General features: G+C 36.2%; 1 protein-coding gene across 2 annotated transcripts; it reads right to left on the bottom strand.

Annotated features, from left to right (window-relative positions):
* Positions 1 to 34,929: 34,929 nt before the first annotated feature.
* Positions 34,930 to 143,409, bottom strand: KYNU (kynureninase). 2 transcript variants are annotated; one of them, XM_046659629.1, is made up of 14 exons: positions 143,290 to 143,409; positions 132,990 to 133,171; positions 114,201 to 114,321; positions 105,822 to 105,904; positions 97,888 to 97,949; positions 96,253 to 96,324; positions 94,973 to 95,047; positions 92,457 to 92,603; positions 72,208 to 72,306; positions 71,341 to 71,414; positions 44,329 to 44,381; positions 42,401 to 42,486; positions 36,478 to 36,708; positions 34,930 to 35,097 (listed from the first exon to the last, which is right to left on the bottom strand). In XM_046659629.1, the coding sequence occupies exons 2-14, from the start codon at positions 133,156 to 133,158 to the stop codon at positions 34,972 to 34,974; spliced, it is 1,398 nt and encodes a 465-aa protein (XP_046515585.1). In that variant the 5' UTR covers positions 133,159 to 133,171; positions 143,290 to 143,409; the 3' UTR covers positions 34,930 to 34,971. The 2 variants fall into 2 exon arrangements, with proteins under 2 accessions (XP_046515585.1, XP_046515584.1); XM_046659628.1 differs by lacking the exon at positions 143,290 to 143,409 and adding an exon at positions 139,447 to 139,603.
* Positions 143,410 to 144,179: the final 770 nt, after the last annotated feature.

Raw genomic sequence — 144,179 nt, 5'->3', positions numbered from 1 at the left:
TCATTTTGCTTTGATAAGTTGCTAAAGAAAATCCCCATTAAAAAGGGGTCTTTCTGTAATTTTAAATGGGAACCATTTTCATGTTCATATTATTCATTGTAATCCTTTATAAATTTTCCCTCTTATGTAGTAGTTTTAGGTGCTCTGAATTATGCTAAATATGTGTTTCATGTTTTCAGTTATTCTGTTTACCTTGCATCTCATGCCACTGCATATTGAGGTGTTGAAAAACATTTGATGCCACATTGGTAGAAATATAGTGTCTTAATCAAGAAACGAAAGTGTTGTACGTATAAATCAGTCACTGCAAAGATACATTAGCCATATTTAATGAAATTTTAAATGCAGGATCTGTTTTTTACTTTTAGCCTTTGCATATTGATTCATTACTTAAAACTGAATACAAAGACAAAAAGAACTTTGAAATGCATACCTCAGAGTATTAACAACTACTCAGCTCTTGATGTAAATGTCAGAGAAAAAAGGAAAAGATTTGGTGAACTCTCTATCGGTGAAATACCGAATTGTTGCTGAATAGCATTATAAATGCCACTGAGATCGTGCTTCATCTTAAAGCAAAATAAGCATAGTGTCATTTATATGCTATGTGAATGTTGGCTCAATAGTTGAAAAATCTTGCTCCAGAAGCAATTTAAGAAGGTGGGACCACTATGTGACTGTCCAGTTCACTCTTATGTCATAATGTCTTAGGTTAGAAATTGTCCAGGAAATAATATGTTTTAACTGTTGGAGTCTTTTTTCCCCCCAGCAAATTACAGGACCATAAGTTTTCATTTTCCCCAATGTCTTTTCTGCTATAATAATGGCTTGAGGATTTAAATCCTGTGCTGTTATTGTGACTTCAAAGCTTTAAAACTGCAATTGAATGAGGCAGTTCATCTGTCATTATTCAAATATGAAGCAATTATGATGAAATAAAGATAAAATTCCGTTGAGAAATACTCCAATCAATTTTCACTTATATTTAACTAGAAACATGAAATGATGCTTAGAAGGGTAAGTTTAGGTAATAAAATTGAAGAATAAAAAAGCATGAATTACTGATGTATAACTGAGTCATTTGTGGAGGTTTCAAGGTGTGTAAATAAAATATGTCACCAATATTGAGTGAAAGTTTGGTGCATGATAAAAAAAAAAAGCCAAAAAACAAACATAACACTAAGAACAAAAACCCACCCATTACTTAAGTGGTCAAAACAGTAGTTAAATTTATGTTCCCCACAGGAAGCCTGGTAGAATATTTACATTTTTAACACTTGTACCCCACCCAACCAACATAAAATTCAAAGAACCGATGTGACCCTGTGTTTTTTTAGAAAAGATGTTAAAGGCAGTGAAAGACACATGCCACAATTACCAATAAATAAAGCTTTTATTTCTTTATTCTGACTGAACGTTTTACATTCCCTCGCTTGTACCAACTTCATTTTTTTATAATTGTTTCTCTATCTTTAACTTTAATATTTTCTTTTTTAAAATCTAAATTTTAGCACCCCATTTGTTTAATCAAATTGTTCAAAGGGCCATCCAATAAAATGCTCAGCTGTGTTGTAAGAAGAGCTAGAAATAGAAGAAAAGTAGAATATGCAGCATTATGTCAAATAAGAATTTTATAAATATGTTTTTTATTAACTATTCTTCCAATAATTCAGCACACTTTTATTTAAAACATTTCTACAGGGGCCAGCTTGGTGGCATGGCAGTTAAGTTCATGTGCTCTGCTTCAGCGACCTGGGGTTTGCAGGTTTGGACCCCTTGTGTAGATCTATGCACTGCTTGTTAAGCCATGCTGTGGCAGGGGTCCCACGTATAAAATAGAGGAAGGTGGGCCCAGATGTTAGCTCAGGGCTAATCTTCCTCATCAAAAAACCAACCAACCAACCAACCAACCATCCATACAAACAAAAAACATTTCTACATTGGGGCCAGCCCAGTGGCGTAGTGGTTAAGTTCATGCACTCTGCTTCAGTGGCCCAGGATTCACAGGTTCAAATCCCAGACACGGACCTATGCACCACTCATCAAGCCATGCTGTGGTGGTGTCCCATATACAAAAGAGAGGAAGATTGACATAGATGTTAGCTCAGCGACAATCTTCCTCAAGGAAAAAGAGGAAGATGGGCAACCAATGTTAGCTCAGGGCCGGTCTTCCTCAACAAAAAAACAAAAAACAAAACATTTTTACATTAATCTTACATTCGCATGATGTTCAAACTCATATAAGCATAATATTCTACTGTTAGTAGCCTGATTTATTATTTTCTCATTTTTTGCTTTAGATATATAATTTCTAATATAGGAAGGACCTATTAAAAATCTGTGTCTCAGTTATTGAAGTTTCCTATACTACACTAATAATAAATATAATGAGTAAGTTTAGTATTTCAAGTAAATAAGCCTTCTATGAATGCCTACTGTGTTCCAGATCTCTATGCAATATTTAGAATTTGAAGACTAATATAATGAATGGGGATGAAGACAGAGAAGTAGAAAATTGCAATGGAAACAAAAATAAAGGAGTACTTAATTTTGCTATGAGAATATTTAGATAGCTCATTTGGTGTCCAATATTTTTGCCACAAAAGACAAAATAACTGGTTGACAGTTTGGTTTCATTTCTTCATTGATGCAGTTCTCCCATTCGTATATTATATAAATCTCAGTTCCACATTTCCCATAGAACTTTGGAACATCTATCAATAGACATGTGACAATATGTCAGGAACAAATAACAGTGTAGAAAGCTTTTCACAACTCAATACAAAACTCAGTTACAAATACGCATCCTAGTACTTGGAAACTGACAGCTCTCTTAATGAACGAAGAAATTTTAGCAAAGAAGAAAAAGTGCAATGGATTCCAAAGGAGATGAATCAGCAAGCATAGAAAAATAAATAAATAAATAATGTGTAATACCATGAATTAAAGACTTAAAAGACAACTGCTTAGGTACAACCCACAAAATGAAATCAGTTGTTTGCACAGCATTGACATGAATCCACACACATTTTATTTATTTTGTATTTATTTATTTTTATGAGGAAGATTGGCCCTGAGCTAACATCTGTTGCCAATCTTCCTCTATTTTATGTGGGATGCCGCACACTGGGCGCTAGGTCCCCATCGGGATCCAAACCTGCGAACCCCATGTCACCAAAGCAGACCACGCCAATTTAACCACTGCACCACCAGGCCAGCCCCACACACATTTTAAATGTGTTCAAATATTTTGTATTTCTCAACAAAGTCTTTAATTCTGTTATGCATTTTTCATGTTTCATTATGTTTTTTTTAATGTCCTTCTTTCATTTTTTTTATTTTATGTTTTATGGCAAAGTTGCCTTACAATCAATTAGTTATGCAGTGAAAAGATGCTTACGGGAAAAGTACTGAGAAGCAGCTCTTGGAACCCTGCTGTGGGAGATAAGGAAGATACACATCAGCAAGTTTAGTTAGCAAGTTAAGGCTTAGCTGAGACCTGAAAGAAGGGTGGAATGCAACTAGGGAACCAGGCATGAGAAACGTCTTCTAAGCAGAGAATGGCAATTGCCACAAAGCAAGAGAAAACATGGTTAATTCTGGCTGAAGAGTAGTTTGGAGGAACCGGTGAATAATGGCACATGAGGTTTGAAAGGGTATCAGAACCAGATAGGTATTCTGTCCCCAAATTCCTGGACCTATTTTAAGATTTAAAAAAGGGATAGTTTAAAAAAGGGTTCCAACCGGTACACATTTGCTTGTTAGAAAATATGTTCGGCTGTAGTGTGGAGAACTCCAAGGGTGGGATATGACACAAGACAGAAATATATAAGAGGCCCATTTCATTAATGCAAGGCAAAAAAAAGAGTGGCTGAACTATAATCCTGACCATGGAAATTGAAAAAAATGAACAAATTCTCGGGGTGGTAGGAAGTAGCATCAATAGAATTTGGTGAGTAATTAGGGAAGTTGAGGGAAGAGGGCAGTCAATAAATGCCTCTCTGGCTTGGGCAAATGAATAGATGGGAAGGTTCTTAAATGACATAGAGGATGAAAGAGGAAGAGCAGGAACAAGGTTTATTTGGGACAGTTGGGAAGACAGTGAGTTTAATTTCAACCACGTTGAGAATGAGATGTCAGTGAAGTCCCACTGTAGACTTGATTAAGAGGGATGAGAAATGTATCACAGTAAAGTTTTGAGGACCCTCTGGAAGATAAAAAGCCCTTAGTGGCTTGCAGGGTAAAGGATGCGTAAAAAGTGAGGTGAGAGTTTATCAAGATCAATTTTGCATATTTTACATTTTCTCAAATGACTGGCCCGGTATGAGGATATTGCATTTAAATCAATTTAGCGGAGGCAAACAAAAACTTTGCTAAAAGAGTTCTACTAAGAAGGCTCAGCATTTTGGTAGGAAATAATTTCAACAATAAGCAGCTTTCATTATTCAGTTTATGATCAAAAGAAAGACTCTTTCCTTTATTACTCAAACCAGACACACCAGCCTCCAACGTCTGGTCCTGACACTTACTTGATTTTTATCCTTTGACAAGTTCCTTAACTTCTTTAGTGTCTCCACACAATAATAGATAGATACAACTATCTTGGCACATTATTGAAAGGCCTGAATGAAATAATGTGTAAATGCCTAGCATATTACAGAACTAACGCTTAGTGTACAGCAGAACTAAAAACAAAAAAATACAGTTTTAAAGGGTTCATTTTCTTCCCACTCATAGAATATCTCTTTTGCTTTAAGTACTAAATAACATGAATCTGTGTTCCGTTTTTATAACTGTTTGTCGCATTCATTCAACAACTGCTTTCGTAGCACCTACCACATGTATGGAGTGATGTTTCTTGTCATCAAGGAACTCCAAACAATGTAAAACATATTCCCTGCCTTGGAAGAGCTTATACACTCAGTAATATAAGCCCTGCAAGGGTGAGACAGTAAAACAGCAATAAAACATCATCTGTGGAGGTGAAAGAAATAGTGGACCACTTCCACACAGATCCGGATGGTCCAGTTTACACTGATCATCCCTCTCCTGGTTGCCTAGAGCGCTTAGGTAAACTTTTTTGAGGCCAGTCCTCATATAGAACAGAGGTTAGAAGAGCTGTCTTGATAGTCCATCAGATCTGGCTTTAAATTCTGGTTCCACTGTATTAGCAACATAACTATGGGCATAACTTAATGATAGGTTATAACTAAGTAATATCTTAGGGTCTCAAAGCCTGGTTCTGAAGTAGAGATTGCTATGAGGTTGCTATTATCTGTCACCTAGCATTGTTTAGACACTTAAATGGGTAATATAAAACCTCCATTGAGATATCTGACATACAGCGAAAACTCAATAAATGTTAGTTAGTAGTTGTGGTAAAAAAACAGCAACAGGAACATTTTAAGTTTAGGAATACACACAGACACACACACACGGATATAACCTCAACAGAGAAAGCTTGAAATTGTCCAGCGTAGAATTTGCAACAATTTGGAAATGAAATTTGATACAGGCACAGAGCTAAATTTTCTGGGAAAAAAAATTTCAAATAGGAATATTTTACTAATATTTGTATTTAATTTAATATATATCTTTTGTATTTGTATTTGATTTAATATATGTCTCGAGAGAGAGAGAGAGATATACATGCACACACACACACACATATAAAAGAGTGGTAAGATATCTTTTTTAAACTATATGCACAAAGGAAAAAAAAAGACGTCTGGTGAAAGATCATTGAACTCTTGACTATCATTCAACTGAGTGGGATGAAAACTGGTTTCCCAGAAGAGGTCTTAATACCATTAAAAGTTTATCTGAAAATTGCTTAAGCAGTTTATCAGGAATGCTAATTTCTTCCCAGAAGGAGGTTGTGAATTAAAAAGTCTGTGCTAGACCAGGTTAGGGACAATATTTCCTTTATAAATCTTTTAAATTATTAAATTTATTAAATTTTGTGAATTCATACATAAAACAATAAATTTGTGAGCTGACTCTAGCAGTTATAAAATAGCTGTGTTTCATTATCCTTTTTTTTTAACAAAAGCAGCTTCAGATTAGACTTTTAGTCACCCCAAAACCACCTGCAAAGATATGCCTTGCCCCAAAAAACCACATAAATTTATCAAGCAAGATTAGCTGTTTCAACAGACTTCTGAATATGTATGTGTTTCTCTGTGTATTTGTGTGTGTGTGTGTGTATACACCATGGTTCATTTATATTTTATAACATTTCTACTTTAAACGTGAACTTGGGATGGCTCGTTATAAATTATACACCTTTACTCGTGTACCTGGGCTCATTAAATTAAAGATGAAAGATCAGAAACCATTCAGGGAAAGGGGCCATCAACATAGCAGGTAGCAGGAATGAGATCCTGATGGCAAAGCCTGACATCTCACGTAGACCTGTACACACAAACAACAGCAAATAGAAGTGTTTGGATAGGAGATGCTAGGCTAGCCCACCTCCATTTGATCTCAAATCTTTGATCTTGTTTTCCTGACTCCAGTCTTTTGTCTTTGTTCACTGACTTCAATGCCCATTTTCTTACTCTTTAGCTGTAAAGCACTCACTCCTCAAAATACTTATTGCTGAGAATGTTGAGGACTGAAATCTCTCAGTGAATTTCTGTGCCTAACCTGAGGTTATGCTCCCCTCCTCCTCATGCCCCAGCTTTCTGCATCTATGGAGAGGACATTGGAGCCCCATACAAAGGACCTCAATTGGAAGGCTATTTTGAAGGACCATCTTGGCCAAGACTCCCTGTGAGATTGGCTGAGAAATTTGTTGTAACTGTTAAAGTTCATCTTTTCCCATCAGCACAGTCCTGCTTCCTTGGCCCCCCCGCTCCTGCACACAGACACATGTTGAAAGCATTTCCCAATAAACCTCCTGTGTACATATCTCCATCTGAGTCTACTTCCTGCAACTGTGGACCTCAAAGAAAACATGAAGGAGTGATCTGGAAGGCTACCTTCCAAGGAAAAATCTGCCTTTGGTTACTGACAGTAGTAAAAGATGGAGGCAAAGTGTTTCAGGGTAAAAGGGGATCAAGGATTCTACAAGGCAGCAAAGGAATAGTAAGGGAGAAAGGGGAATGGTCATAAACCAAACATGATAGGTAATCTAATGACCTCCAAAGATGCCCGTGCTCTAATCCCTGAAAACTTCAAATACATTACCTTACATGACAAAAGGGAATTTGCAGTTGGGACTAAGATTAAGAACCTTGAATTGGGGAAAGCATCCTGAATTATCCAGGTGTGCCCAATCACACGGCTCCTTAAAAGCTGAGAACCTACTGGCTCTGGTGAGAGACTCTGCAGCAATGATCAGAGAGATGCAATGTTTCTGGCTTTGAAGACAGAAAGAGGTGCCATGAGCCATGGCATGCAGGCAACCTCTAGAAACTAGAAGAGGCAGGAAATGGATTCTCCAGAAACGAATATGCCCAGCAACACGTTGATATTAATCCAGTGAGACCTATGTTGGCTTTCTAACCTATAGAACTGTAAGATAATAAATGAATTGTTTTAAACCACTAAATCTAAAGTAATTTGTTACGGCAGCAATAGAAAACTAATACACCAATCTGGGAAAGAACTTGAAGGAAACAAAGGCTCATTGAGGAGGTGCTAAATTGCAGTAACAGAAACCAATGGCAACGTGGAGGAAGGAACAACAACTTGGGGAAGGAACATAAGTCAGTTCTCATGTAAGTGACCTCCCAGAGGTGGGAAACTAACAGTGATTGCTATTAGATAATCGTTTTTCCTCCTTAGTTGCTGCTTATGAAAGATCTGAGAAGACCGTTCCACATTTCTGATGCTGGCAGATTATTAAAATAAGTGAAAGTACCTACTCCAGTTAGTAGAAAGGGTTATGTCTGGACACAAAAGGCATCATGTAACCCAAATGTGCTGCTTAACGTGCACAAACAAAACGACTCCGTAGAACTCAGTGAAGCCAGCCTAGTCTTATTCTTGACAGATGACTAAGTATTTAAGGGCCAGGAAACTGATGACTGTTTTTTAAACATTATTTTTAATTCTGTTGCTCATGAAATCTAAAAAGTATGTAGCTATTGAGGTGGAAGTAATAGTCCAGTTAAGCAGACAAATCGCTCCGTGAGAATGTCGGGTAGCAGTTGGTTCCAAGAGAAGACATTTTTTGTGTTTTTAATATTAATTGAATTAATTAATAATCTATTATTACAGATTCGATGAAAGTTTGTGGGTGGAGTAAGATTACTCTATTTTCCATAATTTCCTGCTCACATGTTTGTTTCAAAACTTCCGGGGCTAGCAAAAAATACAACAACAAAAACAAAACTGTCCAATGTGTCCCTAAGGGCCTAGGGACTTTTGACTTCGATAACTAAGCATCTAGGAGGTACTTGTGCTCAGAGAGTATCTCCCCTTCTCTGTAGGTTGCAGGGAGTGGGAGTAGGTTATCAAGTCCCTTGGATAGCAGAATACTTGAATTATTGTTTCCTTCTCTTCAAAGCATGAGAGCAGTGGAAATAGGTGGAGGAGAGAACAAAGCAATGCTCCTACAGGTGGAACCACCCCTTCCTGGCAGGGATGGAGGGTAGTGTATGGAAAGGGTTGCTCCTGTAATTCCTACAAATCAATGCATATATCCTGCTTTCAATGCTAAATCTCCCCTATTTGAAATGTGTGTAGTAATTGAAGCAAGAGAATCCTCTGAGTTGCTGTTCTGTTTTCTGACAGGAGAGAAGCAGGTTTATGAGGACGCTTAAGCAGCTAATAGAGTCATCAGAAATCTCCATTTGTTATTCTCAGTGAGGGGTTGTGTAACAATTGAGAATTCTGGAATCCACACAGAAACACAGTGTAGAAGAGAGAAGGAAAAATAACATGCAGAGAGTGAGAACTTAAGGGTTCTAGAGCTCAACTGTGTTGGTCCTGAGTTTCTACATCAGTAAAATGTGTGGTTGTAGAGTGTAAGGGCCCCAGTGACCCTTAAACAAGCCACAAATCCAGACAGGAGGCAACAATGTTGGAGACATATATTCTTTAAATAAAAGTCCAATGTGAATAGTTTTTCCTCCATTATTGGAAAACAGGATGCTGTGGTTGATTTGCAGATAAAGTGACTAGCTTGTGTTTTGGAAAAAAATGTTATTAAAAAATAGACTTCATCTTTCAGCACTAGAATCCTGTTCAGTGTGGGACTTGCTTGTGTCCCGAGAGGCATCTGGGAGGTGAGGAGGCATTTGTGTCAACTTTTTGTCACATTCCACCTGGGTCCTCAGCTTGTTCTGTGGAATGTGGGCTGAATCAGTCACCCACACAGTTCAGGCTGTTCCTTATTTTTAATCTTTTTGGATTAAGAATCCTTCATTGAATTTTTGAAAGTGAAACCTGTTCTATGCAGCCATACCACCACACTTAGATGACAGTCTCCTCCTTGAATCATGTACTCCTTCCCTTAGAGAAAATCCAGGAAGTTGGGACTTGTGAGGATTTCCAGCAACTAGAAAAGAGAAATTTTCACTTATCCCTTTAGTTAGGAGTAAAACTCTCCTCCTGTCTCTTCACTCTCATAAAACTTGGTAAATGCACCTCTGTTTAGTTCATTCTCACTTAGATTTAATGATATTGATGTATATTTCTGGTTCTTGATTTTTTGGGATGGGAATCATGTTTTCTCTATTTCAATATCTATTTAAAGTGTTGGGTATAGTGCACTTAAAAATATTTGAAAATTCTAAAACAGAAATTTTTCTTTTCTAAAGATTGGCACCTGAGCTAACAACTGTTGCCAATCTTCTTTTTTTCAGCTTTTTCTCCCGAAATCCCCCCAGTATATAGTTGCATATTTTTTTCAGTTGTGGGTCCTTCTAGTTGTGGCATGTGGGACACCGCCTCAGCATGGCCTGATGAGCGGTGCCATGTCCTCGCCCAAGATGCAAACTGGCAAAACCCTGGGCCACCAAAGCACAGTGTGCGAACTTAACTGCTCGGCCACGGGGCCAGCGCCTGAAACAGAATTTTTAATGATAGCCTAATAAACTAGTTCTTTACAGTTGTGCATTTAAGATGATTCCAGTTGTAAATAACAATCTATAAAACTGTAGATTTATTATATACATCTATAAATAATAATAAACCTATATTAATAAATCTAAATCTACATCTACATAAATAAATCTATATCTATAAACTCTATATAATAAATATATAGATTTATTTTATTATTATTATAGATTATTATAAATCTAGTCTATAAGTAATATTTGAATAAGCTTGCCTGAATATAAGTTCATGTGAATACATTTGCATTTGCTTGTTATTCCCATTTTGCAGATGGGAAATTAAGGTACAGAAAGACTAAGTAACTTGCCCATTGTCATACACTGACTCTGAAATTATATGTTTACCTGCTACATAATGTAGGCTCTCAACCCTTTATTTGAAACTTTTGGGTCCACTTGTGATTTAGAATTTTGAATCTTTCTGAGTTTATACAGTAATATGAAACATATACAATATGTAATACTCCCAGTGGGGTGTAGGACAGCACTACTTACATGCATTAATCTACCTGTAGCAAATATACGAGTATTCACACTAAGTTTAATAAATAAAATCAATAAATAGCCTTATGTAAATTAACATCAAATGAGTTTGGGCCAGATCAGGTTTTGACATCCAATGAGTTAAGAATACCTTTCCTTAATTAGTAAGCTTAGTCCCCTCTCTGCCTTATTCCCAGTTGCTTCGTAGGGCTTCCAAGCTTCGGGAGTAGAATGATAAGGATGTGGTATTTCGTGCTTACTTGAGTAGTAATATTTAAATTCTTACTCTTTTAACTTTATTACCAAGTTATACGGAGCATTGCAATTTAAGCTTCTGATATCTTCTCCATGCAATCTACAACAGTGGAGACAGTCCCAATTGTTCTGATTACCTCTTCCTGTTCAACAAATCACCTAGAATTTAGAAGTTAAAATCAATACACCTTATGAACTTTGGGTCCAGAATTTGAGAAAGATTGGCTTAGTTATTCTTCTACTGTATGTGACATCAACTGAGGACACTCAGTGGTATTCAGCTGGCAAATGGGCTGGTCTAGTAAGGCCAAGATTTCTTTACTCGCATATCCGGCACTTTAGTGGGGATCACCAGATGGTGGGTTCAACTAAGCCTGTTGATGGGAGGCTGAAACGCTTTCTCCAGGATGATGCTCTGAAGGTAGTGGAGCTTCGTCCATGGTGGTCAGCTTGCCCTCCAGAGAGTGATCCAAGGGATGAGTATAAACAACAAGGCTTCTATGACAACCACAAAACGTTCACATCTTAATGGTCAAATAAGTCACTAAAGTCACTCAGATTCAAGAGGATAATTTGATTCCACTTATCAGTGGGAATAGTAACCAAGAACTCTTGGCCACCTTTAATCTAATAAGTCACATAAGAAAAGGAAAAACAGATGAACATTTTCTAGCAATTAGTTTTCCAACTTCAATGTTTCCATTTTTGCTTCATTTTTTATTACTGAGATTGAATATTATATTAAGTACTTTTTGACCATTGGAATTGTGTATGTATGTGTGTGTTATCTGTTTATATTCTTTCTCCTTTATCGGGGTTTATTTTTCCCTTATTGATTTATACGGGTTCATTATAGTTTTTACATCTTTAGGAATCTTTTTTGTTTATATGTGTGTACAGATACAAAGGCACTAAAATGAACTCAGACTAAATAATTTTTGTAGAGATTTAGAATTATCGAATCGATTTTATCTTATTTAATCTCTGATTCCTTGGGAAAATACTCCAAGCTTAGTGACATAGACGCAAATAAAAGGCCTGTGAGATACACACAAGGCACACACTCACACACATACAACACACACATGAAGTTATAAGATTTTGTGTGATTAAACAGTTAGAAATTTTAGAAAACTTCTACTTCTTAAAGACCATATGCTACATCTGTTTTATGTGTTATATTCACTCATTTATTCAAAATAATTTAAAAATAAAAGAAATAGGAGATGGTGGGAGGGAAGTGCTAACATTTATGGGTTGTCCATTGAGCCGGCCACTTTGACAAGTGGCTTATGAAAAGGCGTTAGGATTTTTAATTCTCAGAATGACCTTTCAGAGTCGAAACTAGATGATTACTCGTTCCACCCACAATGTTATAAATTTGAAGGTGAAGGAACAATTTTCACCATGTTATGAATGATAAAGTTAAGGAAATTGCCCCTTATCCTAAGTAGGAAGTCAAACTCCATATTCTGTCCTCTTCCCTATAATGCTTCCCTGAATTCTCCCTATAAAACCACCCTGCCGCTAGTGGTCTCTATTTGGAAACTTCATTCAGATCATTATGCAGCACATTTAAAAGACATTTGTTAGTACTACGTCAATATCTATTCCTACTCACAGACATAATATAAAAATGTAGCAGCAGATATCTAAAAAATGAGGAGAAGTTTTAAAAATCTGCTTTGTAGGTATCATAAAGAGCATTTCAATAATAAGAAACCAAAAAAAAGTACAGCAGGCATTATAACGAGTTGAAATTTTCCAGTGAAAATGCTGTTTGTAATTTTTCAGTGACACACACTTACTAAATAATATGTAAAATACTGACACCTAATGTTAACTTTTTGTATTATAACTTCAGAAAATTTTTCAATCTCCAAAAACAGAATTTAGGAAGCTACTAAAGAATTGTTAAATTAAAAAATTATGTGGTTTTTTTGAAATAAAGTTATTTGACTGTCTGATGTATTAATGGTATAATATTCCTAAAAATTAAAGGTAGAAAAGGCAGCTCATCTGCATTTAAGGCTTCCAATAAAGCCATGGGCACACAACTGAATTGAAAATTAGTGGCATGAATGTGTTATTGATAACACCTTAACAAACTAATGTTTTAACGCAGAGGTCAGTAAAGCTTTTCTGTAAAGGACCAGAGAGTAAATGTTTTAGGCCTCGTGGATGATAAAGTCTCTGTCACAACTGTACAACACTGACCTTACAGAGTAAGAGAAACCATAGATAATATATGAACAAATGATCATGGCACAGTTCCAAAGAAAAGGTGGCAATGAAATTTGAATTTCATGTGCCATGAAATATTATTCATTTTTTCCCTCTTTTCACCACTTCAAAACATAAAAAACCATTGTTAGCTTACAGGCTGATCAAAAAGAGGTGGTGGGCTGGATTTGGCCAACAGGCCATAGTTTGCTGACCCTGTGGTAATGACTTTTAGTTGAATGGTCAATGTAGGACAAAATGGAGAAACATTTTTCTCCCTTTGGGGTGAGAACAGATTAAACAAAAGGAAAATTCAAAAGTCAAATAGATGTTTTGGTTCATATGATTTCCACTCACCTCAGCTGCTGGTGCCCACTAGCCTGTTTAAATTAACTGAATTGGCTACAGAAACACTGAAACTAAGTTTTAAAACTACACTCACACATTGGTGTTTTTCTATTATTTCATTTAAGTATATAATGGTCAAACTGGAAAGGATCCTAGAGAACCTAGAAAAAGTTTTTGAACTTTTAAATAGAAAATCTTGCCTGTTAAATATGTTTCTCAAAAAACTGCAGCTTATTTTCACGTGAAGCTCTTTTGCAATGCACGGAATTTGTTCAGGATGCTCTTTCCCCAATCCTCTGTTCCCTGTTTCTCGTCCTCCAGGCCTCATTTAATGTCACCTCCTGAGTGGGGCCTTCCATGAACAAATTGTTGGTAAAAGTTCCTCCTTGGCCGTCTCCATTTCTGCACTCTGTTTTTTTCTTTACAACTCTTACCCAAATTCGGACTGCTGTAACATCTGCAGTGTGTTCATATTATGGCCATCTCCCCCAGGAATCTGGGCTCCCTGGGACTGAGATGCGGTGCCCTTTTTCATCAGTCTGTTCCCTGAGCCTAGCATGGGGCAGTGTCTGTAGCCAGGGCTCAGTTAATATTTTTGAAGGACGAGCGTGTAAATCAGATGAAATCAGATCGTCTTTAGTTGAAGTGCAGCGGTGAGGGTCCTGGGCCTCCTCCTGCTCCGATTCTTGCCCTTCTCTCAGCGCTTTTAAGGAAACTGCAGAAGTTCATTTTAACATGAGGAGACTGAAGTCCAATAAATTAATATCTACTGTGTGGTTACTTAAATATCCTTAGCAAAATTATGTTTTCTTTTCCTTTTAGGGAGGCAGAATCTGGAAAACTTAGTATAATTAAGGCTACAATAAGTAACATAAAGATGACAGTTGAAACAATATAAGACAGGGAAGCAACAAGATGACTTTAAGAGAGAAAAGAAACCAGTGGATATCACTGACCTGTGGCAAAAGACCCGAGAATGGAACTCCAGAGTTCACCAAATGCTTCCTTGTTTATTTTTCTGAGAAGTGAATGGAGTAAGGAGTCATTTTATCTTATTTTACATTTGAGGAAATGGATGTGCAAAGTTAGTACTTTATGAGTTTACCATGCATGTTGTAAAAGATGAGGAAGCTATGAATAATTAAAAGAAACCACATTTTCAGTGTGCTCCGAGAGAGGAAATACTGCGCGTTGGTGAGGTATGTGAGCCTTAGAGAGAGACTGCCAGGTTTGGATTCCAACTCTACCGCTTTCTGCCTTTTTGGTCTTGGACATATTACTTAACCTTTCCCGCTTTATCTATCATATGAACACGATGATATTTATCTCATAGGGTTGTAATAGGGATTAAATACAAAGTGTCTGGATAATTGTCTGGCACACATTAAGCAAACAGTTAACTCTAGCCATTATTGAGCTTTATTATTTATCATACCTAATAGATACTCATTAGATGAAGCAATGATATCTATTAGAGAAACATGAGGTTTTTACCTTCTAAGAACTCAATTGAAATGAATAAGAAAGCAACAGAAGTAGTTCTTGGTTAAACAAGAATATATTTTCTCTCGTGGAATTCTAATTGTTTCAAATATTCTCCATTTCTCAGAGTTTGGTCATCAGTCCTAAAGTGATTCGTCCATCCATCCATCCATCCATCCATCCATTCATTCATTCAATGTGTTAAACACTGAATTAAGCTTTGGGGATATGAAGATGGGTCAGCCATGATTCAATAGTTAAGTGAATCAAAATTACAATAGAGTATAATACAAGCATTAATAAAGATATCCCCAAGTGAATGAACATAGTGTAGAAGATACTCAACATGGCCTAGAAGAGTCTGAGCATCTTCCAGGCAAAGTGAAGTTTCTATTGATTCATGAAAGTTAATTGAAATTAACTAAAGAGACAAAGGTGGAAGAGCATTTCAAGCAGAAGGAACAACATGGAGATAGTAGACTGATGGAAGAATAGTTTTAGATACATGTCTAGTGGTAAAAACGGGGTAAGAGGAAGTTAATATGCACAGGTACAAAGGATCATATCTAGAAGAACTTTGAATTTTGTGTCAAGAAAATGGATATTTTCTAAAGGTTGTAAAGTTATTAAAGGAATTTTAAAGTAAAAATTCATGTACAGGTTTGTGTTTTAGAAGTACTTTCAGTTACCTCTTTCTGCGTAACATACCATCTTAAACTTAGTGGCTTCAAACAACAAGACTTTATTACTTCCATGACTCCATGGGCTGACAACTGTCCTTCTCCTTTACATCATGGTGGCTTAGGTGCTAGACGGCTAGAAGGTTCATCTTGGCCTCATTCATGTTTGGCAGGTGTGTGCTGACTTTTGGCTAGGAGCTCACTGTGGCTACTACTATGGCTTTAGTTACCTTAGGCTGTTCCACATGCCTGATTAGGCTTCCTCAGAATGTAGTATCTTGATTTAAAAAGGATTCCAAGTGGCAAGAGCAGAGCTGCAGCTCTTTTAAGGCTCAGCCTTGAAAATTTCAGAATGGCATTTATGCTGCATTTTATACATTAAAGGAGTCTAGCAATAGTACCAATTCCAGGTGGAAATGGACCACACAAAGGCATGAATATCAGGATATATAATGTGACTAGGTATTAGAGTCAATCTCTGGCCCCTAATAACTCAGGGCCTTTCCAAATGCAAAATATGCTCACTTCTAAGACTCTCAAACTCTCACTCCATTACGGCATCAGGCTAAAATCCAGGGTCTCATTATCTAAATCATGTTCTGGTAGGATTGAGGCTCCTCAAGTGTGGCTCCTATTAATCTAAAAGCCTGTGTATTAAAGAGACACATATCTAAGCCAACACACCCAACATAATATAGTGAGGCAGGAACAGAGAAACTACAATAGACATGTTCATTCCCAAAGGGAGAGAATATGGAAGGCACGTAGCAATCACTAGTCCATAACACTTCTGAAATTCAACTGGCACGTGTCACCAGTTTCTGGATTAGGGCTCAGGTCTACTCCCTTGGAGCAGTTCTCTGTAGTTCTTGGCTTCACCTTCTGTTCTCTTGATTCCACATTCTGAATCTTTATTCCTTTTCCCTGAGAAATAGACCATGTCTGAAGCTGAGTAGCCTTCTCAACCAGCTTTCTGCTTACATTAGTTATCTATTACGTTAGTTACCTATGACTGTGGTACAAATTACCTGAAGACTTAGTGGCTTGAAACAATAAACATTTATCATCCTATAGTTTCTGTGGCTCAAAAATTCAGCAACAGTTTAACTAGGTCCTCTGAATCAGGGTTGCTCAGACTATGTCAATCAATGTGTTTGCTGAGGCTGTAGTCATCTCAAGTCTCAAACAGCAGAGGATCCACTTCCAGCTTCACTCAAGTGGTTGTTGGCAAGATTCAGTTCCTCATAAGCCCTGGGACTGAAGGTGTTCATTCCTCATTGGCTGTTTGTCAGAGGCCTCTTAATTCCTTGCCACATGGTTCTCTCCATAGGGCAGGAAACAATATAGCATCTGATTTCCGTCAAACTGAGAAAAAGAGAGAGCAAGAGAGGGCAAGCAAAACAGAAGCCAGAGTCCTTTTGTAATCTAATCTTTGCAGGGACATCTTACTTTTGCCATAATCTAGTTATTAAAAGAAAGCCACTAAGTTCAGACAACACCCAAGGGGAGGAAATTGCATAGGGAATAAATAACAAGATGTAGGGATCATTGGGAAACATCCTGGAAGCTTCCTACACACTACCTATAAAATTTGGGGAACCCATGGACCTATTTTCATTTTGAATGGTCTTTGTCTTTCTAAGTATGACTGATACAATTCTTTAGAAACTGTGTAGACTTTCTGCATATCAAATTAGAATCCACTCCATTGGATAAAAGCAACATCCATACGTAGCATTCCCTATTGAGCTAAGAGTCATAGTGCTGAGAAAAAACACTATCAAGGGCCTCAGAAGTGATCTTGTCTAGTTGAGAGGTCTATAAGATCTCAACAAAAGATCTGACAGCCACACCTTCCATCTGATCTTGAGCCTGAGGTCATGTTTAATGGAAGAATTTGATCTCTACCCTCAGCTTTTATTTTAATTTGGGAATCTTTTTTTCAGAATGAGGAAGTCCATAATTGAGAAGCAGTTTTATTTCCCAACCCTGGAATTCCTGGGTTAAAAGTGCTCCCTTTTTATTCTGATTGAATCTGAACAGTAGTTCTTTCTTTACTTCTCCTCTCTAACTCCAGTTCTTATCATGTGGGTATGATAAGACATGGATACAATATGAACAAACAAAAAAATCGAAACAAAGCTGTTGGCATTTTTAACATTCTGTCTGGAAATCTTAGCTAAATACACAAATTAGTTAGATATATTTTCTCTCTTTCATGTTACCTCATGGAAACCAGATTCCCACTATTTTACACCTAACTGACAGGGTTCAACATTTTTCAAGCTTCCAAAGTCAATGCATTCACTATCCTTCCAATTTCCATTAAGAATCTTTTAAAAACTTTTCTAGCTCCACGTGCTTCCTGGTCCTAAAGCCAGTGCCAGCTGTTTTAGGTTTTTGTTACATCAGCACCTCACTTCTAAGTAGCAACTTTTTGTTTCAGGCGTCTATAACCACGTAACTAACTACCTCAGAATTTAGTAGCTTAAAACAGCAATGGTTTACTATTTCTCACAACTCTATGAGTTGACTAGGTCTTTCTTCTGCTTAATATGATATGCGCTGAAGTGCTAGAACAACTTAAAAGTCCAAAATGGTCTTACTTATACAGCGGGTGATTAGTGCTGGCTAGATGCTGGAACTCAGTTTGAGCTGTTAGCCGGCGCCTCAGTTCTCCCCCTTGTAGTACTCTCCGTGCAGTTGCCTGGGTTTCCACGTAACACAGTAACTGGCTTCAAGGAGGAACATTCAAAGTGGCAAAGCGGAAGCTGAGGATCTCTTAAAATGAAACTTTAGAAGTTACATAATGTCACTTCTGCTATATTCTATTCATTAAAGCAAGTTACAGAACCAGGTTGGACTCTATGTGGGAAGGAACTACATGAGAGCCTAAACACCAGGTGGCACGTTCATTAGGGGACATCTTTGGAATCTAGCCCCCAAAGAAATGTATTGGCAGGGGTGTGAAGCATAGATTATGGGGGGAGGAGACGGAAAGCAGTGAGAATAGGATTCTGTTAGCCTAACCCGGGCAGGAGATGTTTACAGCCCCAACTAAGGCGTTTATAAGTGGGTGGAGAGACACAGAAGGCATTATGAGGGCCGCCAGTAGACTGAGAGGCTAGAGGGAGTGGGAGAATTCTAGGATGACTTACAAGTTTTACTAGTGTAGTTTTAATTACAGTGGCCTCATTTAACAACTAGGATGAGAAATAGTTTAATTGGATGCTTAAACCAACCTAGAGTTCTTCCCTCTTGAAGTTCTGAATGCTCTTACTCAGTTATTCACAGGCCTCCTCTTCTCTGAATCATTGTGTGCCACCAGCGCTAATGAGACAGGGCAGTGATAAGCATATTGAGCTCCTACAATCTAGCTCAATGATATTCTCCTTTGCAGTGTGCCTCCATTCCCATCAAGGCCTAAACCGGAATCTGCTATTCCCAACACTATAGCCATTGTGTCGTTATTCAATTCCACAGAGTTCTCAAAAATCTACAATTCACCTTTACTCCTAAATAAAGAATTCAAAATGTCTTTCTATCATTTCCAAAGCAGCTTTAACTGAGAAGACAGAGAAACTTGCTTTAACAGAACTCCCTCACAAAACACCTTTTACACATATTCCTGTCTTCCTGGACCCCAGAGGAGAGAAACCCCAGTCTCAACACTGAGGAAGCCTAAAAAAGACAAATAGGTGGTTACTTGCTCCAAATGTAAGTCAGAGCATACTGAGAGCTCCCCAGAGGTAGGCCAAGAATTCTCTTTCCTGACAGAGTAATAACCAGATAACTTTTGGCTAGTACCTGAGAGGAGATTTATAACCAGAAGAACTGGATATATAATCCAACCAAATAGAGCCGTCATCAGACCTACCAGATAATTTTAGGTAGTTCCTAATGCCATTTAAACACGTGGAGACTACAACAGATTATTGGTGATACTTGGATGGGCAATTGCATGTGCAGACTCCTATCCAAAACACAGAGTTTACCTAATTCACATGAGTTGCCTATAGTTCTATACATGACTCAGTCTATTCCCTTCTTGCTATGTTTTGAATTCCCAGCCTGGTCTACAGCTGCAGAAGTTTAAATTCTGACAGTGAGATCAGGATCCTCAGTTTCATTACTCACCTGTCCACTTGAGGGTTCTTCCAGAACCGGGACTACATGTCCATTCTAAGCAATGGTCTGCTGGTAAATGTTTAATGGTTAAGTGGTAATGTTTAAGCAGTGTAATCCCAGTATGAATGTTGGTTGACTATTTATTAACAATAACGTGTAAGCTGAAAGTGAAACAACAAAGATATAATTAACTGGTTCCTCAGTGATGTGTGATGTTTGCTCAAACAGATCAGTTTTGAATATTGAAAAAATATTTCCTCATTATTTTGTTATGTGTAGTGTAGAAGCTACAGACACGATACAGTTGTAAGTTTTATCTGCATTATTGTTATTTTCTCCTTAAGTCTAGAAAATCAATAAAACAATAAAATTAAACCGTGATTTGTAGGGTTTACCAATTTCCATGGTATAAGTACTGCCATCATAGCTGATTTCGACCTACCAATGTAATGTTGAGGCATGCAGAACTAGAAAGAGATATGCAGGCCATTATGGAATGTTGATACTATTCAGATACAATAGACGTAAAGTCAAAACTATAGATAATAGTAAAATAAGTAGGAAGTAATGTCTTGAATATTTATTATCATCTTTCTAAAAAACTTTTTATTTTGAAACAATTATAAATGCCAAACTATAAGTTGCCAAGATATATACAAGGAGTTCTGGCATACCCTTCACCTACCTCCTCCAATGTTGACATTTTCATAACTATAGTACAGTAATAAACTAGGAAATTGACATTGATACAATCTATAGGCTTATTCATATTTCATCAGTTATATACATACTCTCGTGTGTGTATGTGTGTAGTTCAATGCAGTTTTATCACACACGTGGCATCATATAACTATCACAACAATCAAAACCTAGAACTCTTTTATCCTACAAGGCTACCTCATGCTACCCCTTTATAATAAGCCACTTCTGTCTTGATTTTCAATCCTTAACCCCTGGCAACCACTAATCTGTTCTCTATGTCTATAAATTTATTATCTCAAGAATGTTAAAAATATTATATAAATTGAACCATACATTATGTAACCTTTTGAGATAGACTTTTTTCACCCAATATAATTCCCTTGAGGTCCACCTAAGTTGCTGCAACTATCAATAGTTTGGATTTTTTTATATGTAAGAGTAATGTTCCATGGTACAGATGTGCCACAGTTTGTTTAGCCATTTAGCTATCAAAAGACATTTGAGTTGTTTTCAGTTTTTATCTATTATGAATAAAGTTGTTAAAACATTTGCATACATATTTTTGCATTAACATAGGTTTTCATTTCTCTGGTGTAAATTCCTCAAAGTACCCTTGCTGAATTGTATTGTAAGCACCTTTTTGATTTTAGAAGAAAACCAGAGTGAGTATACCATTTTACATTCTAACCAGCAATGTACAGGTGATTCAGTTTCTCTGCATCCTCATCAGCATTTTGTATTATCACTATTTTTTATTTCGGCCATCTGTACATGTTTTTGCATTAACATAGATTACACAGCTTAAGCACTCAATATATATCAAATATTTTAAAAATTCATACTATATGCAGGATTCTATATTAGGAACTGATTCTCTACTAAATCTCTAAAAATTGCAAATAAAATGAATGAATTTTCTTTATGATAAGTGTTCCAAAAGGAAAATCTATGTAAAAAAAATCTATGAAGGGCTGGCCCTGTGGCCGAGCGTTTAAGTTTGTGCGCTCCCCTTCAGCGGCCTGGGGTTTTGCCGATTTGGATCCTGGGTGCGGACATGGCACCACTCATAAGACCACGCTGAGGTGGCGTCCCACAGAGCACAGCCAGAGGCACTCACAACTAGAATATACAACTATGTAAAAAAAAAAAAAAACTATGAATATAATTTTTAAATATTTCCTAAACTGTAGATAACTAAATACAATATGAGTTGGATGAACAAAGGACTATGAAGATTATTTTTTCTTTGTCATATACTTTCTGTGTACTCAAAGTTTCCTTACTAGAAATGTCTTTAAATGTTGTCATATATCTGGTAGCAGTGACTGGATTAAGCTTTGTCCTTTGGATAACCTCTCCTTCAGTCATTGCACACGCATATATATACAAACTCACTGGCTTTATTTTTTTCATGACGTGTATGTTATTCTAAATTTCCAGGATGTACCTAGAGTTACAGAGATAGATATGTCTCATTGTGATTCTTCCTTGAGTTTCTGATAGTTGGGATAAAAACGCTTCTACGTCTGTACCAGGTGTATGATGCTGGACATTGTCATCTGATGGCTCTCCTCTTTTTCAGATTATGTACGTTAAATACACAAAGGGAAGAGCAGGTTTCTATTTACATGACACCATTCCTCCTCAATTTGCTCAAGCCTGGATTACAGTATGTTGTCTAGCTTTTTCCAGAAATCTTCTTTTTTCATCTACAATAATAAAAATTCAATTTTTTGTCCACATGTTTAAAATGTTTTAAAGCTGCCATTCACTAACAGCCTTAGTTTAGTTACACACAAACTGTTTGAATGCCATCAGAAGTTCATAAATTACAGCTTTCTCTCTAATTATGAGCCATACATTATTGTCTAGATCATCTGTCGAACAAACAGCTTTTGTGCTTGCCAAAGAAAATATGGAGGTGTTCTTATTTACATTGTATGTCAAAAATATAAACAAGAACACAAACATGGTTTACTGCTTGTTACAATTAACAAAACCACCACAATCAAGACATTACCGGTTTTCCCCCCACTGAACAGTATCTTTTTAAACACAGTTGATTTTTGTAAAAAATTTGTGTCCTTAACCCACATTGAAGAGAAAAAAATCAATATCAATCTTGCTGAAATTTTAGATTAACTATACATGAAAGAGAAGGTACATGTGCTAAAATATGTTGAGAATCTAGAATTTTCTTAATATTAAATTGAAATGTAGAGGGCATACCTGCTATGATGTGAGCATATCTAAAATAGATATAGGATTAAGGTTCAGCAGAACTGAAGAAATATTAGCATAAGTATTAATTAGCCTTCTGAAAAACATTAATTATTAGTTTGTAATCAATTTTACTGTCTTCATTCTTTTCAGTGAATAAGATTCTGATTTTCTAGAAGTCTATTTTTTGTTGTTGTTGTTGTTGAGCAAGATTGGCCCTGAGCTAACATCTGTTGCCAATCTTCCTCTTTTTGCTTGAGGAAGATTGTCACTGAGCTAACATCTGTGCCAATCTTCTTCTATTTTGTATATGGGACACTGTCACAGTAAGGCTTGACGAGTGGTGATAGGTCAGCACCCAGGATCCAAGTCTGTGAACCTTGGGCCATGGGCAGAGGACGTGAACCCAACTACTGCACCACTGGGCCAGCCCATAGAAGCCAGGCAATATGTTCATATACTGTTAGTTAAAATGGATACAAATTAATCTTTCGTGATTAGTGAAATGCTCTTGTTTACATAGTAGACAATAAGAAACGTACTTTTATAGTTTAAGATGGCTTTATTTCATTATTGACTATTTACCAATTTTTAATTTCTAAATATAATGATTCTTCTTATTTCTTGACTACTTTCTTTGTATCACATAATGTGTGATACTGTCTTTTCAATTTTATTAAAGTAATTCATGTAAATAGTTAACAGTTAAATTGTACTGCCTGTACTCTTAATGGGTGCCACATATTATTTAAATGATTTCATGTATTAACCTACTTAATCTGTAAGAGAACCCTTTGAATTAGTACTATTCTTGTCTAATTTCACAAACAAGGAAACGAAGGCATTGAGCATTTAAGTTGCAAGATCATATGACTGGAAGGTAGTAGAGTCAATATTTTGCATTTTGATTTCAGAGTCTTTGAAATTAACCCTTTAGTGTACCTCTTTGCATGTTTCAACTCTCATGCCCCAAACAGTAGTCCTCTGACCCATTCACACCTACTTTAATTTCTGTTAACCAAGAGGCCACAGCTCTCAATGATTTTAGCTGTTTCTACCTATATTAATTCCATATTTTTAAATAATGTGAATTTATTGCTATTTCTTTGTCTTCAAATTTGCAACATTTTTTTTTCTGACTGTGGAAATCAAGGATTTAGTTATTATAGATTTTCCTCTCCCCACAGCCTGTAAACACATGTACACACAAATACACTCTTTCTTCCCTCTTCCTCCAAATACAGTGAAATCATGATTTAGATTACATCAATATTCATTGTCTTCATGTTTATAACTACATAAATATTATTTACAGCTGGTGTTTTGTGTATATGAAGGAATAGGAACATATGTTAAAATATATTGAGAACATAGCTTTTTTGTAACATTAAATTGAGAAATAGCATCACTTCTATACCACATGGCTTACTTTGATAATGTTTCTCTTATTGTACATTCCTACTTTTTAGAGTTAATAATTGCTTTCTTTTACAATTGCTCAATATTGTGATCTCTGTACTAATTTGGATCCTCAAATTAGTTCTGACAGAACTTAAAACTCTCCTCAAAATGGTGAAATATATCAGGCATTAGGTATTTATTCAGTTTGTGAGCATGTATGTGTGTGTGTGAAACAGAGACAGAGACAGAGAGACAGCGACAGAGACAGAGACAGAGAGGTAGGTATCCATCCCTGGATTTGCTCCAGTCTAGCGTGGTTCCTCTCTAGGGCTGATGGATTGCTGTTGAGATGGGACTTTTCCTCATGCTTGTTTTGGGAATCTTACTGCCTTATTTATTTATTTTTTGCCACTCAGTCTTTTCTGGTAGTTTCTGAGAGACAGTACATGGGAAGAAAACATTCTAAGACATCACTCACCTAAAAATATCTTTCTTCTGTCTTCACATTGAATTGATAGTTTGGCTTGCCATAGAATTCTCAATTAAATAATTTTCCATCTAAATTTCAAAAGCATACTCCATTATTCTCTATCAGATTTGGTGGCAAGAATCTCTATATCACTGTGATTGCGGATATTTTTAATGTAACAATTTTCTCCGTAAAATTTTTAGAATCTTCTTTTTATCCCCAGTGACTTTCATTTTTCCTGTGATGTGACTTACATTTTTTTAAACAATTTTATTATGTTTAGTACTCATTGAGCCTTTTCGTCTGAAAGCACAGTCTTGTTGTGGGAAGAGTTTCATTTCTTGATAATTTCTCCCTTCTGTTTTATCTGCTTTCTCATTTTGTAACTACTGTTAGACAGATGTTTACCTCTTGCATTAATCTTCTAATTATCTAATCTTTTTTTTGTTCTACTTTTAAAATAGTTTCTCAATTTTATATTCCAGAATTTCTTTTACATTTTTTATTTCTGATACCATATTTCTTAATTTTCGGGAGATTTTTCTTGTTCTCTATGAACTTTTAATGTTGTTTCTTGTTCCATGGTTTTCCTTTTCCCTAGGAAGATATTAATTATAGCTTCTTTCCTTTTTCTCTTTTTTCTTCCATTGTATTATATGTTTCCTGTTTGTTCTTTTGGATTCTAGCCTGCATTTGAAATGTTATTGTCGAATGTCTGGTGATACATTGTGTCCATTCCTTTCTAAAACTGGAACTCTAAAAACCAGGTGCAAACATTTTGTGAAGGGGCAGAACTGTTTCATTGGTGCCCAGCACTAAACCACAAAGAGACCCATGTAAGGATTGTAGCTTTTATCAATTGGACTGGATTGTTTTCCCAGAGAGAAACTTATAATCATATTCCTGAGGCAGGCTGGAAGGGAGGTGGATGTGAGCCTCAGTGCACACAAAATTTCTTGGGAGCCAAGTGGGAGAAGGGAGTTAGGGCTTTCACCATTTAGAATGCAAAATTTTGCTAAATCAATCTATTTTCATTCAAATTGCTCATCTATCTCTTATGTTATCCTCGTGTCCCTAAGCCTAGAACTACACTAGTTTATCCTCTCCAGAAAGTAAACTCTTGCCTTTGTGTGAATGGGGAAGATGCAATATTCCATTTGCACAGCTGGAAGAAGGGATTTGGGGTCCAATTATTAATTTTACAGACTTTCAACGACCTGTTGCCCATCCCACCATGCATGCTGGCCTTCAGAAATAACTGGTACCTCCAATTCCTAAATATTTCAAAGAGTCTTTGACCTGAATCAGATTACTACTGTTTGGTATCCTCCCCTCTCACGCAGGCAATTATATTTCAGCTTTCTTTATCCTGCTCAGTGAGTTTCCTTTACTTTCTAGCTTTGAAAGTGTGTTGACATCTTTCGTACACTCTTGCCCTTCTCATTTCGGGGGATATTTCTATGTTTATGCCACTTTTATGCATTTACTATCATTTTTTGTGAGATAGATGACTAGTATCACCTGGAAATACAGATTAGAATACTGTAATTTTGCTCCCCTAAAATGATTGTAAGTTATACAACTTTCCCAGAAAAAGTACTGTAAAACATTGTTTTCTTATTCTGTGTTTACTTTCTCTGACTAAAGAATACATTTAAATCTTTGAAGAAGATGAAATTTTCTAATGGGTAGGTAAAGACACAGGTACCTGATGCTGAACTGCACAGAAGTGCATGGATCCATCATAATGCACATACCAGCTTTGACTCGACTGAAAGCCATTCAACGGAAGTATTCACTAACCTTTAACGTGTTTTTCTTCAATTCTCTTAAGTATTGTTGAGAGAAAAAAAACATAAGAAAGGAAAAGATAACAAATATAACGTATAAAAATATATGTAATAAGTTTGCTATAAGTTCATATGGCCATCAATACAATCAAGTAACAGTTATAAAAAGGCAATATTATTTAGAATTCAGTGAAAAATGTGACATTTGGAGTCAGTTACCCGTTTCAAACAGTCTGGTTCTGTTGTTGCCTTCTAAAAAAAGACTGTCTGTGATTCTCTCTTTCTGTTCTTTTTTTTCCTCTTAATTGCCATTTTTTCCCAGACCAGCTGTAGCATCTATGTCCTGACTTTGATCCAACTACTTACTTTAACCCATAGAGAAAATGTCTCCCACAGACTCGGCATATATCATTGCAATGTCTCCATTCTTGACAAGCTTGCTGTTTTAACACAATAGGATGCATGGAGAGCTGCATGAAGTGAAGCTCCTACATACTTGGAAAGAGAAAACTAAGACCTCTGTTTAGTAAATATTGGCACAAAAATGAAGTTCTTTTCACCTAAAATAATATTGCGAGTATATGCAATCAAAATTTCAACTGGGGCCCAGGAATCCAATGCTAGTTAGCTTGTCATTCATGAGAAGCCATACTTTAAAGCATTATTCTCATCTGACTTAGGACAGTTAAGTCAGTCTCAACTTTGGTCCTAGGTAGGGCCCTGGGAGAGGGTCTTTGATGTCCTTTTAAGGAAAAGAAGCTGCAATGAGATGGTAAACACATAACCAGTATGTTAGATGACCTTGATTCTGAGAAATTTAGAACTACCTCCAAATTGGACGAAAGGATAAAAATTGAGTTTCTACCTATGGAAAACTGGTATCTATCTAAGCTGGGTACTCTAAAAAAAATTTTTTTTGAGGAAGATTGGCCCTGAGCTAACATCTGTGCCCGTCTTCCTCTATTTTATATGTGGGACACCTGCCGCAGCATAGCTTAATAAGTGGTGCATAGGTCTGCTCCTGGGATCTGAATTGGTGAACCCTGGGCCACCAAAGCAGATCGTGTGAACTTAACCGCTATGCCAAGGGGCCAGCCCTGTTCTAAATATTTTATATGTTTCTGACATATTCTAATGAGCTCAGGTCTGAACAAATTCAACAGTAAAGGATCCTTTATCAGCTACTCTTTGGAGACAAAGGTCACAGGAGTGGCCTCAAGATAAATGTGAACAACATGCATGATGTGTTAGAATTGCACATTTCTCATTAACTATCTGCTTATAATGGGCTAACTATATATTCAGCACAGAGGTAAGAACTGAGGGGCATACAAAGAAAAACAAAATATTAACCACGTCATTAAGCAAGTTACATTAAGGTAGGGAAAAAAGATACATACACAAATATAATATTCCTTTCAAAATCCATCATAAGGAAATTATAAACACAATTTTTAGACATGTAGAGGCAGAAGGGATGTTTCCTTCATGAGGATATGTGGTGGGAAAGATCGCACACATGATGTGATTGAAATTATGGCTTTTGAGGCAAGTATCCTGGATTCTTGTCTAAGATATCATTTATTGTTTTTTTCTTAATTTTCAAGCATTAACAAAAGTACAGAGAATCCCAAATATTATCACTTGGTTTTAAAGCTTATCAAGATTTTGTCATACTTTTTTCTTCTTCCTTCCTTCTTTTCTTCTTTCCTATCTTCCTTCTTTCCTTCCTTCCACTCATCCTTTCTTCCGATGGTAGGAAGAATAATAGGCTCCAAAGATGTCCACATCCTAAGCTTCAGACACCTGAGTATTTTACAGTATACGGGAGAGGGGAATTATGATAGCAGATGGAATAAGGTCGCTAATCTATTGGCTGTAAGAGAGGGAGATACTCCAGGATTACCTAATTGATTCCAATGTAATCACAAAGGCCCTTAAAAGAGGAGAGGGAGTCATAAGAGTAGAGTCAGAGGAATCTGTCACTATGAGAGAATGACCAGAGAGCTGCAACATTGCTAGCTTTGAAGAAGGAGGAAGGGGACCAGAGCCAGAGAATATGGACAGCCTCTAGAAGCTGCAAAAGGCAAGGAAATGGATTTTCTTCTAGAACCTTCAGAAAGGAATGTACCCTGCCACAACCTTGAGTTTGGTCTAATGAGATACATGTTGAATTTCTAACCTACAGAATTGTGAGTTAATAAATGCCTGTTGTTTTAAGCCACAGTTTGTGGTAACTTGTCTGTCATCATGTTTTTTTTTTTTTGGCAGATGAATTTTAAAGCAAATTCCAGACTTCATATCATTTCATTCCTATGTACTTGGTATATATATCTAGAAGTAAAAATATCTGCTTATATCTATAGTACAGTTATCACAGCTAAAAAACTGAATAAAAATCCTTGTCATTCAAATGTTTTCAATGTATATATTTTTATATTTGGTCTTTGAATCAAGATCCAAACTAAGTCCATATGTTACATTTGCTTGTTATGTCTCTTCAGTCTCATAAAAATTCAGGATGGTCCCTTCTCCCTCACGTGTTCCCTATTTTATTCACACCATTGACTTGTTGAAGAAACTCGATGAGCTACCACGTAGAATGCCCTGTATTTGCTTCTTTTGAGGGTCATTTAACTTATTTCTCTATTCCTCATGGTTTTATAGACTGGAAAATAGCCTAAAAGCTTGATTGAATTCAGATTTATTATTTCCTGATTATTCCACATAAGAAATGCTGTCTACCTCATATTTCATCACATCAGGGATGTAGACAGGTTGTTCCAGCTTTAGTGGAACTAGTGCTGATCAGAGTTTAGAGGGCAACAATCAGATGCTCTCACTATGTAGCTTCTCATCAACCTTTCTTTGAAGTTTGATCTTTTCCTGAATCAATTATTCAGTTGAGTTGAAAACAACTATTTTCTAATTATTATTCTTTCCTTAAGGATTAACTGTAATTTTCTATAAAGAAATGTTTTTCTATAGTGGAAGAAAGTATTTATAATATGCTATTCTATTTCTTATATCTAAGAAAGGAGAGAAATGTGTGTGTGTGTATATATACATACACACACACACCACACACATATATATATTTACCTATATTTTATATTTTATATATAGACATTTCTTCTATTACTTTATATATATATATATATATATATATATATAAACAGAAAAATAAACCAAAACATGAAAAATACATGCATAGATAGTGGAAGGGATGATGGTGAAGAGGTGGGAGCAGAATCTGGACTTTTCGAGTATATCTTGCTTTGAAGATTTGAAGTTGAAATTATCTGTCTTACACAATTCTGAAATGAATTTTAAAATTTAAAAAAATATTTGTAAGGATTGAAAAAAATTTCCAAAGTACCAAACCTAAGCATGTATGTAATTTGGTGGTGTAACCATACAGAGAAAAGTTACTACAAGTGGCTTTAAAGCACAGTAATTTGACTTTCTATTCCTGATGTATTCTAAGGACTAGGAAAAAAAATCTTCAAAATAATCTTAAGCTGTTCTAATCAGATTGTTCATAATAGCTTTCATATTATTAATTCTAAAACTATATATATACATATGATAATGGTAGTATATATCATATCTGATAAAACCAGTAATTAATACAACTAGAACCAAAATTTTCAGCATGAGATATAAATATAAAATCAATTAAGTTCAATTAAAACATCCTGTTATCCTAAATTAAATTTAAAATATGAATATGAAGTAAAGACATAATTTTTCTTTAAAAACCTGTATTTCCTAACTCTGTTAACTGAAAGTGCTGGAAACGATGATCAACCCAATTATAATGATCACTCTTACTGTTAAGATTATGGTTTCTAAATACCGTTTTCTTCGAAAAGGAACTGAATATTCTCAGAGAAATCACTGATGTCAAATTTGATGTATATTACAAGCTAAGCCTACATCTCGTCAAAACTAAAGCAATGAAGCTATCAAAAAACAGTTGAGGTAATGTCAAAAGGACTCAGGAGCCACCTTAAAGAGTCAAAAATTGGAAAACTAGAGTGTTCACAAAAATAATAATTGCAATAAAACAAAGATGCGTCAGAAATGTTTAAATCCATTAGGTCATAATGATCCTCTTTATTATTTCGTTCTTTGAGACTACATCTTGCTGAGATTAAAAATAATATTACTAGGGGCCAGCCCAGTGGCACAGCAGTTAAATTCATGCATTCTGCTTTGGCAACCCGGGGTTCGCTGGGTGGGATCCTGGGTGTGGACATAGCACTGCTTGGTAAGCCATGCTGTGGCAGACATCCCACATATAAAGTAGAGGAAGATGGGCATGGATGTTAGCTAAGGGCCAGTCTTCCTCAGCAAAAAGAGGAGGATTGGCAGCAGATGTTACCTCAGAGCTAATCTTCCTCAAAATAATAATAATAATAACATTACTAGAGGACAGGGAACATATCATGTATCTTTCCCAAAAACATAATGTAGCTGCTAATGGCCCACACAAGCATCAACTCCATCATCTCAGTAACAGGGTGCCCTAATCTATTGATTTCCATGTATGCTTTACGATGTGATGCTTCCAGGGTGTTTGCCAGTTTCTTTCCTAAGGTCATGCAAAAATCCGTTTACTTAAAAATCAATATTCTAGCAACTTCAGTTTATGAAACAAAGACATAGCACAATTTAAATGTAAACCCATATAGTTTCGCACTCAAGAGTAAGTAGTAAGTTATTGAGTAGAAAATAGCTGTAGAAAAATTCATTTCTTTAATTTGCAATTAAGTTATTGACTCACACCCAGGCTTTTCTCTGTTCAGTTTTGTATAGTAAGTATAACTTACTGTTAAACAAACAGCCCTATGTATTACAATAGCTCCCAAGGGCATCACTAGAAAAGAACTGTTATTTATATAAATGTACATGAGTTATTGAGAAAGCATATTTCATTTTTCACATATTCTACTTACGAAAACTGTAAGTACACAATATTTTTTGTTTTCAGTCATAAAACATTTCCTGGCAGTTTAGCATGTTGTGGGGGATTAGACACCAGAAAACAATTAAAAACAACAACAACAAAAAGCCTTTTAAAATGACATGACCCAAAAGTAAGAAATTCTCAGAACTCCAAAATAAAAGCAGGAACCTGGGAAGGAAGCAAGGATCAAAGTACACTTGGGATCAAAGCACGACTTTCATTCTAAGATTTTCTGCCAAATCCTGGCCACTGAACTTCAGTGTTGATAACTGAATGGGACATGGATCAAGCCTAGGACTGGCCAAGATAAATAAGCTGACAGGAGAGCCCTACATAATGCTGACAACCAAAGAATACAGACAGGGTCAACAAGAAAAATTAATGTCTTCTGAAAATTGGTAACTATAAATTGGCCCTCGCATAGATTCACATTATCAGTTTCATGCTCTTCATGTGAAAACGTGAACTCATCTGAAATACAAACTATTCATCTGAAAACAAAAATTTTAAATGTTCTTGTGTCAGAAGAGACCCTGGCCAACTGGCAAAAGCAAACAAGAATGCCTTTGGAAAAACACACTTTAACTCAGTTGTCAAAGGATTCCAAAAGGGTCAAGATAAATGAGCAGTTCAAGTTAACAATTAAACATACACAAGGAAACAAGACATTGTATGTGAAAACCAACAGAAGCAGAGCTGTAAATTCATCAGGTATTAGATATAGAACACAAAATACTTATGATTATTAAGACTAGATAAAGGAAATACTCTCTTAGATTGAGTCCCCTAGAAACAGAGCTTGAGACAGAGATTTGGATAATGATGTTTTATTGAAGGAATGCTCACCAGGAAAAACCTGTGAAGGAGGGAATAAAGGAGACCATGGAAACGGAAAATGCTGGGCAAGCATATAAGAGGCAGATAAAATTCTAATTTTGGCTTAACCCACAGATTAAGGTTGGTTTCAGAAGCATAATCTGCAGTGTGTGTGTGTGTGTGTGTGTGTGTGTGTGTGTGTGTCCTCATTCTGGTTTTTTTCCTTTTACTTGTGTGGAGGCTTTACACTTATTCTCTGTTATTTTAATAATCCCTCTGGTTATTTTAACACACATACATGACAGAGACAATCAGTAGTTACTATTGGCAAGGATTTGGAGCCAGGGAATTCTCATTTCCTACTGGATGGAGTGGAAACTGGTACAACCACTTTTGAAAAGAGTTTGATATTACATAGTAACGTTGAACACGTGTGTGTGCCCCCTGACCCAGCATTTTTACAGTTCTATGTCCTAGACTAACTTTGGAACTTGTGTACCCAGATTATCAATAGCAGCATTGTTGCAGTATTAAAAATATTTGGAAGAACTTAAATGTTCACTAGCAGAGTGAATAACTCCAATTATATAATAGAACACTAAGCAGCAATGAAAATAAATGAAAAGCTATATGCAACAAATGGATGATTCTCAAAAAATACGATGCTGAGCAAAAGAAGCAGAAAAATATATACAGCATTATCACATTTATATAAAGTTCACATACAGGCATAATTAGCTAATACGCTCTTATGGGTACATACACAGGTGTAGAACTTTAAAGAAATAAGGGAATGATTAGCACAAAATATGCTTTGGTGATTATCTCTAGATTTGGGGAGACAGGGGCATGCAAGCTGGGAGAAAGGGAGCTTCTAATGCTCTGTTTCTTAACCTGGGTGACAAGGTCACAGTGCTGATCATGCTTTGAATGGTTTGTATATATAATTTGATGTAATTTTAATGTGATTAGCATGAAATATTTTATAATTTAAACTTATAAGAATCTTCATACACCTTCCCTAACTCTACCATCTAATTATGACTCCTGAGATTTTTCTTTCATAGGATAATCTGTTTGTCTTTCATAGAAGTCATTGTTTCTAATTATATATTTACTTGGGTGTTTCTACGTTAACTGTTTCTTGCCCTAAACTGCATGTTCCATGAGAGCTGAAACCATGTCTGTTTTGTTTACCATTGTGAGGTTCAAAAATGCTTCCTGCTGGGGCTGGCCTGGTGGCGTAGTGGTTGAGGTCACGCAGTCCACCTTGGTGGCCTGGAGTTTTGGGTTGGGATCCTGGGTGCAGACCTAGCACTGCTTGTCAAGCCACACTGTGGCAGCATCCCACATAAAAAAATACAGGAAGGTTGGCAACAGATGTTAGGTCAGGGCCAATCCTCCTCACCAAAAGGGGAAAAAAAATTCGATTCCTTCTACATGTAGTCCTGTATAGTCAAGTTTTAAGGTTTTGAGAACTTTTCCATCTATGAAGATGAGTTTTGTCAAAAGTTGGAGTGGGAAGTTTTGCTATAGCAATTATGCAAACACTCAGTTAAGTGAGCTAACATATAAATAGAGTAGCACAATACATGGTCATGGCAAGTACTTGATAAATATCAGTAGTTACTGGTGTTGGTGTTGAAGTTCTGCATCTTTTTATTTAACTCCACCATCCAAAGTGGTTGTCGAAGTTTACTTCATTCAAATTGGTTTCATCAGAGGCAATAATTATGACGTAGTCACTCTTCCTTGCTGCTTATGTACAAAAACAGAATATTTTGCAAATTCATGAATAGTGATTTTGACATCAACAGCTGAAACTAAGGAAGTTCAACACGCTGAGCCTAACTGTAGGCTTCTTAGCAGATAAGAAAGGTCATAGATTTGGGACAGAGGTTGAGAGATGAAGTACTAATTTCCTAATTTTAATCTTCAATTGCAAGTATCTTGGGGTGATTTATGTCACTATTTTAAAGTCTTATCAGTGAAAACTCCCATTAAAAAAACCAAGAGATTATGATAACATTAAATAAAAGGTATTCTTGAAAAATGGATTAGGACCCAAGAGTGAGTGGAAAAATCAATTTAACGAGTTTCAACCAAGATTTGTTGTAGTGAGATAAAATAGAATAATAAATATCAGAGCACAGGCAAATACTTTATGAAACTTTTGTTTTAGCTACATACACCTTTTTTTTAAAAATTGGATCTAAGATGCTATCTATTTACTGTGAGCACCATGCTAATGTCAGAGATAGTAACGTGAAAATATGGCCAATGGCAATGGTAAGGAGCTGTTGATTGAAAATTGAAAGATATTTCTTCTTTCACAGATGCTAAAATATGATAAAAAATTGTGTATTAGAATTGATGAAATAAATACTGGTCTCCGATATTAAATATATTTCTTAGTGTGGATTGTGGCCAAAAATATTTGAAAGCCACTTCCCTAGAAAATGTATTCCTGTTCCTTAGATTGGAATTGGATGAACATGGTAAAATCATACATATACCAAACTGTTCAACTATAGTGCTGATAAGAAACTTCAGTAAATTAAAGCTAAAGTAATATTCCCCAAATCAATACAAAATTTCCACATATTATGAAGTTATCAGTCAAATTATAAATTAAACCAACAACAACGTTTCACTGACTGTGAAACGTGACAGCTACCAAGACTGTGTACATAATACTGGGACCAAAGAAGACTTTAATCCACCAAACAGCGAGAAATTGGGCAGCTATGTGGACTCCTCAGGGCCACAGATGCTTAAAAAATTATAATAGATTTTTCTGTAAAATATACAATTCATTGCCAGTTATGTGAAGTCAGTTTTGAAATGCTTTCAATAATTAAAATTTGAATAATAATAAAATAGCCACAGCAACTTTCAGTATTATTTACTTAAGCTGTTCTAGAAAACACAGCTACTCTTTCGTTTCTGCAGAGTCAAGTACAGAAATGAGCAGATTGATAAATTTGTAGACATCATGGAAGGAATTGTAGAGAGGAACTGGAGCTACTCGGATGCCATCTGGTTCCCGCTTGTCACACTGTGGGGGCAAAAAATGAAGCCACGATAATGTTAGCATTATTCACATAATAAAAATTTACATTCAAGATAAACTTACATAAAGCTGTCATGCGATTTTCCTAAAACTTAATAGATAAGCAAATTTGTATCACTTTGAGTAAAACATAATGTTTCTATATTATTTGAAACTCTCTTCTTATGAGTAAGTTAAATATTAATGGATTGTTACATGAATATCCAATGTCCTTTCCTGAAGTCCACTCAGCAGTCATCTCCTTTAAACATTCAGTAGATCACATACACATCTATTTGTGGGGAGACCCTGGAGAGACTGGAATCTCGGACATATTTAAGTGAATGAGAACCTCACAGTGATCTGGAGAGTTTTAGTCAATTATCCTTATATTTAGTTCTCTAATCCCTAATCTTGCAGGTAAGGAGTCGTCTACACCCCTGGGAATGCCAAAATGTCATGAAATAGAAAACAGGCCAGATAATTTGGCCTAGCCTGAAGATGCCCGTGACTATCTTTAAGAAATACCCACTGTAGGTTCAGCAACATAGCAAATAGTTTACATACGCTGGTCTATTTAACTCCCATAACAACTTTTTGAGCTCAATAGTTTTGCACCCAAAATACAGCTGAGAAATCTCAAGCCAATAGCTGTCCACCAATTTTCCCAGGAGCACACAGCTTGGAAACAGTAGATCTTAATTTGAAATGCTGACATTCTGATTTATGTCTCTGGAATCTGGGGTGACTACTCCTACAGTTTTGGAGGACTGCACGAATGAAGCAGTTCCTAAATTACATTATCACTGGAAATAGAGACATTGTTACCATTTTTTCCTGAAATTATTCCATTGGCACTTATTAGTTCTCTTCAAGAGACTAAGAAGACTACTTAGGGCTAGCAGCTAAAGAAATTTATTCCATACAATGTTAACGTTCCTGAGATATGTCTGCAGACCTTTTTTGACTTAGTTCAATCAAACAACTAAATAAAACTGCCTTCTTTTTCCCCCTCCACTATATTGATTTTACCTACTCAATAAATATATATTGGGGCTTTCACTAGTAAAAACTAGTGAAAACATGTCCTAATTGATTATGATGAAACCATTCTTTCTGTTCAAACTGGAAAGAAAAGAACGAATAAATCACATAACACTGTGTCTTATATCCAAAATTTGTGTTTTCTTGTGTTTTATCACAAATGACACATCTCTAGGTCCTTAAATTAGCATAGTACTGAGTACTCAGGTGGCAGTTAATTTACCCTCCCTGACTGATCGATGTGAAATAACATGCAGCAGTGAATAAACCACAGAACCCAAAGTTTACGCCAACTATGCAAGCCACCGACAAACCTGGTAGCGAAGCAAGAGGGATACTTACAACCACTCCTCTCTTTTCTAGGTTTTGGAATACATATGTCATTGGAGCAGAAAATGTTAGTGTTAGCTGGCAGCCGCGCTCCTCTATACGGGATGGAGTAATGATGCTCACAATAGGTTTCCTGGTGTCTGCTTTGTCTTTGCTATAGTAGTGCTTGATCATATATTCCAGATAACCAGTTAGCAAAATAGATTTTCTCCTCAATGCTTTCATAGTTGCTTGCCTAAAGATCTTCAGAATGAGAAACAATCAGATCAACAGTGTCTTGCTGATTTACAAAGAAGCAAAAATTAACTGTAAGTCACACATAAAAGAGGAAATGCCTACTTTTGACCTTTGCAACGAACAACCCATTTTAGATCATCTTTTTGTAAAAACATGTCCTCTTTTAAATGCTTTGCCATGAAAAACTGAATGCAGAGTTTCCATGACAGAAAAACTATACAAATGTCAATAAACAATACTTGCAAAAGAAGAAAAAAGTAAGTTAATATAGTGTTTGTTTAGCCAGCCCTGGTGGTCTAGTGGTTGAGATTCGGTGCTATCATCGCCACGGCCCAGGTTCATCTCCTGTTCAGGAATCACACCACCCATCTGTTGATTGTCACACTGCGGTGACTGTGTGTTGCTGTGATGCTGAAAGCTATGCCACTGGGATTTCAAATACCAGCAGGGTCACCCATGGTGGACAGGTTTCAGTGGAGCTTCCTGACTAAGACAGACTAGGAAGAAGGACCTGGCACCCACTTCCAAAAACACTGGCCATGAAAACCTTATAAATAGCACTGGAGCATTGTCTGATACAGCGCCAGAAGGTAAGAGGATGGCGCAAAAAGACCGGGCAGGGTTCCACTCTGCTATATACAGGTTTACTAGGAGTTGGAATTCACTTGATGGCACTGACAGCAACAAAAACGTTCCTTCGGAGTTATTTTAAATTAGCTTAGCATAATTAGTGTAGATAAAACATACTTTAATAAATGTACTTAAATATCATAAAATTCAAACATTTCCTCAAAACTATCATATACCATCCATAATCAAGAAGGCTTTCTTCTATTCCAATGTAAAGTTTGTTTGATCCACAAAACAGCAGAAAAAAGCTAAACATGCTGCATATGTGGAAGGCAGTGTTACTAATACTATTTATAATTGCCTTGCCAATTCATCTCTTCTAGTTTAATAGTAACAAAACAAACAGTTAAAAAATATTGCTAAGTTTTATAGGATAAGGAAGCAAAAAATGTTAGGTAATACATTTATTAGTACTGAAGCATTGGGCTTTCTTTCTTCTTTCATCATTTTTTTTCCCTGTTAAACTCCAACACTGGTGCTATTTGCTGCCTGAGGTGTCTTATAGTAAGATGAGTGACAAGGGCACACAATAACTGGTGCTGGAACATTAGAGGTCAGAACAGATATGTTTGCTAGCTTATCTCTTAAGGTCAAGTAGAGTTTAAAAATATATCCTACGTATAAGAATTGAATGAACTGCAAACAGAACATGATGCACTGACATGCCTCTAAATGTCCCTTTTCTGTGTCGTGTTATGCCACAAAGCAAAGATGGGGTCATTTAGTGATAGCTAGACTTTGTGAAGTCTATGAAAATAGTTATTTCTGTATCTGCCTGTGGCATGTGTGGGTAGGCATACTAATGGGGCTCAAACCATTCGGTCATAGATTTTCTTGACCTGCATTTGCATGGAGGCTGTGGATTTGGCTAAAGGAGAGGATGGGCATTGCATTGAAGGTAATAGCTTCTAAAGAAGAGAGGAGAAACAGAGGACAGAAGAGCATCTGTCTTTCTCCCCAAGCAGACCTCACAGACTATGTCTGCAGCCTGGAAGGAGGCTCAGCAGCAGGTTGAAGCTGATGTCTCTGTTTCAGACAGCGTCTGAGATCGGCAGTGCCCACAGTACTGCTGGAGGCCTCAGGAAACCCCCGTATCCTGGAGTTGGGTAGAAGCCATTTTTTCCTTTCCTGGTGTAAAACAAAATGTAAGTGGATCTGACACAATGATGACTCAAGAGAGCCCGGTCCAAGAGCCCACATTCTCACCCAGGGCAGGAGCAGGACAGGCAAGATGCAGCCCACCAGCGAGGGGTTTGACTGTCAGGTTCGGAATAGAAGAATAGGAGAGGAAAGCTTTTCAGGCTTCTCTTTAGGGATCAATAATAATTCAAGGAAAATTTCATTAGTAAATAATTCTGGGAAATGTTCTGATTTTGTTAAGGGCCCCAGAAGATGCAGATAGGAGCAATGTGTGAAGTAGTACTTTTAACGATATTTCATTTGTATTCATACGTTGGTAAGACTTTGGGGAATATTACTTAAGTTTATAATTTTGTTTTAAAGAAGGTTTTGCTCTTGCAGATTTCTTTTCATAACTAGAAACCAATTTTTTTTAATGCCAATATCTCAATTGTAACATACTGTTACTCTTTCTTAATAATAAAATAACTTTTAAATATAAAGCTATTTTCCACATTATAACCACAGTAAGGGCAGCTGAATTCTGAGATACTCTTACATTCTTCTCACAGAGTGTGAAGTCTCTTCTGAAGCCTCACATAAAAATATTGAGGGGCCAGCCTGGTGGTGTAGTGGTTAAGTTCATGCATTCTACTTCGGGGGTGCAGAGTTTGCAGGTGTAGATCCTGGGCACAGACCTAGCATCACTCATCAAGCCACGCTGTGGCGGTATCCCACATAAAATAGAGGAAGATTGGCACAGAAACTAGCTCAGGGACAATCTTCCTCACCAAAAAAAAAATTGAGGAGCCAATAGGAGTTGACAGGGAACTAGAATAAGTATCCTCTTTTTTGTTTCTTATTATTCCTATGCATTCTGTACTGAAAAAGGACAATTTCTCAAAATTAGAGATATGAAAAGTATAGTTTGAAAATATTCAGTTTACAACAGAACTTTTGGCAAAGATTCAATGACCTGTTTTTTTTCTTACTGAGTAAAACGAGAGCAAAGCATTGGCTCCCTAATAACTTCCTAAGGAAACACTTTGTACATTTCTTCTGACTTGCTGTGTACTTTAATTGAATGCTCTAATTTTGTATTTTGAAAATGATTATTCTTGTACTGAATGGGTCTAAAAATTGTCTACTGATTGCCACCTAAAAATAGGACTTTCAAAACACAGTGTAAGTATTGTTTAATTTCAAGTTAGTACTTGGAAAATTGAGAGGACCTCTGAAGTAATCTGGTCCCAATATCTTCATTTAAAAATTGAGGCAAGTAAATTCAAGAGTAGTTGTCACTCATTTAAGGTCACACTCAGTGTCCCCATGAGGGATGGAGTATTTGCCTCCTGGTTCCTACCCTAGTGTTCTTTCCCTTGATCCACAATATTTTAAAAATTATTGTGTAAGTGGTTAAAGGCAACAGTATAAAGAAAAGACAGTTTGAAACTGATTATAAGGTGTTATTCTGAATGGCATCAATCCAATGCACATGTAATTGTAAACAAACCATATTAATCTTTTTAAAAAACTCGTATTGCAAATCTGAGCTCATAACCATGTACATTGATTCGTAAGTATAGAATCTTTCCTCCAGTTGGTATTTGACTATATAGAAAATTTTTCAAAAGGGAAGTAGAGACGACAGAGAAAGGTAGTTTGATTCATGTATTTCTTTCTTTCAATTATTCAAACTTCAATGACCTATCTCTTATATGCAATAACTTTTAAACAAAGAGGGTAAGTACCAACATGTTTAACTCACTGATGTTTGTTCACATGGCAAACTCAGAAACATCTAGAAAGTAGAAGATTTTAACAGTGAGAGAACGGGAAAAAATGAAATGAATTATTTTGCAATTTCAGAATTTTGAAAATTATAATGTGGAGGAAGAATTTTGGAAAACACTTTCTTCAATATAAGATTTGATTAACCTAAAGTTACTTAGAACACAGCCTCAACAGTGAATGACATAAGTAAGGTATTTCCAAGGGACTCTAGAGAAATACACAAGTGATAAGAAGCTCCAGACAAGTGTATACCCCTCTTCTCGTGGCTTTCAGGGTCCTTTGCTAGGTTTAAGTTTAGATATTAAACGAAAAGATAAATCAGACTTCAGATTCCAGCTGAGAATAAAAACCTTGTCTAGGTGACTATAATACAGTGTGGTAGGAACCTCATGGGAGGGAAAATAAGAATCTGACTCTTCCCATGGCAGCAGGGCTGAACGCTGGAAGAACAGGCAGCCCTCTGTAGGGCACGCTGCAAGGTGAGAGAGTCTGAGAGAAAATCTCTGATATGGCTGAGAAGTCATTTGCAAAGATAAGGAACCACAGAGGAAATAACTTTCAGTACTAGTTCTTTCGGAGGTATGCCTTGGTGCCTTTCTTTCATGTTGAAACTCACCTTCTCCCTGGTTTAAACTTGCAGAGTAAGCAAAACTTTCTTTTGTTTTAATGTTTAACAGAAGTGTGTCTCAGAATGGATATTACAAAAACAATTCAAATATCATTATCTGAATTGCTAAGCAGATTCTTCCCCCAGCCCCAGCAAAAAGAAAAACTTTCAAAGAAATGTATCACTGACTGAAAAATCTTATCACTGGGTCTGTTTCAACTTTAAAAAAAAAAAAGAGATCCGCCAAAAGTGAAAACAGCACAAGCTCCATCTAGTGGTCAAACTGAGTATGTGTTCTTTAAATTGGAATGGAATGAAGTGAGTTGATTGCCATTGGTGGCGAATTTGTATACAAACAGTGAACTTGACGCTGCCGTCCAGTGGCCAAAATGAGAAACTGCTACAAGTGTTCACAGAATCCTAGAATATTAGGTTTAGAAGAGATTTTGGAAGTTTTTATTCAGTCACTCATAATGGAATACTCCACAACAGAATTTCCTAAAATATTATAAACTAGATTATTCGAAGAGGCTTTAAAAAAAAAGCAAACTTTTATTTGAATAGCTATATATTTAAAATCGCTATTAGAGCTATATATGCATATTTACTTAAAATATATTTCATTTAAATGTAGGTATATAAAATATATTTTATTAATATTATTAAATTGTATATAGTTATTAACTATATATTTAAATAAATTTAGTCTCAACCTGAAATTACTATCCAAATACTTAGTTAGATAGATAGATATAGATAAGTACCTAGATATATAGAAATAAACAGATAGATAGATATACATATCTAGAAAAATAAATTGATTACTTGGATCTTATTATTTAGGGTGAGATTAACTTTAAGTAAAAATATGAATGAACTATGAAGAAAAATATTGAGCCAGTAACAGTAGAGATTATACACGGATATAAAGGTGTAGAAACTCTAGTTAAAAAAAATCCATCCTACCTCATGAGAAAATGTTGCTCAATCTTTGGTTTACTCTGACTATTCATAGTTTGTTTTTTTCCCCCTTAAAGTAAGGTTTCCTATAGTTTTGTCACATGGCATTTTGTTAGTGCATTGACTCACAGAACTAACTAGAAGCAACAGAGTTCCGAGTAATCACAAGGTCTGGCACATAGTACTTTCTTAATAAACAAATGCTGAATGAGTGAATTAATCAAGAATTAAATATTGTATCCTTCTTTTTGTATATAGAGAGACCAACAGAAGATTAAATAACTTCTTCAAGTTCACACAAATTCTAAGTGGAACTAAAAATACATCTCCCCAGGTCAGTTCCATTCAACATTTCTTAAGGGCCCACAATGTGCCATGCACTGTGGTGGGGGCTGGAGAAATAAATTAAAAAGTGACAGTTTGCCCAGGGTCACTGACCTAAAGGAGAACACTGCCCTTTGCCCACTGGTCATGCACGTGCACACTTATAATCTTGCTGTATAGCAGAGAAAGATAGTACTACAACATGTCACAATCAGGTAAAGAAAAAGGCAAAGGTATGGGAAAGTTGGAGCATAGATCTCTTACCTCTAAACTAGCGTGTAAGGAACAGACCAGCAAAATGGGAGGATTGGAAATTCGGAATCCATTGACCCCAGGGATTAACTGCAGTTCTGAAAAATTAATATCATGTCATTCTTATAGAAAATACCTTAAAAAGTGTCCTTCATAGATTTTTTTTTAATGACAGTAAAGTAGTAGGAAGAAAAAATAAGACTTAAAAATGTTTATTCCTAAAATTTCTGAGATATTTAAGAGAAACTTTTTGGACCTAAAATCCTGGCACCTTTCCCCTTTGCCTGCAGTATCTGTCTCCCCTGCTCCCACCTCCTTTGCAGCCTACCAAACACCACAGCTCTTAGAAACGAGGTAAAAACGCCTCTTCTTGAAGCTTTTCTGGGCCCCATCTACGCCCTCCCGATGCCAAGGCAGCAATCCTTGTTCTGACCCATCTTTGCTTTTCTATTATGAGACCATGCCAATGAGAGGAAAACAATATTTGAATGGCTCATAATTGTAATGTCACCAAAGGCAGAAACATGAATGAAATGACCTATGAAGATGACTTTTAGCACTAGGATTATTAGGTCAAGTGACCTCTCTTAGGAGGGGAAAAAGGCCTTTTAAAAACTGATCTGCCTAAGTATGATGTATTAAAAAGGTAAATTAATAGAGGTTATTACTCTAATTAGAATTAATTAGATTAAATAGCAGCAATTTAAATCCAATAGCGTTAAGATTGCTAGTTAGAGATCAAACTAAAACTAAGACTGACTAAAAGAATGCTAGAATACTCTGAGTCTTTAGAGAGTCACCTAATCCAGAGTTAGGCAAACTGTGTAAACAAAGTTTGATTAGAACATAGCCACACTCCCCAACGTATGTGTGTCTGTCACTGCTTTGCCACTACAATGGCCGAGTTGAGCATTTGCCTCAGAGACAGTATAGCTCTCATAGTTTAATATATCTCCTGTCTGGCCCTTCACAGAAAAACCTTCCCAACCTGATCTATCCCAGTTCCCTCCTTTACAGATAATAAGACCCATCAGAAGGAACTGAAGTAACTGGCATAATAGCAGAGCTGATTATTTCAGCTGCCAAGATAAAATACAGGTTTCATTATTTGACCGGAAGAAGCCATCTTGATCCTTGGCATCTTGGTTGCTGCAAATGGGAATATATTTAAAATAATATCTCAGGTTGGAAGCAATCTAGAGGATCACACTGAAGTTGAACTGTCAAAACGTTTAGGAAGCTTTCTGAATCCCATGTGACTGAAGAATAGAGTCACTCAGGAGAAAGATGTAGGGCAGTTTGGGATCCCCCTATGCTCCCTGTACTTTCATTTCTAACCACTGGGGTGTAACTGTTACGGTTTGATACATGGCAAAAGTCATAAAAGGAGGACAATTTGGGTAAAGAGAGAGACAAAAATGAAATTTATAAAATAGCACTCCTATGTGCTACTTGATTTACAGCTTTGAACTTGTCTTATCCTCAAACAAAATCCCGACATAGATATTATTATTTATATTATATATATAAGAAGGAAAAAATCCCAAGATGATATAATGTGAGCAGCATCACAAAATTATTAAGCAGCAAAGTGGGATTGGCACCTAAGTCTCCCTGGGTCTGACTCCAAGCCAAAACTTTCTTCCTGTCCTCACTGCCTGACGCGTTGGGTGCTCCATATTGATGAGATCTGAACCTTGTATGTTAGCTCTCACTTTCTCGTATCTCCCTACAAAGGGGTAGATTCAAAATCATGCTAAAATCTACAAACACTTAGTCTTACACTCTGGAAATGTCATTTCTTATTTTAAGAATTCTCAGTGGCATTTTCAAAGTGCACTCTCCATGAGGCATGTATATTACGTATCATACAAAGACAGATGAAAATTGAAATAAAGTTAAAATAAAATGACTTGTGAAGTAAAATTGAATGCACTTACTGTTATCCATCTTAAATCTGGTGCTGAGTTCGTGGCCAAACCATCCCACTAACCTGAAATATAAATAACAACATTAGATATTTTGGTCTACAAAAATAGCCACAATTAACATAGGAATCTGGGGCCTGCATATTAAAACAATTTGTGATATGATTTATCAAATGTGCAAACTATAAATGCTACAAAATATCATAAGGTTATTAAAATTTATAACCTTATCAAGAATGAGGATAAAATCAATGTATTCATATTACTAGATATATTATTTTTATGAAGTTAAATCATCTGAAGAGCTCCATATAACCACTTTTTTTATTTAAAATAAAATGAACGAAAATATTGTTTTTCTTAGATTTTAAAACAATGATAAAAGCTCAAAAAGGAAAAGCAATTAATACAATAATATGTTTTTTGCAATCAATCTCCTAAAGAGAAATGGTACAGAAGTGACCTATATAATTGTTGAAAATTTTTGAATAATTCCCTAAAGAAATTGGTTACTTTCATATTTTAATAAGAATGTTAATTGGCCAGACATAAAATACAAAAATATAGGAAAAATCATACATGATGTGTGTGTGCATATTACATGAAAAAAATTACAAAGTAGTTCAACAAAAATATAAAATTTGAGAAAGAGTGACACAATATTTCTGATAATCAATTCTCCCTAAAAAATCTTTTAGTTTTAATATTGCCAAAATAAAAAATTCCAAGGCACTTTTTTTGGAACTTGGTAAAATGTTTTTAAGTTTATATACAATATATGATTTAGAATAATAAATTTTGATATAGAAGATTATACAGGTGAGTATGCTATATATTATATAGCATATTATAAAGTTCATTAAATGAATGACCAGAGTACTAGTAAAAGAAGCAGACAGAATGACAGAAAATATAATAACAGCCCTAGATTATATGAGAATTTAATAAGTAATTGTGACATTTCAAAAAATGCAAAGACGAAGACAATATATTCAGATACTTAGTTGGTTTTCAAAAGAGAAATTTCTTTCTAATTATATAAACAAAAGAAAATATTCAGGAACATATCAATAGATTCATAAACATTTAAAATTCTGTATTAAAAAGACAGACAAGGGGCCGGCCTGGTGACATCATGGTTAAGTTCATGCACTCCACTTTGGTGGCCCGGGGTTCACAGGTTTGGATTTCGGGTGTAGACCTGCACACTACCCATCAAACCATGCTGTGGTGGCATCCCACATACAAAACAGAGGAAGACTGTCACAGAGGTTAACCCAGTGACAATCATCCTTAAGTAAAAAGAGGAAGATTGGTAAAAAATGTTTCCAATTTATCCAAACGACCATTTGGATTACACTATTTGGAGTACTCTAAGATGTATGTACTAAGACAATTAGCACAATACTATTCACAGTGTCAAAGCAACATAAATATCTTGTAAAAGAGAATTAATAAAATAAATTATACTGCTTTCATATGACGGAATACTCTGTAGCCATTATAAAAAATCCTATTTAAAAGAATATATATTCAAAAGAATAAAGTGGAGACAACAATATTTAGAGTATTATTCCAATTTTAGAAAAATAAATATAATGTATACATTTATATGTAACTCTGGCCAAGATGCTAAAATTTTTAATTTCTGTTTTATTCACATCTACTTTTTCCAGGATTTTCTAAAAAGCTTTTATTTTTCTAGTCTGTGTATATGTGTGTGTGCGTGTGAGGAGGATCAGACCTGAGCTAACATCTGTTGCCAATCTTTCTCTATTTTATGTGGGATGATGCCCAACATGGCTTGATGAGTGGTGCTGGCTCTGCGCCCGGGGTCTGAACCTTTGAATCCCTGGCCACTGAAGGAAAGCACGAGAACTTAACCACGACGCCACCAGGCCGGCCCCTGAGCGTGTGTTGTTCTTGCATCAGAGAAAAGTTCTAATTATAACTATAACCCATATTCGTTAGTTCAGATTTTTCTTAACTTAAAAGTTAGTTTAAAATAAAAGGAAAAAGAACTAGCTTATTTTGTACATTTTTCATATGTATATTTTTACGTAGAAGTAGTCAGCAGAATCTGGTTAATTATGTAAAATGATTAATCTTTTTACCCTACCACTTAAAAATATTCTATGGCTTCCCTTTTTTAAAGGGAAAAGTGTATAGCATATCAGCCATTTCAAAAAACTCATAGCATATATACCTTTCAAACCTTGTTTCTAACATTTCTTCTCTCATTTCAAATCATTCTTTCTCAAAATCTATCAAACAGCTCTCTCTTCACTCCTGTTTTCTGCCTGAGATGCTAACATAGGCTGAAGCTGCATACGAGGAAGTAGAGGAAAGAATCAGGGCAGAGTGGTGAAAACCCATGAGGTATAATATCTAAGGAAATTCCGGTAAAAATATACTTTCTGAAGTGAAGGCAAGGTTTTCCAATTTGAATTTCAAAAGTGATACCCTTGATACAACCACAGGTAAAGAACAGGGGTGAGCAGGATCATTTTCAGAATGGCTGCTGTATTAGACCTTACGAAGAAAAGGAGGAGGCAGAACCATAAGAAGAATCGAGAGGAGCCCTAAGAGTGAGAAGCATGAGAAACCTGAAAGGCCACCCAGTCCTCTCCCCTAAGCTCCATGCAGGTATCACCCCTAAATTGCTGACCTAGAAAAATTCAGCTCGTTCAGTGATGAACAACGAAAGAAGAATGGGGTATTGCACTGCCACAAAGATTCTACATGAAAAATGTAAAAATAGCAAAAGAAACAAGCACCGGAAAAGGTTTCCAGAAATCTGATGAAAATGTAAAATAAGTGAATAAATAAATAAATAAATAGAAACTTAATGAAACAATAGTCCATATGATGAAAAAATACCAAGTAGAAATACCGAAATGGGACTGATATAGCTTGACAGTAGGAGGATGAAAATGAGCTCGTAGAAATCAAGAAAGAATTAGAAAAGAGAAATAAAACACATGAAAGAAATAAAGAAGAATTGGAAGGAATGCAAGGAAGTCGGGAAACTACAGAAAGACAGCAAGGGGCGAAGCGTGGCTGTGAGGAAAAAATAAACAGAAAGAAAGAGAAAACAGAAAGATTTAAAATAATGTAGAGAGAAAATGATAAATATAATAAGCAGACAAAGAAGTTCTATCATAACCAAAGTGAGTTACCAAAGAAGAAAAGCAAAAAAAGGAAGAATTTTTAAAAAGTTATAATTCAAGACAACTCTGATTAAATAAAAATTGATTTGAATCTACATATTGAAAGAATGCAACATTATCTGAGCAAGTTGGGGGAATTAACCCAGAGTGGCCAATTTCATTTATAATTTATTAAAGTTATTGGACTTTAAGGATGAAGAAAAAAATTGTGGCAAAAAGGTGAAGACAGGATAAAGGAAAAAACATAAGACTGGTTTCAAATTTATTATATGCAACTGTTCAGTGGCAGAAAATATAAAAATACTTATGTAATACTCAAAGAAAAAGAAAGAAAACATAACGCACGAATATTATGTTTAGGTAAACCAAACTATAAAGGTTATTGGTGCAAGTAAGAATTTGGCTAATATTTTTCCCATGAATTCTTCATGAAAATCTTCCTGAGGGTAAACTTAAAGTTAGCATGAAATGACTGAGGAAATTATGACAAAAAGATATGTGGTGGATATTGAATGTATTTAATTATAGGACGAAGATTAAACAAAGATGGGTATTAAAGTGACAGAATAAAATGAAAGAAAATGTTATGACAGTGTAAAAATGAACAACCTGCAAAAGGGGAAGTAAATTAATTATACTGATCATCTGTAATTTAAACCTGATGAATTAAGTAATAGAAGTATAATCAGATCTAAGAATGCAAAGTAAACACCAAGAAAGTGAAAACTCACTAAATCACCGGGTGATGGGAGGTTAGGCAGAAAAGGAGGAGAAAATCTGCTACATCTACGATTGCTCATGGAAGGGAACCAATAAAAGAAAGAAGAAAAAATTTTAAATTAAAATCTTCTTAAATATTAGAATAACTATTAACTGAAAAATAATGGCCAAAAAAGCAAAACAAATCTCATGTCAAAAGACTTTAAAAGCTCTAGGAACAGAAAATAGAGCATTAAATGACACTGAATTAAGACCGGCCATAGCTGTCAAAGCAATAAAAGTCAATGGGTTTAATTCACGTATTGAAAGACAAAGTTATCAGATTATACCACAAATCAAAGAGAATCAGTTAAAATGAGTGATTCAGAAAGAAACAGAATAAAAGGATGAACACAGGTAAAAATGGAAAATCCAAAAATAAAGCAAGTGTGGATGTAATCTTTATATCAGCAGACCGAAAAGAATTAAATGATTTGAAGAAGTATGATTTATAATGCCAATGAATTAAAATAATTTACAGTAAAGATAAAATTTCTAGACATCACGTAACAGAGCAGTAACATTCATAAAGCAGACATTACAGAAGCTACAAGGAGAGAGAGAAATATCCTGTGGTTGAAACATTTTACTAACCTCTGAGATTATGACAGATCAAGTGGACAAAAATATCAATTAAGAAGGTAAATTTAATTGATAAATGTTTAATGCTTTGCCCTGAAATGCGGATTATAGCTTCTTTATAAGTGCTCATAAAATATTGACCAGAACTAACTACAAAAAAACCTTAATATTTTTAAAGTGGATATATTGCTGACTATATTTTCTGATTGCAGTCCAATAAAACTAGCAATTAATAAGAAACACACAAACGAAGAGACTCAATTACCTGGTAAATTAAAATAAAGTTTATCTCAAATTACTTTTATGATCAAACTAAATTGGTAGACTTTCCTTAACAGAATGATAATGAAAACACTATAGATGTTGCTAGAATAGTGCATAGAGAAAATTTCATAGCTTTAAATTTCAGATGAACAAAAAAGTTAAAATGTTAAAGAAAATAAATCCATAATGTTACAAAGAATAAGAAAATAAACTGAAATAAAGCAGTCATATGCAGTTAATAAAGACAAAAGTTGGAATTAATTGTTAGAAAACATAAAATAAGTTACATTGATACTTAAGTTAAAAATCAGTTTGGGAGAGGAAGAGGATATCAATCAATTGAGAACGCACAAGACAGTGTAGCCATGAAAAATAAAACATTATGGGAAGGGGTAATCACAAAATACAGAAAAGTAAAAGCATCATGAGAGATAGATTGCTAAAATCAGTTTTAAAACCTATATAAAAAGGGATAGTGTTCTAAGAGAATGTTATTTATCCAAACTAATACCAAAAGAGAACTAATATCTAAACCAATGGATTTTAACAGACCAAATAAACATCTCAAACATCTAAAAGTCATAAAAGAAGGTGGTCTCACAGGGAAATTCTACCAACACTTTCCAGAGTCGGTAATTCCAATGCTATTTAAACTATTCCAGAGCATTAAAAACAAAAACAAAACAAAAAAGCATTTTGGGAGGGATTTCCTTTTTTTTTTTTGAAACAAATATATTAATATCAAACCAGTTAGAATTGCACACACAAATTACAAGCCAATATGACTTAAGAATATTAATACAAAAATCTTAAAAAGAGATTCAAACAGGACATTCAAATAATAATGTGTTAGGAACAGTAGGGTTTATTTAAGAAATGCAAGAATGGCTCTACATCAGCAAATTTATTAATATGCAGTTCATTATATTAATAAAGCTAAAAAGAAATCATAGGATTATCTCCATAGACCCTGTAAAGACATTTTCAATGTTCTGCAACTATTCTTAATTAAAGAAAATCTAAACTAAAAAAAATAGTAATAGGAAGATACTTATCGCAATGAAATAAATCTGTCAGCCTAAAAGTTAAACTTGGGCTTTAAGGAGAAACACCAAAGGTACTTTCATTAATACTAAGATTTTGCAGTTATAAAAATTGGAAAAGAGGAAGTAAATTATCATTGCTTTCAAATTATATAATTTTATACCTTATATGAACAAAAATATAATTTATTAGTCTGGTATGAAATCAATATGAGAAATAAATATCTGAAATTTGATATTTCAACAGACAAATATATTACCAACAATTGTTCCATACCTAGACAAAGAAAATTTTACAACACTCCTGAATCTAAACACCACCACCAAAAACCTGTGTGGTATTCAACATCAAGAACAAAGTCAATTCTCCTCAAATTGACATATAAATTTAATGATACCAGTAAAAAAGAGAAAGGATTTTATTTCTTTTATACAGTACTGGAGAAGCTGATTCTAAGGCCATATGGAACAACAAATCACACTAAGCTCCCTAAAAAATAAAAGCAAATGAAGTTGAATATTTCTACAAAATATTACTATATTATAAAACCTCAGAATGCAAACAATGTGGTACTGTGTTAACAAATCAATTAATATACAATTCATTATATTAATAAAGTCATAAGATCATTTCCATAGACTAATGAATTATAAAAGCAAGTTCTATCAGGCAACAATCTATTTAAAAAATTTATTTGCAATCCGTGTCACAAGAGGTTAATCTTCCTGGTATAAAAATATCTAGAGATCAATGACACAAAAATAATGACTGAAGAAAAATGACCAAAAGATGTGAATAGACCATATAGAAAAGGAAAATGGCTCTTAAAAGTTAAAAAGAAAAAAAAAGAGCTCTCTGCTTACTAATGATAAGAAAAATGCAAATTAAAACTACATTGAAATACCATTGTTCACCTCTAAGATCAGCAAATATTCAGAGGTTTGAGTATGCACGCTGTTGATATAAACATGAGTAAAGAGTAACTCTCACATATTGTGGGAGTATATGTCGATGCACTCCTCTGGAGAACAAATGAATAAAAGCTCTAAAAGTTACAAATACATGTATCCTTTGACCTACCAAATTCACTTCTGGGAATTTCCTCATCATAACTTGTACAAGTACGAAATAAATTATGTATAAGTATAGTCATTACACTCCTTTTAGTAATAGCCCAAGATTGAAAAAAACCTAAAATTCCTTCAATAGGAGGCTGTTTTTATAAATAACGGTAAATCTATATAATAAAATACCATATAATTGTTAAATTAAAAGTGAATGAGGAAGAGTTCTATGCCCCGAAAGGGAATAATCACAATAGACAGGAAACCAAGAAATCAAGATGTAAAATAGAAGTTACAGTATTTTTTATGCATACTAAATAATTACTTGCTTATTTTTGTTTTTCTCCCCTAACAAGAGTGTAAGCTCATGAGATCAGACACATGCCTCTCGCAGTTTATAGAAGAGTGTTTGTGATGTAGGTGCTGTGACGTGTAGTAAATAGTTGGAAGGTGAAGCATTAGTTAGGGTAACTGAACCAGCATGGGATGGTCAGGGGATGCTCTGTCGAAGAATCTGAGCAGAAGGATGAGTATGTTTTAGTAAAAGAGGAAGAAAAGAGTGTTCCGGATAGTCAAAGCAACCTGTACAAAGTCCTAGAGCTAAGAAAGGATAAGGCTCTCTAGGAGTTAAGTGACTTTCTCAAGGCAGACTACTCCATGTTGTGTAATTGACAATTATGTCAACCATTTGAGATGTAGCCAGTCTGTATTGAAGAGGCGTCATCTGAAATTTATTCAACATTTTTTAAAACTTGTTTTTCTTTTAACTTTTTAAATCTCTCATTTAAACTGGAACCAAACTGTAAAAGCACAATTACCAAAAGTTAAAAATATTTTTTGGTTAGAATACAAGTCAGAACTTTCTCAAGTCTAATATAAATGAGCTCATGTAACTGAACTTCCTCAATGGAGTAAACTGAGAGGAAAAATATTTATGACAATTGTTTACATGACATGCTGAAGTTTATCATAATGGATATTTACATTGAAAAACATTGAGAGCTGATGTATAGGACAATTATAACAAGGTACCTGAGACTTTTCTGGTAATGATTTATAAAATCCACGTGCACTTGGAGAATCCTCAACTTATATTGTGTAGAAGAAAGGAAAACTTTAATAATACTAGTAGAAATAACCAGATCTTTTTCTACATTACATATTCACCCATTGAAAGATGTATCTATGAAAACACAGAATTTGAATTACGACTGCGTATGAAGTTTTGCTGCAAATGTGAAGAACAGATCATCTCATTCCAACTGAAATAATCAGCAACTGTGAAATTTTACATGATGATAATCAACTTAATGCTTCTGAATAGCTGTCCACTTTCACTTTTAAAAGCCTCAGGGCCAACTTTATTTTTAAAATTAACTTGCCAAAATATTTCAACAGAGTAAATTTTGAGAGCAAGCTATATTCTAGAACTTGTTGATGTTTAGACTGACAGCTAAACGATAGATGTTGAATAGTCTGTAGAAAAGTAAAGATAGGATATACTTCATAACAGAGAAAATAGAAAAGGCAATTCCTCAGTTCAGGCAAAAACATTTATTTGGCATTACTCTAAATTCAGCAAAAGCCACTGAGTTTAATTCAAAGAGCCCATCAATCAATATCTCATTGTTTGAAGCTGGCATTCTGTCTAAACTACACTATTTGTTTCTAGTAAAATCTGAGTTTCCACTTCTAGATGACTTATTTCTGTCTATACCAAAATAGAAAAATTTTGCTTTGAGGGGAAGTGTGGATGATCTCATTCCAATGCTCAAAAATCTATGATTATATTTCAGCAATCTTACCTACTGCCAATCCTTATCTCCATAAACAAGACAAAATAAAAAGGAACAAAATATAGGGGAAAAAAATCTTACCATGGAAATAAGAAGGAATACACTTTACATAAGTAAATGAACAAATATCTAAGCTTACATTTAGCACGTCTTTGTGCCTCCGGGAACATAAGAAAGTTTAAGGGTGTTAAGAGGTTACTGTTTGTTCTTTATCCATCACCAGTCATGAAATATTTAGCATTTGAAAGCTGACCAGATGTTCAGTTGTATGCAATGACTCTGTTAATAACCGTCATAGGTCCACTCTGTTTGGCTCACTGAGCATTTTGCATGATGTCTCTGATCTGTCCTCCACCTCCAACACACATACGGACTATGTGGGTCAATTTGCCTCCACCTCCCTTTTCCACTCTTATTTTTGTTTTTGTGTTATACTGGCTGAACTTAAATGAATTCTGCTGATTTTTTTTTTTTTTTACTGTTTACTAAATTTCTAGGTGTGTACTTAATATTCAACTTCAGAATTGATGTCAAATGGTTTTTCCAAAACAAAGTACTAAATCTGATGACAAAACCGATGGTCCAGTTTGGATTCTGTTCCTTCTACCTATGATATTTTTAGTCACACAGTAATTGCCAATTTCCCCTGATTTGAAAAATCTCCAGATTCAGGGACAACTACTGATGTAACATTGTTGGAAAAAAATGCTTGGGGGCAGTAAAAACTTTGAGGATATTAATTAAGAATTTTTCTCATCATTTACAAATAGTTTCCTACAATTTTCTTCTTCTCCATAGTAAATCAATACATTTTATTGCTTTAGGATCATTTCTTACGTGGAGAACATCGAAGGACGTATATAGTAACGAAGCTTTTTAGCTTTGAGTTCCAAAATAAGTTTTTGAAACGTAGAGCAGAGATAGTAGTCTTTAACAGCCAAGGTTTCAGATTCGCAATAGACATTTTAGAATTCTCATCAACACATTTCTCGTATAGCCTAGCACAAAGTTTATGCAGTAAATGGCAAAGAGAAAAGAGAAAAGAAGATACAAGGACCCTAACCCGCAAATAAAATAAAATTGGTTCACGCTAAGGAAGGAGAAGCTGCAGAAAGTCAAGAGAAATATTGGATTCAAGTTCATAATACTGAGCCAGGCTGCATTGTCTACCTCCAGTTCAGTTCTATGGAACGGAAGTTGGCATGGTTGAGAAGTCAGTGGGAACTCCAGACATGCTTGGACAGATCTGACGAAAGCAATTGCCTGAGCCATGTTCCCTTAGACCCAGGAGGCAATCCAGAGGGCTTGCGTAGAATCCGTCCAGGCCAGCTTGGTCTCCTAGTCTTCATGTAAAAATGCTAGCAGAAAGGAGCTGTGATAGCACCTTCTTTTACAACCTAGGAGAGTATCCAGAAATTCCTATGACCCCAGAGAAGGGAGTAGAAGTGACCCAGAAACTCAGCAACCCCAATGGAACCAGAAGGTTGCGGTAAAGAGCATGTGGTTGTGGTAGCTCCACAGACATCTTGGAAGATGCAGTAGTAAGGGGAACAGATGACCGAGGGTGTGCCAGGTACATTTTAACAGATTCCGGGAGACGGCTGTGGGCCAGATGCCTCTCCCTTACTTAGGTCTGAGTGCTCTGTATTTCACCTACCCCTGCAACCTCAGATGCCATCCTAAGAAGAAAAGGACAAGAAAAGAATTCTGAACTGTCAGAGCTTAAAAATTTTGAATTTACTGAGAAAAATCACAAAAGTTACTAAGCTTACCTAGAAGTTACAAGCCTGAATTTCCTGCCTCAAATAAGTTAATAGATAAAAATAAAGAAAACAAAATTATTTGCTCACCTAAATTTATGACCTAATGACATTTACATATATAACTTAAAAATATATATCAAATCTATTGTTAGAATCAATAATAAAATATATTTATCAAAATTCTGAAATGTTATTATATTAAATCTCAGAATCAGAACCTATCTTAATTTGAACACACAACGGCTATAGCAAAGAGTTAAATTGAGTGGGAAAACAAAACCACCATACAAAGTAAGTGTTTATTTGAGGCACTTACGTTTATCATGATGCGTATTTATGAAAAGCCCGTTCTTTCAGCAGGCATGGAACTGAGCTGGGTACTGAGGGGACTCAGTCTCCGCCCTTCTTCCTTTATGTTTGCATAAAAAGGAGGAATTAAGGAAGGAGTTCCAGCCTAAATGAATTAGACCCACTCGCCATCATTTAAAGCAGGTGCATTGACTATTACTGTTATTATTATTTTTTACTTTTTATCTTTTGAAAGAGAAGAAAAATACTGCAGTTTGTAAAAGAGAATGATTTCTTCTGTAGTTACATATCAAAAATAATATATGAATCCTTTTGCACATAATGCTTTCTGTGGAAATGGATTCAAAATTTTCCTCTTGGCATTTTTTTTTGTTAAATATCTGAGGCAAATACAGTGGCTGTGAGACAGGGTAATGAAAAAGAAATGGCAATATGGTTTTTCCCCTATTTCTTTTTAATAGAATCAAAATAAAACTTAGACAAATATTTCAATACTTATTTCTTATTTAGCAACTTTTCTTTCATTTTTGTGTATTCGCAAAAGGACTAGGCATTTGTCATTTCTGTTTGCGGAGTGATATTAAAAATTCAAGAGTATGAGTTATGATGATTGCTGGGTGTATCTGACAGAAACATCAAAGACCTGGTGTGTGAACATGGTGTCACAGGAGGAAATAATAGCTTGCGCTTGAAAGTACTGATGACATGTTCATAACCCAAATATGAAAGAAACAGGTGACTATAAGCAGGCAAAAATGTGTTCTTTAGAAAAAAAAATCAGAAGTGATTCTCTAACTGAGGTTAACGCATCATTTTTTACACTTTATTGACTGAATCTATAAAATTAATTTAATTTTATATCTGAAAAAGTACAAATATTATATTATGATTGTTTCCAAGTTGTCTATCTCATTATTTGATGATGATATGACCCTTTTGCATTTATTCACTTAAAAAGATTTGGTTATTTAACACTTGGTGTGAAAGACTCTGGACCATCCGCACTGAAGATTCTAATGGTTTACCAACCATCACCCTCTGCCATGACATCCATATCGCCACTGGATGGAAGTTATATAATCCCATAGAACATTCAAGAGTGGTCTAGCTATTTAAATTATTGGTTCTCTTGTCAACAGGAAACCCTATTCAAAAGGCATGATTGAGCAAAGCTTTTGCACAGTGAACTGCTAAGGAGAAAAGGATGGAAACTAAGACATGTTTGCTCGGAAATGGGCACAACAGTTTCATATCATCTCACTTATTTTTGCAACAACACTCTGAAGTAGGTATTTTTTCCACCGCTTAGATTTGAGAAAAATAAGGCTTACAGAGATTGAGTGATCATCCAAAGGAATATAGCTAGTTAAGCCCTTATCCTGCAGGGACACTGACCCATCCTTGGAAGCTGAGTAGAAGAGTACAAGTTAGAAGTAGACCTGGATAAAGTAAAATAGTTTAATGGAACTTAGAGTAGAGTTGATACTTGCTATTAGTGACTCCATTTCTATCATTTGTGTTTCTAATTAAGCTATCTTTTTTTTTGAGGCTTATTAGAGTTTTTCTATATTTCATTCATTAATTCTTCAAAAATAGTTAATGAGCCAATTTGCTAGAAACTGGAGATAAAGTACAGTGAGCTAAAACACAAACGGTCTCTGCTCACAAAGAGTGTAAAGCCTACTGGGTGTGAGTGTGCCTGGGGGTAGGAACTAACTAAATAAATATTAATTCAACAATAGGGTCAGTGGGTGACCCACCTTCACTACCTCCTGGCATTCATGCCTCTGTGTTGACCTCTTCCCTCGTAACTATGGGTGGGACCTGTGACTCTTCATCAAGAAGCAAGAATCCAGGAGACATAGTGAGGTGGAAAGAATTGAGAGAAAGAAAATGGGCTGTAACTTAAATGTTTGATATTAAGGAATAGCTAAGGAAGACAGAATTGCTGACATGCGACATTAGGAGTGAGACATTGAGTGGACTGAAACCCTGAGAGAAATGAAACTGGGGGCTAAGGAAGATGCAAAGTTTCAGTCTCATCAACATAAATATTGAAGTTATTAAAAGAAGGAAAGTAGACTGAGTGAAACAGAAGAAAGAAAATCACATCTCTTTATAGATGCTATTTATACCATAATTCCCTATCTATTAGTAGGAAATGGGGTCTGAGTACTCCAGAGCAGGAAGGTAATATAATTTTCTATCTAACATGGCACTAAAATATAACATCTAGAGTTGATACTAACGTCACTGAATTCAGTGATCAAAGTAATTACTTGAAGAAAATATTGATCAAATCTACTTAATATGCCATAAATACAAACACAGTCTTCTGCCATGTAGCCAGAAAAAAGGCAGGAGGATATATTCCATCTTGTATGTGCTTTGAAGTCCGGGGCCAGTAGTAGAATCGTTTCAACTGTCGCTGATTATTCATGTGATGTGTTTCGTCCTTTGCATGTCTATTCTGATACAAAGTATTAATCATTACCATGTTCTTTTAATCATTGGTAGTATCCGTCTTCAATCGTAATGAAATTCTAAATGTTATTTCTTCTGGAAATAATTGCAACTTTCTAAAATTAACTGTTCTACACTTTTACTTGATAAAAAGAAATTTAATTATTTAAATGGGATATTGTAACAAGAGAATGACATTTTTTAGTTTATTAACATTTATTTTTACCCATAACCCCTTGTGAAGTAAAACAAGTCGGGATCTCTTCTTTAATGTCTGATACTTTTAGGTTACTCTGGATATTTTCATGGAAAACAGCATCAATGATATATCTTTTAATATAAGAGCCCATACTAACATAATTCCTACCATAACTAGGTTAAACTTTTGAAAAACATTGTTAATTTAAATAAAAAAATAAAAGTAAGAAAAATTCTATTTACTACAATAATCTGTTAGAGAGATGAACTTTTTTCCCCATATTATCTTTCAATTGATAGAAAGTGAACAATGTGAACCCAAGTGATTGACTCCTCAAAGATCTTGGAAAAATAGTCAAGCAAGTTTAACTTAAGGATGCGTGGTTTTTCTCTGATTTAGGTTCTTGGAGCTCTTTTAATAATTTAGGGAGCAACAAAAATAAATGTTAACTGAGCCTTCATTATGAGCCAGACATTGTTGTCAGTAAATGCTTAATCTTCAAAATAATCCTATGAAGTAGACACTATTATTATGCTCATTGTATAGATGAGAAAATTGAAGTTCCAAGACAAAGTGATAAATAGTCTAAGATAAAACAATTATTAGTTGTTGAAGTCCGAAAGTAGATATCAACCATTATGACCAAGGATATTCACAAACAAGTGCGAAATCATCTGGTGCAGATTTTTAAAAAATGAATCAGAGATTCTATAAAGCAATAGTCCCCAGATTACTTAAATACTGCACCTAGGGTCCTGAGCGGGCAGAATGCCAGGCTAGATGACAGCCACATTCTTTTCATACACAATGCTATTTCTTCCCCCTGAAAAACTGTTCTTTTGACTTTGTTCTTTTATATCTCTGTGGTTAATTCCTCTTCTTCAAAATCCATCTAATTTAGTGAATGTGGGTAAACATATCACTCATAAATTACACCTGGAAGTCATCACAAATGGAGTGGGGCTGTTTAAAGTCAAATAAAGAAATTATTATTTCAAAAAAGTATTCATTCAAATCAAAATACATCACAAAGAACTTAAGGGAAAGTTAAATTCATTTTAAGACCTCTCTACTTGAAATGTAAGAAAGGTAAAATCAACACAAAAGAAATATAATCTAAATGAAACCTTGGTATGAATTCTTAAAGACAAATATTCTAAAGCTACTAAAGCAAAATTAAAAATCATTAAATTATTTCATTAGTAGCTATTATCACAACAAGTTCATAAATCCTATTTACAAGCTAAATATGAACAACAATAATTAAGCTGCAATTTCATTGTACTTGGATTAGGAATTTGAATTTTTTGCCATCAAAAATTAAAAATCAAGCAGGGAGTTAATTTACTTAGAATGAAGATATTAACAGAATTTTGAGAGAAAGTGTTGGCAGAGATCCAATAAATAATAAAAAGTAAAGATTTTAATATGCTTTGGTGTTCTTTGAACATCATAAATTTCCTAAAAGGAGTTTCAAATAAGTATTATCAAATGGAAAGTATCACTTATTATAAGCCATCTTTGAAGCATGATATTCAAATTCAGGAAGAGAAAGTCACCAGGGATCCACTGAATATGATTTTGGATGCAAAGAGTTATGAAATGAAATATCCAAACTCTCCTTGATCTCCTTAACAAGACTTTAATGGCAGAATCTCCAGTATGAATCCTTAAATATTTCATGAACGGAATTAATTTAACTGATTATGCAAACCCCTTACCTCTCCTCATCCCATACCACACCAAAACTAAACAAAACAACTATCCCCGTTTTTTTAACCTATGTTAAATATGCAGTTCATCATTGGAGTAAAATCTAACAGATAAAGAAATTAGATCACAATCTTTTTAAAGAAACTACATTTGTATAGAAGACTGCTTTCATAGTATCCTTTAATTTGACAATTTATCACCATATGTTTAATAATTCAAGTGTGTGTTTAGGAATATGAACCTGACTTGGAATAAGTTTCTTTTTGTTCCTTTTCCTTTTCCTCTTCTTTTTCCTCTTCCCCTCCCCCTCCTTCCCCTCCCCTCCCCTCTGTCTCTCTCAAGGACACAACTTAGAACTAAATACAATTGTCTTACCGCTTTCATGTCTTCAAAAAATGTGCTGAATGGGACAAACTGTTACAGCATTGCAAAAAACACAGAACATTTGGGGTACAGCATAATTGTTTATTCTTAAACAAAATCTGCAATAGCAATTGGGGATAAGTTGAAATGTTTGTCATCTTACATCCTAATGTCCTCTGTAACCTAATCTCAAGTCAAAGCACGTTACTTAAAATCCTCATCGAATAATCATGTTTCACAGAATCAAAAGTTCCACAAAGTTTTTTTATCCAGGAAGTAATGAGAAATTTATTCATTCAAATAGTTTTTACATTGTTTTAATTCTCATAAGAAAAATTTTGACAGCTGAATTTTAAGAAATGTATAAATAGCACTGTTTCATACTTGAGAAAATGAAAAAGACGAGAAAGTTATAGTAAAGTCTGAACTTACTGTGCCTTATTGCATCCACCTGTTACAAAAAGGTGGAGGGGAAGAGGGTCACCAAGGTCAATGACATAGTCAATGACACATAAATTTCCATCAAGTTGGTTTTAGTTTCTGAGCTATCCCTACCAGCAGTTCACCTTATTCTGATGTTTCATTTCAATCCCTTCAGAATCAGAGTTTTAAAGCCGGAAGGGAACTTCAGAAATCCCTCAGACCTAACTATTTTTCCCATGAGAAAACCAAGACCTGGAGAGGTGAAGAGACCTGAATTTGCAATTTTGTTCCACATAAGCAGTCAGTGGCTCCCTTTACTTTATGATAAGAATCAAAATTCCTTACTTGGAATGCAAGGACCTCAATATTCTGGTCCCTGACTGTAAAGACGCTCATAAAATCCCCTGCATGGAACACCCCACCACTGCCTGGTCCCCTTCAGTCCAACTAAGAGGAAGATTTCTCCAGTCAGCTCAAATATCACCTCCTCCGACTTCTCTCTAACCTCTCTCTTTTCTTTTGCTGCTCACACTGAATGGTAAGAATGGTAAATTCCAGGACAATGGGGACTCATTCATGTCTGTATCCCCAGTGCTTTGCATGCTGCTTTGCCCATAGTATATGCTCAATAAATATTATTCTATTGATAAATGAAGTAACTGTATGACATCTGATTAACAGTGTACCAGCCCTTTACCCAAACGTCAAGTTAGTCATTGATTCGCTCTTCTTTCTTCTCTCTCTATCCAAACGTTTTGCTGTGTCTTCTTGATTCAATTTCCTAATAACTCTTAACTCGGTCCTGCTTTCTTCGCCCCATTTGCTGTGACCATATTTTAGATAGTGAGCGGCTCACTCTCATTAATTGTAAACCTCCCTTAACTGACACCCATGTTTCTGTTCTTGGCTTCCTTCTGAGTGCTGCCACCTGTCTTTTATAAAAGATCCAGAATCCTACAGCTTCTCATCACCTCCTCTGCTACTCCCCTGCTTTGAATTGCTGTTACTCTTGCCTGCTTCCTACAATAGTTCCCCAGCAGGTTCTCCAAAGTCCACCTCTACCCTCTTACAGACCATTCCCACAAAACCCACCTGAGTAATCATTTTAAAAGTTGCTATGTCATGTCACTTTTCTGGCAAAATGGGTGTGGTTTCTAGGTCTTTATATTGCCATATAAGGACCTGCATTTTCTGGACTGCTTTATCTCTCCAATTTCATTTACTAATCTCTGTCTTGCACCATCTATTCCAGCCATGTTGCCCTCGTTGCTGTTCCTCAGACACTTAAGACACTGTTGTGTTAGAGCCTGTGATAAACTACTCCCTCTGCCTGGCCCTCTCTTCACCAGATACCTGCGTGGCCCACTCTTCAACTCCTTGATCTCTTTATCCACATCTAAATTTCCCAACAGGGGCTTTCCTGAATGCCTTTTTAATAATGCACATCGCCAAGGATCCCACATAGAGTCTTCCTATCCCTCCTTTTTCTGTCCTGCTTTTCCTATTTCCATAGGACTTATCAACCTCAAACATATTATATAATTTGCTGTTTGTTATATTTATCGTCTGTCTTCCTTGCTGGAATGTAAGCTCTACGGGGGCAGGGACTCTTGCTTTTTGTGTCCATACATCTTAAACACTTTAAAAATTGCCTGGAATATAGTATAACTCAATAAAAATTTCTTTAATGAGTTCATGGGTAGTCTAGGGGCATTATGTAGCTGTGCCTTCAAGGATTATGAGTCAAAATTCTTCCACAATGTTCAGTGAAAATACTAATTTCATTTCATGAATAATTATAGACTTTTTTGCACTATCTTTTTGTTTGTTCCAAGCTCTACTCATCTCTCATGAGCCAAAGTGTTTCTTCCAGCCTCTACTGACAGTCTTTTCTAGCCAACCAACCAAATTTGGATGACCAAGTGCAAACAAGGATGGGTTTGAGCATAGTAAAACTCTGCCGTCAGGGAACTAAGTTCCGTTTGGTAGGATTTGAGCCTAGTTTCATGGATACACAATCCCCCAGTTCAGTTCTTAGGCCATCCCTCACAGCAGGGCATTAATGTTGCTAAACTACCATGTGGAGTGAGAAGAAAGGCTTGAGAAACAGAAACACCATTGCTACAGTTCCAGCTATATCGGAATCCAGAAGTAACAGTAGTTTTGGTAAATATAGGGAAGGTGGAACTAGTGCATAGGAATAAGGATCAGAGAAGGCAGTAGCTATAAACTACAACAAGAGGCCAACAAAAAAAAACAACTAAAAATCAGAGAGAGTAAGGAGAGCTTAAATCCAGGCAGTTGATGACCAGCATATTTGTAGAAAAAGTAAAAGCACAGCTAAGTGACAGAACCAGATTCAAACGTACTAATGACAAATAAGAATCTTGAAAACTGACAGCATAGGTTGCATGAGTCTGTAAATTATACATTCATCCATAATGCCAGCAACCAGTCCATGAGCATGACTATTATAAGGCTTGATATATCCACGACATTAGACAGTTAGAAGTTATCAATTCACTCTTAGTTGGTAAAGAAGATCTCTATTAATTCCTGTTTCCTTTTTCTTTTTTTTTGCAGATTAGTCCTCAGCTAACATCTGCAAATCCTCCTCTTTTTGCTAAGGAAGAGTGGCCCTGAGCTAACATCCGTGCCCATCTGCCTCCACTTTATATGTGGGATGCCTACCACAGCATGGCATGCCAAGTGGTGCCATGTCCGCACCCTGGGTCCAAACCGGTGAACCCTGGGCCACCGAAGAGGAACGTGTGCAGTTAACCGTTGCGCCACCGGGCAGGCCCAATTCCTGTTTTCCAAAAAATATTCATCTATCCACAATTGCTCTGCTCTGCTCTAAGTCAACAAATTTAACACTCCTCTGGAAAGTAGTTTGAGGAGCTATCACAAAGTTCAATTCCTTTTCCTCCTTTCTTTTGCCCACTCTTCTGTAAATATCGTTAGGATAGAGTGCTTCACTAGCTCCTGTCACATAGTCAATTATATCTTCCAGTCTTACTCAACAGGAGGCTTGCTCCCATATGTCCAGTGAGCTAACGTTAGTATAAGCATAGTTATAATGAAGCACTTCCTGATATCGTTAGTTTTAGTTAATGAAAATTGTTTACTGAAGTTTCAGAATAATATATTGTCCTTAGAAGAGCTAAGTCAATATTTTCTTGACATGAAAGTTTTATTAACAAATAAAGCCTTTGAAAATTCTCCTCATATACTTTCTTGAAACATATTATGATTTTGAAATGCTAATTTATTATCCTTTGAGATAATATTGATGTTAAAAGCACAAAAACAGAGATGATGTCTGACTTTAGGACTTTAGAAAGAACTATTTGCAATGTTGATTAAAATACTCGTGAAGGATTTCTTAAGTTGTCTGTAGCTAGCTTTCATGGATATATTTGGTTTTTGTAGAAACATATGGAAATGCATATTTAATTTGACAGTATTTTGCAAATCATACCCCCTTCAGAATAACTTGCGAAGTAGAAATGCTTCCATATGCTAGAAGATGGTTTGTCTCTTATACTGAGAGTAAAGAAAGAGCCATATATTCAACGACAAAATTTTAAAAAATATTTTCTTGGGCATTGTGGATTGTGAAAGTAAAGAAAGATCAAAAGGATAATGTCCCTGTACTCAAAGAAATTTATAACCAGTTTTTCAAACAATCACATTGGACATGCCAAGATGAATTGTCAGAAGGATCACGTGCCCCTTAAAAGAAAGAGCCAAATGGACATTTTCTGCCTAAGTTGCAATGGCTTGTGCCAATTCTCCTGAGACCTTGACCAAAGCTGACTAGAGTAGGGATTATATGGGAACCAAGGCAAGCTCTCTATACATGAACTGGTCATGATGGAGACAGATCTCAATTCTAGAGAAAAGGATAATTCCCACTCAATCAAATCCTCTCCTCTGGAGTCAAAACAGGTGAACAAAGAGAAAATGGGTCACGTGAGTTCAGACCTTTGCTCTTAGCCACATATCAGAAGTGTTCTCGTGGTCTGTGACATTAGCCTGCCCCAGTCTTGCAAGCACCAGGACCCAGTGGGTTCCGGTGTGATGAGCGTTCCCCATGCTGCTCTGCTCGGCATGTATCACTGCACCGTGGCTGTTTTGGCAATCATAAAGAGCCAGAGAGAAACACATATTTTCTCAACAAGAACAAATAAAAGTTTAGCAATAGCTCTTCATAGTTAATATTTTAAAAACCCCTGAAGATTCCAAAGGTCACTTTAGGGACAAAACCTGAAGTAATTAAAACAAGAGCTGAAGCTCTTTGACAAGTTTTACTTTTTATGTTTGAAAGGTTCATTGACCTCATATATCTTCAGAGACACTAGACTGCAATTTTAGAAGGGAAAATAAATTTTGAGGTTTCAAAGGACTTCAATTTTCCCAAATTAATGATTATGTCATCATTATCTGAGAGTAGTGATTTGTGAGCAAGAATGGCTTTAATATAACTTTTTAAACTGATAGTTACTATTTTGGCTTTCTTTTAAGAGCCAGGATTACTTTATCTCTTGAGCTGAAACATCAGATTATTTACTGAACTTATTTTTAACTGTGATCACACCTCAGTGCCTAAAGGTTATTTCTATGATCACAGTTTAAATTCACCACACACAAAAACTATCTGGATGATTTTGCATAGTAAAAAATTGTCAAGTCAAGAAGATGAGAGATCCTTTTAAAGTTCTTGATCTAAAATAGTTTCTGAATGAAGACACATGTAGGTTATATGTCATGATTCCATAGATGAACTTCCTTCTATCAATTTGTCTTCTTTTGGATCCCTAACAGTGAAGATTTGGGGATTAGGGCTTACAGCAGCCATAACCCACTCCATGTTCATGGCTCTAGAACTAAGAGACAGCATAAAGTAAACTTGATTTTGCCACTGTTTATAATTTCTAAGATATCGTAGAATAGATAAAGAGCAATTCTATCATAAGAGGCAGACTTTTAAATGTTAAGTCAATAACTCAGATTCCATAAAAATTCTAGTGGAGAGTATAAAAAGGAAAAGATCACTTGACATATCCCTTTAAGAAATGTCATTTAAGTAATTCTTTCCTCTTCTTTATACTTCCTTAAATTTATGAAACTAATCAAGTGAAATCTCTCTCATAGGCAACAACAATTTCAGCTTTCAAAGTAACAGAGAGTAAATTTCTTCACTTAGTTACTATAGCATTCCATTTTGCAGAGGATTCATCTCTGGAAGTTTTCCCGCTGCCTTGCTTGAGCTTTTCTGAAGCAGCTCTGAGTTCGTCCTCCATCCCTCTACTGCTTCTATGGCTGTCTGAGAATTCACCTAGCAGTTATGTGTTAAGAAGTTGCCTTGTGGCACATATTCCAAACTCGTGTTACCTGTCATTTAAGTCATTTATTTGGCTATTGAATGGTGCCTCTCCAAGTGGATTGTAAGATTTTAAAATCAGAGGCAATATCTTATATTTATTTCCATCTATGAAAGTTTCTTGTACAAAAATAGTTGTTGGTTATGTCTCCTTAGTTGACTCAGGATCGTTCTCTTTACATGAGAAAGCAATGAGCACCTTAGAAAGGATACTTGTGTTGGAGTAAAATAAAATGGAAGTTTCACCAAGTTTAATTCTTGAGATTAGAAAGATATATAGATATGTTGGAAACTCTCGTTATTTGATGATAACAAATGGAATCCTGGGAAAAGGTCATTTAAAATAAATTAATTTTAAACCAGTAACCAAACTTTTATAGTAATTAGTGGAGAAAAAAATAGAAGATTTGATTGAGATACTCTTGAAATATAAAGTTTAAAATTATATAAAAAATTTGACTAATACTTTAGATTAAAATTATAACATGCTAATTATTAAAAAGAATATATAATAAGTCAAGTATTGATTTTTTGGTGTATTTTGACAAATATGATGATAACAAAATATAATCTCTTTCAAATTACATTTAAATTTTTCAAATTGACCATAAAGATGATCATTTCTACAAAAATTTTTGAAGCATTCATCATTTCCTTTAAATCTTTGGTATCCAAGTAATTTGCTTCTGAAGTACCGTGTCTAATTTCCTCTCCTTCATCTGTTAATGGTTCTAACTCTGACAGTCTCATTGTCTGTGATTTTGTGATTCAGCAGTTCTTCAGTATCACTCACATCATGAAATAGTGAATCTCTTTAAAAATTTTACTTTACAACCATTTTCATTATCTGTTATTTAAAACATCCTATAATCAGCAAGAGATCAAGATTCTTTATAATAATTCATAGAGATAGATGCTGATACTAATTGGGAAAGGGTGTTCAGTAAGGGCTAGTTTTGTAAGTGGGTAGTTCATTAATGACTATTTCCTATTATGATAATCTTTGCTTTCCTACATTAACACATATCTTTGGGAACTGGGATAACACTTTGATAACCAGGTGATCTTGCAATTTGCAATAAGATGAAAATAAGAGCTAAAAAATAAGCAAGGAGTAAAGATGAAAATACAAATTGGTGTCCTTTGCAAATGTCTATTGTTGAAATCATGACTGTAAATGAGACACTGCTGGGCAAGAGGACCAAAGGTTGAGGCATGGAGAGAATCAATGAAAAAGCGAAAGTGTAAACCTTGTAAAATATAGAACAGTGATCACATACATTGTAGCAGAAGCAAGAGAAAATGGTACACTGGAAGCTTATGAGGTAAACATTCATGGCAAAGGGGATGGCCAAGTATATCTAACACGGCTGAGAGGTCAAGAAGTTGTGGCTGAAAAGCCACGCACATTAATACTGATCACCTAACTCCAGAAACAGGCTAAGTAGGTAGAACAGGTGCCCTGGGAGGCATTGGTCATATTTCAAATAGAGATTCTGTGAAAACTCTCATTGAGAAATCTATTGCTATTGGCTCATCCTATTTGAAAGCATCTGGAGTCTTGTGAATTGACACACCTTGCTACTACCACCTACACTCCTTGTTCTCTCAGCCTCTAACAAGGAGACCTAATGCAGGTACTAGACAAAGACGTGATAAATAGTAAGTCCGAAGGAATCACTAAGAAATCAAAATGAAGATTAAGTTACAGATAAGTTTTGAGCTGTGGCATTCTCCAGCATTGCCTGGAGAGGAATGTAGAATCGAAAATATCAAGTCAGCATTCTCCAGAGCAGCTGTGCATTAGATGACCTCCCCATATAACATTAACTGTACAGTTGGGCCAAGCATTGCATAAGCTTATAATTTTTTCAATTCTTTTGCTAAATTTTGTTGATGCTTATTTTTATCCTTTGCTAGGTTTTCCTGAATATTGTTTGATGTGTCTTCTTTTTTTTAAGTTGCCAAATAATAATACAAATTTCTGAGTTCTAAAATTTGCCTTAACCATGCACTGAAGTCAGCCTGGCTCTTCAGTTGGTTCTTTCTAATCTGCAAATCACTTATTACAGTAAAGGAGATGACTCAAACCCTTAATAAAGCCTTTAAAATGTCATCTCTATTTAAAGACTTCAATCAAACACCTCTAGCTGATTATGGAAATGTGTTAGCAGGATTTGAAATTCTAGCATTTTCATCAAAATTATCAGCAGAATCCATTCTTGGGCACTCAGAAAACTTCAAAAAAAAAAAAAAAATCCCAGGGGAAATGAGTATTTCAAGAGATGGACTACATGAAAGCATTTGGAAGTTTGTTACACCAGCATGGAAAGTGAGGAACAGCAGTTTTCTAGTATGCGTGATTTCTCTGGACACAGAAAAAAGTAAGTGATAGAAGAAATCTTAATAGCTCAAATTATCCTTCCTGTTTTCATACTAGAGTCTCTCTAAAAAAGGGGAGGATTTAGAATTGCAGTCTATGGGCTCTTACAGAAGAATCTTTTTATGGGCTTCAGATATCTTTGAATCCCCTAAAATCAAAAGGTTAAGTATTGACCTAAAGTGTACCTAAAAAGAAAACATTTATAGAGTAAAAAAAAAGAATTCAAGAAAGTACATTTTTTAGTGATACATTTCTGATTGTCAAATTCTTACAATTAAAAGTATTTCCCTTCATAACTCAGCGTAATAATTGTTAACGTTATACACTGAATTCAAGTCAGCTCCAAGGAAAAAAAACCAAGATGGCATTTATTCAGAACCAGCCCTAATTTAGTATAATTCTTAGCTGCAGAAAAGGTTTGGAATATGACACTGGAATGAGAAAAGGTGATGATAAACTAGGAAAAGGTCAAATTCTAGTTGACAATAACAGCTTGAGTTATGACGCTTAATGCAGTGGATTGACTCTGGTCTCATTCTCTTTATTGGCAAAGGGTTCTGGGAAAAAGTCTTAGGTCATCAGTTGTGAACAATGGCCAAAATTGTCTATTTAAACAAAAAAAGAAAGTGAAATTTCTTGGTACAGATGTAATTTACCAGTTGCTAATGGAAATATCATATAAAAGATATTTCAAAATTATACACTGAATATTAAACTTTTACAATGCGGGGTTACATATCCTGGGATCCACCCTCTACATTAGGTGGGCCAACCACTCCCATAATGCTCTTCTTCCTCAACCTTAGCATTCTGTTCAACCATGCACCTAGAATACCCCTCACCTAGCTTCCACCTTCATCCTATTCTACCTCTTTATCAAAGGATTTGACTACACCACTGTACTGTAAATATATAGTCAAAAGATATAAAAGGAAAAATAATTTAAATATGTATACTTTAAAAATACTTGATAAAGAATGAATGACTGGATCAGGAAATGTTATTTGGATACTATTTGTTTGAAATAACATGTTTGGCCACCAGATGTCGCCCGTTTGTAAGCAACAAAGTTAACTTCACAAAGTTTGCAATATCAATAGCAATTTACATTCCACTACAGGGTAGAAGTGGCAACACTGGAATTAGTCACTCTGACATCATATCAGGAGAAATCTTGAGTCAAGCCTGATTTGAGTCGTCTCAGTCTCCAAAGCCAGATAGTTAAAATGCATCGACAATTAATAACATACAATTTTCAAAAAGTTAGTAGCATGGCTCTCATACAAATATAAAATGAACACACTTAAAGATCTCACTCAACTCATTAACTAGTGAGGGAACTGGGAAGATGGTAAAGCCGGTACAAGAAAGAATTCAAGGAATGGAGACTTACACAGACCGTCTGTCAAAGGTCTGATGAAATGAGCTTGGTGAAAGATACGAATCTGTTTAATGTCCTAAAGGTCACAAACCGTAACCTTTGGGGTTATGTTTCCTGTTGAGAAAAATGATTTCTACCTGGCAAAAGTCTACGAGTTTACATGCAGCTTCACTGTGAGGCAAGAAAGTACTTGGCCTCCTTGTGTGTACCACTTACACAGCAATGCTTAAGGGGCTGCGCTTAGAGCTTTCCATGCAACATCCCATTTTATTCTCACAATAATTGCCTGTGAGGTAGATGCTGATGTTATCTTTATTTAGATACTAGAACACTGAGAGGTCAAGGAACATTCTTCAGGTTATGGACCAGCAGGGATCTAGCTGGAGTGGGAATCTGGTCTGTCTAGATGGTCTTTCTCCTGGGAGCATAGACTTAATAATTAGAGTGTCTAGAGGATGTTGCGCTTCTGTGAGATGGGGCACATGTGAGCACACTACAACCCCTTGGCCTTCTTCTGTTCCTCATCCCCGAAGGGCAGTTAATGGTGAAAGAAATCTCAAATGTAATAGACTTGTGCTGTAAGGTCAGAGTTAAACTGCTAACATTTGTGTTCTCAAGAATTTGTGTAGATTACTACCACCCCCCTGAGACTCCACCTGCTTGCCCTTTGGGTTGATATAATACATCAGATCTTCAATTACAATGAAAATAAGTGGAGAGTGGAAAATGGTCAGAGTGGTAAGTCTTCGTACAAAAGCGAACAATATCTTATATACTGTCTATTTGGAACACAATTACACTACACAAAATGCCATCAATAGAGTTTGCTAAAAATGAAAAAGAGAACTTTTAAAACATGGATGGTATTGTTATAATATATGCTTTATATTCTTTTCAGAAAATTTGGGACATGGGGAGAAATCTGATGAAGCGACAATATATTCAAGGAAGATGTCTGCCTGACAAAATACCTGTGTAAAGAAAATGCTCTATTTAATTTTAAAACTTTAAAAACTGAAGAAATTTTAGACACGATTAAATGAACTGTAGAAAACCATCTTAAATTTCTAGGAGTTATATGCATAGAACCTCAGAAATGTGAGGGGCTCCAAGCTTTATTACCAATTCAGCTTCCATTCCTGTAAAGATTATACTTCTCAACCAGTGGCTGAGAAGATTCAGAAAACTAATCAAATATCATTATATTATTAGAAATCTAGACAGTCTCCTCACCACACACACTCTGATACAACTATGAAAAGTTTTTTTTCCAGAATATAATTTCTTTATTTCCATACCATAAAAATGAAAGGAACACTTATGAGTCCCCAAGTCAAATAAAAATGTGTGAATTTGTTGGTTTATCACATTTGCAATTATCCTTGCTCTAAAAAATGGAGAAAGTTATATAAAATAGAAAAGTACTGCTTTTTATGCAGTCAGTCTGTTGTTCAGCGTTCAGCTGCCTCAGTTTTCATGGATTATAAAATCTTTTAGGACAGAAGGTATTCCTTACAAGACCATCATATAATGTTTCCAGCTTTAAAGGTAGATGTAATTTTAATAATAACATACCACATTTAAGGCTCTATTAGGCACAGCTCTGGTTCCCTTTGACTTATTCATCAATGTGAGGAATCTGAAATTTTCTAAAGTCTAACTTTTGAAAAAAAACTAGGTAGTCTCTTTGCATTTAACCATCTGCTTTACATGATTACAGTGACTCATTTTTTAGCACTGAAGCTTCCCTTTTTGTGATTAAATTTCTTTTTCAACCCATTGAACTCTTCGGAAAGCATTTATTTCTGATAAAGCATATCATTGTTAAAAGAGTAGTAAAATAATTATAATCAATCCAGATTCTTATTGGATAGCATCTTAAAGAACTAATGTAAATTTAGCATTTTATTGATTCAGATTAATCTATTCATCACCAAAGAAGAATCTGAAGATGGTACTCACGCAGGTTTAACTGTATAGGCATGCTTTTCATGGATAAAGGCACCAGCAAGACCTCCTGCTCCTGCATTTAGATACTGGACGGAAAATAAATTACATTGTATGGGTTTACCTGAATATATGACAAAAATAAACAATGTAATCATTTGACTTTTGTGTTATGAAACCAACTTTTGACCAGTTTCAATATGTGTGACTATTTGAGCTTTAATAATAAAACAGAATTTTGGGTCACCTTGTTCACAGAAAAACAAATGAGACAACATTATTAATTAAGAATAAATAGTTAACACTTTTTTAGGCAAATTTTGCAGCAACTCATTGACAACAGTTCTCCCGAAGTCTATCCGATTTCAAAGCTCATTCATGTCAATTATTTTGTCACAAAAATTTTTAAATAATAATAAGAGGATTGTGTTTTAAAAACACCTAAGTTAAAATAAAATTGGTTTCATGTCTATGTTACCTGCCAATTAAATAGTCTTCAAATGTCAATACCAACTTGATTCCATAAGAATTATCTATACAAATGTAGAAATTTCACAACATATCAACAAAAAAATTAAGAACCTAATCAATTTGAATTAAGTTTAAGTGTGGAACTTTTTCTGTAGAACCTCCTGACTTTTTCATAGTAGCCAGGGAATTGAAGGAATAAGTACTCTATAATAGATGGAAATACCAGGATTTAATTTTTTATCATACTATTCTATCATATGACTCTACAATTAACTGAAATCCGAAAACACAGCAATGAAAGAAATGGAGGAAAGTAATTCAAATAGTTTAAATTGGCCACCAATCCAGTTTTTCATTTAGATTTATGTCAGTGTGGAATAAAAAGATGTAAATATATTAACTAGTTTGTACCTTGTAGGAGCACCAGCAGGCAAAGTCAACTCCCCAGTCATGTAAGTGAAGTTCAACATTTCCAACTGCATGTGCTAGATCAAAGCCAACAAAACAACCCTGGGCAAGAACATAGAAAACTGTTCTGAATTTGCTTGATGATTAGGAATAGTAAGTACAAATGTCCTTAAGAAAATCTTTGACAAACAGTGGTACCATAAATACTGTTTATCCTGCGGTGCAGTGGTTCACAAAGAATGAACCGCACAACCCTAGGCATTCTCAAGACCCTTTCAGGTCAAAACAATTTTCATAATAAGAAGACATTCTTTGCCTTCTTCACTGTGTTGACATTTGCACTGATAACGCAAAAGCAGGAATGGGTAAAACTGATGGCACCTTAGCATAAATCAAGACATGGCATCAAAGTGTGATAGCAGTCATTGTATGTCAAAGCCATTCTGTCGCAGGGGGGAAGAAAAGATAATTTCACTTAAAAATCTCCATGATAAAGCTGTAAAAATGATAAATTTGTATTAAATCTTAACACTTGAATTCTCATATTTTTAAGGCTTAATGTAGAACATATGCTTAAAACATTTGACCACATTCTGAAGTAAGATGGTGGTCACATGGTAATACACTTCTGCAATTATTTGACTTGCCAATCGAAGTAGCCACTTTTACTTCATGAAGAACCATTTTTGCATGAAACAGAAACCGATAGACAAACAATAGTAATTCGTGTTTAGGTAGTTGACAGACACTCTTTTGAAAATAAAGGAAGTGACTCTGTCAATTCAAGGAAAACGACTCGTAGCATTTGTTGCCAGGGAAAAAACTAGTTTCCAAAGGAAATTAGACTTTTGGAAAACTTGTATCCACTTCTATGAGTATGACTACTTTCCAGTATTCGAAGATACTTCTGATGAGTTTAAGAAGTATTTATAATTTTTAAAATAATACATAATGAAATACATAAACATTTGGAAAATACGCCTAACTCAGTGATGCAAATTTTCCAAATGACCAATAACTTGATGTCATGCATGAATAAAATATCTATTCAAAATGCAAACCAATGGATTTCAATGTAACAAAGCACAGGACGTTCAGTGATTTGGTTTCATATTCCACCCCACAGCTCTCAAGAAGTTCTCACTTGTCAAATTCTGGTACTGTAGCAAAGAATGTTCACAATTAATTGAAAAGGCTATTAAACTACTTCTGCTTTTCCCGACTATATCTGTATGAAGACCAATTTTCTTCATGTTTCATGAAGCAAAGAAATTACGATATTGAGTGTAGAAGCAGATATAACAAACCAGCTGTCTTCTATTGAGCCAAACAGTAAGGAGGTCTGACAAATATAAAATGTTCCTGGTTTGTTTGTTTTAGAAAATATAGTTTTGTTTCCTAACAGTAGATTATTTATGTTACTATGTAATGAGTTTATCGTTATTCTAAAATGGGTTTCTTACTGTTATTCTAAAATAAATAAATAAATGCATTTAAAAATTCTCTTTTAATTACAAATACAGTAAATACAGACAGACATAAACACAATATCACAATCTCTTTGAGGTCCTCAATGATTTTTTTAAGCCTGTAAAAGGTTTGCATTACTAAAAAGTTTGAGAACCACTGTTTTCGTGTATCCTACTAACCTGAAGCAGTTAACAGAAGTTTTCAGTTGATCACTTAACCCCGCATCAACTTCATATTTAATTTAACCAATTCAAGTATATATACACTGCGGTAAATTGCCTTAATGGTTCCAATTCTTTGTCCCTTGTGTATCCACATTCTTTGCCACGTAACTTTCCAGTTCTTCCCACTGTGGGCAGGGTCCAATTCTCTGCCATGAGGATCAGACAAGGTGACTTATTTTGACCAATGGAATATTAGCACATGTAATCCAAGCAGAGTCTCGAAAGCACTTGACTGATTACGCTTGCTCTCTCTTGCCCTCTGTCATCTCTGTGAGAAAGACTTGCTTGGGCCAACCTGCTGGCCCACATGGAAGATGAAAAAAATGGTGGATCAGAGTCATCCTCATCTGGGCTCAGTCTGGATCAGCCACTCTCCCCACCTTCCCTGCGTTGGTCAGAGATGCATGAGTAAGCTCAGCTGAGATTAGCAGGATCCCTGTGACCAAGTACTGCCTAGATCAGCTGACAAAAAGTGACCCATAAAAATGATGTTGTTTTTGACTCTACACTGTGTTCCCCTATACGTTGACTTGAGACCCCAACAGCCTCTTACCATCTGACTCTGTCTTAGTTATTTACTTATATGGTTTTATGGTTTCAAGTGTTTTGTATGTCTGCCTAGTAGAATTCAGTGTTTTAGAAACTAAACCTGTTTCCACTAAGTTTCCAGAAGGACAACCTGGAGCAGTGAATTTATATTATCTAAATTGTACCCAAATAGTAACTTTCTAATTTGATGGCTTACTATCAAAACCATTTAGCTTTCTGCATATCAAAATGTGAAAAGTTTCACTTAGAGAATCTAATGATTCATTCCACATTAAGACAACTTTGTACATGAACATGAATTAGAAAAGAAAAAAAGTGATCATTAAATGAGGGTGATAGTTCACTTTGCAAAAATGTTTCACCTCTGAGTTCTTTTGTTAGCTTACTAAGTGCACATATTATAATTACATTCTCAAAACTTTAGATCTCTTGCAACTTTGAAGAAACACATCTATTAATTGAAGTTTTTGAAGTAAATAATTGTGGAGGGACCAATTTTAGATTGTTCTAAGTCCTCTTAAGAATAAATAACCCCAAACTCTATTACAGGTACTTTTCCTAGAACAAAGGGATGCAAACTATAACCTCTTTTTCATAAAAATATATATATATATATATTTGAACACAAGCAGTCTCATTTGTTTAAATATTGTGTGTGGCTGCTTTTGCAAGCGGAATAGAGTAGTTGCGACAGAGACCATATGCCTGACAAAGTCTACAATATTTACTATCTCATCTGTTACAGAAAAGATTTGCTGATCCCTAACCCTACAGCATTAGTTTCCATAAAGAAAACTCAATATATTGAAGAGTCAATTAATTAGAACCTGACTCATTATAATGAGGCCAGAACTAGCATGTCATAAAAGAAAAAGTTCTTACCAGCACCTAGTAACTGATTTTTTTGTCTTTTGAGGCTGGGGTTGGGAGTTCTTTGTTTCTCACACACAAAAAATGAGCAATAGGTATCATAAAAATATGACAGATGACCCATGCTAATATAAGTTTTAGGAGTGACAGGAAAGAAATACAATTAATCTTCATCAAAATTTAGAGGTTATCAAAACCTGATTTTCAGACTAATGTTTAGGTTGAATAGATACACACACACACACACATTTGTTTGTATTTTAAGATACATTTTTAATACTGAAATTCCATTTGGAAAAAAAGTTCTAAATTTGAAATCTTTTTTCTTGCCAACATTTCTAATTAAAGCAGCATTTTTTATGAAGCAATTTTTACAACTCAACTTTTCATATATATATTTGTACAATTCAACTTTTCCTGGAAAACTCAAGGACTAGAAAAGGCAGCCCTTCTATTTTATTATCAATTATTTATAAAGAATGGCACAATGAAGAACCCATGAAGCTTTACCTACCACAGCCCATTATTAAAAGCCCCGTGGTCACATCTGTGGTACCACATAAAAAAAATCACTTGAGGCTCCTACAGGATGTTTTAATGCATATACAGTTCTTTCCCCATGGATAGCAGAAAACATAAATTATTAAAATGTAACTGTTTTGAGTAAAGGACCTGAAGATACAAACTTGAGTGAGAACACCACAAAGTGATTTTACCGAAGTTTCACTAGATGGCAGCATTTTAAAAATAAAGTGCTACTAGTTCTCCAAAACCTCTCCACAGCCGTCCAATCAATATTTTCATTATTTTACCGCTAAGAGTAGGTAAAATGATGTAACTAGGTGGAAACAAACTCCATACTTGAGTTCCTACTTTATTCATTTTTTAAAATAAATGTCAAATATTTTCCAACAGATTTTTATTAAAATTACCCATAAGAGGTCACACTCATAGTGATAAAACCACATACAAGCACAGCAGTGTTCAGCCACCATGTCACCTTGCTTTATAGTCAATCCCCAAACTGCTGCAGTAGACTTCTAACCATTCTGAGTACTTCCAGTCAGCCTTCCTCCAATGAGCTTTCTTTCTTTTTTTTTTGGGGTGAGGGAGATTGGCTCTGAGCCAACATCAGCTGCCAATCTTCCTCTTTTTGCTTGAGGAAGATTGTCACTGAGCTAACATCTGTGCCAATCTTCCTCTATTTCACGTGGGATACTGCCACAGAGTGTCTTGATGAGCAGTGCCAGGTCTGCACCCAAGATCCGAACCTGTGAACCAGGGGCCCCATGAAGTGGAGTCTGTGACCTTAACCACTATGCCACTGGGCTGGCCCCCAGTGAACTTTGTAAATCACACATTTGATTATAAGACTCCTTGCATCCCTTCAAAGAATCCCCCATTAACGTCAAGATGCAACTCATTTTCCTTGGTATGACTTTAAGACCCTTATGATCTGATCCTTTCCAGCTTTCCTGTCTCAGGGGCCCATACCTACCTCTCTCTATTTGCATAAACCTTTCTCTGTCTCTGGGGTATTCTTTCCTTCCTCGTTTGCCTGGGCAGCTCAGACTTTGATCTCACGATAACTTCTATGGGAAGATTCCTTTGCCAAACCCTCTCTTCTCTCTCATCTTACAGCCTTGTTTGCATAGATTTCTTGTAGCAGTTTTCCAATCTTATTATCTTCTACTTTTACACAATATGAACTCAAATAATTGCTGAATAAATAGGTAAACTAATGGATGAATAATAAAGTCATACAATTGTCAATATATATTCTCTAAGCTGAAGTTAAATTTTTAAAAACCATTATTTGAGGTCCTTTATGTCTGTTTCAATTTTATTGTATAAGCTATTTATTCAGACTGGGCATTTTCTAAAATGAAATTTTTTGGACAATTAATAGTAGTTAAAATATGTTCAAAATCCCCCTTAGTAAAACCAGGAATAGCATGTGTTTTTGTCCTTGCCATCTTCATTAGCACAATACTAAAAATTTGTATAAGCAGTGGAATAATATTCTACACAGAGCCTGTGTGGAGCTAGCTGTGTAGAGCCAGGCTAAGAGCTAGCTCACTGTTTCTCAAATTTGATTTATTATTTGTCTATTTACTAAAATGAAATAAGGAATAGCACTGCTTAATTTTTTTTCCTAATAGCGTTAAAGTCCTGTTAACTTTATTGATTCATTCTGTAACAGACTGACTCTGGATTGATATTATTAGTTTGTTCCTTCTTCAGCAAAAACATCCTATAAATTATGAAGACCATCAATAAGTAGCAGATTTGGTGTAAAAAAGGGTAATTATCCAAGATAAGATATTTGTGGCTATATACAGAACTGAAGTCAACTGGTATGCATCAGTATGCTCATTTAATTGTTAAAATAATAAAACACTTAAGGTAGGTAAATAGCCTTTGTCCTGAGCCACTTGAGTAATCGCCATGGGTGAAGGCCCTGTGATCCCTAGGAGGTGCCTGCAAGGGGTGCTTGCCAGCTAAACTGTAGCAATTTATACATGCCCTCCCCTGCATGCTCCCTGCTCAGTGCAGGTCCAGACTCCAGTGGATGTCCTTGGAAGTGGGACTAGAACCATGGTGGGTAAATTTCAGGTACCTATAAGTCCCTTCAAGGCTAGTAATGGGTACTAGTAACGAGAGTGTGACCTTCTTGTGCCTGTTTATGGGAACTACAGCTTCCACACTATACCAATCAGGTCATTAAGTATTCTGAATTATCACTCCTGATTTGATATAAAAGTCATAGAAAACAATCAAACAACTACAGTGCTATAAATTTGGACAATATTACCTTAGAAAGAAAAACTGATGGGAAAATTTGAGAAAAGTGAACAAAAAAGAAAGTTATAGGAGTGTGTGTGTGTCACCTCTACATAGATGGTATGAACACATGGTGGATTAACAATAACAGATTGGCTAGTTAGCTCTGATCTCGGGATTTCTCAGAGAAGTTCATAATTAGAGAGCTGCTGAATAGTACTGGGGGAGGGTGAGAACGAAGTGAAGGAAGGTGAAAGTTGGTAGCTTTCTTGTCATGGTCTTGAATCACTTAAATTTCCAAAATTCATTCAAGTGCTATGATTCAAAAGCATACATAAATGCCAAGTTTAAAATAATCACACCCAGTAAAGATCTTGGGGCTGGCCCCATGGCCTAGTGGTTAAGTTCAGCACACTCTACTTTGGTGGCCCAGATTTGGTTCCCAAGCATGGACCTACACCACTCGTCAGTGGCCATAACCCATATACAAAATAGGGAAAGACTGGTAGAGATGTTAGCTCAGGGCGAATCTTCCTCAGCAAAAAAGAAGAAGAAAAGAAAAATCATAATACCCAGTAAAGATCTCCATAAGAGGGGTCTCTACCATCTCTGTAAATATCTCATTCCAGAGTAAATTTGTATTCTGAAAGTCTTTCCTTTCATCCAGCCTAAATTTATCATAGTCTTCAAATATTCTTCTCAGATTTTTTTCTTTTCATCTAACTCTGTGGTTATAAGTGAGAACTAAGCATTATTTCTTATATATGTTCACTCTGTACATAGAGTCATTAAGTTACTTCTAGCACAATTTCCTTCCAAAAATTATTTAATACAGCCATCAACTATTTTTTGAAGTAGTGTGTTAAGCCCTCACTTATTTATACAATAGTTTGATAAGAATAGCATTTCCTCACTATTAAAACATAAACACAAAATGAGAATAAACACAAAAGTAAAAAGGGACAAGATACACTCTTCCAAGTGGGGCTGCAGGGAATCTTTTTAGAAGTCAAGAAGCATAGCAACCAGAATCAAAGCTTCAAACTTTCGATAGGGCAGAGCCAAATGCTACTCAAAGTCATCTTAGTCCTGAAGCTCTTATAGATAATATATGTGACCAGAAAAAATGAGTAATCAGCATACATACTGAAAAAAAAAAAAAAAAAAGGAAATACACGCAATATTCCATCCAGGAAGCTAGCCACCTAACAATCAATTCCAAATGCTCATACTGAAGTTCACCTGCAAATAGGAACAGAAACAAGGAAAACTGGGAGGGTAGGCAAGATTTTACCCTGGACCAAATGATGAATTATTCTAAGATTAAGATCTAATAATTTCAAATGTATCTTTTATCAAGATATTATTTTAAAATGCCAAGTGTCCAGAGGACAATATCACAAATAATTCTTATCCTACATGATAAATTGATTAAGAAAACCTCCCATTGTTCTAGAGCCATTGATTGACGGTATTTATGCTAATATGTGTGTACAGAGAAGACAAGCAGCCCAGATAAAGTGAGCATTTTTTTTTAAAGATTTTATTTTTCCTTTTTCTCCCCAAAGCCCCCCGGTACATAGTTGTATATTCTTCGTTGTGGGTCCTTCTAGTTGTGGCATGTGCCTCAGCGTGGTTTGATGAGCAGTGCCATGTCCGCGCCCAGGATTCGAACCAACGAAACACTGGGCCGCCTGCAGTGGAGTGCGCAAATTTAACCACTCGGCCATGGGGCCGGCCCCTAAAGTGAACATTGCTCTGTGCCTCTTGTGTGGGCTGATGCTAGGGATTTTGTGAGCTATAACTATATTTCAGAGTTTAAAGAGAGCTTAATTTTTAAAAAAGATAAATCCAATAAGGGAGAATTTTGAATCAAGAATGAGTCTTTCCTGAGAAAGGGTATGCACAGAAATCAAGGAATTAATTAAATTAAAAATGAGTACTTTTAACACAAAATGAGAATAAAGGTTTTCACTTGGTGATTGTAAAATGCTGGTCTGGATTCAAGGGTAGGCTAAAAAGTGAAAATGGAATTTACTCTGAAATATTCCTTTATTTGTCAATCCACACAAATTAGAGTAAGACAGTATTAAAATTTATTACTCACTTACATCAAGCCATACCTTCATATTTTCAAAAAGTGTGGTAGCTTATAGTTATAGTTACCCCATAGGAAAATATGAAGGAAGTGTCCTGTTGGAAAAGTAAAGTGACAATAGAATGAGATGTTGGGAAGCAGGGGAGGGACACGAGCAAGGTGAGGAGCTTGTCTTTGGATGGAAACCCTGGATTCCTGAAGAGGGTGGTAAAACCCTAATTGGATGTTGAATATGGCCAACCTATTGCATTTTTGGAGGCCTTCCTGGGCTCTATTTATGTCATAGGAAAGGGAGCCTTTCTGTTTTTTGAAATTAATATGTAACCCAAGTTACTCTTTGTTAAAGTTCGAGAACTGTTCTAGCACTGCAATCTACGCTTGGTAGCCCATGAGGAACACTAGTGACACGCATCTGGGATGATAGATATGTTCCCCAGTTATGTGACTAGAGACCTGGAGGAAATGATGGCTTCTGAACTTGAGTGGGAATGTATCCCCTTGACTAGCTGACTGTTCCCCTGGAGTCAATTTACAATATGTGGTTTTGGCCCAATCTTAAGGCAAAATGAATTGAAGCACGTATAATTACTTGTTGTGATGTTAGATTGGATTGTTTTTTCTAAGACACTTGAGTAGGATTTATTCTTATCTTTGTCAAGTACTTAACACAGTCTAGAGCAATTTTCTATTTATATGTTTCTGTGCCCCATCTGACTTTGAGCTATTTAAAGACAGGGACAATGGAGTTTTCTTAATCTCTATTCTCGCTGTCATTCTTTTAAATCCCAGTGTCTGACATAAAGTATGGTGTCAATATACCTATGAAACGATGAAATTTCTTGAGTACTCTGCAGTTCAGCTACCATTAGAGGGTTCAGTGGATTTCCTGCTGAAATTCTCCCCAGTGTCATATAGATTAGTTTCCCACTCATATAGGGGTTTATAAGCTCTTTTAAGGAGACGAGAGCTCCTGTAAATATCTTTAAAGTCTCTGAAGAGCTGCTAACAGGAGTGACAATGGGGCCATCATTGGTGGGAGCTATTGCCAATGGAGCAGCTGCCTGAGAGACCCACCAGAAGGAGCTATGGAGGGGGTCAGGGTCCTAGGGTCTCTCTTAATGAGAGCAGTTGGGAGAAGAGGGTTTGAGGTTCTAAGGTGGGGCACTGTTGAACTCCAGCACTGTACGAAACCTTATTTGGCAATAAATCTAATTCCTATCCTTAGATCTAAGGGCAAAGTAAAAATTGTGGGTTTTCAATAGCATCTGAACTGAAGAGACAACCGCATCAACTATAATGACAAAGACCTCTGGTTCCCAAGGAAAGAGATGACCAAGAAAGGAGGACTGTATATATTTTCTTTGACTTTTCTAAATGTTGATACCTCTTTGCCATTACTTGATTAGTTTACATTTATAAAAGGTGACAATATAGTGGAAAGAGAGGTGTGGTATCAGCCAGCGCTAGACTCCAATCCTAGCCTTCACTGGCTGGCTAAGTTATCTTGGGCAAGTGCTTAACCACTCTCAGACTCAGTTTCTTTAACTGAGCCACGGTAAAAGTTTACTGTTAAGCTTCCTGGGAGGATTGGAGATACTTTATGTCCAGTGCCTGAAGCACAGTACCATCGCATCACATCACAGTGCCATCGACAGTACCTATTTATTATTCACTTTGTACAGAGCACTATTGCAGACTTGAGAGTCATCTTTTTAGCCCAGCTTTCTTAAAGCATATACTGATGAGATGAGCAGATCTAGAGATGAGAAATAGGAGGTGGGGAGCATGGGAGCATTTTGCTAATGCAATTTAAGGGGAATGTGTCAGTTAAGAAGGTGTGAGACAGAGCTAACAGCTACACAGAGAGAAAGAGTAAAGGATTTGGGAGAAAGGAACCAAAAAATCTTGAGACTCTAAAGCGCTGTGTAAATTGCAGGTGAAAACATCTTACTATCTAACAAAGAGTGTGCTTTAAAGAGCAAATTTCAGCTATTTCTTTTACTGGAACAAACAGAGATTGTCTTCCCTATTTATTGTCAGAAGTAAGTATGAAACTAAAGGGGAAAAATAAAACAAACTGATCAGCACTGGAGTTTTTCTCCAGCTGGGTAGGACCTCACACAAAATACGGTTTGTTTGATTTTTTTCAGATACCCAAGATGGGAAAAACAGCTCCAGGTAATTTTTCAAGCTTAATTTAGTCAATTTAGTATCTAATGACTTAATGGAACAGTCTGCATGTCCTAAGTGTGTCAAAGAATAGAAACGGAATTTGAAAAAGAACTCAAAATTTACAAAAAGTATTTTGATTTTTAGAGTAATTATCCATTATAAGTAATTCTTCAGAATTTTCTGCTTCTATTTAAATAGGAGTACAGTTGTTCTTTTTATGCAAGACATATGTGATCCGTAATAGCCTGATCCAAAATAGCCTGAACCTCTCTAGCTGGTGGACACACACTTTCCATTCACTGGCCAGACAGTGTTTAAAGAGCAGTGACGATGTGCAAAGCACTAGTGTGAGTCTGGGAAGTTTGTAGGGTCCATCCTCAGTCCATCAGTGAACACTCTACTGACATAAACTTCCTAAATTTGAGAGTTAAGATAGGCATAGAAATAATTACAGCATAGCGTGATAGTGTGAAATGTGGTCAATAATACATTTTCCATCATATCATGGCAACACAACAGGAAGATAGGTTTAGCCCGGCACAGCAGAGCAATAAGATTTGATGATGCAGGCCAAGGATTGCACACTCATGCTTCTACAGGAGTTAGTCAAGAAATATATGAGTTGGGCCTGTAGGAAACACTTCACTTTACCCTTTATTGTAAGAATACTGCAATGTAAGCATAAACATATATGCCAGCTGTCACTCTGCTTCAGTGTCGGGGTCAACAGGTAGAGGTAGGAGTTGTGTTGAAGGGCTCAAGACCCATTTCAGAGCTGTTACTCAGTCTTGCCAATCCTTATTCTACAGAAAGGATGTCTCCCCCGTGTTGCGAAATTTCCAATTTTTCAGAAGACATTTGAAACTAAGAGGTTTTATATAAAATCTCTTGATCTTTCTTTGTTGGCAGCTGATTCAAAAGATTTTAAATATGCCATGTTTCCATATACAAAGAGAGCAAAACAAAGCAAATCTCTAGGACAGGTTGTAACCTGTGAAGCAGGTAGTGGTTGAGCTGAGATGGAGAAACAGAATCTTCACATATGGAAATTCTAGGAGGAAGGAAAGCTAAGAATAAAGTCACGGAGGCAGAAAGTATGACATCTGGACAGGGAACATATGAAACATTTGGTATCACCGAAACGTAAGTTATGTGAAGGAGAGCAGAGGAAAACATGATACTGGTAATGTAGGCATACGCAAAATCATAAAAGGCTGAAGTGATTTGGACTCTATTCCACAAATGGTAGAAGACTGATGGTCATCATCTGGGAGAAACATGAGGCAGGAGATCAAACAGAAAATACACGGGCCTAATCACAACCTTCCCAACAGTGAGCAGTTGACTTTTCAGATGTCTGGTAACTTTTAACCTTTCTTATCTAATTTTTTTTTAAAGGCATTTCTTTGTAAAGATTTTATTTTTTTTCCTTTTTCTTCCCAAAGTCCCCCAGTACATAGTTGTACATTCCTCGTTGTGGGTCCTTCTAGTTGTGGCATGTGGGATGCTGCCTCAGCATGGTTTGATGAGCAGTGCCATGTCCGCACAACAAAACACTGGGCTGCCTGCAGCGGAGCGCGCGAACTTAACCATTCAGCCACGGGGCCAGCCCCTCTTATCTAATTTTATCTACCTGTCCTGTTACAAATTGGATTTAAAGCAACTATTTAATTTTTCCATCACACGGTAATGATACTGGTCATGATACTTACACTTTAGATGTGAAATGAAAGTACACTCTTCTATAAGAATTTTTCTAGTGATTACTATGTCAATCTACGTGGTCAATTTGTCAACCAAATTTGCTTATATTTTTAAATTTACTTACATACTGAACTTGATAATATGGCAAAGAAGTCTATAAGATAGACTTGAAGACATCACTCAAATTTCTTCCCTTGAAGCTAGTTTTTGTAGATCATGTGATAGTATCTTCTTTGCTCACGACCTTAAGATAGATTATTTGCTAGAAAAATGAACATTTTCTCTTCAACTGAACTAAACTTTGATATCCTTAATCGTTTTTGCATAAACCAGCTGATTAAAGAAGGACGTTAGGAGAAATCTCTTATATTTTAGTGGCGATTTTTTTTTCTGCTCAAGGATCTTTTGAAATTCCACTTTGCCATGAGACACAGCCTTCCTTTTCCATTCTTATAGTGGTCAGTAAATAAATTAGAACTCATGTGTACATTTCATGTTGGAACTCTTTTTCAAGTTAACAAAGACTTACTTCAGCCTTTCTTTTGTTAGTCAAGCGGCATGAAAAACGGAATATTGGAGAAAACAGCCTAGGTATTAGACAACGTAAGTATTTTATAAAATGAATATCATCTACCAAAAACAAAAACAGAAAAACCTAAAAGAGTAATATTTCACTGAGGGGGCTCTGGGTTTGGATGAGGCTGGATGAGGAGAAGTATTTATCTACCACAGCTTTGATGAGAGGGGTTGCAGAAGCGATGATCCTGATTGACAACTGAGAGGCTAGTTTTTCCCAGATCTGTAATCCTAAAACATCTTGAGACCAAATTTCTCTTTTATAGAGAATTAATCAGTCCTTCTCACATGGTCCATTTAATGAAAAGTTTAAATTAAATAAAACATCTGATGGAAACTTCTCAGAAACATCTCAATATTTTTAGATTCTTGGGCACTGATCATCACTAACATATTTTGACTTATTGACTCCAGGCTCCTACCTGGCTGAATTTAAGACTACAATTAGTTTACTTTATATTTCTCAATACAACAATCTTCCATTGTTCCCAAAGACTATATTTCATATAGTCTGAAATGGATCTGTTCTCTGGTAGCCCCATCTTTTGAACGGTATTGTGAGAGAGAGTTTTTAAATTCTTGCATAGAGACTGTGATTGCCTCCTTGCTTTCACCCATTCTTATTCTACTGCTACTCATTCCTTTTGGCAGGAAATGTCTTTTTAAAATTAAAACAAAATCTAGTTCCTTTACTATCCAAAAGCTTTCAATGGCTCTCCATAGGTCTTCAAGGAGAAGCTCCAGATGTATAATGTGGCATCGTGGGCTCTTCTCTACCTGGCCTTTGTCTGCATTATAGACTCATTTCTTGTCATAGATTTTCTAACTATCAAATTACATCATCTTTTCTACAATCAAATTATACTGAAATATTTGCTTCCTTGCAATCGTATCATTTCTTTTTTAACTGTCTAGAATGGCCCCACCACACTGTCAGTTCCCTGCAAGGGGTTTTACCTGGTTAACTCCTACTTATAATTCTAGAATTGTCTCAGATCTCATCTTCTCTAAGAAGGTCACTGCTGCTCCTGGCTAAATTAGGTGTTCCTATTTGGAGCTCCATCATTGTAATTTACTACTCAAATATTTACTGATAGGAAGAAAAATGAAAGATCCAAATGCGTGTCACTTTACTATAGAAAATACAGAGACAAGATTCTTCTTATGCACGAATGATAAGCTCCGAGTGGGTGAAGTGGCAGAGACTTTAACAGAAGAATATACTCATTATAATTTCTAGTAAAGATTACTTCATATTGAACATTCCAATATTAACCCTTTTTGGAAAAGGTTAATTTTTTATGCATAATAATTTCGCATAACATGGTAATTTATATTATAGCTATATACAAATGCATTTGGTACTAATTTTTCCTAGCTGATTCATTGCTCAAAACCTGACACTGAAGCAAGTATTACTGATATTATTCTATCATAATAGTTTATGAGAGTTGGCTCCCCTTCTCCAGCACTAGAAGCATCTTGGCCCGGCTTTCTGTAGAGTTTTGAGGCTTTCCCAATCATTTATTTATCTACTACAAGAGTCTCAAAATTGTGTTTAACAAGAACTTAGGCCTTCCCTGAAGATAAGTGAATGGTTTAGTGCGGTGACAATTTACCCGTGAGTGTTGTTTAGATACCTTGGATTTTACTAAATGATGTTAAAAGTACAAATATCTTTCTTTTTTTATAAGAACATCTTTACTCATATTTCTGCTTTTGTGTTATGTTACTCTGGATCCAAAATTAATTCATTTTTTCTTCAAATTGTTTGAGCTATGATTGTGATTATTATTAATTAATAATTTAAGCAGCTTATGGTTGGGTCTAAGAGATGTTCGTACTCATATCAGTAGAGAGTGCCACATGGCAAGATAGACGCTAATAAAACAAAGTGCAACTTTGCAAAATTTAGTCTTCTTTTTAGCCATCCTTTGCGTTTCAGTTTTCAGTAAGTTAAAAGAAAGGTAACATTCCAGCATCCATATAGGTAGAGTAAAACAGTGTAAAAGATGTGATAAATAAAGGAATCAATCATTCATTCAACAAACATTTATTTGGTCCCCACTGTCTGCCAGGCACTATGAGTCCCAGTGTGCCATAGGCTGTTTGATGTGGCATTGGAGAGAGGAGGTGGAGTATAAATAGTTGGCACTGAATTTTTTAGGAATAAGATTATTAAAATTTTTATTAGTCCATTACCCAACCTTTTAAAATTTCAGTCTAGTCTCTTGAGTCTTAACCACACTGCTTAGATTACTATTTTATTTGCTAGTCTAGCGTGGAAGCACCCAGTGAGAGTCTTTAGTTTAAAATTCTGAATATTTCGCTTTGTGTCTAAGGATGCATTATTTCTGTTTCTGGTAGGTTGGACATTCCAATGTGTCTTTTTTTCTATACTAATAATTGTTAATATTTACTGAATACTTACCATGCACTAAGTATTTTAGGAATACTATCTTCTTTAACTCTCTTTTGAACAAACCTATGAAGTAGGCACCATTACCTTCCCCACTTGTTAAGTGGAGAAATTAAGTTACATTGGTAAGTGAATTAAGCCAATCATACTATGCTAGAAACTAATGGAGAGACATGAGTTCAAGACCAGGTCTGACTCTGTCTCCACTATCTAACCATTTTATTAACGCAAATGCTACCCTGCATCCCAGAATAAGTATCCTACTCCATCAAAAACACAAAATACCTGAGTTGCAGGTGTGGCAAAACTAAGAGCTGTTCTTCTTGAGCATACAACTATATTTCATTCCCCAGAAATGGCCGGGTGTTAGTCAATGGAATATAAGTGGAAATAAATTTTGCCATTGCTAAGCTAATGCTTTTAAGAAGTTAGCATGCCTTTTCACATCCCTTTATCTTGTTCTTTAGGCTGAATCCAGACAGAGGCTCTAGGATATGAAAACCATAGGACACAACCTTGAATCACTAGAATCCTGAATCACTGCCTGGGAGCAAGCTGATCACCAGGTGCTGCATGAGCAAGACATAAACATCTATCCCAGTGTGGGCGTTTATAGTTCTATTTATTTGTTACCAAGACCTAGTCTACCTAACACATCAAGAGTTTCTATTGAAAATAATTCTATTTGTTACCTATTTCTTATCATAATCCAAGTTGAGAAATTATAATTTGTGGGCAGTTTATCTATTTTTCCAGATGATCCAGAGAGATTAGCTTTATTTCTCTCTCTTTACATTTCATTATGTTGCTTAATTAATTTTCCATATATTGTTTTCAAATGCTTTTGTGAAATGAGATGAAAAAGAAAATAAAAAGCAAGAAAGTGGGGCCAGCCTGGTGGCACAGCGGTTAAGTGCACACGTGCTGCTTTGGTGGCCCGGGGTTTGCCGGTTGGGATCCCAGATGGGACATGGTACCACTTGGGAAGCCATGCTGTGGTAGGCGTCCCATGTATAAAGTAGAGGATGATGGGCACAGATGTTAGCTCAGGGCCAGTCTTCCTCAGCACAAAAAGGAGGATTGGCAGCAGATACTGTTTCAGGGCTAATCTTCCAAAAAAAAAAGTAAGAAAGAAAGAAAGGAAGGAAGAAACAAAAGGAAAAAATTAAGGAAGAATGGAAGAGAGAAGAGGGAAACAGGTTAGAAACAATGATGCTCCGTGGGGATGTCATTGGGAGATGTAAGAACTATGGATTAGTTAAACCCAATCCCTTCCCATCCCCTTCTTCTCAGCTTCTCTCTACTACAGGGCCGTAAAGACTAAAAATTTCTTTGCTCATGCTCTTTTGAAGTTGCCACTTCAGAAGGCGATGAATCATAAGCAGGAATCTGCTAGGCTTTTCTGGGAGAGATTTTACACTTTGGATTAAGGGACAGATGAAGCTGCACTGCTGCTTCTCCCGTCTTCCTTCTCTCTGCCTTAAATAGAACTGTGATTAGCTGGATTTGGGACAACTGTCTTCTGACTTGTGACCATGATGTGAGAAGCCTGAGAAAAATCTGAGAGCGCTCTGGAAATGCCAATCAGACATTACTCTGCTGTCGGGTGCATCCCAGCAGCCTCCTGCCTCAAGTCTTCCATGGTGAGAAAAAGAAATCCCTAATTTTTCACTGGGATCTTGTAGCTGAAAATCTTCATAATTGGTTCAGGAATATTAAAGGAAAGACTAACCCTGAGAGGGTGGAATGAAGAAGTAATTAGTTGAAAAGAGAAAGAACAGGAAAGTGTCAGAGTTGAGTCTAAAGGTCTAGAAGGATGGTGGCATGAAACAATAGGGTCATTTTTGGGGGAAAGAAATCTGGAGTGTACCAATCTCAAGATGCACATAGGACTTCCAGGTGTAATAGGCAGATGGGCATAAATAATGATTTTCGAGTGTGCGAGCAGCCTATTGCTTTCACTTGGCAGCGAGAGCTAAATCATGGCAGTGGTTAAAATCTCTAGGGATAGTAACTCAAAGGACAGTGGAGAACATTCAGTGGGTGTAGAAAAGAAGAAATGATTAGTAGAAATGAGTAATAAAATATGAAAAGCATAGAAATACGGAAGTAACACAGAGCTCCAAAATGAGGGGTTGGCCAATAATATAAAATAAAGTAGATGGCTTCAGTGAGAAAAATGAAAATCTATCTTCAAACTGATGTCTCTTTCATATGCTGGCATTCCCCTATAAGTGGGTCCTCCAACCTGACCCCATGTTTAATTTTCCTCAGCCCCCCCCCGACTTGTCACCATCTCAAGTCTTCTCCTCAATAAGGAAAAGCCTTAGCATCTTAAATTCATTATGTGAATCAAAGCCATGCTATCAATTGTTCTTTTATTAATTAATTTATTTTTCCTCTTAGATGATCACTAAAAATTTTTATTTTCTCTCTCCTTCAAAATCAATTTCTATACCATCTACATCAAATAACAACACAGAAAACCAAAGGGAAAATTGGGCAAGACACTTGTACAAGCATTTCATAAAAGAAGATACTCAGAGGCTAATATACATTTGAAAGATCCTTAACTTCATCCACAGTCAGGGAAGTGCAAATTAAAACCACAGTGCCTGACCATTTCAAACTAATCAGATAGGCTATTGGTAAAGACAGACGTAGAGCAACAGAAATGCTCAAACATGCTGGTGGCAGTAGATGCCAAATAGATACAAATCTTTGGAAAGTTGACATTATTGTTTAAAATTGAACATAAATTAACTTATGTTCCAAGAATTCTAGTTCCAGGTATATATTAATAAAAATGGGTATGAATGACTACGAGAAGAAATTTCTAAGAATGTTCAGAGTAGCATTTATTGTAATCGCCCTCATATGGAAATAAAACCCAATATCTATCCTGATTAGAATGGAGAAAAATAAATTATCTATTTCATACATTGTAATAATATATTGAAATGAAAAGAAAAACAAACAAAACTATTGCTAAATCCAACATGATTGAATCTCACAAACACGGCAGTGAACAAATAAGACAGACACAAAGGAATATATATTAACCCACTTATATAAAGTTCAAAGATGGACACAGCTAATACATATGATTAGAAGTCAGAAGAGTGGAACTTTTAGATGGGAGGTAACAGGCAGTATTTGGGAGAAGACACTACTGAAGATTCTGAGTGTTATATACATTCTAGAAGTTTCTTGATGTGGATGATGGTTATAAGGCTTCAAAATAACTCAAGCCACTTACTTATAATTTATGCTCTTTACATATAAATATATGTATATATAAATATATACATTTCTTTAATTAGTGTATTTTTCAAAATTCATGTCCCCACTTCCCTTTCACATGATTTTGAAGTTTTTACTTCAAAATCTACTCTTGTTAACTTTCATTGCTCCATCTCAACATCATTTTTGATTCCTACCATACGTCATTTCTGGGAACCTTCCCCTTTTTTATCTCACTTAGCCATTCCGAACAGTAGCTCTTTTACACCTTTTTTCCCTCTAGGTTTTCCTGACTCTTTCTTGATTGGCATCTTTAATTTTCTCTCAGTCTCTCTGTTCAGCTTTATCTTCACAGACTCCTCAAGAGAGCTATGTACCTCTATGTTTTAAAGAACTTCTCAACCTCCACTAAGAATGAGGGGAATTGTCTAGCAAGAGTATAAATGTTTGTTAGAATAATTTTGAGAATGGATAAATTGAACTCTGCTATATCACCATTGCACTCCCATAGTATCCATCACTTCTGTGCAGTTACATTTAGATGAAGCTGCTCACTCCTACCTTCCTTTATTTGACTGAAAGCTCAATGAGAGTTTCACTTGGTAGGCACTTTTTCTAAGTGAATCAAAGCCTGCAAAATACTGAGAATGGTTTCAGCAACCAAAGTAGTTACGAATGAGAATTATACATAACACCTAAGTAAACACATTTATTTTGTTTTTTAAGGGGAAACAAAAAGAAAATATATATCTGAGCCACCTTCCAAAAATTCGGATTTGTTGAAGACACTGGAAACATCACTTAATAGCAGCAGGTGTGCAAACTCTTCATTCTGAATGCTGAATTTAGGAAGTGGGTCCTGTTATTCCAAATTAACACTTCTGAAAACAGACACTCAGAAAAGTCAAGTAACTTGCCCAAGGCCATACAACAATTAAATGACCTAACCAAGATTGGAACCTGGGACTGTGTGCCTCCAAAACTTAAATTCTTTCTTCTCTGTGTTCCTGCCTCATTCCTATGAAGGTTAATGAGACGTGCATGTATACCAAGGGGACCAGGGATTGCTGATTACATGCATAACATTTTAAAATATGATTTTGTATTGGCTTCCCTTTATTTTGGTGCTTAACATTTAATACCTAAATTAAGAAGACATTATCTTTATATCTTTTGTAATGCACCACTTTCACAGTTATCCATCAAACCAGTTGGAAGTTGAGACTGGAAATTCCTAGAGACTGCTGATAACGGTACTAAATTTCTTTTCATTAGTTCCATTCATTAGCTTCAATAACTGAATATATTAACTAGACTTCACACATATATTAATTCCATAACTTATTAATGTTCAGAATAAAATTCGATTGTCACCTTTTTAAATGCATGACTTGATTGCTGAATCAAATATAACTGTTATTTAAGAATTTTAAACACAAATTGTAACTGTTGAATGTTCTTCATTTGATTTCTTTTTTCAGGCAAACAAATACTAAAAACACTTTTTTACAAACACAAATATAAAGACATTATTTCAAAATAGTAAACAATTTAAGTGTGATTTAGTAATATGTGGGGAAAAACTCTCGTAGAGGCAGTATAATAATTTCACAAGATTCTTAGAAACAAGGTGGCTTCCTCAAAGTAAACTGTAAAACCTGACCTACTGATAAACTTTTATTCTGTGATCTCTCCTTCTTCTTAGGGTATTTAGGGTTAAGGGAGAACTGGATTATATTTAGAATGCGTTACAGTATGACAAACCACCAGAGCTGAGTTTCTAACGGTCCTAGCATGCAGTTACTATCCTAAGTATGCTGTCTGCTTCCTGCCGACTGAGCAGCTCGGTACCAATGACATCACCTGCAGGAAGCTCATCAGTCCCGCTGACTAGAGGCAAACACTGGGAGAGCAGATGCTAGTAAGGAGGTGAGACCACAGAAGTGACAAAGAGGTTTAAATAGAGATGCCTAAAGCAAAAAAGAGTATAGATGTCCTTTTATGTAAAACTGACTTTTTTTGTAGCTCTTTAAATACTTTTACATAGACACAAACAAAGGTATTTCACCAGAAGTGCAGTTACAGTAGTCCTCAGTAGGGTGAGGTTTGGGGTGAGGCGGGAAGGAGAAAATGATGAGCATACCTTTGCTTGTCCGGCTTTGGTGATGGCAGGTATATTAAAGAGCTGTCCAGTATAAAAATGCAGCCCGCTGAACAGAATTACTGCAATCGAGTCTCCTTCCTTGTCAATTACTTCAAGGATATCCTCTATTCTCAAGGTTTCTTCCCCCTAAAGTCAAGTTGGGCACAAGTTACATCATATCCACAGTAATAAATTTGTCACTTCTTACTTCCCAGTCTAAAATTCACCATGAACTCCTTCCTACCACAGGAAAAATCAAAGATAAATTCCTTTTCGAGATTAATGATCTTCAAAAATCTGGCAAAAGAGCAGCATTTGAGCTGCTTTTTGTTATTATTAAGATGATAATAAAATAGTAAGAAGAGGATTATAAAGTGTAAACCCTTGCAAAACCCTACTTCCTTGATTTATTCTTCAGTTTTTCAATTAATCTGTACTATTTGCATGTCTATAAATTGTTTCCTCCCCATTCCCATCCAATAAAATACCAGAAAGTACAAGAAGTCCATGAAATATTAAATGGCAAGAGAAATTTATTAGAAATCATTATTTCACTTATCAATCTAATATCATGTTATCTTTTGCAGAAAAAACCACTTATATATCTTTCATCTGAGTATAACCTAACCAATATCTTCTATTAACTTCAGTAAAATCTCCTCCACACCAATCCAAGGTTAAGACTCAAACATGAAGAAAAATATTAATAAAACTCAATTATTAAGGTTGCTTTTCTCTACATCTCCCCACCTAAGACTAATGATTTTACTTAGTGAAAATTGTGAATAAATCTAGATTTGGTCTTGCAAATAATTTGAGTAAAAAGAAATCGGCTAAATATGAAGTATCTATTTGTATCCTAACAATTCTTACTTATGAAATCTTCATGAATTTCCTCCAGTGCTAAATCTGACATGATTTTGAGGTCAAAGCATCATTAACTCCATTAATATCTGGGGGAAGCTCATTGAGGTATTTATAAATTCTCCTTCAGTTATTTTTTTTTGGTAATTCTTACTATTTGCCAATTACTGTGCCCCATCTTAGATATATATTGTATATAACACAAATATAATACATACTCTAGTTTCTACTAGAAGCCTGGAACTTGTTTACAAATGAGAATCTATAAAAACAGTATTGATATTGAAATCTCGGAATTATTAAGTGACACGAACTTTGTATATTAAGAGGATTTCAGTAATTCTAAGAAAATTTCTAAGTAAAATTAATGACATGATAATCCAAAACTCTTTTTTCTTAGAAGAATCTAATATGGTTTATTCACCATAATTTCCAAAAACGAGTAAGGAAAGTACACATATACTAATGCTTAATTTTTTTCTTTAAAGAATCAGTACTGTGCGAATAAGAAATCTATTCCTTAATGATAGGTTATGGTCCTCTCTCATGTTGACTTGCTCTAATCTAGTAATGCTAAAGAGTGCTCCCAAGATTATGACTCACTCATGAGGCTCCACAATACCTGTCACTTTTAACATTAAAACTTGTGTTATATTAGGCTATATTCATTTTTGCTGGAAATTAGAAATTTATATTATATTATATTATATTATATTAGCAATTATGACCTATGAAACCAGATATCCTCTCACAGATGTGAAAACTTTCTATTCCATTAATTTATTACATGTTGGCAAACAGAAGTGAATGGAGTAGATTTTAATTTCTCAAAGTATTGAGAAATAATACTTTGTTCAAACATTGGTTTAATAGCCTGGGAACATCATTTGTGAAACCTAAAATTTATTCTGTGTGGATCTCTTGGTGCCCAATTACACAAGCTGCAGGGTTTATATGTCAAAGTCTGTACAACTTATCTTTATATCTTTATTAATGTAAAGCACACAGTATTTTAGATCTGGAACATAGGGTCAAGCTTGATTAGGTGTTTCCTTTGTTAGCTGTTTACATATGAAGGAATCTCAGAGAGATAAAGTATCTTTCCCGAATCCTTTACCCAGTAAGTTGGTGACTCTGAGGTTTCTCTGGGATATACCAGCCAGGCTGTAAAGCCCAAGCTTTGCCCGCTACACCACATCCCTTTCTACACCCTAGTCCATAAAAAAAGGAAACATTTGATGCTTAAATTAAAAGGAGACATAAAAGATAGGCATCATTCAATTTCAACAAATATCACTAGTCTTTAACATCATTTAATGGTATCCAAAGGTAACGGCATTTGAATTTGAAAGTAATATATGCAATTTGTCATCCCTCTCATCCCATTGAAGAATATGGCAGATTCCAGTGGCATTAATAGAAAAATAGTTTGCTTGTAATGTGACTACCCTTTGAAAAACTAAAATAAATACACTTCTGAGTTAATTCTCCCTTTCAAGCAAAATGACCTAACAGTAACAGAAGAATAGGTCTTTTATACTTCCTTGAAATTTCCATTAAAGTAATGAAGACAATAAACTTTTGAGGAAAATGAAGAAAAAATCAATACTAAACAGAAGCATGATGAATATTTCTTTCTCTTTCTCATATACCTCTCTTGGCTTTATAATCCGCATACTTTCCTCAATGGGAAGTCCATGCAGTTGAAGCTGTGATTCAATAGCATACTGGAAAAGAAGGATGATTTATTAAAGCAAGTCCAGTGCACAGAAGTGCATTGAAATAACTTGGAAAGGAAGTGATAAAATAACAATAAGAGCATATAATTATAACAAATCCAAGGTCAAAGTTAAAAGGGACTAAACAATACATCAGAGAAGAGCTGTTTAATATAATTTACGTGCAGGAATCAGAACATCCCATGAAACACTAAATACTGAGCTGAATGGAAACACAGGGGTCAACCACACTTTAGGGAATTACAAGAGATTTTTGAATAAGATATTAAATCACCCGATCTAAGTCAAAACCAGAGTTTACAAAATAACCAAAGTGAGCAGCGTGGATGTGATATGCTTGAAAATAGGATAAAGAAGTGGCTTACCTTAGAAAGGGTAAGCTAGTAAAAGGAAAGAACATCAAAAAGCTCCCTTTATTTAGAGTACAAGATATGGATGGGGACAAGCAATTACAGGGACGTTGAATTTTTTAAAGATATTAGGATTTTGATCCTTTTTAGTAAGATAATGGCTATTAATTTGTACATAATTAAATGACTTAAAATTACAAGATGCAGGCTAGAGTAGTTAATGGTGATAACACAAAGGCACAAATCAAGTTTCTTTAGCCCTAAAACGGAAATAGCAATATACTTTTATTTGTGTAGGTGTCTGGAACAATCAGATTTCTTATCAACTAAATTGCTGATAAAGTAGCAAGATTTTTTTAGTGAACGACAAGAATTATTTTTAATCTTTAATAAATATTTTTGTCTATAATAATGCACCAATAATTATGCTAGCATGCAATGGAAACAAATGCACAAATAAAAGTTTATATTCCTATTCCATGTAGCTAAAGGGTTAAGCACTGAGTTATGTATCGATTTGATTTTAGAAAATAAAACAGCAACAAGAATTAATAAAACATTTATAACTGCACTTGATTTAGACCAGTGGTTTGCTCAATGTCTTTAAAAAGACTAATAAATCAATGTTCCTATTCAATCCTTTCCTCCCTTAACACATGTTTTACTTGAACAAAAGAAATAAAGCTACAATCTATTAAAAATGCCTAAATCAAAAGCATTTGTCAGATCTTTTTATTATAAGGTTACTTGGAAAAGACTAGTGAGTAAACATTCAAGTCAGGCAAATGATATGCTCCTCTAGAAGAGTACAAAGAATATAAATACAATTTGAAAAATCCTTACGTGATCTGAAGGGAAGGCTTTGGCTTCTAGAAGAATTTTATACCGTTTTGGCGTAGGCTTAAAAAACGATAACTGCAATGAAATTGATTTATTGAGAAAAGTGTTAATGCACAATTTATACATTTGTTCATTTTACACCACACTTTCATTTTACAATCTCCAGCATTTTAAAGGCATTAATTAATTAAACATTTAGACGTCTTTCAAGGGTAACTTTTCCAATTAGCCTTGCTTCCAATGCACTATAAAGAGGAAGAGGATATTGGCTCTTTTGTCAATACAAATTACATTTGTCAATGGAAATGCAAACTTGGGGGAAAATGTGAATATGATAAAATCAAATTCTCAAACTTAAATTTTAATTGACAAGTTATCTTCCAAATGCATTTAATAGTAATTCTTGTATTGTGAGACTGAACTATCATGTTGTATGTATGTCTTATTCACTGCTGACTTGGTTTTGAGTATATAATATTTCCACTGTTTTATTACTTTATGAAATATTATTTTAGGTCCAACGAAAAGTACCTATCCCTCATGAAACATTTGACATTTCTAGAGGCACCAGGAAGAAGTAGCTTGTTAGTTCCGGGAGGCCCTTTCATTGCTCCTCAGAGTTCCTGGAGAATAAATACTGACTGACGATAATAACAATGGAAATGATCGCTACTGTTAATTGGGTGTTGATCATTGGTCAGGGTGCTAAAGCAATATTCACATGGTACCACATTTTATACTTGTGCATACCTATGAGGTAGGTATTATTGTCTGCATTTTTACAGAGAAGAAAATCAAGATTTAGAAATGCCAAAACCTGCGTTCCAAAGTCAAACAGCCATTAAGTAGCTTAGCTGGGAGTCAAACTTAGGGATGTCTGAACTTAAAACCTGCTGTTTACCATCTTACTTAACATACTCCACAAGCAGGCTCTTTCAGGCATATTTAATAATCATTTCTCCATTTTATTAAAATAAAATATTAACATCTTCTCGTGCATCTTGGTCATGTAGGCATGTTTTCAATAACTCACTTAAAAAATGAAATAATTTTTCAAAGCATCAAGCAATTACGAAAGGCATATTATTCCAAATCAAGAATATAGTTGAGAATTTAAGGTTTACATATTTATTACATACTTAGGACATAAGAAGCACTTTGAACACAGTAATTATTTAAGATACTAGATCTCTTTTCTCCAATTTAGTTTTAGTTTCTAATTTTTTTAACCTACTCCTTAAAAATTAATCTACAAAAACTACTGATCAATAATCTCACCCTACTACATTCTGGCATATTGAAAAACTGTTTCTCTGAAAAACTCAGTGTTTGCTAGCATTTGTACATGATGGTTTTGTGCCCTTGAAAGCACTTTTGCTGTTCACCCACTGTGACTCTTATTCCTTAGGTTCTGAGATAAGAGCTATTCATTTTTCTAAAGCTCTTTCCAAGCGTCGACTCTTCCATAATTATGAAGAAGCCATTCCATTATGGTCCAGCATTTCCTGGTAAAAAATAAATAACCTCACAACTTATTTTTAAATAAGCAAACCACCAGATGCTCATGAATTAAAGATAGAAAAATGTCAGATTCTGTAAATGAGTGTATACTAAACATTGATGGGAAAGGAAACTTACCAGTAGAAGATGTAAATTAACAGTCAAACCATTCATTAGGCCTATTTCCTTCTCGTTGGCTCCTGCAAAATAAATATATCATAATTTAGATTTTTCTATCAGTTCTAAAGACACATGGAAAAACGAAGTCAGGAGGTTTCACTTCATCCTTAATGTTTTTAGAGATAAGGGCATATTTGATGTGTCATCTCAAAGAAATGGAAGTTTTCCCACTTGACGCATTTTATCAAACAATATCTGGACTCACATGCACATAGCTAGCTAAAAATTATATTTCCTTTTTGATATAGTAAATAATAACAACAAAATAATGAAGCATTTCCTTTTTCCTGTAAACTAAAAATGATTTATCCCATTATCAGCTGGTTTGTCAAATTCCCACAGAGCACATTTTCGAGGTAAGTGTATCTCTAAAAGGAATCTAAAAAGAAATGAAGGCCAATCACATTTTTAAAGCTGGTTCTTTCTAATGTCAAATTCAAATGCAGCTTTCATAAAAGAGGGCTTTTTTGCCAAACATAATTCACTGTTATTACAGTGAGATATATAAGAGTTTATAAGACAAAAGAGCCAGGAAGCAAAATACAAAGAGCTAAAGAGCTCTGGGCTTTATTCATACACACTGATACAAGATAATTAATACAGATATGCATTGTCTGATGGAGAACACAGGCAAAATTAAGATATCCACTACACAATCGTAATCATATCTAATTCCTATTAACAAGGGTTTTGGCACTTAAAATAGATCCAGAGACAATAATAACACTTTCCCTATTTTTAGTTCTTATCATGTCTCTCTTTTTTTTTTTTTTTGAGGAAGATTAGCCCTGAGCTAACATCCACTGCCAAGCCTCCTCTTTTTGCTGAGGAAGACTGGCTCTGAGCTAACACCCATGCCCATCTTCCTCTATTTTATATGTGGGACGCCTACCACAGCATGGTTTGCCAAGTGGTGCCATGTCCGCACCCGGGGTCCGAACTGGTGAACCCTGGGCCCCTGAAGTGGAACGAGCGCACTTAACTGCTGCGCCATGGGGCAGCCCCCTCTTATGATGTCTCTTAAAGGCAATTAGATCTGTGTCATAGGAAGGGTGTCTCTTTACCATCAATGAGAAAAACGAGTTATGAGCTTTAATGTTTGTAAGACTGGACTAGGATTAGAGAAAATGTATAATACAAGTCCTACATTTTGTATCCAAAGAGATACTTCTGATAGAGTCCTCTTTTAAGAGAATGGCCAGTAAGAGGAATAACTAATCTAATTAATAGATTCCAGCATAAATTCACTTGAAAGGAGGCCACTGGGATTAAGCGTGTAACTTAGGAATTTATATTTCAACACAGTCATTTAAGGAAGGACCTGTGTCTTCATCTAGTCAAGAAAAACTTCTTGCTACATTTAGCAGAGGATTTCCCCATTTGATATGCGTGGTTGGTGAATAAGTGGTGAGTGTTAAAAATGTATCCTGGTCACTCTAAGTTGATTGTATCTGAAGTCCAGGGGCAATAGGAACAATCTCACTTCACATTCCTATTGCGAAATAAAGTTTCTCTTAAACATACTAGATAGACATGAATGTGATAAACTTACGTCATATACAGTGGCAGATGCCCTCTCCTACAGTATGAAAATGTTTTTGACATACAATAAAGGAAGTGCAGCCAGCTTTATTATATTTGTGCCTTTGTATTATGGTATGAATTTTTCTGTTGTTTTTAAAACAAAACATTATCTAAGATACCTAATCTGATATTATCCTTACCTTCCTGTTAGCTGTTTACATGCACCTTTTCTGAAAACCGTTTATTTCAATAAAAAATATTTTGGCAGGGAGAGTGGAAAGGGGGGAGTAATAATATAAAGAGAGAGCAGAATTAGCAGAAAGGGAAGCACTTGAAGGACTTTAATGAGAAGGAAACAAAAGAAGAAAAGAATTCAAAAATTAGTTATCACAAATGAAAGCAAAGAAATGGAAGAGTCAGGAAGATAGGGAGAGTTTCCATAGAATGTCAGGCATTCTGTTTTTGCTTAATGATTGCATCTTGATTAAAATGACTAGATTCCTCGGAAATTTTAGTCCTGCAAACAATACAGTGTTCATTTTGGATAACATTTTTCTTGCCTGGAATGTGATGAAGAGATGTGCTGGGCTGAATTAATCTAGACAGACACTTGGCATTGTGTCCCCTCACTTTTAATGGCATACTAACACTTGGATCAATTCTTTGTAACTAACCCCTCGCTGACGTGAATAATTTGTCTGCTCACACGCACGAAGATTCTCTCACCTGAAACACTTTAAATTGAACCATGAGCTTCACAAAATGCTCTCCTCACCTGCTACTTAACTTTGTCAAGGCCAGTCAGGCCATTTAACATGTGTGCGTGCCCACACACGTATCTGAGGATGGCACAAATATTAAAGTTTCAGAACATTAACAGAAATGTTTATTCCAAATATAGCCTAAGGGCAGGAAAGAATCAAGTGTTCTTAACATCAAAGGGCGACAGATCAGACTGATTTTTAGTGTATTTTCATAGGAAAATTTACCCAATTGACCTCTCTCTTTTGGTTCAAATTGTATGTCTGAAATCAACATATGTTCTTCTAAGATAGTCCAGTACCATCTGCATTCCATAAGAAATTAAATCTTTTTTTTACAGAAATTCTTTAAAATTGCTTTTCTTTGTTCTTTTTCTTTTTCCTAAGAGCTCGTTTTGAATTAATGTTGAAACATCAAGAACTACAAGTATTGGGGAGCAAATTGTTTTGAAAACTTCCTGAAAGCTTCTCAGGTTTGGAAGAGTCTCTACTGAAGGAGATCATCCACGATTCACCGCAATAAATGTCAACATTTGAATCACTTCATCTGAGATGGATGTGACGCAGGGTTCTCGTTTGAAGGGTGCTTTCCCGCTTGTTTACTTATTGAATATAATATTTTGCCTTACCAGAAGGTGAACCTTAGTTAAATGCAAGCATTGCCTTCTGATCTCAATGCCTGGTACACTAATCTGTATTGAGCCCTTGCAATGTGTCAAGTCTTCTAAATATGTGACTTGTATTGTCTCCTATAGTCTCCACAGTAATCTGATAAAGTATCTACTTGATTTTCCATTTTTATCAACGAGGAAACTAACATCCAAAGAGATGAATTAACTTGCCTGAAGTCTCACAGGTAGGAAGCAGGAAATAGAATCTTATCTTCTCTTAAAAAAAAATAATTAAAATCTTTGTTCAAGGTTAGATTTGGAAGCATTGTTTACATTTGGTCCCTATAAGTCAAATAATGGAAGTCCATGTTCATTATCAACATCCTTCTGCATCTTTCTAATCCTAATTTAATTTCAAATATTTTGCAAAGTGAAGATAACAGGGCCCCAAGTTCCTTAGTGTTTGATAAGAGGGTTCCCAATGGATCTCATAACTGCCATACCATGCTCTGTATATTTTATTAAGCAGATGCAAATATTGTGGTGGATTTAGTTGTAAGGATTGTAGTTAGGCTACGTCCGAAAACTTTCCACTCTGTTTTTCAAGCAGCAAATGTCGGTGGCCTCTAGAGGAAGCCAGTGCATGGTTGAGGATTCGTAACTGTTTGGAGAGAGTTTCCAGGGATTATTGCTTTTCTGCGGGTCAACCAGAAGTTTCATAAAGCAAATTTATGCTCACATTACCACATTTTTATAAGCTGAAATTCATGTATGTAGTCCTTTGTGATTTTTATGTACCCAGGGAAAAGTAGGCTTAATAATAATACTAATAATATTCTTCAGCAGTTCTATTTCTAGTATCTTGATAATATGACATTAATTATAAGGGAAAGTTAGTCCATGTTTTGCAGAATTGTTGGCACTATATAAAATGTTTTATTAATAGTTTTTCTTCTCATCTGAAATTGAAATGCTTTTCTATGTCTAAGAATAAATATGATTGCTCATTGTCTCTTCCTCCTCTCTATCCATTCCATCAATTTGTACACACAATAATTTTTATTATCCTCCTGTTACTCCTTTTTGAGAAATTTTATGGTGAAATAAAGGCTGTGGTTTTAAGGACATAGAAAATTCAATTATAGCCCCAAATATTCAACTTGTCTGTTTGCTCATGACACATTTAGATAGCCTAGTAAGTAGCAAAAATAAATTTGACTTCTGCTGCTCCTTCCTGTAGTTACCATATGATTATTTTAATTATTTTCTAATTTATACAGCATCACTTCCAAAGAGGATTTGAAGTTTCTTATATTACAATGTGAGGAAGGATGACAAAAAGTAGAAATAGAGTACAATATATGCAGATGAGAAACAAATTAGAAGCTGTTAAATGTTTTTGCTACTTCAAATTTTCTCAGAACTTCCTAGTAACTGAAGCAAAACGGGAATCTGCCTGGGATTTATAACAAACAAGATAAACACAAACACACATACAAACACCTTCTTAAAAAATCTGCTCCTACTAAAGCAAACAGAGCAAACATTAATTTTTCAACTCAACTTAAGAACAATTTCTCTGATATACACAAATATAAAAGCATAGAAATTTGGGGGATAATAGTTACTGAAATTAAAAAAGAAATCAAGCTTTTAAAATATTGCTCATAATACACTTTGCAGACGCTGTCAATTTGTATTCTTTTGGTTAAGAAAAAAGTGGTAGAAATATTTCTCCTAATAAAACATGAATTACAGAGAACAAAAGAGACATTTAATAAAATAATCAGGGGCTGGCCCTGTGGCAAATGGTTAAGTTTGTGCACTCCACTTCAGTGGCCTGGGGTTCGCCGATTTGGATCTTGAGTCCATACCTACGGACCGCTCATCAAGCCATGCTGTGGCAGCGTCCCACATGGAGGAACTAGAAGGACTTACAACTAGGATGTACAACTATGTACTGGGGCTTTGGGGAGAGGAGAAAAAAAAAGAAGAGGAAGATTGGCAACAGATGTTAGCTCAGGGCCAATCTTGCTCACCAAAAAAAGAAAGAAAAAGAAAAAAAAACAATTCACATCATCACAACTTAAAATAAATAAATTAATCAAATAATCATTAAACTAAATATCACCTTCATTCACTGACAATATTTCAAATGAACTATGACAATGCATTTGTCATGTAAGGCTTGAGACTTTGGGAAGATATATATATATATAATAAACAATATATATTTATTGAATTTCCTGTCTACAGAAGTGAGTAAGCCTATTTCAAGGGATAATTTTTATCTTTTACATCCCTTATTATTACAACCAAATGTGTGTAATTTAGTTAATACAACATTCAAGGACAAAAACACAGAAGAAGAAATGAAGTTTATCCCATATGTGTTATAACTTTGTATGGTATTTCAAAGACACACAAAAATCTTTAAAGCTAGAGTTGATAAATATTCTTTAAAAAAGTTTAATAAGTATAGTCCTTTTACTTTTCTAAATTGATTTGACGTTTAGTCTTTTTTTTTTTTCATTTTCCTTAGTAATGATAATGAGAGGTGGCTGGTTTGAAATTTCAGTGATCATTGCGACACAGAGGTATTTGCTGAGCAACAAAACACTTGCACATTTAATAAGTTGCAATAGAGCTATAAACTTTTAAAGGGTCAAAGGAAATCTTTTTGCAGGATTTATTGGCTTCCTAAATAAATCTCACTCACTAACCTCACCTTACCACTTCCCTGGCCTGTATATAAACATCCCAACTCTGTTAGAAGATGATAAATATTAAGCACAAAATAAGAGGATGAAAACACAGTTTATGTTTTGAAAGCAAAACTAGTAAAGAAAAAAACAATCCACAGCTAAGGATAACATGTATGCTCAGGTCAAATTAATTCAGGATGTTTTTCAGGTTTTTTCTTTGACATTTGAATAAATATAATTTGTTTCTAAAAAATGAACACAAATAAAAGCATTATTAAACAACGATTTAATACACCTTTAAACGTAACCCAGGAATGTTCTGGTGATTTCCTCCGTCAGAATATACACTCATCCAGATAAGGCTGATGGCCTGATCGCATGCTCTGTGTTCCCAAGAACCTGCCTGGTATAGAAGGACACGCTCGGTTTTCATCTTTACCTGCTCAGGTTGATAAAGATTCTGGCCTTGGGTACCAGCCCCAGGCATTGACAGCTGTGCAGTTTCACCCTGGGGCTTCCTGTGAGTGGCCTGGACTCAGGCCCTACACCCTCAGCCTGGCTCCATGTGCTGCCCTGAAAATACTGTGCTTCCCAGCTTCCAACTGCTCCTTTCTTCAGCAATGGCTATATTTCTGGTCTATAGAGATTTCTGTTTAATTTTTTTTAGTATTGCTACATGTTTCTTAATCTAATTTTTTTTCTATCATTTTTCCGTGTTTTGAATAGAAAGGAGCATTTTCAGTTTGTATTTAATCTGTTATCTTATAAAATGCAGAAGTCAATATTCTAACTGCATTTTAAACAGCCTTTCAACAAATATCCCTGTTTTTATTCCTATCTTCACTCCCACTCCTCGAGGTGCATCTTGTGAGTAATTCTCAATCCTTTGAAGAATCAGCAGTGTAAAGCAGGTGACTTTCCATTTTGTCACCAATGGGAGATTAGGTTTACTTTTGTTTTTTACAAAGACAGTTACCACATGTCCAGCTGCCATATAACTACCAAAAAATATTATTACTATCATCTCTTTTGCCATTCTACTTGTCCTTTAGGGTTCACACTTTTTAAATTTTTTCTAACTTCATTAAGAGTTGTTTAGTGAGATTTCAGCAAAAAACAGGACTTAAATGTGTGTGTTCAGTCTCCATCATTACCTGGAAATTGCCTCTTTTTTAAAGCGCTTATCCCATTGATTAATTCTATATTTCTTCGTATTGTGTGACTATGTTTATATATTAATTTTATATTTCTTCCTTTACAGGGAGTCCCATGGGGATAAGGGTGGTGAGGATTCCTACCCATCATTTTATCCTCAGTGTCCACCACAAATCCTGACACACAGCAGAGATTCAATAATTATTTTTTGAATAAACAAGATATTCCCCAGATTTTCATCACTTGCTAATTGCCATAATTCTTCCCGGATGTAAGTCTTACTTTCCCCACTGTAATTCCATTTTTCTCCCAGCTCAAGTTGATTTTGTCTTCTGATTATTGGCCAAGATACAATTGGAACGAAGCGATAAAGACATTTTTAATGCTTGCCTCTAAGGAAGTGAAGTTTGAAAAAGCATTTCAACAGCGGAGGATTCCCTAAGTCCTCCAAATATTTCCAAGTAACACCGCTCCAATTGCCTAAATGTCGTTAATTTTTTTGTTCAACATCCTAAATTTTATATGAGATTTTGGGCAATGCTGAATATTCAGCCCAATTAAATAAATAACTTTTCTCAAAATGTTAACACATTTACCATCTAAAACTATCTAGAATACCACCAAGAGTACAGAGAACTCACTTTAGGAAACATGCTATAGAACATAAAACAGCATCCACTATAATATTTTCAACAATACCCAGCCTAATCTTAAATAGATCACCATGGATAAAGCCGAAATGAGCCAAAAAATGATTGATGTTTTAGACCTTTAGCATGTGAAAGTTAGGGTTTATTTTACCATATAATAAAATCTTAGAAAATTCATTTAAGTTGATTTTTATAAAATTTGTCTGATTATAAATTAATATGATGCATGTGTTTTTCACTGGGGAGTAAACATTAGTGTCGAAATATACAAAAAATAATAACTTTTCTTTTATTTTTGTACCAAGTAACCCAGTTACGTTCATTACAGCAATCAAATGCCAGTTAAAGGTACACTTACTCTGTTCTAGTACGGATTAAATAGAAAATCAGGATGGCCTTCAATAAGATTTTTACTTTATAAGCAATGTTTATAACTAAATGATAATATCTTTACAATTTGGGGGGAAAAACTCACTTTGTACTTACCTACAATGTCATTCATAAGGCCTACAATGGTCTCGTCTCCTGTAATCCAAGGACGTTTCCCTACCTCGTGACCATAGCCTCCCCTGGAATTGGAAAGGGACACAAAGAATCTTAGCTTCTGGGTGTGTGGGTATGTGCGTGAGATTTTTCAAATATCAGCATTAGCAAGGGGACATTTCTAAATGAGTCTTTGTAACATTTTAGCAATTACTTGAAAGCATACTTTTTTAAAAACCAAAAGTAACACTTGAGAACTCTGTTTTTTAACTTGTCATTTTTAAATTTCTTTGATGTCTTTTTTGTTAGGGTTAGAGAAGATTACCCATATAATATTTCATTATTTTTCTCTATTTTAGAGTCTAAGATGTTCTTTTTTCTTTCGAAATTTTTGAGGCTACTTGAACACTATGCTTATATAACTATAGCACACACTAGTATCTATACTAAAATATACTATTTTTTGAGGCTGGAGATTAAATGATTATAAATTAAAATTTAAAATATAGCTACAATCTATAAATTAAATGGAAGTGTATAAAATGTTACTATACTCATGATGACATTTTAAGTAGATAATGAAACTTGGCAATAATCAAAGCCAACACTACAGCTTGACTTATTTTCTAGCAATTTCCTCTATCATATTCCAGCTCAATTTTATCACTCTAGTACGTATCCCAGTAGGCATAAAGGAAAAACACAAAACATACGAGAACTTCAACTCTCAAGAAATTTCCATCAAATGAGGAAGGCAAATATATTTGAAAAATGTAAAAGAAATTAAAACAAAGGATCAGTGGAAGTGACTTTGTGCACTATCACAAACTTGTATCTTAGGGAGCTCTGAATTAGATTGTTCTTCATTCTTTTGGAATCCAAAAATTATGTAAACTCTGAAGAAAGGAGTGTGTGCTTTTTGTATAGTGCAAACAGTGTTTGAATCCACACTCTGGAATTCAGTGGACTGGCAGTGGTGAGCTGGGAAATCTGCTCTCAGAGGCGGAGGGCAGCGGAATATTCCACCCCAAATATGCCACTGTGATGTACTCATTATCTTGAGCTGAAGGCACGTGAAAAACAGCAAATGCAGGGAGAGGCTTGCTCTGATCTCCCCTATCTGCCTATAGATGGATTCTTCAAAGGGAACTCAGTTGTTATAAAACTCCTTCCCAGGAATTTTATCAACCAGGGAAAATGGACTCCTACCACAGAAGAGGCTAGAAGTGAAGACCACGCCCACACAGACTTTGTCACAAACCTCATATCTGTCGTGTATTCTTCAAGGGCCCATTCATCTCTCCTAAAAATTATTTAATATCCTGGAAGCAGCCTTCATCCGCTTCCCCTTTCCCTATTAAGATGGTATTTAATCCTGAATTCTAAACCACCTCGGGGAATTATTTTTCCCTGGCTATCTCCCTTTTATACAGGAGGTATTCATGTTAATAAACTTCTGTTAGTTTTTCTCTGGTTCACCTGTCTTTTGTTACAGGGGTCTGAGCTAAGAACTCAGAAGGATAGAGAGTGAAAATTATTTTTCCTCTCCTATAGGGCGGGGGAACTGGAGCAGAGGAGCTCTGTTTTTTAGCCTTTGCTGATTTTGTCACGCAGAAAAGTTCCTAAAAACGTTTTCCACTTATAATGCTTTGTTTTTAAGTTGCGCTTGCTTATAGGAACCAAGGCAGAACACTGCCAGATGGCCAAACTGCAGAACCAGTCCAAACCAGAAAGGTCCCAAAGGGCCGCCAGAAGCCATGCACAAAAGGAGGTGCCGTGTGCAAGAAGGCGAGCTCTGAGAATGCCCCAAATGCCCCTGCTCCCAAGTGATGATAGGGAGACCACTCCCCCTTCACGTCCCATAAAAACCTCATTCACCTTCCATTTGAGAAGGGGTTTTAGAACACAAGCACTGCCTCCTCCATTCATTAATCATAGAATAAACGTTTCTGCTCTGCTATTCTGAACCCAGTCTCCTTCTATTGGCGTGGGTGGCTCCGGGCAAAAAGACTCACTTGCTGTCACCCATCACTTGGGTCTCAGTAACAATTTTCCTGGCATGAGTATCCCCATTGCGCTCAATTTCGTGATATCAACAAAAATCCTGGGGACCGGCCATTGGCGCAGAGGTTAAGCTCGCACGTTCCGCTTCTGGGCCACACAGGGTTCACTGATCAGATCCCGGGTGCTGACACGGCACGGCTTGGCAAAAGCCATACTGTGGTAGGTGTCCCAGGTATGAAAGAGAGGAAGATGGCCATGGGTGTTAGCTCAGGGCCAGTCTTCCTCGGCAAAAAAGAGGAGGATTGGCAACAGTTAGCTCAGGGCTAATCTTCCTAAAAAAAAAAAAAATCCTGAATATTTAGCAATTGTCTTACATCACCTGGTAATGAGCCAGTTCCAGGACACTGCTGGTTACGAAAATACACTTATTAGAAGCTTATAGGGCCTAATAATTTTCTCCTTTTGTAAAAATAAACGGATGACAATAGGTACCTTAAAGAATTGCTGTGAAAAATAAATAACATGTAAAAGAGATTGGTACATAATACCCCTTTTCTGAGTCTTCTTTAATTTAATGCTAAAACTCTCTTCATTATCATGTGATGTACAACACAATTTTTAAGCTAATATTTAGATTATGATATAAACTTAGATGAAGGAAGAGAACTTTCTTTGGGAATAGACAGACTATGAGAGCTAAGGAGGAAGAGAAAGGCAATTGTTAGCTATTATTATTCATATTATTATTAGATCGCCTGCAGCTTGCCTCTTTCTTGACTTCCAGTATAAATGCTAAAGACGAAAATCATTATCATTAAGTGGTAGTTAAAGGCAGATACTTGGATCCTTTTTTATTTTAATCACATACAGCTCCATGGCCTTGCTGATAGCACAATACATCTTATTACATTTAGGTAGTAAAATTCTATGTTCTGCCTCAGAGAATTTATATCTCAGAATATTATGCCACCTACTTCTCACTCTGGTAGACACGGTAGTAATAATCTTTAAGGATGCGTTTCTTCCCGCAACGCTTTTGGCATCTCCCTCTCTTTAAAATATCACACACATAGTCTGCTCCTTCATTTTGCCAGTCTACTAGCCTGGGGTAGTGAAATGTATTTAGGAAGTGTTATCCAAATAAACTCAAAGTAAAGTGGCCTGTCATTAGAAAGACTTGATGTAGATTGCAGTGCAGTTATAAACATATGTATTAGAGTTAAGAAAAAGATTATATTGCTCTCCTTCAAAACTGCTTAATATAGTGGCAAGCTTCTTTTACAAATGCTGGAAAGGAAAGGAGTGCATGGGAGAGAGTTAACTCACTACCATGGCATAAATCATTGCCATGAGTGGGGTGTTCTCTGAGACGTCTACGGAGCAGTATTTGCTCACAAAATTAGATGTCAGGATGTAAAACCTAATTAGGAAGTTAATAAAAACGTGGATTCTCTTTGAAATAGGACTAGGCTTTAACCACCCTACAAAATGCAAAGTGGTCCTGCTTTTAAAAGCTCCCGCAGTAAGTAAATAAATGACTTCGGGCTTCCTTAATGATATCGCAACTTTTTTTTCTGTGACCCAATGGATGATTAGCCAACACAGATTTCAGGAAAATCTTTGTAACATGTCATACCATGTATTTTCCTAGTCATATTGAAGGGTAGCAGAATAAGCCACACTAACATTTGCCTCTTTAGCTTAAGGTTTATTTTGAGCTGAAAGCATTTGAAAAACAACAAATGAAGGGAGAGGCTGTCTCTGAACTCCCCTTACCAGCCTGAAGACAGATCTTTAAAAGGAACTCAGTTGTCACACATCCCCACCCCAGGAATTTCATCACCAGGGACGATTGACTCTCCCACAGGAGAGGAGAGAAGAAGTCAACACCACACCCAGACAAAGTTCGTCACAAACGGTCACACCTCCCGTCTATTTGAAGGGCCCATTCATCCTTCCTAAAAATCATTTACACTCCCCTAAGGAGTCTACGTCTTCCCATATTAGACGACATATAAGCTCTCAAATCTCACCGCTTTTCTGGGTATTTACTTTTTTTTTGCCCTGTGATGCCCTCATGCACATATTAAAAATTAATAAATTTTTATGCCTTTTCCTATGTTAATCTACCTGTTCTCAGTTTATTTCACAGACCCAGCTATTGGACCTAGGAGGATAGAGAGAAAGTCTTTCCTCCCCTAAAATACACTTTTTTTTAAAGAAAGGAACACTCAACTGGAAGGGGACTACATTGTCTGCTTCGCCACGGCCCTTCTGCACACCTTTCGCCATTTAAAGTAAGTCACTGTCTGCAAACGAGATGGTTTGTTCCTAATATGTGATTCAGTGGCCCATTTTCCTCTTTAAATAATCCTACCTAAAATGTCACAGTTCTTAGAAGAATCCCTAAGAAGACATAACTGTGGCAAGTTTTTGCTCCTATGAAAAATAAAGAAAACCATTTATCTAGCAGATAGGTAGACTTAAAATATTGTGATTATATCTTAGGGACATAACATACATTTCTCACTTAAAATGTACTCTTTAAGACTATTTTTCCTTTCAAATTTATCACTATGACTATTAATCTACGTTATTCTCCTTTAAATAATCTGGGCCATTAGTAAATATCTACTATAAAACGTTCTCAAATAATTCTTTAAGCTTATTGCCTACCCATTCTAGCATACCCACAGGGTCCAAGCATATTGATATTGTTGCTTCCTATTATTATAGCATCATTTTGCTGATAATTATTATGAATCAGATGGGTCAAATCACCCTAAAAGCTTTCTATTTGAGATTATTAATATTATCTAAGTATTGTCTTTTCACAAAACAAATATACTCTCCAAAGCAAAGTGCTATCAATCTACTTTAGAAATTACGTACAGTTGAAAATAATAAGCATTTTTTTAAAAAACAGAGGTAAGTGCTTTATTTTCAGCTTTTTCTTGAGCAACTTGAAGTTTTAGAAGAAACGTTTTGGGTCCTAAAATATTTCTAAGTGTGCCTCTATTCTTGACTTTCCTTTAGGATAAGTAATCAAAGATGGTAGCCATATGAATTATAAGATCGGGCTCCATCATGACCAGTGATGGTTAATTTGTAGGGAATATGTCTGCAATTGGCCATTGGCCATAAAAGATGACAACCATGAGCTAAATGTCATTTCCTACCTTATAGGTCATGGATGGCCAGTCAGAAGCTTGCTACAATATCCCAGAACAATATCTCACTTAGTCCAAGCACTCTAATTTTTTATGTACTGTTAAAATTATACATTTTTAATATGATTTCTTTTCCTGTTAAGCAACTAATTTCAATGTGTATTACAGTATTTAGCGACTGCATAGCTCTCTTTGACTAGTCCCTCCTGAAATCTTCCTCTGGTGAAGAAGAGAGGAAGGCACTGACCTGGCTTGGATATCAGCTGAGAAGGGCAGAGATGGGGTTGGAGGAGGTGATAAGGAACAGATGATCAGATAAAACTCAGCACAGTAATGGGAGAACCCAGATCTAGAGGAAAACCAAACTTATGCGGGGGAGATTTAGTATAAAACAAAAGCAATAATCAGAAAAAGAAGTGAAAGGATCTATAGCCCACCAGAGTGCCATGCAGATTACTTTAAACTGAAAGCACAGAACCAAACAGCAACCAAAGAAAGAAACATTATCTAAAGTTAAGCAGAGCCTCCTGACAATACAGCTGCCGTTGACCCACCCTCAGAGAGGATGGCCCTTAGCACCAGGTGGTGTGAATTGAGTTGCTATCAATCTCCTTCCCAGGTGGCTTCTAGCAAGCAAGCATATATACTGTCCGTTTTCATGAGGATGAAAAAGCGCAATAGAACTTTCCGTACTTTCCTACTGAAGTCCTAAAACTCCCCGCTTTTGTTGGCCGATCTGTCACCCTTACCCCTGGCTGTTCCGTGAATCACTCCTTGTGGAGTGCTGCTCCGTGCCTGTAAAATAAACTTGTCTCCTGATAATCTGCTGGTCCTCAAATAATTTGCAGGCCCTCAATCACTAGGACATAAATTGGTAGAGGAAAAAGTTTTCCTCCCGAAAGAACCTTAGCTGGGAAAGGCCAGAGTGGAATTTTAAGCTAAATGTTTAGGAGCAAAGAAATAATGAACACTTTTGAGATCAAAGATGGGGCATGGGACAGGAGGGAACGGGCTTGTGATCTTGCACCTCGAACACCAGCGACATGGACAGGCAGGCAGGGCCATGATGTGGACCGGGCCACCACAACTTAAAGAAAGAAGGCTAAATAAAACAAAATAAACTAGCTACCTAATCTTTTTTCTCAGAAGAAGCCTTTTTTTAAAATTTAATTGACATTATTTGAAGCATTAAAATCATTAAAATGCACCTCCTTCCTGAATCATCTAATGAGAAATAGGTAGAAGGGTTTACTATTATGTGATTTTCTATTGTCAAAAGGTAAAATATGAAATTGAAGGGCATTAACAATAGAAGGGTGTTATAACAGGAGGCACTTTCCTGGAATATAACTTTAAAGTCATGAAAATAATCAACCTGTCCCTTAGTAAATTAGGATAATCATAAGGATTTGATTTCTTACACAGGGCAGCATCTTTCTTAAATGCCTAAAGGAGGAAAATGCACAGCCTTGCTAAACGAATGTCCAAGAGGCAAGGACACTATCTAAAGTTCAACTTCAATCTAATTCTCTGCTCTCTTTCACATTAAGGCCAAAAATGAATATTAACCATTTTTATTAACTATGGCCCTCATTTTTTAAGTACTAAAACCTGTTAGTCCAAAATGCTTCTCAATGTGGTCATATTTATTTTTCAATTTATGCATAAAAGTTATGCAGATAAAGTTATAACAGACTCAGTAAATTATATAAATCCTCTATCGTTCTTGCATTGAATTGTGAACTTATATCTTTAAACATTAAAATTCAGAACTTTGCAGTGCCATCTAATAACCACGGTAGCAATCATTAGCACAGTCAGTGTATACAGAACTTTGGAGAGGTACTGTTCCCAATAGGAAAGGCCGGTGGCGAGAAGAATGAAGAGAGATGGAGAAGGCATTCTGAGTGGCTATGAAAGCCAAATGTCTTGCTTAGAATTCTTTTCTGGTTTGGTTTCATCTTTCTGATTTTTTTTTTTCTGCCCTTCAGTGTGGCTCCTCCTTTGTATCCAGTTTTCAGATTCTAATAATCAGAAAATATTTTAAACATATTTCTACTTATTTTAACTATCTTAAATATTTAACAATTTTAAAATAATATGAAAATTTTTAAACAGTTAAACTATTTTAAAAATATTTCTAGTTCAGCTTTGTCAGTAATTACTAGGGAAGGACAAGAAGTACATAAGCGGAGGTTATTTTCCTTAAGGGATTTATAATATGGCTAAGAATATGAAACTAATGAAAATACACTCCTGTAAATGGCCTATCTTAGAGCAGTGATTATTAATGCAATGGACATTCAGGGAGTGATGATCAGTGTGGTTGAGAAGGTTGAGGTTAAGCAGGGTAAGCGCTCAGGTGAGCAGAAAGGGAAGGGTTTCATAAGCAGAAGAGTAGCTGTAGAACAGAAGAAATGGAGAACAAAATACATCCTGATTCAAGATTCCTTCATGGTTGGAGTGAACCTGCTTGGCTAAGTGCAAATGGAGCATCTTCTCAATAACCACGTTCAGCTTGGGAAGGAAGTACCTTCTGCTCCACTCAACTTCTTGCCTCCCCTCAACAATTTTTATTTCTTTACTTATAAAAATTAGTATGATAGAGTTTAGCCAAGAGCTAATCATGAAAATGCTAAATTGAATCCTAAATATTAACTCCCTTGTTAGTCACTAAAGAAATAAAATAAAATGATTGCATATGATTTAGATGTGTCAACTCAGAAGGACTTAATGTTTTTTTTAATGTTTATTTTTATTTTATTTTATTTTTTTGGTAAGGGAGATTGGCCCTGAGCTAACATCTGTGCCAGTCTTCCTCTCTTTTGTATGTGGGTTGCCTCCACAGCATGGCTTGATGAGTGATGTGTAGGTCTGTGCCCGGGATCTCAACCCATGAACCCTGGGCCGCCAAAGCAGAGAGCACAAACTTAACCACTACACCACTGGGCTGGCCCCAAGGGATTGAAATTTTTAAATATTTTAAGTTTTCCTCTTGACTCTGTCAGTAATTTACCATATGATCATACTGATTCTTAGCTATTTCAGCAATAAGGGGAGAGTATTGAATGACATGATCCCTAAGGTTCCTCTCTGCCCTAAACTTCTAAGATTTTATTACACATCTTTTCAAATATTAGACAACCAAGTGTGATTTTTTAAATTCTTGTAAGAGGTGTTGAATGATAGCTTTTGCAATAATACTTACATTTTGGCCCACTTATCTAATTCTTCTTCCAGATATGTTTTAACCATTTTTGGTTGAAGGCCAAGAGAATTTCCCATGAAATAGATTGCGTTTTCATCCTTATTCACTAAAGATAAATCAACTGAAAGAGAAGAAAATGTAAAAAATGCTTATTCAACTAATTAACACTTCTATTTGGCATTGTTAATCCACTACCAACAATTAATATAATTAACTCCAAGAACAATAATAAATAACTTACAATGCTTCCCAAGGATAGCATCAGGCTTTCTGAAAAATAATAAATCTTTTATATTTATATTTAAAAAAATAATTTAAACCTGTAGAAGCTTTTGCTGAGATCTTTCATGTTTATTGTGCTCCATGAGGAAATCTAAATTAGCAACTACTCCCAATCATAAATAGCCAAAGGCAACAGAAAAGAGTTAAAAACAGAATTTTGACAGGAAGTATATCAGCCTATTTAGACATAGTAGAAAGTTACAAGAATTTAGGCAAGTACTAACCTTCTGCATTTATTGGTGGTGTAGATATGGCAAATAATATCTAAATAATTACATATCTGAAGTAGATATATTGGATTTTTATATTTTTTCATTCTATACCTTTGTACCTCTATAATATTAATAGATATATAGGCAACGATTGTTCTCTATACCTACTTTTTATTCAAATAAATCAGAACTTAAGTGATTTGTCTATCTTACAACTCTCCCCTGCAATGAATGCAGTTCCACTAGCAAACCAATCCACATGCTTAAAATATAGTCCAGAAATGCACAAGTTTATCATTGCATTCTACTAAGTTTTCTCTTAATTCTATGGGAAAAAGATCCCTTCTTGCTGATAGTTCATTGGTATCATTTGGTAATATACTTGTCTTTACTTTAGATTGCTTAATTAAACCTCTACAGACTTTTTAAAGGCATACCGTCTATTTCAACCTGATCCCTTATAGATACTGTGCCTCTTTTTCATTGGGTTCCCTTAAATCTGACCCAATAAGAGACGCAAAAATTATTCACACCTTTAAATTGGATTTATTGACAGTTCTTTGTTGACCTAGAGAACAAATATTGAAGGATTTTATTTAGAATTCAGAGCTTTTTAATTGGTGTACCATGGCCCAAATTTCAAGTAAGCATTCAAATAAGCACAGTTCGAAGACTAAACATATTCTGTGCCTTTCAGCCCCATCAGTGATGCAGGGGGATGAGGCAACCATCTAGATCTCTGCTTCTGTTGCATTGTCTTGTTCTTTTATTGCTGATGCTTTTACAGACAAATAGGTAGCAGGCTGCTTTTATTTAGAAAATCATTTTAAAATTGTATTCAACGTGAAAGAAAAGCAGAATTGTAAACTAAATTATCTTGTCCCATGCCAGCCCGCAGTATGGTTCCCCTTCTACTTTCACTACATTCTTTTCACTTGGTTGAGCGTTTTTTTTTTTTTTTTAAAGTCTCAAAGTACATCAAATGGCATTATGTGAGCCATCAACTGGCACTAGGTAATATGGTAGGTTAGAATATTAAGAAAGTGCATTTGGTAAAGACCCACCAGAATGAAGAGATAACCCACCGCTCTCCAGCCCAGTTCCATCAGATCTATACAACATGAAAGACAAGCAGGACCCTAAACCTTGGGGCCCTAGCTTTCTCTTCTGTCTGAAGAATCATAAGCAAGTTTGTTATAAAAAGCTGATGCTCTTGGCAGTCATGGGGTTCAGGACACGCCACCCCAAAACATGGCAGCTTGGCATACTGAATATTTTAAGCTGAAGCAATTTGAGACATGATATGTGCAGAAAAGTCTTTCTGCTTTTCCTCTAAGCATGTCATAAAACACTCATGCAAGAGGTGCCCTCCCTATATGTCCTTATCTCCAAGACACTGGGAGGAAGTGGAACAAATAGGCCTTTTTGTTTCCCCCAGTTTACTACACTCAGCTCATACCGTTTATCTTATCACATTTTTGCATGACTTTCCCCTCTTCATCAAACTTAGCACAAAAACATTCAGGTTTAACTGCTTCTTTGGGTCTTCATTTCCTTATGAGGTCTTCCATGTCACGTAAAACTTGTAATAAAAAATTTTCTATGCTTTTCTACCATTAATCAGTCTTTTGTCTCAAGGCCTTAGCTGAGAACTTAGAAAGGTAGAGGGAAAAGTTATTTTTCCTTCCCTACAGCAGCTTAGGGTTCTAAGGAAGAACAGGGAAGAGGGCACCAAAGGCTGAAGAAAAAGTTCATGGACCAACTTGATGGAGGTGCTTTCCAGAAGACTGAGAGAATGAAGTGTTTCCTCTGCAAGTACCTCCACTGAAGATTCCAGGGCTTTCCATGGATATGTTTGGGGACTGGATAATAGACTGATGGGGAGATGAAGCTGCTGCCAGTGAAGCCACTTGCCATCAAATGGCCATAGAAGTTGGGGCAAGGAGAAGCAAGAGTATTCCTCCTGGCCTCACAGACTTCTTTCTAGGACACCAAGAGGCCTCCAAAAGTTTGTGGAGCCCTAGGAAGAGCGGAGAGAAGTCCTAAAATAAAGGAACTAAAATTTTCCAAGAAATCTAGTAGGTGTCCAATTTGACTCCATTTTAAAAAATCAAAATCTATACCATTTTTATACCTTCAGGGTGAGATTGCAAATTATACCCATTACTGTATATTTTAATTGGCATACCGTGGCTCAAATTTCAACTGAGCATTCAAATAAATACAGTAACCAGACCATTAGGAGGACATTAATAAGAATGAGTTTTTAATTGCACCAAATAAAAGATCCTCTTTCCCATAATGATCTCTCATTCCTTTTAATCTTAATAAACACATAGAACTGGTTTATTTTACAGTTGGGTTCTGTAGAATAAATTATGAATGAGTGTTTTTCTCACACCACTGCCCTTCAAACAAGGTTTACTTAAGACCCATTCATCCTCCACCTGTATATTTCCTGCAAGTCCCATACTTGTAGGCATTACAGATTCATTTTCTTTTCTCTCTCTCTTTCATAGTACTGCCAGAATGTCTTGTTTTCTTGGAGAAATGAGAGAACGAAGTCAGCAATGTGAAAAGGACAGTTGGGATCTGAGGTTGAGTAGAACCCCTCGCCTTCATACATACGTATTACACAACCCCCTCACAACTCCCCTGCCAGGAACCAACTATGAGAAATGATAGCTTGGTTGGGGGGAGGGTGTTGCGAGGAGGAGATAGAGAATTCAAGTGACAGCAGCAAAGAGTCCTTGAGGATGCTGAGAGGGCCCGCAGACAGCTGCTGTGCAAAGAATATATCACACACACAGATGGTTATAATTATATGGATCAAAGTTGTTCTCCTTTATCCCCTTCTCTCCTTTCTACTCCTTACTGTTTGTTGCAGCCCAGCAACTCTTTCCGCATCCCATATATGAAGGGGGAGGGAAATAAGTTGAACAAGGCATTCTCAAATCGTGATCAGCTTCTGGATCTTCTTCAATTACAAGATTCTTTACACAGTCCCTGAGTGTCTGGGAGTTGTTCTGCATTTGTGCCAAGAGGAGCCCCTTGGTTAGGATACTCATTATTTGATGAACTTCAGGATCAGCCACAACTCATAGCTTCCCATCCTCAAGGTTGTCATGTCATTTGTTATTGATTGGCACATCCATCATTACTAATAATCATCTGCTGCTTCTTTATAGCTAGACCCCAAGTCTAGAGACTTCTGGAATACATCCAGGAGAATGGGTGAGCTCTAGATGAGAACACACTTCCTAGTCTTTCAGTGCTGGTGAAAGACTGCCTAGTCTTTCAGGCCGTTACACAACTCAACGTTTTGTGGGTTCTGTTGGATGGCTTGTTTATAACTTCAGCTTCATGGCCTGGGATGAGTGTCCTTTCTGAAAACATTCACTGCATTTATTCTTTCTTCCAAAGTCAAATTAGTATTGACATAAACTGGGCATTCTTGTTCCTCAGGATATTTTCTGTCTGCTAACAATTTTTTAATATATTGAGGATTGGTGTTCTGCCAAAATACATAATTTAGAAATGATGGCATTCATATTTATTTTCTTTGAAGTAGGAGTTACCAATTTGGGCATAAGCTTTTGTAATTTTTCAATAGTCCTCTTGGTTTTCGCCCTCACTTCAATGACGTTCTCACAAAGAACATCGAGCTTACTGTAATCTCTCTCTTTTCAAAATAAACTTCTGTTTGATAAACACATCATTTTGGTGAGTCCCAAAACCTTGGTTAAGTCACAATGCCTCAAGAATGTGATTGGGGCTGGCCGGGTGGCACAGTGGTTAAGTGGGCGTGTTCCACTTCAGTGGCCTGGGTTTCGCCAGTTCAGATCCCCGGTGCGGACATGGTACCCCTTGGCACGCCATGCTGTGGTAGGCATCCCACATATAAAGTAGAGGAAGATGGGCACGGATGTTAGCTCAGGGCCAGTCTTCCTCAGAAAAAAGAGGAGGATTGGCAGATGTTAGCTCAGGGCTAATCTTCCTTGGAAAAAAAGCCCAAAAATCCCACAAAAGAATGTGATTAACTCTTCTGTTTCCAACTCTTCTTCTTATAGTGCCTTTGCTTCTTTTTCTCAGGAACATCTTCTTCCATTAGATTTGGATCCATCTGTTTTGGGGTTGAGGCAAACGAAGTGTCTCAAATTCTTCCTCTTAATCCGTACTGTCCAGGTCTACTCTGAGAAAACACTGAGAGGTGTTCTGCTCTAAAGATCCTGTGATTTTTGTGTCCAGATCAGACCATTTACTGCACTCTCTCTATTAGTTCCTGGTAGGCAGGCTTCCCAACCAGTGATCTTGCTCTAGGCAGGGCAAAGCAAGCCTTTTCTGTAAAAAGCCAGAAAGTTAATATTTTAGGCTATGTGGGCCATACAATCTCTGCTGTAATGTCTCATTTCTGTCACTGTAGCATAAAAACAGCCATAGGACAATATGTAAATAAATAAATGTGGCTGGGTTCTCGTAAAACTGTATTACAAAAAATGTTTGGTAACCCTGATCATAGGGTCACTCTCCAAATTCTAGCACAGATTAGGCAGGCTGAGAGTTCATGAATTTCCTCTATCAGTCAAATCTCCATCTTCTGTGAATCCTCCTTGAGCTGGGAATACTTGCTTCCTGTCATAAATCCTCTGTCTTAGTTTGCTGGGGCTTCTGTAACAAAGTCCCACAAATTGGGCTTTACAATAAACAATAGAGATTTATGATGTCACAGTTCTGTGGGTAAAAGTCTAAAATTGAGGGGTTGGTAGGGTTTGTTCCTCTGAGACCTGGGAGGGAAGGATCTGTTCCGGGCTTCTCTGCTTGACTTGTACGTGGCCATCTTCATGTTCACAGGTGTTCTCCCTGCATGGCTCCGTGCCGGTCTCCAAATTTCCCCTTTTTAAATGTCACGTTGGATTAGCGCCCACCCTAAGACCTCGTGGTAACCTGATCACATCCATAAAGACTCCATCTCCCAATAAGGTCACATTCTGTGGTACTAGGGATTAGCACTTCAACATGTCAACTTTTAGGGAATGCAATTCAACACACAACACCCTCCTTAAGGGTTCACTTGGCTTCAAATGGCCTAAGAACTTGAGTATCAGCTTTCTGCAAATAGGCATCACCTCAATTAAGCCTAAGTCAACAGTTTTAAAGCCATTTGTCTGGAAGTCTCATCTCTTGTCAAAGTTTGTGATGTGATTTCTATAGAGCTCATGATTCCCTTGATTGCTTCTGAGTAACATTTTTTTTTAAATTTTTTTTTTTACTTTTTCCTTTTTCTCCCTAAAGCCCCCTGGTACATAGTTGTATATTTTTCATTGTGGGTCCTTCTTGTTGTGGTATGTGGGATGCTGCCTCAGCGTGGTTTGATGAGCAGTGCCATGTCCGCGCCCAGGATTCGAACCAACGAAACACTGGGCTGCCTGCAGCAGAGCGCGTGAACTTAACCACTCAGCCACGGGGCCAGCCCCGCTTCTGAGTAACATTTTAATGCACAGGAATGTCCATCATTCTAGACCTTATTAGCTTACGTTTTTAGTTTATTTATATGTTCCAAGTCTAACTGAGAAACCAGTTTCTTTTTTGCTTCTTAAATATAAATCAAAATTTTAACGTGACTTCAGATTCAAAGCTTCTCTCCATCTCCAGCTAGGGGCTAGTTTACTTCAGAAAATTGTAGTCTGGAACAAAAGAACCTGTCTATTGTAGTTTGTTTTGCCTGTTCCTCACTGCTGCAGCCTTTAATTCCTCCAATGGAGTGAGAAAATAAAGGTAAGCAAACTTTAATGTGGCTTTGATGCCTTTATATTAGTAGCTCTTTCCCTTATGACGTGCTTTTTTGTGGGTTCTTTAGAAATCCCTCTTCACTGGAGACCTCCAACCTCCAGTTGCCTGAAGTAGTCAATGCACACTTCAGCTGAGTCTTTTGATCCTACCCACTACCACCACCTCCCACTTCTTACAGTATATTTCCAGACTCTTTCTGCTGATGTTAGCATAATTCAACAAGCAGCCTTCTCAGGTAGCATCCTTTTGGAGTGATTTAAATTCTGCCACTTTTCACGGGGGTCACTTGACTCAAAGGATCATTTTCTGAAGCTCTCTCTTTGCAATAGGCCTAACACTTTCCTGCTCCCAGAGGCCCACCTTCGTTTTCCTCTGGCTAGAAAACCAACACTTTAATTTACCGATTTTGTTATGCACTTCCCATGATTATGATCTCTTCTAGTGCCCAGAAGCAAGAGGACAGAGTGCCAACAAAAGCAACCAGAGTTATCCTATATTCTTAAAACGATCCTTCCTCTGATTAGAGAAGGGTTTCCTTTCTCAGTGATTAAGGTACCTGTTCAGCTGCTGCTGTTATAACTGCCCCCACTGTCACAGGATTGACTGGTGGCTACCATGGAAGAGAACAGGAAAAAATGTGTCAGTTCAACAAGAAGATGTAACAATCCCAAATGTGAATGGAAGAAGAAGGACAAAAAGAAGGGAAAATCGCAAATGTGAATCCCAAATGTGGATGCATGTATCAACAGATGTATGTCAAAGATTTTATATGTCAAAGCAAGGATGGATAGAACTGAAGGGAGAGATGGATAAATCCACAATTAATGTTGAAGACTTCAACAGTCCTCTCTCATTAGTTGATATAATAAGTAAATTGAAATCAGATGGGATATGGAACTGAAAAACACCCTTCAAGCAAAAGAATGTAACTGACATTTATAGAACACTCCGGCAAACAGCAGAGTAAACATTCTTTTAAATGCACAAGCTGGGACGGCCCCGTGGCGGAGTGGTTAGGTTCGTGGGCTCCACTTTGGCGGCCCAGGGTTTCGCTGGTTCGGATTCTGGGCACAGACATGGCATCGCTCGTCAGGCCACACTAAGGTGGCGTCCCACATGTCACAACTAGAAGGATCCACAATTAAAATATACAACTAGGTACTGGGGGGATTTGGGGCGGAAAAAAATAAAATAACTGCACAAGCAAATAACAGTGGAATAAACATTCTTTTAAATCCACGTGGAGTGTTAACCAAGATAGACTGTTATCCTGGGTCGAAAACAAACTGAACAAATGTAAAAGAACTGAAACCATACAATGAATGTTTTGTGACCATAACAGAATTAAACTAGAGATCAGTAATAAAAAGAAAACTGAAAAATATCCAATACTTGGAAATTAAACAACACACTTCTGAATAAACATGGGACAAAGACGTCTTTGGGACCTATGGTTAGGTGAGGAGTTCTTTGATATGGCACCAAATGAACAATCCATAAAAGAAAAATATCAATATATTAGGCAACCTTGACATGAAAAACCATTATTCTGCGAATGAGAATTAAAAGATCAGCTACAAAAAAAAAAGATAAGCTACAAACGTTGAGAAAATATTTTCTTATTACTTATTTAACAAATGACTTGTATACTGAACATATAAAGAACTCAAAACACAACAATAAGAAAAACAACTCAATTTTAAAAATGGTCAAAAGATTTAAGACCTTTTTTTAAAGGTGATACATACATGAGCACATGAAACAATTAATACTCAAGTCCGTTAGCCATTAGGGAAATGTATATGAATACCAAAATAAGATATTACTACACACGTTGGCTAAAAAACAAAAGAAAAATAACAAAAATCTGACAATATCAACTGCTGGTAATGATGGGGGAAAAATAGACACTCCTATACATTGCTAGTAGGAATGCAAAATGCAAAATGGGACAGCCACTCTGGAAAAGAGTTTGGCAGTTCCTCATAAAGTTAAAAGCACATTTTCAGGATGACCCCCCAATCAACTTGTAGTATGCTAGAGCAGGGGTTGATATGTGCCAACTCCAGCTCATGGCCTGTTTCGTATGGCCTGCAAGCTCAGAATGTTTTCACATTTTTAAATGGAAGAAGAAGGACAAAAAGAAGAGAAAATGAAGGTATGTGGCCTGCGAAGAGTAAAATTTCTACTGTCTGACCTTTTGCAATACCAAATCAGTTTGATAAACAATCTATGTTCACACAAAATCCTGACATGAATGTTTACCGCAGCTATTCATAATCACCAAAACTGGACACAACTCAAAGGTCCTTTCTGGATGAATCGATAAACAACTGTGGTACATCCCTACAATAGAATACTATAAAGTAATAATAAAAAGGGACGTTATTGATACAAGTTTGGTGAATCTCAAAGACACCAGTCCCTAAAGACTGCATATAGTATATAATTCATTTTTTTTTCCCCACAGATTGGCACCTGAGCTAACAACTGTTGCCAATCTTTTTTTTTTCTGCTTTATCTCCCCAAATCCCCCTGGTACATAGTTGTATATCTTAGTTGCAGGTCCTCCTAGTTGTGGCATGTGGGACGCTGCCTCAACATGGCCTGATGAGTGATGCCATGTCCGTGCCCAGTATGCGAACCAGCGAAAGCCTGGGCCGCCGCAGCGGAGCGCGCGAACTTAACCACTCGGCCACAAGGCCGGCCGCAGTATATAATTCATTTTATATTACATTCTGGAAAAGGCAAACTATATCAATAGAAAAATAGATCAGTGGTTGCCAGAGGTTAGTGGTGTAGAAGAGGGATTGATTACAAAAGGTAAGTATGAAGTTTTTTTGGGGAGGCGATGAAACTGTTCTATATACTGATAGGAGATGTGTTTATATGATTCTACATAGGAGTTAAAACTGGTAGACTGTATACCAAAAAAAACCAGTTTTACAGAATGTAAATTTAAATGGTAATATTAATAATAAACTCTCCTAATGAACAAGTAATTTATTTTGTACTTCTGTCATTAGGTAAGAAAGGATTCCACCATTCTTTCCTAAGTTGGGGACAGGTTCTTAGATGGGTGGATGAGAGCAGATCGTAGGATGAAGTGGAAAAAAAAATTCAAGAAACATTGTGGTCCAGTAGCCTTCTGCTAAAGAGAAGGTTGAGCAGTAACAGGAGAATTAAAGAGAACAAGGGCCAATTTAACTGTGTCTGGCTTAAAGAACTGGACTATAGTATTAGTTTAAAAAAACATCATGGCAGAGTAGAAAAACATGTACGAGCTGTCTCCTTCAGACGGGTTAGCCCAGATACCTATGTTTGAGTCCTTGAACAAGTAACAGCTTGGAGTGGATTTTAGATGAAACTTGAAAGTAGATATTCAAATACTGGCTATAGAAATAGTGATCCACCCCAAGGGGAATAGCACCCGAACGGGATACAAGGCAGTTTTTCCAGGTGCTGAGAATGTTGTTTCTTGATTGAAGATCTTATTATACAGACATGCTCATATTGTAAAATTCAGAGCTGTGTGATTTGTGCATTTTGCTAAAGAAAAAGTCTGTTTTTCTCGTTACAGTTATTTAGAATGTAATGAGTGAAGACTTTTTTGTGTTGCTGTGTGCCTTATAAGATTAAGTTTCCTAGTGTTATCCTGAGGGAATATTGGTGTTATTTTTCTTTATAGGAATACGAGGCTGTGGTCCCAAAAATCTCCTTGGACTTTGAATATAATTCTGAGAAGAAGCTGTAGAAAAATATATGATCCCTACAGTCATTTGCATACCCTCCTTATATATTCTTGTCCAATTGTGAACCTAGTAGTCCTTTCTGGGATCTGGAATGGTGAGTGGGATAGCATGTGATGGAAGGACCCTCTGTATTTTGAGAATTTAAAAAGGAATACTCCACACACTTGAGGATCAAATTCCCTACGGAAAAGAGCTCACAAGGCCAGGTAAGATCAGACTTTGCCCCACGAAAGGTTAAAGTCTAAACTCTCCTAATAAAAATCTTTCTTTTTTTTTGAGGAAGATTAGCCCTGAACTAACATCTGCTGCCAAACCTCTCTTTTTGCTGAAGAAGACTGGCCCCGAGCTAACATCCATGCCTATCTTCCTCTAACTTTATATGTGGGGCACCTGCCACAGCATGGCTTGCCAATTGGTGCCATGTCTGTACCTGGGATCCGAACCAGTGAACCCTGGGCCGCCAAAGTGGAATGTGTGTACTTAACTGCTGCACCACCAGGCCAGTCCCTAAAAATCTTTCTTTTCCCAGTCCTTTGACCTCAGGCTGTGGCGGGTGTGGTAAGACATTGCCAGAAAGATGGGATGGTTGGGTGAAGACCAGATTTCTTCATGAAATCTCAATCTGAATCATATTGACCTTGAACACTGGGGCCAATAAATCTTTTAAGATTAAGCAAAGAACGTCTTTAGCAACTTACATTATTTTAGGGCCTTGGGTTCCCTGAGGTGAAAAAGGTGGAGGCAGACAATAGATCCAGTGTAGATGCTGGCTGGCCCTACATCACATTCACTTCTCTCTCTGTCTCGCTCTCTCACGACTTCTTTTTCTTAATGTAAAAGCATAGGCAACCCCTGTCTTCCTTAGACAAAGACATTCCTTTGTTCTAGTATTTCACTCCTTCAATTACTTCCAGAAAAATAGTTTTCCTCCTTGTCATTTCAATAAAGTTGTTAAAGTTAAAACTATTAATAAGGCTCTTCCTTTTTTTTTTTCTGAGGAAGATTGGCCCTGAGTTAACATCCGTGTACATCTTCCTCTACTTTGTATGTGGGACGCCTGCCACAGCATGGCTTGTCAAGCAGTGTGTAGGTCCACAGCGGGGATCAGAACCAACAAACCCCAGGCCACTGAAGCGGATCATGCTAACTTAACCACTGCACTACCAGGTGTACCCCAATAATGCTCTTTTAACTGCTAAAAGGAAAGGCCTATTGTAAACTCTCTGTGATGTGTGATGCTGACAAGTACTCCCATTTCCTTGAACCTATCTATTCACTTGGTTTGAGAACACCACATTTTCCTTGTTCCCTCTGTCTCTCTAGAGTTCTTCTTCCTCGTCAGTGCTTTAAATTTTGTTTTTACCAGCCTCTTTTAACTCTAGGTGAGATGCCTGGGTAATATCACCCCCACCCACAGCTTCAACTATTACCTAAATGCTGATGACTCAGCTTTTTATCTTCAAACTGAACTCAACTGCTAGCTGTGCCCTAAATTCATTCTAGTCGTCTTCTATACTAAGAGAGTTCATAGCTTTGCATGTGGCTTCCAATCACAAAAATGATGTTTTATACTCAGTCTTCTTTGCAGAGAGGTGAGGCCATGACCAGACAACTGGCCCATGGCAGGTAGGTAGATACGTAATGAGGCTACTTCTGGGAACATTTTTCAAGTGAGAGCACACATGCACTCTTTGTCTTTTCTTCTTTGACCCTACCTGCTTTCTACTGCTTGAAACATAATGGCCAACTTCCTGGACTCTGAGTTAAGGCCTCAAATGGCAGAGCAGCAAGAGAGAAAAAAACCTGAGTTCTCTTCAAATAAACAGTTCCCAAACAAGCTATTCATATCAGTAAATGTCACCACTATGTACCTAAGTCAAAAAGTTTGACTCCTACTATGTTTCTTCTACTTAACAGCTTATTCAATATATAATGCATTCAGGTTTATCCCATGAGTCTTTCAAATATTTCTTGAATCTCTTCTTTTTTCACCTTCAATGCATTTACTTGGATTTTCACAATTCCTTTTGGATCTTTGAAAAATATTTTAAATCGTTTCCTTAATTCTATTTTTGCTCCCTTCAAAATGATTCTACACTGTTGATGAAATGATATTTGTAACGTAAATACACAATTTTGTTGTTCCAAGCTTAAATATTTTCCACAGCTGTGTCTAAACTCTGCATACATTTCAAACGTTATAGAGTAGTTAATAAAAACCTCTCTAATTCTTCAGCCGTATTGCCAGTTGCCCACACCCACCTATTTTCTATTTATCCTATTATATCAATTATCTTCCTATCCTATTTACCCTATTATATACCCTACTATTTATTACTTACCCACACCCACTTATCTATGTGATATCTTTTGATCATGTAAAACTATTCCTAGAGGTCAAAGTAACTATGCTTTCTCTTCCTTGTGTCTTTGCAAATGCTGTTCCCCCTGAGGGATAAGACCTCATTGGTTGCCTCCACCCTACCTTATGCCTAGATGACTCCACTCATATGCAGAGAAATAAGACAGACTCTACTCTCAGGGAGCAGATAGTCTACTACAAAAGAAAAGATGACAAATAAGTCGACTAAATTGCAGAATACAAGCGCCACGAGAAGTTCAAAATGTCTGAAAAATTAAACTTTTACTGAGAAATCGTCTTAATTGTTTTTCTTATGGAAATTAGATATTTAAGTCATTATTAAAATCACATAGTCATAAATATAAGTCTTTTTAGAACTGGTTAAAGCCTTTATTTAACATAGTATTAGCTGTTTATTTAGTTAGTTGTTTTAGTTAGTTTAGTTAGTTAGTTAGTTGATGTTGAAAAGCGCACTTTCTCAGGCTGCATTCACTGACACCTCATACTTGTCACTGTCAGCCTCATGCTGGTTGAGTGAAGAGGCTCTGTGATGTTACACAGGAGCCCCGGAGATAAAGTCAAGCACGACAGTTTCCTATGCCCATTTTATCTGAGAGTATATCACAAATTCAGAGTAATAGTAGCTCTTGTTTGGACAGGATTAACTTTAACTTGCTAAAGTTGGTTGGCAATTGACTCATTTTTCCTGAATATGTGATAAAATTAAAGGAGGGAAATATTTGAGTGTGAAAGGAACAGTGATAGGAACACTGTTGAAATAACTTTCTAGGCCCAAGACGGAGCTGCTCCTGCGTAGGGTGCCACAACAGCAAACCCAAACTTGAATAACGTTCAGGTCCTTCTGAATGTTCCACTGGGCCAGGAATGCAGTATATTCAGTTAGCTAATCCCCAAATGCCAAGCCAACTCTACACTCTCTCTATATTTATTTCCTTGTTCCTTCTCACCCCAAACAAGTTTGACTACGCGGCCCCACCTATTCAGATGTTTTCTATTTTCTCTTCCTTGTTCTTTATTCTTTATCCTATAAAAGTTTCCTGCCTTCCACCCCGTTTTGTAGTTCTCTGGACCCTTGGAAATGGAGATTGGCCCCTTTATGAAGTGTTAAATAAAGTTTGTATCGCCTAAATTGTCTTCTTTAATCATTTCTAAACTATTTGCTTAAAAATATTATCCAAATACAACATACTGCTAAGGACATTCCTTGAGTTAATAATCTTATATACAGAGCAAAATAATAGCAATTTAGTAGATTACTAGCCATCTAGGGCTGGGGGTGGGAAAGGGGAGTGAAGAATGTTCTAAAATTGGATTGTGATGATAGTTGTGCAACTATATACACTTATTGAAAATTATTGAACTGTGCACTTAAAATAGTAAGTGAAATAAGTTAGACAGAGAAAGACAAATGCTGTATGCTACCACTTATATGTGCAATCTAAAAAAACCTGAACTCCTAGATACAAAGAACAGATTGATGGTTGCCAGAGGTGGGGACGGGCAGTAGGCAAAACTGGTGAAGGTGGTCAAAAGGTACAAACTTCCAGTTATAAGATGAATAAGTCCTGTGGATGCATTGTAGAACATGAAAAAAAAAGGTAGGTTTTATGGTGTGTGAATTATAACTCAATAGAGTAATTTTTATAATGTAATAGTTTTGAGTCAAAAGAACTGGGCCAGGAGTCACGAAATTTACAATCCATTTCTAGTCCTCTTGGCCATCTACATGGACTAGACAAATCCACTTAAAATCCCTTAGATATTTAATAGAAAGAGTTGATAAACCTGAGACTTACAAAAAGATAAATCAATTAAAAAATAAAGTTGATAGACATAAACTTCTTACATGAAGAGGAAATTAAGACAAAAAGCAAAGCAAATGACCAAGGAGTTTATTAAAAAAAAAAAATGTCCAACACTGACCCAAGAAACGCAAGTTCAAACAAGGAAGGAACAATTTTTGATTATCAAATGAACAAAGATTTTTAAAACTGTTAATACCCAGAGTTAGTAAAGCAACTGCCTTTATTTCTGGGGGACATGTAAAAGTAAATATAAATCTGGAAGGCAATTTGATACTTTGATACAAAGACCTTAAGAAGTTTGTCTTGAGTCTCTGCAACAGCAATATATCTTTTGGGACGACCCAATATGCTCTCAGAGATTTAGGTACAAGGATGTTGCAAACAGGAATATTTATAATTTCAAAAAATTTAGACAGATCCTTTCCCATATTTATGCCTTACATCCTTTCCTTCCTTTCGTCCTTCTTTTCTTCCTTTTTTCTTTCTTTTTCCGTGTGTGTGTGTGTGTGTGTATGTGTGTATGTGTGTGCGTACATGTGTGCGTGTGTTTTGTTTTTTTGGCTATGGGCCTCCAGAACAATGTTGAGCATAAAAGCCACACCAGCGTAGTAAAAATAATTTTGACCCTTTTTTCTAACAGTATTTCAGAAAGCATCTAGGAATAGAAGGAAACTTACTTATTCTGATAAAACTTTCTATTAGAAACCCAAAGAAAACATCATATTTGATGGCAAAATATCCAAAAATCTCAGGTTGTTTTATAGCCTTTCCTTAGGTTTTTTTTTGGTCTATATTCGGAGTCATAATCTTTTCATTTTTCCAAAACTTGTTTCTTTGTTTTTCATTATTTAGCATTGCTAAAGAACATTTGTTCTAGTCCTTTACAATAATTTGAGGTGCAATGTTGTTTTTAGATGCTCTTGGAAGGTCTTTTTTTAATTCTTTTTTTTTTTTTGAGGAAGATTAGCCTTGATCTAACATCCACTGCCAATCCTCCTCTTTTATGCTGAGGAAGATTGGCCCTGAGCTAACATCCTCTGTGCCCACCTTCCTCTACTTTATATGTGGGATGCCTGCCACTGCATGGCTTGATAAGCTGTGTGTAGGTCCACACCCAAGATCTGAACCAGGGAACCCCAGGCCTCTGAAGCAGAGTGCATGAACTTAATTGCTATGCTACCAGGCCAGCCCCTCTCGGAAGATTTTAATAAGAAAGGAAGTACTGGATTTGTGAGGAATTCTTGTCTTGTCAAAAAAAAAGAAGGAAATTTCAACACCATCTGCCCCTGAGCCTGGTGCTCTTGCACAGTGCAAACTTAAACAGCCACTGATCTCATCTTCACCTCTATATCCATGAGGTTCACTCCCTTACTTCATTCTCATCTCTGCTCAGACGTCATCTCATCAGTGTTTCCCTCCCAGACTGCCTTGGGTAAAACAGCACTATTCCCACTCTCCCAGCCATCACAACACTTAGAGCAGTACCTGAGAGTAGAGTATCTATTAAGTTGCTTGTAAATGTGTTTATTCTCTCCTTCCTCATACTAGCATACGTAACAACCTTGCTCTTCAGTTCACTGATAAACTGTTTCGAGAATAGTGTCTTGAACAGAGTAAATGCTTAAGGAATATTTGTTGAAAGGATGAACTGTCAGAGAGTAAGAAGCACCTAGAGTGAGAATAGTGGGAATAGTAGTTAATTGATCCAACTGTCTATGACACCATCCTAAAGTGATCTAGAACAGATGACTGGCTCCCCGCAAAACCTCCAATTTAGTACTTCTGAGGTGGGACTCAAGAACTTGTAAGTTCTAGTAAATTCACTGGTGATCCTCCTACAGCTGGTCAGGAGACCACACACTTTGACAATAACTAATTCAGAAGAACTCTTGGGGTTAATGAAGTAAATTTCAAAAAGAAAACCCAAACCATTCAAAACTGTATTTTTTGAACAAATGAAATTGTTAAATTCTTTATTCAATCAATTCATCCTCTTTCCCTTTACATTTCTTTAAGAATCAGCAATAACTTATTCAAGGTTGTTATTTTCTTTATATGTTTTCTATTGGATATCTAATTAGAACAAATTGTTACACCTATAATCAGGACACTAGAGTCAACTTTTAAGTATAATGAAGTGATTATATGTACAATGCTATCTTTACCTGGCTGCTGATTAAATTATCTCAATGCTTAGAATATTCCTGTGTTGACCTGGTATTCAAAATTCCTATTAAAGTTAAAAGTCTGTAATAAAAGAACAAAGAAATTAACATTTTGGCCCTGTTCTAGGTTCACTTAACATAATATTATTTTTGTCCTCAGAAAGACTCTAAACATTTTGAAGCAGTATTTGTCTTTTCCAGATGAGGAACTGTGGCTCTGAGAGGCCACTTGCTTCTCAAAATTCACACAACTAGAGAGTTAGAGGCAGGAATTCACAGCAATCTCAGGCCACAGTGCCTCCCAGGACAGACGCTATGAGTTTTGTCAGTTGTTTATGCCGCAGGACCATTGAGCTGGGACTGGGAGAGATGGATTGGAAAGCAAGTTTCAAAGCATGAGGGGGAAGGTGCAAAAGTAACTAACAAATACTTATTGAATGAAAGTGACTCAACATGAGGATGAAAGATATGTTAGTTAATGATTCTAGGTTCAATAATGGAAAAAGTAATAAATTCAAAATAGGATTTTAACTTTCTGTATACATGTTCATTTCAACAGTCTTTTGCTCCTGGAAATTCAGGGTTAGACCCTACCTCAATATCCCTAATTCTATTGTATAGAAGAAAGGCGTCATAAGAAAAGAAGGAGACAAAGAAAAAACTCCCTAATGCATCACGCCCAGTGTCCAGGAGGTAGTCATTGCTCATAAATGTGTGTCTAGATGTGTCCATTATTTAGCATCATTTCCCAAGACATCTCAGCCCAAGCTGCAGCCACAATTGTCCACTAGCCATTTTCTCTCCTCAGTGTTTCTGCCATGTTCTCTCTGTAATACTATCATCCAACCTCATTGAAAAATTTTGTTTGTATTTTTGTTTGTTTATTTTGTTGTGTCTGTTTCTCTTGTTACTCAGGAAAAGGAATAAAATAACATTTTTTAAATTCTGAGGAAATTATACCTTTAATAAGTGTCATAAAGTTCTAAAGCCCTGATTCCCGATTTATGCTTGTTGCGTTCTGAGAAGGCAGCTTTAAGCTCTGTGACTATCCAGGGTTCTGCTGTCATCTCTGAACTAGGAGTTGATCAAACTTCCCAGGCAGCCAGCCGGTAGGCTAGAGAGCACATTGGGGCAGAGCTGACTTGTCTCAAGTGGATTACAGGTATTTCAGAGGACTTCCGCGCTGTGTGCTGCCTGTCACTGGGCACCTTCCCTCCCATTGCGGCAAGAATAGCCCTAGACTTAACTTCATCATTTTTCGTACATTAATGGTTCTTCTTTCCCTTTAGACACAAATCAAAATGTGCTTTCATTCTAGATTCTAGAAAGACCTAGATTTTTCCTGTAATCTCAGATCACTTCACTATAGCCCCGTTTTATTTGATCTCATATAGCTGCCATTTTTATCGGTCTCCCTCAACTGATATTAAATAACTTTAAATTCGATGTAGGGCTTTCTCTTATTTCATCCTTCCATAATTCTACAGGGTGCTATCTTGTGTTACATAATAACATATAAGCCAATAAGACGGTTATGTGACCCACTCTCAACCTAAAATTATATTAGCTGATGCTCTTGGGTTATAAAAGTATCAAAAATTATAACTACCTCATTTAATCTGAAGAAAAATGGAAATTAGACTCTATTATAAAATATGTGAAACCCATTGTGGTGGATCAATTCCATTCAACCTGGTAAGCTTTTTCATTGATGTAAAATGGAGCAAAGCCAAATATGAAAAATTGTTTTATATTTTTATACTTCTGCTACCTATGTTTTGTTTTTCCTAAACAGGACATCCTCAAAACCAAGAAAAGAGTCAGCTTCCTGTATTATTTTTAAAAAAAGTGCAGTATGCATTTCTTAATCCTTGATTCTTTCTCTTTTTTTTTTTGGTAAGCCTAATACGTGTCATCTTTACTCACAGCACACAAAGATGGCTATTCACATAAAATTGCTCTTAGTATACCCAAGTCCCAAAATAATATTCCCTCTAACACAAATATCATGCTATTATAACTAGGTGCTACGAAATAAGGGATATTCTAATACTGTATTGAAAAGGAAGTGTTTTGAGCTCTAAGTGCTTAGAGAACAAGTAAATGCATCTACCTATAATTTTCAATCAGTCACTCTATTGTTCAGAGAAGTAGATGACAGTGTAAGAACCCTGTAAGTGTTTTATTCAGAAAAGGAGAGGAAACATAAAGAAGCTGAAACTAAGGTAGGCTGACAGGTTGATTTAGTAGTAGCAGGAACCTGCTGTTTTTCAGACACAACTGTAATGGCTCTATTATGTAACAGAACAATGACTTTCAAAGATTTATGATAAACACGTGCAGTAGCAAAAAGAAATTAATAAATTGATAAAAAAATAAAATCCTTTTCAGTATTCTTACTTGGAGGCAGATCCTGCATTTTGGGGATATAAAAATGCTCCCTGAAGTGCCTCAGCTCATCTTCCTCATCGAGGCGGAGGGCAACCCTCTCATCTGCTGGGTGACATTGAAGTTCAGATGCAATGCGTTGCACTGTGTCAGCTGGTAGCTCAAAGGGTGAGGGCTCCATCACAAGCTGTTCTCTAAAAGTGAAAAAAGATAATCTTGCCACCATCATGGTTTTCTGCAGAAAATTGGCCTTTTAGATAAAACGGCTTTTGTTTCAACTAAGATTCCCACCATCCCAACCTCAGGAATAATATAATTAACCAAACAGCATTAATCCCATGCCTGAGTTTTCCTCATGGGCAAAATAAAGAAAATAATAGTAACTTAGGGATATTGAAAGGACTAAATTAGGTAATGGTGGTCAGGACAGGGTAAATATTCAATATATGTTAGCTCTTTCTATTTTTTATTTTCTGGAAAATGGACCAAATTATCTACTTTCAAACATATATAACTTCATCAATTTTTTCTCTAGATGTCTTACTAGGAAGTAACAGTAAAGATGGTTTTGTGAAAAGGGTCGGAAAACAGTGCTCCACCTAGCTTGTTTTATTCCCTATCCCATCTCTACTATCCCACTGCCAATGTTTCTTGGATTATAGTTTTCAAAGTATGGACATAGACGGTAGAACCTTAAGAAATTCTTTATTGTGAATGAAAATATTGATGAAAAAGGTAACTTTACATTAAATTATGTTAATAATTTTTACCACATGAAGACCAAAGAGATCTACCTGCTGCTGATAATGAGAAACTTCTCTCTCACAAACACATATACCATTTTAAAACCAAGCTGAACCCTGTGGTGTTTCTTGAAACCACACTCTGCTCCCTTTAATCATCATTTAACATTTCCCACCTTTTTGGAAAGACAACTTAATTTTCTGAAGGAGGTAAATTACAATGAAGCTTTAAATATCTGTTTATAGACTTCACTCAAGTTTTACATTTGTTTATTTATATTTCCCAATGTTTTAGTTTTTTGAAATTGAGCAAGAGTAGCATTAAAAAAAATTTTCTTAGGCTAACTTTATTTACATATTTATACTTTTGCTGGCTCCACTCATACATTCCTCTGCTTATTTATTCTTTCAACAAATATTTATTGAGTACCCAGCATATAGCTCCAAGCACTGGTGGAACAGTAGTGTATAAGATAACGTACAAGTAGCGTCTTTTGTAGAGTTTACTCTTTAGTGGAAGAATGGAAAAATAATAATGCAATTTCAGATAGTTTGAAGAGCTGTGAGTAAACAGGGCAGAGGAATCAGATAAAGAGTCACTGGAATATGGTATAGCTCCCCTGGGTGGGAGGAGCCAAGTGCAACTCTCTGAGGCAGGGATATATGAGCATTTCTGAATCACGTTATGGAGTCAAGAACCTGAAGACCTGGACTTGGAGGAAGATGACAGCAAGTGATAAGGTCCTGAGGTAGAGATAGGCTTGGCCTGTTCAGCTAATGCACTAGGAGAGGTAGGGATGAAACTGAGAACAAAGAAGTTGAAAATTCTTCCCTAGAGGAAAAAAACTTTGAGATGAGCTTTGCTAACTGCAGCTGTGCATACTCAGCACAATCAACGGTTGTTCAAAATTAACCAGGTCTTTCTGTCCCTCCTTAGTATATGAGTGAGCTGTCTTTCCCAGGAAGTCAAGATCCAGCCTCACAGGCCAAATGCAGGCTAAAGATGAAAACTAACCAGACAAATCCAGACAATCAAAGGGAAAGAAATTTAGTCTTCAAGGCCAAATGCAGGCTAGTGGGAAGGTGGCAGCCAGCAAGGCCACATGCTCCCTCTCCCCTATATAAAACCCCAGGAGAAAACCCCTACCTTTTTCCCTTCAAGGAGGTGGATATGAGTTTTAACTCCCATCTCCTCGTCTCTCTGCCTTTCAATAATAAAAACCCCTTCCTTGCCACAAGCCTGGCATCCTATTTTCTTTTGGCCCCCCTTGTGTGGCAGGTAAATCAACCTGTGTTTGTGCTCGGTAACAGGGAGAGGGGAGGACTATGAGGTAAGAAAGGCAGAGACGGAAATTAATCACAAGGAACTTTAAAGACCAGAAAGGAGTTCAGATATTTTTCTAAGTTTTATGGAAAATCATTGGAGAGTCTTGAGTAGGAAAGTGATATGATGTGATTTTATATTAAATAAAAATCACTTTATCTGCTCACTGATGAGTTACAAGAGTTTAAAAAAAGAGGCAAATTAAGGCTATTTTAGCAGTTCAGAGAAAAATGATGGTGGATTAAATGTGCTGAGGGTAAAAGTAGAGAAGCATGTGGATTTATGATATATTTTGGAGAAAAAGTAGATTGATTGTCATCTCTGGCGAAGACAGGAAAGAAAGCAACTTTTAGTGCTGGGATTTGAGCAAATAGGTTAAAGGCAGTGAAATAAGAAATACCTCGGGAAAAATCCAGGTAGAAATATCAAGCTGGCAACTGAATACTTGTAATTCAGGGGAAAACTGGATCACAAGATATAAGTTTGATATTTTTCAACTCATAGACTGTACTTAAAGCCTAGGACTCCTGGGGACCAACCAAAACTAACAGAGATGAGGTTCTAAAGTCTCAAGTCAATCATCTTTCTTCTACTGCTCACTCTCCTTCCTCCCAACCCCAACCGATACACACAGTGTTAGGCAATAAAGAGTTGCATGTCTGAGTGTTGTATAATGCCAGGAAACACACATACTTCCTGCCCTCTAAACTTAAATTTTTCTGCTTATTTATTTGGTCTCTTGCTTTCTCAGTTGCCAATGGACTCCCCTGATGAGCCATCCTTTATATTCCCAGATAGGGACACTGGGCATGTTTTTTAGCTTTGATACCAATAATGGCTTCCAATTGCTACAATCCGTGCTTTTGTACAAAAGTCAATGATTTCAACGTTGATGCTGATGGTTCTCTCAATATCTGACCATACTCAATTATTATTTGTTCTCTTCATGAAATTTTCTCTCTCTGTGATTTTTCTCAAGGCATTCCCTTTCCCTAAAATGTTCTACTTTCCCTTCTAATATTCAGATCCAAGTCACCCTTCAAAGCCCTAGCTCAAATGTCACCTTTTCTTAATAAGACCTGTCATGATGTCTCAGCTAAAAGTAGTCTTTCCACCTCTGAACACCTGTAACACTTATGAGCATACCTCTTATGATAAGCAACACATTCGGCTAGGTACTATATTTATTTAGATCCATATGTGGATGGAAAAGACCATCTTGCTTGTCTTGCTTACAGCTTGATTCTACATGGGTCCACACCTATAGCTTTCTGATGAAGAAATCTGCTTTTTGAATAAGATGACTGTGTCTTTACCACTTGACATTATCAATTGCCTGGTCAAAGTGGATTAGTTCTCTTCTGGACACTTGACCCACTAAGGGCAGTCACTGATCTGTGAGTGACTTGCTGTGAAAGCTTTAGCCAAACAGTCATGATGGTGTTTAGCTGAGCATATAATCAAATTCTTTCAGGAATCTGACCTGTGAGATAGAGTTAGTCATTCAGTTAGATACAAGAACAAAAATCTAAAAGAATCATAGAGAGAAGTGATAAAATGGTAGAGTCTAGGAGTATTGTCATGAGTGACTCATTTTTCAGAGTCAGACAGAATCACTGACTGCTAAGGCATGAAGCGATTCCAGCAGCAAGTAAGAATCACTTAGTTACGCCATGGCTGGGGGTGGAACAGCTATGGCTCCTGAAAGGGTGACAGGACAAGCCAGTCTGGAGAGTCACGAAATCCTTTCATGGAACAAACTATGTGCAAGGCCTGGGAGGCTGCCTGCTTGACTGTTAAAGAATCCCAACAGCTGTTTTTCTGCCTATCAAATATGTCTTTACTATAAACCTATTACTTATGATAGCTTGAGTGATTTGCTGGTCTCCCTTACTGAACTGCAGTCTACCTGGGGGCCTGATCTTGTTTATCTTTGTAGACACCCCATTCCTGAGCAGTGCCTTCTAGATAGAGTATTCCACCTGAATGGTAACTGAGTAAGAATATACAAAATAGCTTTGTGAATTATTTGACATGATTAATGATGTGTTACTAGAGGGATACCCTCCTCACTCCAACCATGTGGGAAAGAATTAGAGGAACATTTTCAGTAAGACTTAGAAACAAGAGAGCTTGCCTTGTATTTGGGACTTTCTTTGGAGAATCAGTGCTTGGAGAGTTCATTGGGCAGACTCTAAACTCTCAATGGGTTACGTAAATAAATATACAGATTAGTTTGCTGCCATCATAGTCCCAGTAAAATCCAACTTTCTTTCTTTAAAAAAAAAGTTACATTAACTCAACCTCTTTATATTTGTTTCCTATTTAATCCTTGTAGAAATCCTTATTAAAATGAGAATCATTTTCCGCCATTTCAAGACCAAACTTGAATCGACAGAGTAGAAACACAAATGGGATAGAAGGATCACTATGTTCACTATTTGGGACAGTACCCTGCCTGAGGAACTGAGTCAACTGTGCTACTCTTTGACAGGGCATGTGGGTGGAATGTGCAGAGCAGAATTCCTGGCCTGAGTCTTCAACCTCTTACGTTATTTTCCTTTCTTCTTGCTTCCTGATTTTTCTCAATGTTTTTTTTTTGGCTTATCCCTTCTTTCCCCTTCATTTCTTTCTTCAGTCTGTACTCAGCCTGCAAAGCACCACAACGTATGAATCCATCTGCTCTTTTTGATCAATCATTCCAGTCCAGACCCAGCCAGGCAAAGGTTGAAGTGGCAGGTTCCACGTTGGGCCTGTCACAGTCCAGGTGTTACAACCTCTCCTACATTGATAGTGAGATGTTTCGAGAACAGCACACCTGGTCTCACACTGCCAACATGCATAGCCTTCAACAGAGTAAACACAATCCTCAAGGCCCATGACAACACAATGCCCTCATCCCAAGGAAGCAATTTATTAACTCATAATAACTGCTACTTAATTCTGTATTCACTCCACTAGCTAGGGCAATTAGTGCTGCGAAAGCCATAATTTCATGCTTTGTTTAAGTTTATCATTTGCAAGTAAGTTGACATGCTCTTATTTTGAAATAAATAAATTCAATGCAACTTGAAACACTCCAAATTTTATGTGTCACATATTTAGTGATAATTTTATTAAGAAGTTGGGCATATACACATACAGTTTTAGGCAAGTCACCTAAACTTTCTGTGTGACGTTACATAAAGCTAACAAATTCTACTTTCTTCAGAGGATCATGGTAGGATCAAATGAAACTACTTAAGTAAATTCCTTTATAAAGAGATAAAAGATATGTTCATAATATCTTTTACTATTAGTACCTTGTGATGGAAATTGCCATTTTACCCTCAATTTAGCTTTTGAAATTTTGTAAATTGTGTTTCCACAGTTTTATTTATACAGCTTAAACTTTAAAGCTAAATCCTTTATAATCATAAAAACTGATTGTTTTTATGGAATCGCAGCATTCAGGATCTCCTAGTCATGCGCGGGTCTAAAGTTAAATAGTTAAATGAATGATTATGAGTACTTAATGGTTGGCTAATCTTTACACAGTTTCAGGTTTCCCATCTGAAACGTGCAAAATAACACATGTGAGTTCAAAGTTTAGAACCTAATATGTTAATTATAAAGAAAACGTGCAGCTTTTCATTGAGAAAGAAAGAAATGTTATTTAATCTATGTGCACAGCAACGTTCTTTAAATGTATGATTGAGAAATGGTGACATCACTGTCACAACTGCACATTTCATATTTAGGATTATATGAATTACATGTTCAGCTTCACATTAATAAGATCAATGCATTTGCTCCAAACTTACAACCTAAATAACACCTCACCCTCCTCAAAATAAAAGCAGACAAGACAAAAAAAAACCTGTTTTAGCTATATAAAAAAAAGTGTATCAACGTTCCATTCTTAGGCAAATATTTCAGAAAATGAAAGGGGAAGAAACCTTGCTCAAGAAATAGACATTTTCACTTCTCTAAACAAATATCTAAGATGACTAATAGCACCATTTGACAATTAGACTTACCAGAAAACAAAGGACTTAACGCTTATATTAAGGATCTGAATTTTGATCTAATCTTACCATTCAAACTCAAGTAACTACAGGATTAACTTTAATTATTGAAATGTAACCATAGGTTAGTAGATAGATTGCAGTGTACTATTGACATCGATTCTATTTCACTATATTGGTAAAGCTCTCTTCATTTAACCCCAAATTTTATAGGTGGGAGCCATTAGGGGGTTGTGCCATTTTGGTGAAGATAATTTGGAGAAGAAGAAAAGAAGAAACCGGCAGAAGAAACCCCTAAAGCACTGTGACAAGCATACCAGCAGAGAATTTTCCTTTGGACAAATAACTGAGTGTCTATTTGTGCGCAGAGTGTGTATCAGTGTCCCAAGGCTTACCGGCTAGGATCCTGATGAGGTCCACAGCTCTCAGTCCTGTTTTAAAAAAAAACCTCTCAAGAGTTCCTTGTATAATTATAGGCCAGACCTCAGGGTGAGAAATTCAAGGCACTCATTTTCAGCCTCCATCCTGCGGGGAATTTGTGGACTAACTTTAGTTCCTCCCACCCTGACTGATCGGATTACACGTCTCCAGTCACTGACAAACAGCTAAGTAAACAAAATGCTGCTCTTGCTCTCTGTTCCAAACACTAGAGGCTCTGCCCAGGCACTCTCGCCTAAGCAGCCCTGCCCTTTAGACTCAGGTAAACCCTTCCCTGCCCTCCCTCTAGTTAGATGCTACAATCATCCTTATAGAGTAAGTAGTATATCCTTATTTCTCTGTGAGCTCAACCAACGAGTTTTCTCAGGGGGTAAATTCCAAAATTTGCATTTCTTCCTAGCTTTGGGCTCTGGAATACACTAAGCACTGGAGAAAAATTCTTTCCCAACTCGGGCGGTAAGGGAAACTTGGATTTTGAGGCAGTACCCTGCTGTCAAAGGCGTTGTGAGTTTCCACTCTGAAGGCAGAGTTTGACATTTAATGGATGAACGTTTTTGTCAAAAATTTAACATAGGCTCTCAATTCTAGAATATAACTTATTGCTCAAAAGCTGAGTTTGAAAAAGTCCTAGATCATGAATCTAGATGGGTAACAAGTCAATCCAGGAAGAAAGAGTGAGAGTTCCAAGATAAAGTGGAAAGCAGCCTGGGAACTTCATAAATGCAAATTGTTCCTTTAAGCCTGTGGGCTGTCTATTGTTTGACCTCCATTATCTCTTTATGTTTATTCTGGAGTGAGGTCTTTTGGTGAATGTCCTTTTAGGTACAAAAACCAAGAGCAAAAAGTTTTAGAGGAAAAGCCAAAAATAGAGACTGAGCTGGAATAACTGAATCACTTTTGTTCACCTCTGCCACGTTGAGCTCCCACGACACAGCAGGAAAGCATTATTTGACTTGGCCCTGTCTGCCATGCATTTGCTATATAACCCTGGGCAATTCAGCTAACCTGTGCGGAGGCTCCATATCCCTTCCATCAAATACACACAAAAGTACCTTCCTCACAAGATAACAGAGATATAAACCAATGTATGTAGAACACCAGTGTATGGAAATACATAAGACAATAAGTGATACATTTTTTTTTTAAATTAACCAGACCAACAGTACTGCCCTCCATTCTCCAAAAGAGGGGAACAAAACACATGAAATTACATTAATACAAATAACTGAACAGTGGAAAGAAAATATGTTTCATCTCATCAATCCTATGCTTACAATAATCCCATAGTGTAAGTAGAATATCCTCATTTTATGAAGTTGAAGAATAAAATTTTGAATCTAGTCAGGGTGTCTCAAAATTTGTACCTTTCTTTTTTCTGTTTTGCTTATTCCTCATACTGTAAGAACTTTACACCATTTGCTGGGTTCTTTTACTTTTTTTTTTTTTTGAGGAAGATTAGCCCTGAGCTAACTGCTGCCAATCCTCCTGTTTTTGCTGAGGAAGACTGGCCCCAAGCTAACATCTGTGCCCATCTTCCTCTACTTTATATGTGGGATGCCTGCCATAGCATGGCTTGCCAAGAGGTGCCATGTCTGCACTCGGGATCCGAACTGGCAAACCCCAGGCCGCCAAAGCAGAACGTGGAACTTAACCGCTGTGCCACCAGGCCGGCCACCCATTTGCTAGGTTCTAATATTCAGGAAGGGAGCCTGAGGGTGGAGTCTGTGTCATTTTTGGTTGGAGAATCACACACAGTCCTTGAACTAGTGACTATGGATATAGAGATAGAGATGGACAGACACATCAGGGGCTTGCTTTCATGATGCTTCTTCAAAAATCTTTTGAATAATAGTGTAAAAGCCATTCCATCAAAATATTATCTTAGAAATTGTTGGTTAACACAGCCACTTTTAAAGAACCTGCTTGGAGGTCTAAGCTCCACTCCTATTTCTTATATTTTGCAAATCTCTCTCTTTTTAAATTTGTTACTCTCATTCATTTTAAAAAAAATATTAAGCATATTCTTTGCACCAGGCATAAAGCTAAATGCTAGTGATATAATGGTGAGCAAAATCTTTATAATATTAACATAAACCCCTAAAAATATAAAGAGATTGTGAGAGAGCAAATCATGGGTGGAGTGATGAAAGCAAGATCCACTTCAGGGCCAGAGTGGAGGGACAAGAGAGAAAAGGGTGAGCTTGCGTTCCTTCTGATAACTAGATGACAAGCCATAGGATATACTGGAGTATATGAGGAAGCCATTTGGGTTAAAACTAATTCGGCCTGACCTTGTTTTTCCAAAAGGGCCTGAAGTGGACTGTTGAGCATGCACTGTACATCTCCTTTAAATATTACTATGTCCCAAAGACAAGAAAGATGCCTTTAGAGATAGGGATGTAACTTCCCCTCATATCAGATTTCTTTAAGGGTGAGCATCTCTTCCTAGGAACTAAGGATTAATAAGTGACCTGCTGTGCTCACCTTGTAACCGCCAACCTGCCGACCACCAATCTGTTGTGCCAGAGCAATCTCGTGACTATTGTAAAGGGACCTTCCTGCCATATGTAATGTATGCTCTTTATTCCAAAACAGTGTATAACCACTCTGTCCACCCCATTTCTTTGGTGCCCTTCCTTCCTTGCGGAATGAAGGCCCCAGGCTAGTGCTCAGATATGACATAATAAACTCACCCCAATTTTGATTTATAGATTGAATATGGATTATTTACATCGACACATCTTGATGTAGTCATGGCAGAATTTCAGAGAAACCCACCAAAGCCCACCTGTAATCTACACTGAACCAGTGTTCGGTACCAATAGGAGCCCACTGAGCCCCCCTGGATAATTGTATTCTTCAGGTAACCCTGGTTAGTTCTCCTGAAACCCAGACCTCGTTACTTTGATGATCCAGAGTTTATATGAGCTATTTCAAACCTTAAGACCAGGTGTCTTAGGGGAGACCAGTACATACCCTAGGTAGGGGGGGAATTCCTAGGAAAGAGAAATCTAGGGGGAATTTCCTGGGCCTGGGGAGCCTAGGGGGAACTTTGGAGTGAATGGGGCAGGCTGACCTTTTTGATTTGGCCTTAAATTGGAAAGAATCGTGCTTATAAAGTCTAAACAAACTGCTTGATACAGAAATGAAAGTCTGCACTTGTTCAGCTCTGTAGAGAAGGGATACCAGCTCCTTACACTGTCCCTAGAAATTTTTCAGACTTTAAAGTAAAAGGGAACTAAAAGAGAAGTGGGAAGTCAAACTTCTAAAGGCCAACCAGCTCTAGCTTCTGCTAGGAACTCCAGCTGGCTTCATGCGGAAACTTGCAAGTGCTTAATGAAATAAGGATAGCTGTAAATGGCTGGCAAGATAACCTGGGGTAATTTCAAATTACAGTGGCCACTTGGGCCTCCTTTTTTTTTTTTTTTGTGAGGAAGATTCGCCCTGAATTAACATCTGTTGCCAATCCTCCTCTTGTTTTGCTTGAGGGAGATTATCCCTGAGCTAACATCTTTGCCAATCTTCCCCTGCTTCGTGCGTAGGATGCTTCCATAGCATGGCTGATGAGAGGTGTAGGTCCGAACCTGCGACCCGAACCCGTGAACCCAAGGTCACTGAAGATGAACACGTGGCACTTTAACTTCTTGGCCACAGGGCCATCTCCTGTGGGGCTCCTTTTAAGAGCTAGACAGAGAAATTTTTAAAGAGTCAAGCTCACCAACTTCTGGTACAATTGCTCAAACTAAAGGTTCTGGAAGCTGTAAATATTTACAAAGAACAGCAAAAAAAAACCATCTTACCAAACTTTTTTCATGTCCTGAGGACTTTGGCTTTAATAATAGTCAGGCTGGAGGTCCCAAAATATGGTCTGACACAATGCAGTTGCACCCCATTTTGTGGTCAGGCGGAAACGTAGGTTGCACTCCAATTGTGGCTAGGGGTCATACCAAATTGCCACCAGCCTCAGGGGAGTTAGGTTGGCCATCAGAAGGAGTGTGCTGATTAGATAAAATCATTTAAGAAGGTCACTTAAAATCAAAAACTTCAACATTCTAAAATAACCTTTTTGAAAGTTTTGTTGCAAAAAAGTTAATAGAAAATTAAGTTATAAAAGGTCCTAAAGGAAAATATATTAGGCCATGACTTTACAGACACCCCCGTAATCTACTTGCCAAGTTAATGAGACTCTGAGACATTTTCTCAGAAACTGCTATGTTAACGATTACTGGAATTGCTCAATACCACCAGGTAGTTACTGTTTGTCCTGGCTGAAACCTGACAAGGTATTTGAAAAGATTTAACAACTGACCATCAGAAATTTGGTCCACACTGGAAGCTGATATTCAAAGCCTGATAGTAATTTTTTAGGCCTTCTTCCCTAAATTAAAATGAAATTAAGCACCAGAAGGCAAAAAGAAAATTAGGGTGATGTCGTTGGAGGGGGAGAACAATTGTCCACATCTTACAAACCCTTGAAAAACTAAAAAGCAGGTCTAGAGGCAGTTCAGATTCCACCCAGTTCCTTTATCTAGAAAAGGATTATCACTGGGGCTGGCCCAGTGGCAATAGTGGTTAAGTTCAAGCATCGGCTTCAGCAGCCCATGGTTCACAGATTCAGATCCCAGGCGCAGACCTACAGACTGCTGTCAAGCTATGCTGTGGTGGTGTCCCACATACAAGATACAGGAAG

Source organism: Equus quagga, chromosome 4 (assembly GCF_021613505.1).
Source record: "Equus quagga isolate Etosha38 chromosome 4, UCLA_HA_Equagga_1.0, whole genome shotgun sequence".
NCBI lineage: Eukaryota > Metazoa > Chordata > Mammalia > Perissodactyla > Equidae > Equus > Equus quagga.
This window is presented reverse-complemented; position numbering and strand designations above follow the sequence as displayed.

Bases quoted from the DNA above. Each gene is read 5' to 3' on its own strand.
- KYNU (XM_046659629.1), bottom strand. From the start codon at position 133,158: ATGGAGCCCTCACCCTTTGAGCTACCAGCTGACACAGTGCAACGCATT. The intron at 95,048-96,252 runs GTAAGGATTTTT...CTTCTTTTCCAG, and splicing joins AAGCCTTCCCTTCAGATCAC to TATGCTATTGAATCACAGCT. The intron at 44,382-71,340 runs GTGAGTACCATC...TTTATATTTCAG, and splicing joins GCCTATACAGTTAAACCTGC to GTTAGTGGGATGGTTTGGCC.